Here is a 131,288-nt window from a genome sequence, read left to right on the forward strand (position 1 = left end):
AAAAACAAATTACGAAGAATCTCCCAAACAGATTAAAGCCCACTAGCAATTGCCAAGACTTCAATGACACTTCAGTGTACAGTGGGAAAGGAACAGAAATTCATTTTCACATGAAATGCTTAGCGGAAAATGAACGATTTTGCTTAGCCTATGCACAGTCGGAAATCTGAGTCAACTTTGTTTCAACGTGGAATAAACAATGTTTCATTAAAAGATACTTTAAACGTTCTTCTTAGTAACAACGTGACACACAGAAAGAGTTCCCTTTTTTAACCTTTTTCAAAGAGGAAATAGTCCGATTTCATAAAATTAGGGGAGACTTCACTTCTAAAGAAATTACAGACACAAAAAAGTGGGCTACACAAAATAACTTGCATTGGCTCAGAGTATTGTGGTCACCCCTAGTGATCCATAAAAGATGAGCCCAAGTACCTATTAAGATGTGAATGTCAGCAACGGGAGAACTTCTCAGAGAAGGCAAATCCCCAAACTACTATCTGATATCATGATACATATGGGCTTTGTTCTTCATCTCATCTTCAAATAAAAAATTTATGATTACAAAAAGGAGCATTAAAAAGAGAAGTAAAACTCCTCGGTAGTAGAAAAACCGTCAATGAAAGGGCTCAGCAACAGACCCCGAAGGTCAAGGAAAATCGAGCGTCCGTCACTCAGAATTTAGTTCTTTATGGGTCGATTTCTTCATTACTTAATTTTAAGGGTGGCAATTTTTTCAAAATAGAAGCTCTTACGAAAGAAAACCTAAGCATTTGAGAGTGCGGGTTCATTTCCTACAATGAATCTAGAAGTAGAGTCCTGTCCTGGATCGGAGAGAATCCCTCTCCTTCCCGCCCACGTGGCCAAAGTAAACAGAAGGTGGGCGGGGCGGGGAAGAGCAGGATCCATCAGTTTCCCAATTTGTCGAGTCTTGAAACTACAGGTCTCTAAGCAGTAAGGGCGTGCCCTCAGCGAAACTGGGGAGTGCTTCTGCTGAGCGAGATTAAAGCGACGTGTGGAGGGGACCCCAAGGGGGTAAGGCGGGGAGAGTGGGTTTAGCAGGGGGTGGGGGTGCGGGCAGGGGATAGGGGTGCGGGGGTACCTGGAGGGAGGGGAGAGTAAGGGCTAGTGGGGGTACCTGCAGGGGGGTGGGAATAAGGGCTAGTGCAGGGGGTGCACAGGGGTGGTGGTACGCGGGAATAAGGGCTAGTGCAGGGGGGTGGGAGTAGGGCTAATGTAGGCGATGCGCCAGAGTGGGGTTGCGGGGGAGGGGGGAGTAAGGGCTAGTGGGGGGGAGTGCGGGAATATCTGCAGGGAGGGGGGTGTTAGGCTAGTGGGAGGGGCGGGGCTGGGGATGATGAGCGCGGGTGGGGTGGTGCGCAGATACCTCTAAGGGTGGTGGAGTGCGGTACCAAGAAAAGGTTTAAAAGGTTAATCTGGGGTCTCACGTCCTTGTGCCAGGCACCCAGGCCACCTCCCCATTCGAGCCTGCCCTGCTCCTTAACCGGCGATAGAGACCGTCCCGGGGTCCCTGGGGTGCCCCAGGGCTGGCCCTTCCCCCGCTCATACCAGCGCAGGCTCCTGCTCCACTCCGCAAGGAGAGCAGCCGGGCCTCACATGCGCTCCCCATCTTCAGCCCTCAGGTGCCGCCCGCCTCTGTGCGGGAAGCCCTGAGCGGGGGGCTGATTCCCTAGGTGCCAGGACTGAGGGGCCCAGGGCGGCAGCGGAGGCCGGGTGGAGGAGGAGGCTGGGTGGAGTTGAAGGAGGCTGGAGGGGGAGGAGGAGGAGCCTGGAATGGAGGCTGGAGGGAGGAGGAGGCCAGGTGGAGAGGAGGCTGAGGAGCAGGAGGAGGAGGAGCGGGAGGAGAAGCAAGAGCGGGAGCAAGAGGAGGAGCAGGAGCGGGAGGAGGAGGAGGAGAGGAGGCGCTGGAGCGGGAGGAGCAGGAGGAGGAGGAGGAGCGGGAGGAGGAGAAGCCGGAGCGGGAGCAGGTGGAGGAGGAGCAGGAGCTGGAGGAGGAGAAGCCGGAGCTGGAGGAGGAGGAGCAGGAGGAGAGGAGGAGCGGGAGCGGGAGGAGGAGGAGGAGGAGAGGAGGCGCAGGAGCGGGAGCAGGAGCGGGAGCAGGAGCGGGAGGAGCGGGAGGAGGAGGAGGAGCGGGAGTGGGAGGAGAAGCCTGAGCAGGAGCAGGAGCGGGAGGAGGAGGAGGAGCGGGAGCGGGAGGAGCGGTAGGAGCGGGAGGAGGAGCGGGAGGAGGCGGAGAGGCCGGCAGCCCGGCAGCGCCGCGCGCCCAGCCCGCTCGCATGCGAGTCACGTCCGCCCCCTCGGCGCGCCCGCCCTGGGACGCCGGCCCGCCAGCGATGAGAACAGACGTCAAAGTGCCTTATGAATATTGATGCGGAGGCTAGGCTGCTGTCGTAGAGAAGCAGAAGGAAGCAAGATGGCTGCCCTTTAGGATTTGTTAGAAGGACCGACCGCGAGCGCCGGATCGCTGCGAGGCTGCGGGACAGACGAGGTCAGAGCGCTCCCCGCGCGCCGCGGCCCCTTCCTCTCCCCTGCGCTCCCCCGCGCCCCCGGGCCCCGGCGCCCCGCAGTGTCACCCCCGGACACCGGAGGGAAGAGGGAAGCTCACAAATTACTGGAGCCTCTTCAACATGGCTGACAAATAGTTTAATTCCCCTTTAAACCTGGAGTTCTGTGTCTCCGCTAGTGCTCGTCCCCTCCCTGCCCGGAACACTTACCTTTGTGACTCCGGCCGGCCGGGTTCCCGGCCTTTTACCCTAAGGGAAGTGAATTTTCTTGGCTTTCCTTTCTAAAATAGTGCAGCTTTGGGGGGCACTGCTTTTCCCTTTAATCCTTCCCACCCCCTCCCTTCGTGCGGGCGAACAGCCTCCGTCTCCCCTGACCCCCCCGGAAAGAGCGCGGCCCAGGGTTTTCCACCCTTTTATCGGCTGTAGGGTCTGGGTGTGCGTTGGCGTCCGCCCCTTTCCAGCCCCGTGTCCCATTTGGGGGTGTCCGAAGCGAATGTCACGGGGACTGGGCCTGGGGTACACCAGGTGGGGGTTTGTTTTCCCTGAAGTCCGCGCGTTTTGTTAGGGGCGCTGAGCCAGAGAGGAAAGAGTAGTTTCTCTGGTCCCCCGCACTGGACCAGAACCCACTTTTCTCAAGGTACAGCAGCCCTGCGATGCGCTGTGCCCTCCAGCCCGGGGAATAAGTGTAAGAGAATTTGTGGACAAATCTGTGTCCGGGCTTTGTGCTTCTCGCGACCAGCTTCGTTTGTCCCCGGTAAGTGACAGGCGGACACAAAGGCAGGCACAGGCCGGGGAGGGGGCGGGCGTCGGAGGAGGGGGCCTGCGAGTGGAGACTGCAAGGTCAGGGGCGCCGAAGAAGTGAAACCCAATGCCAGCCCTGAAGCGGAGACGAGAGAGCGGATTTCTAACAGTCCCATCCAAATTTCTCTTTCTTTCTCGGCTGCTCTCTCTTCTTCGGTGTTTTATCTCTCTGCCTTTCTCTCTGTGTCTCTTGTCTTCTTCTTCACACACACACACACACAAACACATGCGCGCGCGCACACGCACACTCTCCAATCCTGCCTAGCTTGTCTGTGTTATTAGGCTAACAGAGTTCGTACGGAGAGTTTTCTACCTACGGCAGAACAAAGTGTGGCCTGGATAGACTCCGGGGAAGGTCGAACATGGAATATGTGTTCTTGGCTGGCTGTTGCCCTCATGACATACTTTAATTACATTGAGTGATGTCCCCCCCCCCATCTAGTGTTTAGAAATTGAAAAAAGAATTGTTTTCCAGTTGCTTGCTTAAAATTTAATGAAATATTTTTATATTTGCCTGTCTAGGGAGTAGGATACATCCATAAATTTAAAATTTCAAATCACACCTTGTGCTTTTCCCTCTCTAATCAAGGAAAATTATAGCAAATCCAAATCCAAAAATATTCATTAACAAATATTCTGACATAAGAGTAAGATTGTATCTTAGTGGAAGTTGGGATGTACAGAGAAAAGATACTGGTTTGGTTTGGTAAAGACTGTGGGTATTGTTGCTTGGCTAATGAAATCATTATATTTGCATTTTAATGGAAAGTTGAAACACTGGAGGGGAGTTATATTCTTTTACATGTCTGCACGTGTTTCATGATAGGTTTGAAGTAGAATGTAAATTACAACACAATAAATATTGATTTTTTAATGTTATTAAGCAGAGAGGTGTTGGTGAAAGATCTGAAAGTCACAGCTAAGTTTAGAAGGCATGTATATGATTGAAAGATGGTCAGAAGGAAAAGCATCGTAATGGACATTACTCCATGAATCAGATTTCCAAAACTATCTGTCCTCAGAAGTTCACTTTGTAACTCTTTCTATTTTGATCTCTGGAAAAGCAGTGAAGTTTACTTTACTCATTGATACTAGAGGTTATTTCACATGATTACAAGGGAGAAGTATTACTCATCTCTGTGCAAAAGAAACAGGTCATTTGGTTAGTTCTTATTTGTCCTAAAAAAAAAAAAAAAAAAAAAAAAAAACTACAGAGTTTAGCATAAATGCTTCTATTTGTTGAGAAAACTATGGTTAATTATTCCAGCAATTCAGAATTAAAAATAAACAATTCCTTTTGCTAACAGATTAGTATCTAACTACTTTTGGGGGACTTTTCAAATGTTGTGGTATATACTGTCTTCAAGCTATTCAACTAATAATAGATATAATATTTTACACTCACATTGATAAATAAGAATACCTACAGTGGTTAATGACTTTGAATGTGGCCATGAAGGCTTGTTCTTTCCTATCTTCAAATTTAGACTCTTTTGTTATTTTATGCATCCTATTTCTATGCTGAAAATAGCTGCTAATTGATATTGTATGAGGGGCCTCAATAATTATGAGGAGATGTGCGTATTATTCACCAATCTGAATAAAAATACCACTTTATCCTTTATTAGAAAAAAGGAATTATTTGAATCAGCATGGAATAAATAGAGTACAATAAAAGACATAACCTCAGTTCTTCATTTACCATGTTGGTGATAGTACCACCTGGATGCTCCAAAAATTTCACAGATAGCACTGTCTTGGGTAATTGAATTTTATGGGAGTGATAGTGGACAATATCAAGATAGATAGTTTTTCTTAAACTACAATATTGCTTGCTTATTTTCTTATTGAACTAATGGTTAATGAGAAATTCACTTAGAATGAGAGAAGTCCCTTGCTTTGTTTAAATTCATGTATTTACCATGAAGGCTTTAATTAGATCTGGCTTTGTGCTGGTGCATACCAGGAGCCAGAGCAATTGATGTGATTCTGATCCAGTGACACGTGGACTAGACATTGGCAGGTCAGCTTCTCTTCCAGAACAAGTGAAATGCACCTGCTGAGGAGTTGTTGTGACAGACTTCCAAAGTCCTGTTTGGGCACTGCACTGGTGTTAGTAACACATACTGGAGTTAATGTTTTGGTTTCACTTGCTGAAGTTAGAATTTCTCTATCAGTTCCTCCAAGGCTCGCCCCATACACAATGTTGTAAGCCAAATGTTGCTACTGAAATGTATTTCCTTGTTTGCCGACCGCATTAAGAAACCCTTCTTGTGATTCACAGACACACCTAGCAAAACTCTATTTTCCATCCTGCCCCAAATCCAAGTTGGTAAATTCTTATGAAATTACTTTGAAATAAAAGGTCTTCAAAAGCTATGGATGTTTGACATTTTAGTATGTCTAATACTCAGATATTACTAGATCTGCTTTTTTATGCTCTGATTGCTTCTCCTACAAGTTCAATTGTTGTGGTGGTGGTGGTGGTGGTTTAATAGAATTTAACAGTCTTACTTAGCCATCTCAAATTCCTAGAGGGAGTTGTCTTTGTTTTGTAAACAACCGTGTAGACTGTTTTGCTGTAATTGTTTCCTATCATGGGGACAGGTTAAAACTTTGGACCAGCAGCGAGTGTTGGTTCATCAAAACAACATTTTTCTCAATGATTATGCCACCATTGCACAGTAATTCTTAAGAGTTGTAATGGCACCAAAGTCAGTAGCAGGAAAATGCCTCACCAGCCAACTTTACAATTGGAGCCTTAACTGTGGGAGAGTCAGGTTGCCAAGTAGAGCTGGTGGTTATCTTGGAAACTGTGCAAAAGAACACAACCACAAATGATTTTGCCAAATATACAGTATTTACTTGGTCTGGATCTCCAATTTCTATTTTGACTTACTGCCAAAACTCAGTGAACACTGTGACATTATTTAAGGAGGTTATATAGTACATCTGTTGGTTTGGTGTCTAGTAGGAGAGAAGAGTTCCAGAAGAGGAGAGGGGAGAGCACGTGCATCGTTGTGCCTGCGCCAAAGAGAACCGTATGTATCTGCTTATTTCCAGCATTATTCTGATCCTAGATGGCACACTGCAGAAAATCCATGACTTAAGATAGGTATATCATCTTTTCTCAGTAAAATGGATTTTGCTTGCCCATTCCAAAATAGTGAATTCTATCAGCTTTGATGTATGCTTTCTCTACTTGTCATGAAAGGCAGTTGAATGTGCCAGGCTTCAGGAAGTAGAAATAGATAGTAGGTAGATTTTCAATATTTTGTGTAAAAATAAATTCAGCGATAATGTCAACCTACCTGTAGTTTTAAGAATTTAGAAATCAATATTTTATTCATAGTAAGTGTGGTGACTCAAACTGACTCGAAATAAAGCTTCACATAATCTGAAAATTAAATTAAGAGATGAATAAATTGGGATGAAGTGTTTTTGAAGAACAATTTAAAATATAAAATGAACTGGTTGCTTCACTAAAATTACTATAAATGTTTCCTTTAAATTATATTTATGGGGCCGGCCCCATGGCTTAGCGGTTAAGTGAGCGCGCTCCGCTGCTGGCGGCCCAGATTCGGATCCTGGGCGCATACCGACGCACTGCTTCTCCGGCCATGCTGAGGCCGCGTCCCACATACAGCAACTAGAAGGACGTGCAGCTATGACATACAACTATCTACTGGGGCTTTGGGGGAAAAATAAATAAATAAAATTAAAAATTATATTTATGTCTGTAGGAAAGGAGCCACTGATTTCCATGTCTTTTTATTCCCTGATGGAACCTAGTGGTGTCCTACTCAGTCAAGATCTAATGAATAGGGGTCGGGGGAGTGAAGGGGTCACAGGGTACAAACTTCCAGTCATAAAATGAATCAGTTCTGGATGGAATGTACAGCATGGTGACTGTAGTTACCAATACTGTATTGTATATTTGAATGTTCCCAGGAGAGCAGTCCTTAAAAAAACAATCATAACTATGTGAGGTGATGGATGTCTTAACTAACCTTATTGTGGTAATAATTTCCCCATATATACATATATCAAATCATTATATTCTACACCTTAAACTTACACAATGTTATATGTCAATTACATCTCAGTGAAAGCTGGGGGAGAAAAAGTTTTAATGAATGACATGGAACTAGCAAAAAACAATGTCATTTAATTAGAAAATGTGTAATCTAGTCTCAATGTATAAGAGAAAAAAAATGTAAAAGATCTTAGTGATGGTGATGATGGTAATAATGATGGCGCCTCTTCCTTGATTGTAACTTGTATAGGCTATTGCAATCATCCCATAAAAGCATCCATTGTAAGCATACAGTTTAATGATTTTTAGTAAATTTATTCTGGGATCACATTTTTAATTGAAATTTTTATTGACATAATTGTAGATTCATATGCAGTTGTATGAAATAATAATAACTGGGCAAACATTCTACCCAATTTCCCCCACTGGTAACATTTTGCAAAACTATAGTATAATATCACAACCAGGATATGGACATTGGGGTAGTCTACTGATCTCATTCAGATTTCTCCAATTTGACTTGTACGTTTGTGTATGTGTATATTTAGTCCTATACCATTTTATCACATGATCAGATATTTTAAAACCTTTTTTCCTGAAAACAGGAAAGTTTAACACAGTTCTACTTCATCAGTCATGTGATTATGCTGCCATGCCTTATCAAAATGTGCATCAGAATATAGGGTTTTTTACTTAAAAGTTTTTTGCATAAAATGGCCTTTGTGTTCAAGATATTTTAAGTTGTTTTAATGTTTGATGACACTAAGTTGTGCCCTTCTTTCTCATCACAACTCCAGAGGCACGTGGTTTTATCATCATCCCATTTCTGGTGAGGACACTGAAGCACAGTGAGGCTAAATAACCTGCCCAAAGTCACACAGCCAGTGCATGGCTGAACTAGGATCTGAATTTAGACAGTCTATCTCAAGAGCCCAGTCTTGTGACCACTATGCTATACTGCCTCATGCCATTAATAATACAAGTGTAGCTATAATGTAGGCTGTGTAGGGAAAGTCATAAAAGGAGACTTAAACTGCATACAAGTGTCTACGGAGAAACATATACCTGAATATTCATAGCAGCATTATTAATAATTGTCAAAAATTGTAACAACCCAAATGTCTGTCAACTCATAAATGCATAAATCATGGTATATTCATAAATGGAATATTATTCAGCAATAAAAAGGAATGAAGTACTGATACGTGCTACAACATAGTGAACCTTGAAAGAAGTAAATAACAAAAGGCCACATATCCAAATAGTACGATTCCACTTGCTAATAGATATGGGGTATCTTTTGGAGGTGATGAAAATGTTCTATAATTAGGTAGAAATGGTTGCACAACTCTAAAAAAAAACACTGCATTATATACTTTAAAGGGGTGAATTTCATTGTATGTGAATTATAACTCGATAAAATTGCATACAATTGACAAGATATTTGGCTTTGAGAAAGTATCTCATGTCTCATACAAAGAATTGTAGGTACTGTTTGAATTGAACTGTATGGGGCTGAGCATATCCTTCTAGAATAGGGCACCAGTGCATGTTATGTAGTTACCTTCATGTCATAGATGAGAAGGATACTTAATTATACAAAAGTTGACCATCGTGTTTAGTGGTGAAAAGAGCCTTCAGGACTTCTACGAGATGGTTCATTTGACAGCTGATAGGTCAAGTAACGTGATGGACAGGGCTTAATGTATAATTGCAAGAAACTTTCTCAGATATATTCAGTTACTTAGCCATTTTCCAATTAATTCAGGAGATGTAACCCAAGTGTTAAAAGGAATGTTTATAAACATTGCCATTCTTGATTAAACTGTGGTAAAATGTGTAGTTTAATCTAGAAATGAGGACAAATCTATAGATTGCATGCTTCAATAACATAAATTGCTAGATTATTTCTTTTTTTTTGCATTAAAATTTCTTGTCTATGTGAAAACAGAAGGATGCTGGAGGATATATAGAGTAGGCTTCCAAACTTTGATTTTGTTAACCGTTTATATCTCTGCTTGTTATTATCATATCTCACTTTTTAAAATTAAAATGACAAAGCATCCCATTGGGATTAAGCAAAGAATTCTGTTTCTGTGTACTGCTACTGTAGTACATTACAGATGTAAGATAGGGTTGAGAAAGAAATTGCTCTGCAGCAGTCTTTGTGACTCCAAGACAGGTGAGCAAGTGAAGGTCAGAATGTTGGTGGCTCTCCACGTTGTGCTACACATGGCCACAGTCCTTACAAACACCAGCAGATTTTTACAGACGTATTAATGGTAAAATGATGCAGATTTTTAGGACTTGTCCCTCTGAATTTAGGACTTGTAATTTTGGACATGCAGGGTGAATTACTTGGGGTTGGTTTTATTTGAATTTCTAACTTCATGTAATTCTAGACATCTAGACATTCTCTTCCTTTGTATTCTAATGAGAATGTTGGATTGCTGCCAGTTGGATCCCATAGCTTGGGACCATGACTGATAACCAGGTAGAGGAGATGCAGGGGTCTGGAAGCATTCAGCTTTATTAATGTATGCTTGTTATTGTACTCAATAAGGAAATGTCTTGGCTTCATATAATTGCTGTGATCATTACTTTTTCAAGAAATAGCTGTAGAAATGACTCAGAATTCTACTTTTTAGGAGTCTGATTACAGCACTTAGTTATAGATTTGTTGCGTGGTGTCTGCGACAGGCATAGGTTAGACACTCGTGGTAGAACTTTCACCCCATCAAGAAGTTGACATGTGGTTGTTGTGGAAAGCAATAAGGTAGAAGAAAGGTCTGGTCCTCCTCACAGGAGAAGTGAGTAGCTGACTTGTTTTTTACCCTTTCTTGTTTCTCTTAACACTTTGTGAACAGCCTCAGCTGGTAATAGATTTTTATGCTAGTATCTCCATAATCTTCAAAAAGTTGTTCTCTGGGCTTGAGTGTAGTACTCCATCTTTATTTTTTAAATGTTCTTCCCAAAATTGTAAACCTTTTCAAACAAATTAGAAATATAGAAAATGGGATATTTTGATTTGTTGTTATTTTTAGCCTTGCTTTTTATTAATAATTATTATGGAAGATACACTATATTCAAAAGAAAAACTATGAAGTTTTGCTGATGGTCTGCTCTCTCCAGAGAGCAGAATTGCCTATGGTCCCACATAGAAATGGCAAGTCTCCTATTAGGGTGTGCCATACACAGTGTTGATATGTTTCATTTGCTACTTTTACTATTTTGAAATTTGTCACAGTTTGTTCTGTGGATGCTGATAATTTAATGATAATTTTAACTACTGTTGTCATGTCTCATTAGCCATGGCTAAAACCTGCATTATTGAGTCACTTATTTTCTTGATAGAGGATTAAATCTATGTCCAGAATGGAAACGATTCACACAACTCTCAAGATGGATTTTTATTACAGTATTTCTCCTCCAATTGCTATATTTTTTGTCTTGCAATATAGAAGGAAAAAAGGCTTAAATAATGACAATGACACCCAGAGGATATAACATCTGAGTTATTCCTCCTGTTTTCTTCCCTGTCTGCATTCAGAAACAAGGGCACCCATTAAAAATGTCTTAATTATTAGTTGTACTGCTTCTAAAGTAAGGCACCAGAATCTGAAAATAGTACAATTGATGCCACACCCAGAGTCCACCCCTAACACACTGTCTTCTTCCTATTAATTTATTTTTTAATCTGTTCTTTCAGCACTTTTTCCATTTTTGTTTGAAGTCTCTTACTTTGAAGTTATAGAATTTTCATATTTGCCATTAGCTATAAAGTTCTCTCAGCTCTTTTATAACCTTTCATGTTTTTTGCATTAAAAAGATTACTTTTAGACACCCTCTAATTACTTTGGGTGATTATTAGCTTTTTGTGTGTTTTACTGCATACATCATAACAGAACAAGAAATCATTTCTACAAATAAAGTGTCTGATCATTCATAAAATTAGAGTGAACATCTTACAAAGTGAATTCAGTTATTAAAACATTAATTCGTTTACATTCATATTTTAATGTACCAAACATAACTGGTGAAAGAAAAAAGTCATAAATGGATACTTTTCAAACATGAGGGGAGAACAAATCTTCATAAACTAAAAATACCATATAAATTATTTGTTTTAGTAAAAAGCAGGCACATTTTAGCAGGAAAGCACATATTTTAAACCTTGTACTCTAGATTTAATCTATCGTTATTTCAATCCAGCCACTTAAATGGTTACTTTTTCTCCTATGAAGTTATGATACATATATATATATTAAGACAAAGTTATATTTAATTTTGGAATGTCTACCACATTATAGCTTGGAGAAAAACATACTGGCAGAAAACAAAGGTAGTAGACATTTTGCTGATGGCTTACCTTTTTAATGCCTATGATTTAATTATGTGTTTCTACTGAAAATCAAAATTGGAAAGGTTAACTTTGGAAACTAAATTTTCAATATTTTGAAACTTAACCTGTTTACTCTTAAATATGATTCTTATTTCTAATAGGAAATTTTATAGATATCGACTAATTTTTAATATATAAATTAAAAACATTTTTATCAAATGTATAAAAGATATGAGATATAGCATTTTTAAATGACTAAAAGAACTGTGCTTGAGATTTTGTTGAAGTCAGAGTATTTTTAAAAACACCAGTATAATTTACTACTGACAGTTTTGCTTCAGTTTTTTTGCATTGTTATAATTTGTTATGCTTTAAAAAATCTTGAAGTTTATGGGATTTCATATGTAGGGGTAAAAAACTTAGTTGTTGACACTGTCATTTTTCTCTAATATTGGTGAGAATTCAGCCTCTTTAAGGAGTGAAGTTTACTTGATTTTTGTTCACAAACCCATTGTAAAAGACACCGTGAATGTAGATGAGGGTGAAATTTAAAATAAGATAGGTGAAATGCTAAATTGTGTTCTCTTCAGCCAAACAAAGCCATTGGATACTTTTTGCTGAAAGGGTCGTGTAATTTTATGTGGATGTGAATTGTCACTTTGCAAACCATTTGCCACTTGGCATATCTAGTGGTTGTGTAATCGCACCTCTCGTAATATTTCAGTTCACACTAAAGTAAATAAGCCAAGAAAAACGAGGAGGTAGCAAGTGCGCTCAGAATGCACTGGTGCGATTACAGAACTTGCCCTAAATTTAATTAGGTAGGGCAGTTGATTTTGCTCCTGTCCTCAGGTCAGGAGCTTCTCAGAGGAGGATGCAGTGGAGACTGGCCATGGCCTCCAGTTCTACCTCCCACTAATTTTTCTTTTTGTTGTGAGGGTGGAGGGAGGAAAAAAAAACAAAGATGAATCACCCTTAGAGATAATTCCTTGAAACCCACATGGTCGTTTTTATGGCCAAAGAAATAGATTTCTCTCTGGGGCTGGTTGCCTTTCTGGCCTTGGGAGGACCGCGGTCACGTCCACACAGGACACGTGGGCGCGGGGCGCGTGGCGCGCTATTCACAAACATGGCCGAGGCTGGAGGCACGAGTAAGAGCTGAGAGTGGGCGGGGAACCAGTGCGTGGTTCCCTGTCCGGAGCCCTCGACCGCTCTGAAGGGTCAGGAGCCAAAGATCCAGGTGTCCGGCAGGAGCCGCCCAATACCCAGTTTTCCTACCGCAGCCTCAAACGTGGTGCCTCTCTCCAGGAGTAATCTTCCTCCCCTCCTGCGGCCGATGGACTTCGTGGTTCTGGGGAGTGTGGGCAGATCGAGCCTTGGTTCTGGCTGTGATTGACAGTGCGCGCGCCTGCCGCCCAGTCTCACAAGTGCCTTTTTTTAAAAGAATGTGTTTTCATATTTGTAAGCATCTGAAGATGCAAGACAATTCATAATCTGAGTTGAGGAACTAGACACTCCAACCAAAGAACACGCAAGAAAACGATTATTTGGTCATCTTCCTCATCCCATCCTGTACCCATCCCCTCCTCTTCCGTCCCCCATCCCCACACCTCCCTCAACCCTCCTCCATGTCTAATTCCACCTCAAGACTTGAGGTTAAAAAAAAAAATTGGTTTCTATACTTGGCGAATTGTTCTTTCTTTCCCAGATTAGAATTTTAAGAGTTTTTCATTTATATTTATCAATAAAAAGAAAGAGTTGAGTTTAAAAAAAAAATTAAAGCACCAAGAATTTAAATGTCTAATCCTGTGTATTTGGTATATGTTTCCTGGTGCTTTTCATTGTAAATTGTAAGCTGACTGGTTGGAATATTTAAAATATGAGTAAATTTTGAGTTCTTTTTATATTGCAACTAAGGATCATTTTAGATGGATGTCATCATCTGTTATCCAAAAATAGAAACCTTCTTGCCTAACAAAGAATTGAAATTAGAATGAACTTGTAGCTAATTAAAAAGCTGGCCTGTTTGAACTCTTCTTTCATAGAATATATATACTTTTGTAATTATACTACCTTTCTAAACAGAGGAAAGATTAGAATCTTTGAAATCTGGTACTATAAATGAAAGGAATTTGTTTAACTTTTAAAAATAAAGGATCTTTTCTCAAGAGATAAACCAAGCACCAGATCTATTTTGTTTTAAGTAATGTTTGGTATAAGAGAAGTTTAGATCTGGAATAATTTAGAGATTATCTGTCCAAATCCATTATTTAGATATGAGACTTGGAAATTAAGTTTAGCTGTTTAACATCTGAATCTGCTGGCATTTGGCAGAAATTACCAAAAGAGTGACTCATTTAACCAACACAATGAAATCTAAGGATGGACGTTTTTCATCTCTGTTGCTGAGTAAAAGTTCCTTCTGGATTTGAAAAGATATAACTTGTTTAGTGTTTATCAGTTATAAAGTATTGTACATTTCTAATACATTGAATTAAGGTATGGTGAAAGTAGATTATAGGCTTAAAAGGATTCTTTTCATTTGCTTGTTTTATTTGCTTGCTTTTCATTGTTTTGGCCTGAAGATGATGTATTTATTTTAATCACCCTAGGCCCCAAATAGTGAAAGTTTGTGTGAAATTTCTTATGAGTATAGTTTCCTACTAAGAGCAGTGCCATGTCTGAACACTCTTGGGCTTTCACAAGAATCATCTCATCCTATATTAGAATATTAATATTTTCCCTTCTTCTTATACCTTTATTGGATGGTGAGTCATATATAGTTATAAGCTGAAAGTGCTCCGAATTTGATAAAGGCTATAAGTTAATGCATTTCTGCTAAGAAAGGGATTTAAACAGATTTCATTTGGCTGTACTTTCGTTTCACTTGAAGTGCCAAGCATGCAGTAAAAATTGCTTTATTCAATGGATGGGCTACCTTCATCAAGATGAGATTGAGTAGCAGTTGTCTCTGTATTATAAAATATCAAAATGGTAGATTGAATCTGGAAGATACACATCAAGAAGCAATGTGGAAGTTTTAGATTGTTTATCCCTTTTCATTTACTACTGAGTGTGTGTGTGTGTGTGTGTGTGTGTGCACGCGTGCATGCTCACTCACATGTGTTTTGGACTCTTGATACATGAGTTAAGTCCTTGTTGGTAGAAATGGCTAATTAAACAAACCATAGTAAAAATCTCTGTCTTTGAATATAAAATGAAAAAATACTGATGTCATGCATTTTTCCAAATATCATAAAGTTGCACAAAATCCTCAGGGTCTTTTGAATGAACTGCTTTTAGATGGTCCTTTTAGAAGACAGCTGCCCTGTCAGATAGGAGTGACATATAAAAACAAACAGCTGCTCAGTGGTGCCAAGATGGGCGCCAGGGTGTTCCCTCCTGCACAGGATCCAGGTCACCCTGGTGCCTTCCTGTGTGGTCAGGCGCACGCGGCTGTAATGTTTACACACACTGCTCCAGAATCCTGAACACCCGTGATGTAACCGTTGGGGGAGAAGGAGCGGTCTGTGTCTCATCAACTGTTTAATGACCTGGGTCATGGATCCTGATACCCAATAGGAAAGACTGATTGTAGTGAAACTTCACTGGTGGGGACAGGGCCATGCAGGAAGAAGGCTTTCCCCCAACCCCCACATTGTTTATTTTCAACTGTGCTTACCACCCAAAAGGAGCTTTCTGCTTTGAACTTAAAATAGTAGCTTTTAACCCGGACAAGTGAGTCAGTGCTTTAGTATCCAGGGACTGGAGTGACGAAGCTCTTGAGAGTGTCACTGTCTTTCGTAACCAAGCTGACTCAGCTCTTTTGGAAGCTATTATGGCCTCGTAACTATCTCCAGTAATGTTACTACGTACCTGCGTGGGAACACTCAATTGAATTAGAGCTGCCATTTTCTCTTGTTTTAAAATTGTTTCTCACCCATCATTTCTGTTTTATTTTTGAAAATGTGCCGTTCCTACTACATATAGAAATGCTTTCCAAAATCCCTGAATATGTTTGTATAGAACTACTTTGCTTAACCTTATAATCTGTTTAAGAGCCTATATCTGCAACAATATGGAGAGAAAACCCTCTTCTTCTCTGGGAGAATCATGATAAAGGGAAAGAAAAGGTAAGAGAGAATTTTCAAAAATACTGAATAGTAAAGTGGTGGTATTCATTCAACTAAATGCCAGCAACTATGTTTAACATGGAAAAGAGCCTGAAACAGTGAAAGGAAAACATGTAAAAAAAAGAGAATATAGTTTTCAATGAATAAATGCCCTATCACAAATTATGAACATTTTAAAGATCTGTTTCAAACTCTCTTTCCTACTTGTAACAAATTATCAAAGACTTTTTCATCCACCTTCCTTTGAATGTTTGACAGTTTTTTCTGGACTGTGGGTTTAATTCTGTGTGCATGTGTGTGTGTGTTATGCATGTATGTGTGTGTGCATGTGTATGTGTGTGCGTGTACATGTGTGCATATATGTGTGTGTGTGTGTGTTTATATTTTAGATCTAGCTGTATAAACTAGAGATGTTTCCAACTGCTTATGAGATGCTGCCACCTGGATTCCCACCACCTGTACCTCAACATTTCAATACATCTTCCATCAGATTTGCAACAGTGTAGTTCATTTTCAACACCTGGAATCATAGATTGTTATTGGCTGAAAGAAAAGGGCTTAGAGACCCTGTAACCTGTCTGTTGCATTTACAAATGAGAAAATGGAGGTATGAGAAGGGAAAGACAGCTGCCTCAAATTGCATATAGGTTATTTATCACTCTAATCATAGACAGTATTGACTCAGTTCTCACACTGGGTTAAGCAGCAAGCAAAGCACTTTCCAGGGGTTATCTTATTTAATTCTCACATCACCTCTATTTTTGTTGGTGCTATTATTATCCTCACTTTACTGAGGAATGACCAGGACATAGGGTTAAATACCTTCCCTGTAAAGTTTGAGTTATCTCAAACATCTCCCTATTTGCCAATTTATCGGTAACCCCTATAGGACATTTGCTGTGTCCATTTGCTTTGCCCCTTCCCATTTCTGCTCTCCTCACCCTATTCTCTTTTCACTCCATTCCTTTGTGACTGTAATTTCACCCTCCTGGGTGTTCTCACTTCTATGATGTTTCTTTCACATCCTCTTCCAGTTATTTCTGTTTTTTACCATATTTTCCTCTCAAAGGAATCTGCCTTGCCTCCTTATTTCTAATGGATCAAAGTCAACTCCTAAACAGCTAGATGCCATCAGGCAGTCTGGTCTTTGGAGTTAGAAAGATCTAGTTTTGAATCCTCCCTTTCCTTCTTATAAGCCGTGGATTTTCTTGCTCAGTGTAGTAGCTTTAGCCTCTCTGTATCTGCTTCTGCATCTGTAAAATGGGAATCATTCTTATCTCACATGCTGCCGAGAGGGTCAGATGAGTTAAATAAAATTTCTTGCATTTTTTTGGGCAAAATTGCAACAATTGAATAAATATTTTTTCACTCCTCAACAAGATGTTGAGCATCTATGTCTTAGGGAAGGAGAGAGCCATCGTCTTTGCCCTTGTGGAATATATAGACTCATAGGAAAGAATCAATACTGTGATTTTTTAAAATCATAATGAGATGGAAATTGTAGGACTCACAGACTGGTCAAGTGAGGAATTTCCCAGGATGCTTCCAGCCCTCTGCTTGAAGGTGTGATTCCTCAATTGCCTGAATGGTCCTGGGCACTAGACTGGACATAGCTTTCTCAACATGAGGCCTGACAGAGATTGCACCAGTCTGACAGCATAGTCTCTGAAGAATGCCTCTAGTGGGAGGAGATGAAAGATTATTTCTATCCCTTTCATTGGGTCAATGAGGATACAAATTATGAGCCCATGGTGTCGTCTGTTTGTAATCATGTTTTATTGTCTTGATTAGGTACAATGAAAGGATACAAGGTTGTCCATAGACATACAAAATGATAGCATGCAAGATTTAAAAACTACTACTGATTGTAGATGTTACTTATTCTTACACTGTTTCATATCCTGTTTTTAGGAATGAGAACAGATGCTTTGGCAGACCTTGCTTAAAGATAGATGATAGTCTTGTGCTAATCCCAGGAGCTTCTCGTGAGAAGGAAAATTCCTTACATGGTGGTGTCATGGGATTTGGGCCCCATGTGAAAGACGTTTTGGAGTGTCTCCCACTTAGTTAACAGTTTAAAATATTATCAGCTATGTATGTGTCAGCAACTTTCTGTCATCAAGATTGAAGCTTCCTTGAGAGCCAGGGTCACATCTTGTATGTCTGTTTAATCCCCCACAATAATGAGCATGCAACCCAGTGCACAGGGGACCCTCAACACACACACATGCTTACTTCCTGATAGACTGGTTGCCACCTGTAGGTTGGAAATATTCTTGAGTACCATCCTAAGTCTGAACTATCATTTCTGGGAAATAAGGATCACAAAAGAGAGATGTTTGATTGGTTAGTTTCTACAGTGACTTTTCATAAAATACAGGTACATGGTAACAACAAAAACAAATGATTTTAAATACAAGTAAATGTATGTCTTTATTTTTCTCTTCTACAATAACACATTTAATGTTCAAAATTATCAGTGTCAGACCATACCTTTCTGACTTCCCCCCATGCAAGACGTGAAAATTAGTATTCCTTATTTCCATCTATTTTTTCTCCCCTGCCTTCTACCAACTTCTGTATTCTATACCATTGTTCTATATTGCTCAGTTTATAATATTTATATTCTGTTCTGTATCTATAGCAGTTTCTCCTGTGCTTTGTTTGTTGCTCAAGGCTAGTTGAAAAAACAAAACATCATTTACAATATTGTGATTATAATAAATAGAATCCACTATGACACTAAGTGGTCTGGTTGAACATGTGGAGAAGGAAACAATGATTCCATAGCACTAAAACTTGGTTTGTTCAAGGATAATATTTTAAGCATCAAGGTAAATGGATTCCATTTTCTTAAATTCCTTTAATTCCTCAAAATTGTGCCGTATTTTAGTTTCTTTCACATTTGGACTTAGATTTTCCTGTGACCTTTTATTTTTATTGAAAATTCTAATCTCTTTTTTTTTTGTTCTTCTTGGTAGAAGAAACATATGTTTTTATCATATTGCAATGATTTTCCAAATTTCTTAATTATACCCCTTGGTGAATGAAATATACCTTCTTAAATTCATTCTTCTCTGTGCTCTCTGATTTTTCTCTTCTTTTCGTTATTCTCCTGGTTAGGTCCACTATTACTTTAGTCCCATGTCTTTCTCCATATTTGATTCTTTTTACTGTCAAACATGGTTTTGTTTTTTTTAGAAATGTGTGTAGGAGGCAAACTGAGTCCTTGTACGTCCAAAATGTCTTAAATTTTTTCTCAGAGTTAATTGATAAATTATTGTATATATAATCCTGGGTTCAAAGTAATTTTCCCTCAGAGCTTGGGAGACATTAGTATATTGCTGTCTTTTATCCAGTGTTGCTTACAAGATATCTGATACTAATTTGATTCCATCTTTTTTAGATAACTTTTTTTTTTTATTTAAATGCTTATTAGGATCTTTATCTTTTCAGCTCTGAAATTCCACCGGAAAATTAAAAGCTCACAACAGGAAACTCTCAGTCCAGTGTGGCTAGGTGGGGCTCTTTTGAAATGCACCTTCTTGCACTAAGTGATCCTCTAGGAGCTGGAAACAAGCACCTTATTCCACTTCGGGGGCTTTTCTTCTATTCCAACTTTGGTTATGTCTTCCTCTCCATTTTTTTCTTCACTATCTTTTTGGAACTCATGTTAATTGTACAGTCAACCTCCTCAATTTATTTTTCTTCCTTATTAAATTCCATCTCATATTTTCCATCTGTTTTCTCTCTATATTTTATTTTCCCAATTCTCTTAATTTTTTTATGTTGATTGAATTTTAATTTCCAAGAAATCTTATGTCCTCTGATTGATTCTTTTTAATGAAGGACAGTTTTGCAGCTCAAATCCTATGGAATTTATTAAATTTTATAGGAAAATTAGAGAAACAAAGAAAGTTGTTTTATCTTAACTATCTCTAAGAAACAACGCAACCAGCCTTAAAAAAAATGTGTGTGTGTACACTATATGTATTCTGTGTACATAGATAATGTATACATGTATTTATACTGGTAAATTTATACTGGTATTTCACTGGTACTTTATTTACACTCCTTTTCAAAATAATAATAATAGGCTAGAGTCCATTACTGATGAGTTTTCAAAGCTTGGTGTGTGTGGCTGTTGCCCAGCCCTCAGTGTCCCCTGTCAAACTTCAGTCCTATAGTCCGCGAGCACCATCAGTGACAGTGCGTGTCAGTAGAGGTGCTTCCTGGTCAGAGCCAAGGTTGACTGACCATCTGATCTCTAGACCTTTGAAGGTACTTTGCTCATCTTCATATCTTTTACCTATTTTGCTGCTCAGTAACTGGTACTAGAAAGTAAGAAAAGGAGATAAAACTTAAAGTTCACCATTTTGCACTGCTCAGCATTCTTTAAAAATAAATGCAGAATCCATAAGGACGTAGAGTCTTTTTCTGAGAGCCCCACTTCCCTCACTTCAGGGAATGAAGGGAACCCTAGAAACAACAGAGGGACAAAAATACCCCCTCCCTCCACAAAATCTGCTCACTCTGCCTTTGAAATATGTCCAGAATGGACCACTTCCTAGCGTCCCTCCATTCCACACTTTTCCACACCACCTTCACATCTCCTTTTGAATTTGTGATAACCTCCTAGTGAGTCTCTCTGCCTATGGTTTTGCTCTCCCTACCTAACCTCACCATGGTCTTTTACCCAAACCCAGAAATTCAAGTGATCATTTACAAATTAAGTCAAATCATGCCTCTCTTCTGCTTGAAACCATCGATGGATCCTCATTTAACTCGCAGTGAAAGCCAAGGTCCTTTCCATGGCCTACAAGGGCTCGGGGGATCCGGCCACCGTTCCTCTTTCCGATTCCGTTTCTCACCACTCTTCTCCTCACTCAGATCTCCATGGTTCTCTTGCTGTCCTGGCACCACGATGAGCCTCCTCTTTCCTCCAGGCTTACACTTCCTGCGCCCTCTTCCTGGAACGCTCTTCCTGCAGACCTCCTCCTGTGGTGCTTCTTCTCTTCCTCTGATCCTGCCTGGAGGGTTCCTTCTCCAGGGACACATTCCATAACTCTTCTGTCTAACGGAGCTGCCGGAGCTGCCGCTCTTTATCTCGCCTTGTTTTCTTTCATAAGGCTTATCATCACTTGGCACTGTATTTATTTGTTTTTTTCTACGTTTTTTTTAAAAAAAATTTGTTTATTGTCTGTTCCTCCCACCAGATGTGAGTTCTCTGAGAAGGAGGCATTGTTGGGTCACCAACATGTAGCTCAGTACATAGCACATGGTAGCTCTCAATAAATATTTGGCAAATGTGTGAGTGAAAAAAAAATAGCAATGATATAATCTTATTTTTACTGCTTTTCTCTTTAAGGCTACCAGTGTTATGTTTTCTCTCTTTTTCCTCCCCATCAGAAATTAAAGGTAGATAAAACATCTGTTGAGCACACAGAGGTGAAATTAGGCTTTCGGATGCATGTGGTGTAGCTGAGACAATCTCCCAGGAGCTTCTGGGCCAAGGAAACATTTGTAGCCAAAATACCATAGTATTGGCAACTGTACTGTTTTCTGATGTTATTATAATTGGATAGTATTTCAGTTACATTGTGTGTTTAAAAGACTTGTGGCTACTTCAAAATGTAAACATGATTTGCAAAACTACTTTAAGTTTTGGACAACTGACTATATTATAAATAGGCTTTTGGAGCTCAGGCCTCCTGAAGGATGAGCACCACCTGTGTCTTCCTTCTGCCTCCTTTCTTCGGTTGTGTGGCTCCTGACTTCCTCCTGGGCAGGAGAAATAGCACTGTTTCCAGTATCTCTTAGTATCTACAAACGTGATGAGATAATATCATTCTGCTAGTTCCTTAGTTCTGAGTTTGAATGTCCTTGGCATTTACTTCGTAGTGGAAAATAGTAGATGATTCTTCATATGCAAGTTTTCCACTGCTTTTGAAATACCTTCTTTATTCATTTTAAAAATGGCTAAAATAAATCCATAGTGTTTTGAATGCATTTTTCTTGCTGCTGTTATTGTTTTTATTATTAACGGCTCCAAATCCAGTAGAATTTGTGTTTGATTTGTAAGCTCCATGATGGGAGCTCTACTTTTGTGTTGTTTAAAGTGTTATCTCCAATGGCTAGCCCAGTGCCTGGGACACTGTAAATGCACAATCGATGTTTGTTGAATGGTGACCAATACTTTTAGAGAATTCTCATTCCAAAGATTTAGTAACATAAAAAACCCATCATGATGCATACTCTACTCAATGCTACTGAAATGAAGTACAAATTGATAAAGTAGTTCTTTCTTTACATTTCTTCTGAATATAGATAACTTTCTGAAATCAGAGAATTGATTTGTCAGTTTAATATCTTTTATTGACCTAATAATATGTAACCATATAAGCAGATAACAAAAGTTAGTAGCCCCTCATTATTTTAAAAAGTGGTAGGAATGTGAGAATAAGAAAAAAAAATCAGAGGTCAAAAAAAATCTTCTTCAGATAAATAGGATAACTTACTGAGGCATCTTTTGAAATCCTTAAATTCCATGCTGGTGCTACCAAGGTGAACTCTTGAGCTACACTGCTTCTTGATAAAGGATTCTGGTCTTTGCTGCCAGTGTTATGTCTGCCCATTTACAGTGGAAAGTACAGTGTGGTACCTGGGATGTTGAAAAAGGAGAGGCAGCATTCATACCTGGAGAGAAACCTACAGAAATAGACTAGGCTCTTTCTTCCAGATTGCATTATTCATTTTTGTATGCTTGTCTTTACCTGTTTTGGAAGTCTGTTTTCTAATCTTCTTCCAAGGCTTATCATCTCCTTCATATGTCTGTAACATACATTTCTCAGACAGGCCAAACAGGATTAGTACATATTTGGTATTGCAGAAGGGCATTATTGACTTTAAATGAGATCTTTGACTTTTCATGTGATGCTAGGCAGGAAGCTTACCATTTCCTCATCTGTAAAATGAAAGACTTGGACAAGATAACATTTTCTGAAATTTCACTGAACTTCAAATTCAGCATAGTAGATATATATTATATATGACTACTTGCAGCATACTGCAGATGTTAAATAAATATTTGTTTCATTGTATTTTGTAAGTGACCTTGTTATTTCCTTTTAAGGAAAAAAATAGTATTACATTCAAATGCCTGTGTATTTATGGGAAATATTTCAGAACTATGAAGGTTGAATTCAGGGTTTCATATAGATTGTCTTTATACTTTCTCCAATATTTCTCATAATGTGATTGTATTAGTGGCCTTAAGATGTGAAACTGATTAACTCTTTGCAAAACTTAAAAGGAAATCTTTCACTGAGGGAAAATGTATTCATCAGAAGTGTTCTGATAGATGATATATTTTTGGTAATGAAATTGATAGGGGCAATTAACAGTTTTTTCTAAGTTGGCTATGCTGTTATCTTGTTATGCAATGATATTGCTTTTCTGACAGAGTGGAGATCAAAGTTACTTTGGTCTCATTTCCATAAACCAAACTTTAAATATTCCATCAGAGAGTAGATGATGTGACAACAAATCCTGCTTCTCAGACCACTTAAGAATATAGATGTTGTTCTTAAGAGGAGGTTCACTCCTGCACGCCAATACCAAGGATTAAAAGTTTACTCATCTTAGGGCTGGCCCGGTGGCGCAAGCGGTTAAGCGCACGCGCTCCGCTGCAGCCTGGGGTTCGCCAGTTCGGATCCCGGGCGCGCTCCAACGCACTGCTTGGCAAGCCATGCTGTGGTGGTGTCCCATATAAAGTGGAGGAAGATGGGCATGGATATTAGCCCAGGGCCAGTCTTCCTCAGCAAAAAGAGGAGGATTGGCAGATGTTAGCTCAGGGCCAATCTTCTTCCCAAAAAAAAAGTTTACCTATCTTTAATCCCTAAGGTAAAATGTACATAAAATTGCTATTTACGGTGTACAATTTACTAAAGTGATAAGTTCCTGGAATAATCTTATAAGAAAAATTCAAGCTTATTGAAAAACTTGAGATAACACTGAGTCATTTTAGTAAGTAAAGGAAATAAAGTCTAGTTTTGAATATGACAGATTTGCTGCAAGAATGCAAAGTTGATGAGACTAAGAAATTCAAAAAAATTCACTGATTTATTTTCTCTACTACTCAGAGAATGCAAAAGCCCATTTATTCAGATATTAATTACATGGTAAATTAAAACATCTTTGAAATCAGGCTAATATCCTTAGGAGAACTCCTCTTAAACTGAAGTAGAAACAGGATTATAATTTAACAGATATTAATACTGGTTAGGAAAAATCTTGAGACTTCTTCAGGACTTCAATTTAATAAAATATTGACTGAGGGTAGATGTATACATGGAAATATAAAACATTTTACCCATGCCTATAAAAATAGTGTATATCATTTCTTAATAGTAGGTAGCAATGACTTGAAAAGACCATACATCTCCTTGTCAACATACACATTGACAAAATTATTATAAACATGAACTTTGTATGCTAATTCTATTTTCACCCAGAACCTCAATTTGTTCTGTAACTCTGGAACATATATGAATAACCATATTGGGTTCACTGGTGAATTCTACCAAACATTTAAGGAAGAAACTATACCAGTTCTCTACAATCACTTTCAGAGAATAGAAGCAGAGGGAACACTTCCTAACTCATTCTATGAGGCCAGCATTACCCTAATACCAAAACCAGACAAAGACATTACAAGAAAAGAAAACTATAGACCAATCTCTCATGAACATAGATGAAGAAATCCTTAGCAAAATATTTAGCAAATCAATCCCACAATGTATAAAAAGAATTATACACCACGATGAAGTGGGATTTCTACAGCTAACATCACACTTACACCTACAGCTAACATCATGCTTAACGGTAAGAAACCTTAAGTTTTCCCACTAAGATGGGGATCAAGGCAAGGGCATCCCCTCTCACTACTGCTTTTTGACATAGTACTGGAAGTGCTAGCGAATGCAGTAAAACAATGAAAGGTATACAGATTAGGAAGGAAGAAATAAAACTGTCTTTGTTCCCAGGTGACATGATCTTCTATGTAGAAAATCTGAAGTAATCGACAAAAAACTCCTAAAACTAAGAAGCAGTTATAGCAAGGTTGCAGATACAAGGTTAATATATGAAAGTCAATCACTTTCCTATATACCAGCAATCAACAAGTGGAATTTGAAATTGAAAACACATTACCGTTTACATTAGTGTCTCCCAAAATAAGATACTTAGGTATAGATCTAACAAAATATGTACAAGGTCTATATGAGAAAAACTACAAAACTCTAATGAAAGATATCGAAAAAGAACTAAATAAATGAAAGATAGTCTGTGTTCATGGATAGGAGGACTCAATATTGTCAAGATGTCAGTTCTTCCCAAATTGATCTATAAATCCAACACAATTTCAGTCAAAATCCCAGCAAGTTATTTTGTAATATTAACAGACGGATTCTGAAGTTTATATGGAGAGGCAGAAAACCCAATATTAAAACACAGTATTGAAAGAGAAGAACAAAGTTGGAGGATTGACACAACCCAACTTCAGATCTTACTGTAAAGCTACAACAACCAGCACAGTGTGGTACTGGTGAAAGGATAGACAAATGGATCAATGGAACAGAATAGAAAGCCCAGAACTAGACCCACATAAATACCATCAACTGGCCCTGGACAAAAGCTAAAGGCAATGCAATGGAGCAAAGATAATCTTTTCAACAAATAGTGCCAAAACAACTAGACATCCACATGCAACAAATAGATCTGGACATAGACCTCACACTCTTTACAAAAATTAACTCAAAATGGATCATAGGTCTAAATGTAAAATGCAGAACTATAAAACTCCTAGATGATAACATAGGAGAAAACCCAGGTGACCTTGAGTGTGAAGGTAACTCTTTAGATACAACACTAAATACATGATCCATGAAAGTAATAATGAAAATTAAAAACTTCTGCTCTGCTAAAGTCAACGTCAAGAGAATGAGAAGGTAAGCCACAGTCTGGGAGAAAATATTTGTGAAAGACACATTTGATAAAGGGCTGTTATCCAAAATACACAGAGAACTCTTCAAACTCTTAAAAGAATAAAAAAATGAACAACCTGATTTAAAAAATGAGCAAAAGACCTGAACAGACACCTCACCAAAGAAGATATTCAGATGGCAAGTAAGCATATGAAAAGATGACATCATATGTCACTAGGGGATTGCAAATTAAAACAACAGTGAGATTCCACTACATACCCATTGGAATGGCCAAAATCCAAAACACTGACACACCAAGTGCTAGTGAGGATGTGGAGCAACAGAAACTCTTCATTCATTGCTGATGGGAATGCAAAGTGGTACAGCCACTTTGGAAGAAAGTTTGGCAGTTTCTCACAAAGTTAAACTTACTCTTACTGTACAATCCAGCAATCACACTCCTTGGTATCTACCCAAAGGAGCTGAAGACTTAAGTCCACACAAAAACCTGCACATGGATATTTATAGCAGCTTTCTTCATAATTGCCAAAACTTGAAAGCAACCAAGATACCTTTCAGTAGGTGAAAGGATAGATAAACTATGGTATTCAGATAATGGAATATTATTCAACACTAAAAAGAAACTATGAAGCCGTGAAAAGACATGGAGGAACCTTAAATGCATATTACTACATGCATACAGAACTACATACTGTTTGATTCCAATTGGATGACATTCTGGTAAAGGCAAAACCATGGAGACAGCAAAAAAGATTAGTGGTTTCCAGGGATTAGGGGGTAGGAAGGGATGAATAGGCAGAGTACAGAGGATTTCTAGGGCAGTGAAACTATTCTGTAATATACTACAATGGTGGATACACGTCATACATCTGTTCAACTCATAGGGCTCACCCAGAGCGAGCCCTAATGTAAACTGCGAACTTTGGGTGACAGCGTGTCGATGTAGGTTCATCAGTTGTAATAAATGCACACTCTGGTGGGAATAATGGAAGATGATGGGAGAGGTTGTGCATGTGTGTGAACAGAAGCATATGACAACTCCCTGAACTTTCGACTAAATTTAGAGTGAACCTAAATCTGCTATAAAAAATAAATTTTATTAGTTAAAAAAATGTAAAGCAACCTGAAAAAACCCTTACATTTATACCGAGAAAATAAACTAGATAATAAAATTGTGTCTTCTCTTTCTGATGGGCAGCAGCTATAGTGTTCTCAATTCAAGTCGTCTTTTGACGCCTGGTTTTCCAACCTGAGGTTAAGGAAAATAACCTAATCTCCTTCTTAACTGACCCACAACCTTATTTGCAGTGAACACTTAGCACCAGTTCTTCATAAAAAGGTGGGAGGAGGAGGGGATAGGGGATGTCCAGAAAGCAGTCAGTGGGCACAATTTAATTGGCTCGTGCCCATGGGACGTCGAAGGCTACAAGCCGAGTTCACGTACCTGCAGACTCCATGCCTCTTCTCAGAGCTGAAGATGACAAAGGCTTGTTTGGTTTATGCGAGGATGTCTCCGCTCATCACTTCTCAAAAAATGAGGGGTATATATCCTCTTCATTTAGGAAATGTCTGCTTATAATAGAAACTTATTTTCAGTCAGCTTTTCCACTTAGATGATTTATGTCACCTCTGACCTGCTTTCTGATAAAGCATGACTTCATTCATGGCTCTGGAGATGGCCTGTGTACACTGACCTGGCATAAACCTAGGGTGTTAAGCCATCCAAGTGGCACTTGTTGGTGGGAAGATTGACATCCCACTATAAGAATGCCTGCAGTGTAAAGCCGCTGCATTCCTACTGAGACCTGATTAAGTTTATCCCAGTATTAGGTTCTTCTCTATTACTCATATTTCTCAAAAGAAAAGAGGTTTTTCTAGCATACCGAGTATCTGGCTTTTAATGGCTACTGAGCTGAAATAACATGCGTATATGGATGGTTGTTCATTTGTTTGCTTCCTGTCTCTTCTGTTACTGGTTCATTCTTGGAGGTTGGAGTAGTCATGCCCTTCTGGTCAGCTGACCATTGCCATTTCTTAGAAATGACACTTCTCACTCCGAGTCTAAGGAGTTAGGTGCACCAGTTTGCATTTAGCTTCTCATCCCATCAGTCAGGGAAGACTCAGGACATTCAGAACTGATTTCCATGGCCCAGGAGCCCAAGTCAGCTTGGCATGAAGGGCTTTTCCCAGACATCCTTGAGAATATCTTGAGAAAATTTAGTCAGTGGCTCCTTTTTTCCCCTAAACTACATTTTGCTCAATGACGATTTTATTCTTTCACTGTCTAAAAATACTGCACCACATTCCAAAACCTCAGTCATTAATACATGGAGGAAAATGTATATTTTCACATACCTGTTTTTCCACTATGATACTTGCACACATGTTCTATAATTATTGAGCTCTTTTGTTTTAAAATATATAGTTTCTTTGTTTTACTAGGGAGCTAAGTTTTGTGTGTTTATTTCAGAGCTTATTCTTTGCACTCTGGAATATCATGGCATGCCAAATAAAAGAAAACAACTACAACTTTCTGAAGTATCAATATTTGCTACCACTTGCCTCTCTCTATCCCACCTTCACAGACAGTATTTTACATTCTAATTTGCGTTGCCCTTTTATCATTCTTTATAACTCAATTCTTCATGTTTACTCCTCTGTATTGAAGCTGCTTTCCTAACACCTCCTGTCCTACTTTAATTTTCATTCCTTGTTTACCTCTATAAAAGTAGTCTAAAAATAAAGTCTCTGGTTCTACAAATCATCATTATTATGCTTATTTATATTTCTGCCTAGAATACTTCAAAGCCCTTAACAGAGTTTCCATTATTCAGTGCCCTCTCCAGGCTGCGATCTGTGTGCTCTCTGGCCAGGTCTTCAGTTATTTTCTTTTCTGGAGTGTGTGTGTATGTTTTGTCTCTGTCTGTCCTTCTGTGTGGTTGTGTTTGTAAAGTCTTGATTTAGTCACTATATATATGCTTTTAGAGGAGTTTCTTTTTCTTGGGTATTTCTTGATGATTTTTACTTTGTTCTGATGAAAAATGTGTATCAAAGCACTGCAGCACAAATAGTACTTTTGTACTTGCTCGCGCTTTTCCGTTTTAGGAGGACTGGTAGAGACAACAGCTCTTCTTTTATTTTGGTTTCTACAACACAGAGGTTGCTAGGTGACCTTAATCTCTTTCAACAAGAGGACAGTCAACAACAACAGCAAATTCCTGCTCTCTATAGGTTTGTATATTCCACCTAGAAGATCTAGCAAATAAAAAAGGATTTAAAACATTTTGTTAATGTACAGCTCTGCATAGACCTCCTACATTTCTGTAACACAGCATCAGATATTTTTAAGTTATGCTGCCATTTCTTCAACATTATGACATGCTTGTTCACAAGAAATCAACTTCTAAGTAGTAATAGTTGTGTACCGTCTCCAGGAAATTTAGTATATGCAAGTCCAGTTTAATATGAAATTTTATGAAAAACATGTCAAAATTTTGTTATTAAAATATCTATTTGGATTTCTCATTTATTTATATGACTCTATTCATCCATTGAATTTAGCTTCTTATACTTAATGTCTTCTTCATTTAGGGAGAAATATATTTAAATTCTTCATCCTTGAAGGTTTACTTGAAAGTTTAGCCTCATATTTTCATTTTTAAATAATTTTAATAATATCATAAAATTATTTTATGTAATTTTCATGTATAATTTTGAAAATTAAAAAAAAATCTTTCCTACTTACATTTTTAATTCTTCCGTCAAATTTCACCCATGATGTTGCTTTCTAGCTCCTGCCAAAGTTAATAGTTACATTTTCTCCAATAGCAAGTGGCAGATATGCAGACTTCTAGCAATTGCTTAATGCCTTTCTTTAGCCCTTATTTAGGAATCGTGGGAATAGCCAGGGCTGATACACAGCAGGTGTGGATAGTGTGGCTGTGCTGATGGTTACTGAAATGTCTCCAAGGCTGCCAGAGAACTCTGCCGCCCTAAGCTGGCGTGGCTCCCTCCCCACGGTCCTGCAGCTAAGACAATAACCTGTGGCCTGTAGGTGGCCTTTGGGACCCTCCTCCATGCTTGGACATGCCAGCTGTTAAATATTTCGATTATCACTCGTGCACGGCAAGAGGATCATCATTATTTTGTCTTGATATTTACTAAACTGCTTTTAAGAATACCTTATGATAGAAGTATTTTATGTCATGTTAATGACACTTCCAGTTTTACAAAATACGTAATTTGTCTTGAACAATCTAGGTAAATATAACTGGAGTTTTCCTATATGTTCTGAAATATTTTCACAGTAATATTCCATTTTAAGGAACAAGATAAAATTAGGATTTGGGGGAAATCTGTGCAGTTTTCCACTCTCTTTCCTTTGCCTGTTTATTGGAAATAAGATTTGATGAAATTTTCTTGTTTGGATTTTTAGGATGAAAAATATAGACAGTATAGTAACTGAAGTAATGTTGCTTTTTAAAAATAGTGATAGATCAAATGTTGGCAGTTTTATAGTATAGTATTACAGTTTGCCATCTCATCACCCGTTAGAATTTTTCTCATTGATCCTTTGGTGTTTGTATTGACGTTATTAATGTAATGGCTTTAAACTTCAACTCATATAGCTCATATGACTTACAGCACCCTTGTGTGAAGATATTCTTTGGACTATAAATAATTTATATCATAATTAATAATTTAAAAGTTCATTCTTTTTACTTCCCATCTGTCTTAAAGAAATGGGAAGATGGGGTTAATATGCACCTAATAATTTTCACAAAAAGTAGAAAAAAATGAACTCATTTTTTAAGTATCTAGGTTAATGTTAAGATATGAAGGAGTTTTTAAGAAAGGACTTACAGTCTACCAAGTTATTGATCCTTAATCTATGGCTGTTATAAATGGATGTAATTAGCAATTCAGTCTAAATGAACCATGGAGGAGCCTCATTACTCTGAAAAATCCATTTCATCACTATAATAGGAAATTTCCAAATCTAAAGGAATAGAATATACGTTGTAAAAATTTCTTTGGAATCAATAATGAGCATTGTGACTATCAGTTACAGTTACATATTACAACTGAAGGATTACTCATATAAAGTTTTATCATATAAGTGTATTTAAATTGGGATAATTCTACCGATGTAATTTTGCTCACGTTTTACACCATATTCATTTGTACAATACCCCTTTTTCCTATATATGTACTTGTCCCATCTGTATCAAATTAGACAGATTATCTAAGTCATAGAACCCTAAAGCCTTAGATCCGGTTTGGAACAGATATGATACAGTTCCACTTTTTATAGGACTCCTTGTCCTTCCGTGGTCGGCTCTAGATCATGCAGTTATGGGGAGTCAGCATCGGAATTAGACCCTGGGGAGGGTTTATACTTTCGTCATCTCCTCTACCTGCCTGCTTCCTTAGTTTGCTCATGGATTTAGGAGAGTTATGGAAGAGAACTTTCTTCTGAGATTCAGCTCGAAACCTCGCTCCCGGTAGAACTTTTGTCCTGCAGTCAGCTTGATAAAAGTAATCGCCCACACCTAAAATTCCTAGTGTGGAGAAAAAGGCAATGACAGATGCACCATTAAAATCAGTGCACACACTCTTCTTTTCCCCTCTCCTCTCCTCCACTGTGTGGAATTTCTGGAGAGGATCCCCAAAATGCCTGGACATTAGGAATGGCGATTCTGTCGTAGAGAATTTGTTTCCTGTTTTAGTGGATGAAAATAAACCGTATCCCCTACTGGCTGTTTGAAGGTAAGGTCTTGAGCCCACCGCGCTGGTCTGCTATAGCCCCGTCTCTGACCAGAGCGGTCGAGTATCAGCAAGTATCAATGTAATAGAAATGTTTTGTGTTTCAGATGCAAGAACTTATATATGGTTTTTCTGCTTTATTTTTATTCAGTGTTTTCTTCTAATGTGAGTTTTCTGTCTTGGTTTTTAAAAATATCTATTTCCTCATAACTTTTTGTTTGTTTCTGGAAGGTCTGTAAGTTGATCTGATAATCTAAACACCATGCCATTTATACCTGCACCTCCTCATTCCTGTGTCTAGTTCTTAAATAATTTCTTTGTGCAATGGAAATACCCTGCCAAATGGCTTATATCTGCTGCCTGATATTTCAGCTTTGCTTGGCAATTTTAGTTCTATAAAGATTGTTGATTAGAAACAACCATGTTTGGTGTGTGTTTGTTTTTCTCTTAGTGGAATTTGTTCTGTACACACTCACTGAATTTTCCTTGGAGTCACCACTTGGTCTGTTGGGAAGAGCGTGGAGTAAATATGCAGAGGCGGTCCTTGTTTTCTTCCTAGAGTTTTAACTACTGTACAGTGGTTTTTTTAAGCATTAATAGAACAGCCGTTGCTGCCAAGTAGCTGACATTCTGAAATAGCGCTTCCCTTTAGGCACCGTACTGTTGGGATCATTTACTTGCAGAAGGAGGTCGTGTGTGTACGTGTGAGAGAGAGAGAGAGAAGTGGGAGGAGAACTATTCTGTGGGCGTATCCTGCTGAGGTCGGGAACCCGCTGTTGAATGAACTCCAGCCTGACCCCGTTTGGACCTGGAGGAGGAGCACATGGACCAGGGAAGCCGCCAAGGCAACGTTAGAGCAGGAATGAGATGCTTCTTGCTGGGAAGCTTTGGAGAGAAGTGCACTGAAGGTGAACCAGTCACACGAAGGGCAAGGAAGGACAAGACCCCTCAGGGTAAACATGGCCCCTGTTTAAACAGGGTCCCTGTTTATAGTGACTTCTGATCAGTGATGGAAAGAAAGAGTTCTATACACGATGCACGGCCTGGATTGAGGGATGCGTGTTTATAGGGGGAATGACTGGTTTGTAGAGAAAAATTTTGTTTTTGAGAGAAAGTTTCTGCTTCTAGGGATTGAAATGTAGAATAACATACCTTTCACTAAAATGAGATTTTTTTCTTCACTGAATCTCCATGCCAGTGGAGCCCTGACGCATAATGGAGGAGCGCACAGGCCCGGGCTGTGTGCTCCTGATAGGATTTTGAAGATATAATGACCAAGAAGGCATTCAATAAATCTTAGCCATTTTTATTGTTATTGTTATTTTTTCATCTACATTCTGGAAAATATTGCAGAAAGTAGATATCCTTTTAAAACACAGTGTAGTTGCTGAAGATAAAATATACCAGAATAGGCTTCAATTTAGGGAAACAAAGAAAAATCTATTTTGGCACCATATTATCCTCAGAAAGATTGCAGCTTTGACTGTGGGGTTTATTTCATTCAATTAAAAATGTAGATATGTGTGTGGGGGTGAGAACATTTAAATGTGCTCCTAGGCTTTCCTTCTTAGATTTTTTTTTTTTTCTGTATGGCTCTTACCTCAACGTCTGTCTTCAGCAGTTACCCTTCGTGTGTTTATTCTGTTTTGCCTCCTAAGCAATTTTTTTTTTAACTCTCAATATATCAGGTCAGAGAAAAAACCCGGTGTATAAGATGACTGACAGTGTTCTGCATTTTCTTTGGGGATATTCAGCTCTGCATCTTGAATAGGATCATTAAGCTTCCCTTTCAAAGCAGGCCCCCCAGCGTGAGCACATGTCATCACTGTATTGATGCCTGAATGTTATCGGATGGGAGATTTTCCAAAACAGAACAAAGCCAGGATCACTGACCCTGAGGAACTGTGTTCTGACAGGAGACGTGTGGCCTCCTGAAGGTGTATGTGCTATTGGTTGGGGGTGGCTTCTTTTCATTAGGGGGCTGCTTGGGTCATAGAAAACTGGAAGGGCGGGTTTCTCCTGGGTAGTCTGCATACTTGGTTCCCAGCCAATTAGATAACTGCTGGTAGCAACACCACTTCCTCTGGGACTCCCGTCACGTGCCAGCCCTCCAGGGCAGCCCCACTGAGCTGGTCACACCATTCTGAGCCATGGGCACCGCTCTCCTGATTGTCCCAAAGTATAGATAAAGATCCGCTGCCAACTCAAGGGATTCACAGCCCAAGTTCTCACAAAACCCTGAGTGTAAAGATGTTATTTTCACTAAGTTTTGTTTTGCTGTTTTAAACAGAAGACAGGAAGGCAAGTGTACGGTTCTATGGCTCCGCCTTCCTCAGCATGTGGTCCCAAAGTTGCTAACCCAGCCTCAGAACTCTAGACACTGACCCTCCTCTAGTCTTACCAATGCTTCTTCGACCCTTTCCAAACACACGAGATGTTTCCTCGTCTCCAGCCCCGAGCTCCTGTGCTTCACCTGCCTGGTCACTGTTATTTGGAATATATAGATTCCTCAAATACATCTTGTCAAGAATTTATTTTTGCATTTTGGATTCCTTCCTAGAATTACCTATTTCTCTGATTAGTACTATCATTCTTCCAGGCAAGCAGCCTCAAAGCTTTATTACTATAATTGAGTCTTTCTCTTCTCTCTACATCTAGAGTGTTATTAACATCTCTCATTTCTCAATCAGTAATATTTCTGTGCCTGGGCATTTTGCTTCATTTCCTTTGCCACCCCCTTGTTCAGACTCTTCACTTTATGTCTGAACTACTGCAATAAGCCAATGACTTGCATGTGATGATTTATGACACCTAAATCTTCTACTGCTTCATGCTTGCTAGGATGGCTGTGCAATAAAACAGACGACGACAAGTGTTGTTGAGAACGTGGACAAATTGGAACATACACTGCTGATGGAAATGTAAAATAGGATAGCCACTTTGCAAAAGTTTGGCAGTTCCTCAAAAGGTTAAACATAGAATTACCATATGACCCAGCAATTCACCTCCTAGGAACTCCGTTCCCAAGAGAATTGAAAACATATGTCCACACAAATACTTATAAACAATGAACAGTCATGTTCAAAACAGCATTATTCACAAAGACCTAAAGGTGGACGCAACGCAAGTGTCCATCCACAGATGAATGGATAAATAAAATGTGGTGTATATATGTATAGATATATATATATAATGGAATATCATTCACCCTTAAAAAGGAAGGAAATTCTGACACATGGTACAACATGGATGAATCTTGAAGACATATGCTAAGTGAACTAAGCCAGACACAAAAGGAGAAGTATGTGATTCTGCTTATATGAGGCATCTAGAATAGTCAAATTCATAGAGACAAAAAGTAGAATAGTGTTTGCCAGGGCCTTAGGGGAGGGGAGAATGGGGAGTTATTGTTTAATGGGCACAGAGTTTCAGTTTGAAAAGATGAAAAAGTTCTAGAGATGGATGGTGCTGATGGTTACACAGCAATATGAATGTGCTTAATGCCACAGAACTGTAGACTTAAAATCTGGTTAAAGTGGTAAATTTTATGTTACATATATTTTACCACAATGGAAAAAGACTTATAAATGAATGTTAATAGCAGCATTATTTATAATAGCCAAAAGGTAGAAATAACCCAAATATCCATCATGAATAAAGAAAGTTTTGTATATCTATACAGTAGAATATTACTCAGCCATAAAAAAAGAATTAAGTCCTGATACACACTGAAACATAGATGAACCTTGACAACATTTTGCTAAGTAAAAGAAACCAGACACAAAAAGCCAACTTCTGCATGATTTCATTTATCTGAAATATCCAGAATAGGCAAATCCATAGAGATAGAAAGTCGATTCACTGCAGGAGAGATGAATGAGGCACTGACTCTTACTGGGTGCTGGATTTATTTTGGGAGTGATGAAATTGTCCTGAAATTTGATAGTGGCAATAATGGCACAACTTTTTGAATATACTGAAACCCACAGAATTGTATACTGTAAAAGAATGAATTTTATGGTGTGTGAATTATATCTCAATTTTTAAAAATCCTAAATCTTAACACATGACTTTCATGATGCCATGTTCATGAAACAGCATGTCCCAGTCTCAACTTACTGTTTCAAGCTCTGTAACTTTGAGAAAATTAAGTGACCTCTCTTCTAACTCTGCAAAATATGGATAGTAATAACTCCCTCACCAGATGTTTGTGTTAAATGAGGTAACATACATAGTGCATGTGGCATGGTGTCTGGCGTTTTCTAAGAACTCAGTAAATTCACTAAGACCCCTTAGGACGTGAGCCCTCAACAGCTTCCAATACTATTCCAGATATTATTTCTCGATATTCTGGAAAATGGCCCAACTCATTTGCCATTTGACCAATACTCTTTACATTCTGGCTCACATCTGCCTCTTCTCCTTTATAGAAATCCTTCCATTAGAAAGGGCTTTTTAGTCTCCCTCTGTGTGCTGTGCATGTTCCTGCAGCTGTCTTTGACTGAAAACGGTGCTCCCTCCCCTTCCTCTCTGCCTCTGAATTTCTCCCCGCCCTTAGAACTCAGTCTGCTGAGTTCCTCATGCATGAAACTTTCTCCCTTATTTGCGTGCATGGTCATCTCTATTTGTAGCATCCGAGATTTTCACTGCATCTTTGACCAGTGAAGCCTTGCTTTGGTTATACTTTTAAAGTATGTCTCTTACTAGGTGATCTTTTTAAAGGACGTGTCCAATCTCTTCAGCTAAATTAAAGCCCCTAGGCACAAGGCCACATGATATGATGCTTTACCTTTTCCATAGCCCTCAGCACATTGCCTCGATACAGTATATTCTGAATATACTGAATTCGCTATCTATGAGTTGTTAGTGCCACACCTCGACAAGCACAAGGGCTTAAGGTAATGATTCTCAATCCTGGCCGCACCTTAGAATCACCTGGGGAATAAGGCTTCATTTAGCCCACAAATCAGAATCTCTGAGCACAAGGCCTCAGCTTCACACCCAGGTGATATGGTTACAACTGAGGCTGAGAACCATCGGATTCATCAGATGGAGTAATGTAAGCCTGCAGGGCCTGAGCCTGACTACCACAGTCACGATGTGAGGACCTGATGCGGGCAGAGATGCTTGGGCACTGCCAAGTGCTCTACCAATACCAGACGGTGTTGTTATGGCGCATTTGGGAGTTTCATTGCTTTGAGAAAGATCCTCCAACCCTGAATTTTTTAACAGGTGTAGTGGAAATATCCAATTACAGGCATCGAAAATCTTTTAAACTCTACATAAGAGCTTTCACACCAGATGTACATGCCTTGTTCCCTTTTGCTAACTTAAAAATGTTCAAACTCTGTATCTTTTCCAGGCTGGCCAACATTCAGCAGCAGACCCTCTCAAGACTGTCCATTGCCCTTGCTCCTGTCCAGTGGCCACGCTTGGCAGCGGGAGATGGGCCCAGCAGCAGCCCACAGGTCATGATCCAGCAGGAGCAGTGAGGGGCAGAGCAGCTGGTAAGGCAGTGGGGACCCTGGTGCTTGGTTTGCGAGCAAACGTTTATTCTCAGTGTGACGGCCATCTCTCTTCCAACCTTCAACTCTAAGTTACTCTGTACTCTCTCAAATACCTTTATTGTCTGTGCTCATGGGTTAGACTGCAAGATCTGTGAATATCCCGAAGATGTGTGCTGGCTTTTTTGTATATGCATTTTTGTCTGGAGAGAGGGAAGATTTTCATCAGATTCTCAATGTCCGTGAATTAAAAAAACAGAGACATGAGAACCATTCAGATATAACTATAAGCATGGAGAAGGTGCTCTCTGTAACACTAGTCAGTGTTTCTCTCCTCCATTTTTACCGCGCTTGTGGCCACTTTGTCTCAGTCTTGTTGAGGACCAAAAAAGTGATATTTGTGGTTATTTGCTGATCTGAAAAGTGAGCACCTTCTGAGCCTAGGCAGCTAGGTTTCTTGACAATTTAGCCCCATAAAACTAGCAGAGAACTAAAGTTTAAATGACAGATCTCAGGAAAGCCTATGTGATTTTTTCACATGATTTTTCTGAAAATACAAATAGAGGTCCTGACAGAGGGAGACACCAAATACTTTTTACATCATGTTCTTATAGTTGATCTTAATAAAGATCAATTTTTTCTGAATGCTACTCACCTGCTAATGAGTGTCCCAGCCTAAGGGTCATTTATCAGATCATTATCATTTACATGGCTGTACAGAAGTAGGAACGCATGTATTTTTCCCCAAAATATTGCAGATGAGCACTAGAATGAATTCTATTATATATACCTTTGCCTGTACTATAAGCCAGTTAAAATTATGAGTGTATCATAGGAAAGAAATGAAGGTTAGGTAGAGAAAAGGAAGAACAAGGGTTTTTTTCCTTTTAGCGGGTAATTCAGCTTCCATTTCACTGAATCGTGTTCGTGCATTCAGCATAACGAGTCTTCTAAAATGCCTGGTAGCTGTCATCTCTGCCCTCACTCCAGAAGCCCGGGACATAAGTGTCCACTCTGCCACTTGATACCTCTCAGAGCCTGGCTGGTGCTGAGAAGCCCCTCCCCGTGTGTCCTCAGGTCAACTCCCATGATTCCTGGATGTTGCCGTTTTGAAGACACGGGGCAAGTGCATCTGCCTAGATTACTGCTCTGCCCTGGGAATTTTAGGTCACTCTGTAAGGGAAACAGAACTCAGCACAGTAGTGACTCTCAGAATGAAAATGTTCCCCTTGCATGCTAATATCTTTAGAGTAATCACTGTCACTGAAAATAGACTTCCTCTTTCCCCTCTCATGCTGGAAAATCTGAGGTAATTATGAAGAAAGCATTCTTGGCTCTCCCCTCCTCCCCCGGTGGACACTGTGCCCTCACTGTGGGGACCAGCCACTCGTTCGGCACTTGGCCTGGGCAGGAGAACTGAGCCACATTTTTAAGATGGAATTTTTATCTCTTCAGTGAAGTCGCAATGCTAGTCAGAAGATTTTCTCTTCTTGGAGGTGAAGGGTGGGTAAGTAAGGAAATGCAAGTTTAGGGAAAAGTGTAGGATAAATTACTAAGAAAAGAGGACAGGAAATTAAAATATTAGCTGTTAGTTAAAAAAAAAAACATTTACAAGTAATTCCCAGAGGAGTTCTTTCCTCATGTCCAAAAAGAATCTTATTTTCATTTAGTTTTTTCCTCAGCCTAGGATATATTTTCAGTGATAAATAAGCCTAGGGCTTATTTTTAGTAATATTTATTTGCTGTGTGTTCTTGAGAAAAATTTTTAACCTTTTTAAGCCTTGTTTTATTTGGCAAGGAGGAAAATAGGTCACAGTTAATAATAATGGGATTATATAGTATATGGAAAATATGTGCAGGGCCCGGCACACAGTGTGTTCTCAATTTTATATTAGCATTTGTTTATTATTATTAATCATCATTATTAGTGTTGCTTTCAGTTTTTAATAATGAATTCATTCAAAATGTATTTTTTGAGCACTTATCAAATACCAGGTTCTGTTGAGGAACTGGGATGCCTTAATCAGCAAAACAGATTGAAGTCTCTCTCCTTGTTCAGCTTGGAGTCTAGTGTGAGGCTGACACAAACGAGATAAATAATAAAAACGTCTAGTGTGTTGACTACCAGGAAGTGCTCAGCATGAACATTTAAAGCAGAAAAGGGAAATTGGGGGCATGTCGAGGTAGTAATTGAAGATGGGGTAGTCAGGAAAGACCTCACGAGGAGATTATTTTTTGAGTGAAAACGTGAAAAAGGAAATCAAACATATCCTAAAGTTACATGGAGGAAGAGCGTTCCACGTGGAGGAGAAAAGCCACAAGTAGAGCAGTAAGTTTTCCAGAGTGATTCAGAGAGATCTTACAAGCTCAGTCATGTACCGCCAGTAACCGTTTACACACAGACCCAAGTAAGTGATGCAGATGAGAACTGTGGTTGTTCAAGGAATGGCAGGGTCCATCTAGACTAAAAGTCAAAGGAAACTTCACAGAGAAAGCTGGCAGGTTGTGGCCTGGATATTGAAGGATAGGAAGAACTTGGATAGTTGGCAAAAGGATAGAAACTTTCAGTTATAAGATGAATGAAGTCTGAGGATCTCATGTACAACATGGTGACAGAGTTGATGACACTGTATTGTATAGTTGACATTTGCTTAGAGAATAGAACTTAAATGTTCTCACCAAAAAAATAAATGAATAAAGCTAAGTATGTGAGGGGATGGATGTGTTAATTAACTTGATGGGGGAAATTCTTTCACAATGTATATGTATATCAAATCATCATATTGTACACTTTACATATCTTAGTTTTATTTGTTATTTATACCTCAATGAAGCTGGGAAAAAACCTCCAAAGAAAATGTTCTAGTTAAAGTTAGTTTTATACACATCACAGTTACGTAGCCCTCACACTGTCAGCCATAAAACAAACGAACAAACAAAAAACCAAGAGGAATGACATCCCAGTGGAGAGAAGTGGAGGAGAAAGGGCATGAGATGGAGTGAAATGAGGGTGTTGGCTTTGAGGGCTGGGATGCGCTGGGCAGAGGAGGGGGAGTGAAATGAGGGTGTTGGCTTTGAGGGCTGGGATGCGCTGGGCAGAGGAGGGGGAGGGGCAGGTAGTGGGAGAGAAGAGGGAAAAGCAGGCGAGGCCAAGTACTGTAAAACCCTAAGGCCAAGCTAAAGATTATTACATGCAATCCTACAAATATTGAGGAACAACTGAAGCAGGCAAGTAACTGGCTGAATTCAGGTCTTTAGCAAAATTATTATTTTGACAACTTGAGAAGAGTCGGGAGATGGAGGAAGTGGTGGGAGTGATTTAGGAGTGAGGATGAGAACATGGATTATAATCATAGAGAAAGGACTGAAAAAGGAAGATTTGATATCTTTTAAGGAAAAATCATGAGGATTGACTTGCTAATTGCACATAGGAGATAAAGTTCTCTTCCAGTTTGAAAATGACCAGTTAAATGTTGGCATTAAAGGACATGGGGAATTGGGGTGCCTGAGATGCTGTGTGGCCTCCCTAAGGTCCTGTCATAGCTGTGGGCAGAGCCTGGACTGGCCCCACCCTCCATGTTGAGAGCCCCCAGCCTGTGCCATCTGTGAGAAGTGTTGGTGGTGGGTCTTCTGCCAGCTGCTTGTGGACACCAGACCTAAAAGGTTTGGATACGCCTGTCAGCACCGTCTTGTAGCCATTCTTCTAAGTAATGTGGACATTTTCACCCTCTCTCCTGAAACAGATCAACCTTGTTTAGAAAGGGTCACAGAAGCATCGGCAAGACGAGAAGAGGGTCATTGTCTGTATGTGCTCAGATTCTCCCATCTCTGGTCGTGGTTGATGTTTCCTGATTTAAAATAAGTCATCTTTCTATCTCTGCAATAGTTTGAGATGGAAGAGTTATTTCTATCATTGTACTTTTTTCCAGTTTATCTTTTAGGAGAAAAATGACTTTTGTTATCTCAAATTTAAATCACCACCTAGACTTTAAAATTAAGACTTCAAATGTCCCTTCCTTACAGGCCAACCTTATAAACTGAAATCCATCATCATTGTTCCAACAAGCCTGATCAGTTTATCCTGAGTTGGAGTCGTAAGACTTGAAACAGAGAGACCCTAGAGATCATCTAACACACTGCTCCTCAAACTGTTATTCTGTGGCCCATCTGTTTGTTATTAAATGTTTTCTTATTTTTAATAAAATGTAATTATCTAGCAAGTAAGCAGAAGTATATTTAAAAGAGAAGGTGTTTCGTTTTCTATTTACAAGAATGCTACAATTCTTTCTTTATATATTTCTCTACTCTCTCTATTACATGTGCCGCCATGATACAAGTCATGGCTGAACTGTGTGACAGCACAACCTTTGTCATATGTGGGGTCTGGTGTACATTTTAAGGCCCAGATTGGTCTCATAGCCTCTGTGTCCCAAGAGAGTGAATTATCGAAGACTTGACATTCTCATGGGATTCTGCTGAGAACTTTGGCAATCCCTAAATTCACAGATAGCACTGTGGTATTTTTGGCATTGATGCCCATCCACATATGACATGTACTTTGAGTTTAGAACCAGTGAGCCGTGCCAGAATAGACTGCACTCTATGAAAGTTATCTTCATCATTCTTGTTTCGGTTTCCCCATCAAAAGGTGAAGTATCAGTTGCCTCCATTGATCTCACAGGATATTTTAAGCAAAAATGAAAGAGTCTTGGTGAAAGCACTTTGTATTCTGAAAGAAAGTTGCAATGCAAATAAGGGCACTAGAAACGTTTACCCATCTTTGCAGGCGTTAACCTGAGCAAACCTCTTCCTCAAAATGTGAAATTAGGGGCCAGCCCAGTGGCGTAGTGTTTAAGTTCTCATGCTCTGCTTTGGCAGCCCCAGTGTTTGAGGGTTCAGATCCCGGGTGTGGACCTACACACTGCTCATCAAGCCATGCTGTGATGGCATCCCATATACAAAATAGAGGAAGATTGGCACAGATGTTAGCTCAGGGCCAATCTTCCTCAAGCAAAAAGAGGAAGATAGGCACAGATGTTAGCTCAGGGCCAATCTTCCTCAAGCAAAAGAGGAAGATTGGCAAAAGATATTAGCTGAGGGCCAGTCTTCCTTCCCTCTTCCCCCAAAAAAAGTGAAATTAATACATTATCTTAGCCTTTTTTATGTTGAGAAGATTGGGAGAACAAGGGATGGGTTTCTGGAGAATCTGTGGTCATATAGTTCATGTTGTATATGGGTGTAACACTTCTGTATAACTCGTCTTTCTGTAATTCTCAACCAAGAGCATGGACAGTCCTTGAATCTTGGTGGGGATCTTGGAGAGACTCTCAGAAAGAAAACCTTGGCCATGTTCTCAAGATCTTGAATCCCTCTCTGCACAAACATGTGCACACGCACACACACGTGTATAGAACATTTTTTGTTAGATCCTTCCAACCAGCTTGCTCCTACTTTGTTGAGAACATTGAACTTGTTGAGCAAGAACTTCCATCACTTTCTTTTCCACCTATACCTACAAATCCAGCTTATTCACACCTCTGCCTATTCTTACCAGTCTTTGGAATTTCCTTTTTCTGTGAATTAATCATTTCCTAATTGTTCCCTCTGTTTCTATCTTCCATTTTTTTCTGGTGGTCAATTTAAAGTGCCCCAGTGTGCTTGTTCTTAAATGCACATCTGACCAAGTACACCCCTTCTTAATATCTTTGATGGATACCCATTGTCAAAGTTTGTTAAAGCAGTAGAAGTCACCCCACCACCACCACCACCGTGAAAAGTTTTTAAACTTTTTAAATTAAAATGGAGTTCATCTGGTCAGTGCAGAGATGGATGCAATGTAGGGGCTCTTGGGGACCCCACTCTTGGGGCCCTGAGCAGCTCTGTGAATCCTTGGTATCTGAAGAACTCAGTGTGGAAAACCATTGACCTATAGGAAGTAGATCACACTCTGCATTTGATATTCCTCGTCTGGCTCCTGATTACCCCTCCACCTCCTTGTCACCGTAGGGTTCCCCAGACTCTGTGATGTGATTATTCCTAACTCTTTATAGGTCTTGAGCATAACATTCTATTTCACACATCCGAGCCTCTGTACTTGCTGTCCTCTCCTAGTTAACTGCCCTTTTGCTGTCAAAACCCAGCTCAGGTTTCTTATCCTCAGAGTCGTGTTGTGGCTCAGTTGTTCTTCAAACATCACACTTACCATAGTCATTTGTGCTGTCTTCTCAACAAACTCTGAAGTCCCTGGGACGAAGGCTGTGTCTCGTCTTCTTATTCCCAACATCTTGCACAGTGTCTGTTTACAGGGTAGGCACTTAATTATACACTTCGAAAGAACAAATTCACATTATGATCTTTTTCGTATCTTTTATTTTTCTTTGTCCTTTCCAGCTCCTTCTTAAATAGATACAGCACCTACCCACTAAGGGGGTGGTGCTGAGGGACTGTGGAGGGTGGGTAGTAGAACTTCAAGAGTCTCGGCATGGTAATCTCATACACAAAGTTACATTATTTCAGAGCTTGAACCTCAGAGATACTCAATTGTAACTAACACTTGTATAAATTACATATGATACTTACAATTTTCTTTTCCTAAACTATCCTACCAGATTAAATTTATTACAGTTGGGATTTGTGCTCTTGTTGGCTATCTGGGGAGACTTCAGGGATGCATTCAGTGTTCTGATTCAGGAGTATTGATGAGCATAAATGTTTCACAATGGGAAGAGAAATTAGAAAGCTGTTGTGGATGATATTGGATATCTATCGGGTGATAATTTTGATGAATAAACATGCTCGGTACCTGTGTAGTGAGACATGAATGCAGGACATGTTTTGCAAGTTCCAGCAAGTTTAGGTGATGATAGTTTTCTGGTCCAGCGGTACCTCCTGAGGTGAGGAGGGAAGTGGTCAAGGTGCTTTGGAATGTAGGCGCCGGTCTGTGTCTGGTGTTGCTGTCCCAGTGCTCTGTGGTGTTATGAGCACACAACTGGGAATGTATGCAGGGCTAAATTTGTATGCAGAATCTCTAAAGGACATTTTAGGAAAGACTTCTGAGCTCCAGGTTCCCTAACCAAAGAGTAATGTGATTATTAAAATCCATAGCTTTAGATGAGGGTCAATAAACTTCCCGCATCAAATGCAGAATTGAATACGCGGGCAATTTAAATGTATTTCATTTAGGACAAAAAATTTATAGCCTTTTGTCATATATTTATTAAAAGTATAAAACCAGATGGCCTCAAAAAAGATTTTTTTCCCTGATTCAGTTTCATCCTTTCTTTTCAAGGTAAGAGACAGTAAGTTTTCCTTGTTTGTATAATTTGTGGTTTTTTTGTCCCTTGCCTTTTTTTCAAAAGTGCTACCTTCTCAAGGTGAGTCACTTTGTAGACATTTTAAAAATTGAAATTTCTATGATGCTTATTCTGTTAGTAAGTCTTCCTAGAGGGGGAAGGTAGGAAAGCATGTCTGAATGCCTGGCACATAGTAAGTATTGACTCAGTATTTTTTGATTGAGTGAAGGTGTTATCATCATATAGGAAGGAAGATAACTTAATATCGAAATATTTTTTAAAGCTTAGTTTTTGTTCATGATGTAGAAGATATTTCTCTTCATTAACATGGGCCATACAACTGGAATGTGTCATAAAATGCCTGCTTCACACCTTTACTGAGGCCAGTTAAGGGAGGCAGAAAGGAGAGCTAGAGGGAGAGAAGTGACCAGGAGATTAAAAAAAAAAAAGCAATTTCCTAAATTTTTGAGAATCAAAATATTTATGAAATTGCTATTGCTATCATCTGAGAGAAAATTTATGTATTTTAAAGCTTAAAGAAAATGACATTCCTTTCTGTGCCATGCAGAAATCTTCTTTCCTGCCCTCCTACAAAAGGCTAGCCTAGTGGCTGATTGGATGCTTAAAATAACAAAGAATGCACTAATCTAATACATTTCTAGAAAGTTCTAATTGTTTAGTATCATGCTGAGCTGGCATCTGCATTTATTAAAGAATGTTGGATCCCTTTTTTATGTGATGGTCCCCTAATTATCAAAGTTTGGTATTCGGTATTTCAGACACGATCAGACCATCATAGGGCTTCCCTCCAGCTCTCCGGATGCTGCACATCTGCTCACACAGGCCCCAGGCACACCCAGCTTCCGTGACCCCAGGACCACATTGCTCCATCACAAGGAATTTGCACCAACACTTTGTCTTCTTTTCACACAAGCAGCTGATAAACCAAATCTCTTCCATTCTTATTCTGTGACTGTGATTTTCTAAATCAGTGTTGAAGATTTTAACATTAAATTTGTTCAATTCCATCTTGCTATTTTTGGACCCTCCTTTAAGCCTAGGCAAATTTATAAAAATCTTTTTCCATTCCATGCATTGTTTATAGACATATGCTCTCTTCTCTCTCTTTCTCATTTCTTCTATAAATTTTGTAAGCATGACTTCTGTGTTTTCTTTGATATTACTGATTAAAATGTCGATATAATTTCTTTTCAAAAAGTAGATAATCATTGAGAGAACAAGTCATACTTTTTAAATTAAAATCTTACCTAAAACTTAGAACAACTCTCATTCCTGATTTCCTTCATCTTCTCTATTTTTAACTTTCTCCTCTGGAAAGTAGAGGCATTGTCCTTCTCACTTTATAGGACAAAAGGATCTACTTTCATGATATAAGACCATACTTTTAAAGCTTTAAAAGTTAGCTTTATATTTGCAACTGGCGACATAGTTAGATGGATCCCACAGACTGGAGGTTCTGCATGGAGGCAGAGCCGAAGAGGGTGAAGAGGCGCCCCACCCCCCAAAGAGGGCAACACTGAGCTGGCCTGGCCTCACTGGAATTATTTTAGGGTGTTTGCTCAGTGAACTGGACACAACGAGGAATCTGAACTTAAGGATGTGTTAGAAGGTAGGCTTGAATGTGCAGCAGCAGTGATCTCACCTCTGAATTTGTGGTTACACGCTCCCACCGGTTCTGCATTTTTCATCTTTGACCCTTTGGCAGACTTATTTTACACATAACCAGTTTATCAGGAATAGGTAATACACTTGATCAAAGATAATAGAAACCTGAGGCTGTTTGGTCTAAGTCACGCCAGAATCTGCGGGTCAGAATGATACAGTAAGCACAGCTGACACTGATATGAAGAACTATGAATTTGTTTTTAGAGGACATTAGAGGAAAAAAAAGTAAATAAGCTTTCAACTTCCACTATTGTTTCCCTAAGCCATGTTCACCAGTTATTTCTATTTGGGAAATTGCTTCAAGAATTTTGTTCTGTGAACATAGGAAAACATATAGTCATAAAAAATTTCTGCTACATCCCTCCTCTTTATATGTTCACTCCACCACGACCTAATTACCTTTTCACTGAGTTCTTGTTTACTCCCTTCCACCCTTGACTGTGCTCATTTTCCTCCCTTTCCGGGAACACTGCTTCCCGCTAAGCAGCAGTTCAGTGGGGCAGCAGCCACGTGTCTGATCTGAGTGTATACATAATGTCCATACCCATGTCATACATCTAATCAAAATGAGAAAGAAGGTTGACTTCACTGGGATGCTTATGTTTTGTTTTTTTTTTATGTTCAAACTCTAAGTTTTGTGTTCATAGGATAATTATGTCTTGAGACAATTGATAATACTATGATTGAAATCCCTACGGTTGAATCCTTCTATACCCTTGGAAGACTGAGAAGAATTCCCTTTAAATTCAGTTACTTAGCTGAATCATTTAAATACTTGCAAATCAAGAGTTTAATTTAGAAATATTACATTTGATATATTTTTACAAGTTGGATGAATTGCCTTTTAAAAAAAATCATCTCTTCTTCAAAAAAGTCACCATTTTTTCCCAAATCCACAATTAAGAAGAAATCTTTTCCTATTAAAGTGGTTCATATCTATACATCTTATTTGCCCTATTGTTTAATGCAAGGTACTTTTTAAAAATTTTATAGAAAGCGTAAGTCTATATTTTCATGCATTGATAGTAAATAACACAAAATAGATGTAAGGCAAAAAAAAATACAAAATAAAAAATAATACAAAATAAAAATAAAAATAAATAAACAATATACATAAATAAATACAAAAATAAATAAACAGTAATAAACAAAATAAAAAAAATAATACAAAATAAAAAATAATAATACAAAATAGATGTAAGGCAAAAAAAAAAGATTTAAAAAATGATAAATTGTAGGTGCATTGGTGCTATCCTTATTTTTGTTCCATTGCAGTGCTCAAAAGCTTTTAGCAAATAAAATTATCAGTTGATAACATTTAAACCAGGCACTTTAGTAAATAGAGATATTGCTTATCTGTGAGGTTTTTTTTTAAACAATTTTACTAAGAGGGTTTCAGGACTACTTATTATGGATTTTAGGAAACAAAGTATCAAGCAATAGAAGGTCACCTCCAAGTTGGAGCTGGGGTTGAATTCCTGCCAATGTAGTCAGTATGGTATCGTTAACAGGACACCTTCATCCAGGTCTGTACATGACTAACTCCTGCCCTCCAGGTTTGAGTGACCATGGAAATTACTGCATGTTTGTGAGATAACACCTGTCCCCAACTTCTTCATTCCTTGACATGGTGTGAACATAGATAAATATCCAATGAACCAGTTCCATGAGTTACACATATGTCCCTACATATTGAAGAGAGCTCTCTTCAAACTTTAATTTATTATTTAATTTTAATAAATTAAAACTTTATTATTACACAAAGCTTGTAAAAACTGTGGGTAAATAACATACATTAGTCTTACTTAATGAATAATTGATGCTGAAAATAATATGAAAATCAAATCAATTCTGTTTTTCCTAGCCCTTACCTTTGGGAAAACTGAGTCTTCTGAGAGGTGAGGTGACTGCCTCAGGGTGGAGGGTGAATTCCTGGTGGTCCTGGCTTTGCCTCTCAAGTCTTCTGAATATATGGTATTTCTCTCCCCACTTCTCCATACTACCTCTATAAAGAATCTGTGATTCAGTTTTTCTTTTTAATCTTTTTCATAAACTATTACATTACTATTAAAGAAATACAGGAAAGATTTTCCTAATTACTCATTGTTCTAGGCTACCTTAGTGATTGTTTTTCTTCTCTGAAATTCTGTTTTCCTCAAAGGCAATAGTTTTGTGACCTTTTCTAAATGACAGACTTTTTAGTAACATCATCACTTTAATCAATGGCCACATTAAGCCCTTATTTTGAACCATATTTCTACTTACTTTTTATAGTTAGGTTTGGGTTTTTATTATTCTTATCATTATTATTATTATTTATAATTTATTAAAAAGAAAGTACCACCTTATAAGTTCCATAGTTTTGTAGTAGTAAGATTACTGTCAACAAAGTAGTGGATACTATGTTAACACCATAAAGATTTTATTGTGAAGACAAGGAATGGCTGTTAACTATACCAGGCAAAATAGAAATAGTAAATGCAAACATTTTCTGAAACAAAGCAGAACATGAATAAATAAAAGTATCCAATATAATTGGATACCTGGCCACCTATTATTTATGAATGTCTTAAGAAATGTCACTGTAAACCTTTGAATTACTTAGTCATCGTGTAAACTGAAAACGACCTAGTGGAGTTTGAGCTCCTGAAGTATTTGGACTCTTCTCTCTTCTTCTTAGTGTGATCCCGAACGCTGTGCTTGGCTCATGGTAGGTAATCAATGGATGTTTGGCAGATGAATGGACAAAGAAGAGAGTTGGGAAAGTGTTATCTATCAATATCAAGTTAGTTACTTTGAAACATATTATGTAAAATTTAGGAGAAAAAACAGTGCCATATGATTCTGCTATACTAAGGTAAGAACTACTTCCATTCTTACATAGACCATATAAATTCATATTTGGCCTAGATAATTTCACCAGAATAGACAAAGCACCAAACTAGTTTAGAAGATGATTGGAAAAGGATGTGGTAGGAGAAGGTTTTAAGCTATGGATTTACTGGAAGAAAGTCCTATTTCCAATTTTTAAAATATCTTAAACAATACTGTAAACAGTTGGGAATTAAGTGTGCTTTGTGTCAGAGAAAGGTCTTTGTGTGTCCATCAGCACATTTCATCACACAGGAAGGAGTGCCTGCCTTTGGGAAGCACGCCTGCCTGAACACTGACTCACAGGACTGATGCTGCCCAGCAGTAGGCAATACCAAAGAGAGGCAGAGCCATGATGAAGGATGTTGTGGAAATGTCTAGGGCAAGATTTGAGTAGGTCTTAATTATAATAAGGAATACATAACCTCCGTGAAGTCAGCCCCAACTCGCTGAGGCCAATTTAACCTCTTTCTTTTCTATGTTTCCAAGCATGTTGTATATAATCTATTAGAAAACTAATCACATGGTGTCCTTACGATGTTTCGAGCATCTCTCTTCCTCAGGGACAAGAATGTTTAATCCTTAGTGTGTACCAGGCACTTCATAGATGTTCAAATGAATCATGGGCTACTACTGTTGCCTAAAAACATAGATACCATGTAATGTCAGGCATATGGTTGATAGAGAAAAGTGCTCTCAGTTATTTAGAATAATTTGCTAGTGGATGGATCTTTAGTTATCCCTTCTTTTTCTTTGCTTTGTAAAATTTAAATAACATAAGAGTTATGTGTTTCTTGGAAAATTCAAAGACTATATCTGAGGGAACACTTCAGCTCTGGGTCTCATTGCTGGGTAATAATTTGAGAAGTTTAAAGATAGTATTCCAAAGGAATGAATTTATTTAGACTTTACACCTCTTTGAGCAGCACTTTCTTTGAGCTGATTTTAGCGATATATATTTCCCTGGAACACCATTCAATCTATCTAGGTTTTCTAGTTTATTGGTAAAGTATGTGGCACTTTATTATTCTTTTATTGTTGTCTCTACCTGTGGACACAGCACCTCTGTCTACACTACTTTGTATGAGCTTTCTTCATTGCCTTAGTTACTGATTTTTCTATCCACTGTATTCCTTTTCAGAGAATTTACTCTTGGATTTATTTGTTAAGCCTACTACTATATAGGTTTTTGTTATTAATTAATTCTCTCATCATTGTTAATTTTCCCTTCTTAAGTTTGTTTTGTTTTGTTTTCATAAATTATTGGGTTGGAATGCTAATCTCATTTATTTTTATTCTGTTGTCATTTTTGTATTCTGTGTTGTCAATAAAAGGATTTTAAGGCTCTAGTTACAATTTGGCTACAGCCGTGCATTTTGAGATGTGCTGTATTCAATACCATTTTTTCAAAAATTATTTATTTTAAAGTTTTAATTTCTTCTTCAAGCAAAAAGTTATTTAGAAAAAGAAACAGCAATCTCTTCAGCTTCTTCTCCATGTGACTACTGTCATTATTTCAGTATTAAGGCTTTTTCCACTTGAGTACTCTTATTAATTCTGCTGTTCTGCCTCTTTCAGTTTGGTTTTATATTTTGCTGTGGAATTGTGTTACCTGGCATTATTTTCCTTAACTTCTTAATTTCATTGTGTTTCCTGATTTAATCATCGATCTGTTATCTGGAAGAGGACCTGTGAAAACTTTCCTTGGCAGGACGAGGCGCATGAGGTCTAGGATTTATTTCTAGAACACGAAGCAAATCATTTCTGAAAGCATGCTCTTCTTCGACTGTTCAATAAAAGGTTTATTTTCTTCTTTTAGTTGAAGTTTTTTTTGCAGGTACCATCTGATACCATCTGGTACCATCATAGGTACCGTGCCTGTTCACACATCCTCCATGGAGGGCTGAGTCACCCAGTACCACAGAGTGGATGGGATCTCCTTAGACTGCTCTAAACATTCTTTTGGTGGGACATTTAGAACATTATCACTGTAAACCTTGTTTCTGTTTGTTGAAAATATTGCTCAAGAGTTCACCCCACTCTTGTTTCTCTCCCTGACTTGTCCTGGCCCCTAGTCCAGGTCATCATTTAATTGTGTCTGATCTTCTTTTGGGGGGCTTCAGCCACTCAGTTGGGGCAGAGCTCTATGCTAGTGGGGCCTCCCTCCCACTGAGCCCTACCAGTTTAGGAGCTGGCGCACTCTTGTCCCGATGAGCCCACTCTGAATGACAGGCCCAGTTAAAAAGAGTCCTGCCACCCACAGGTGCTCTGTTTGGTGAGTTTGTACATATTTCCTTTCCCCAGGGCTGCTGCGTTCAGCTGCTCCGCGGTTAAATGAGACATAAAATACCTGTTTCTCCAAAGCTCCCTCACTTTAGCTCTTGCTGCTGCACGTGAGCAGGGAACCTTTGGGTTGCAAAGACAGCCTCCCCACGTCAGGGTGAGCTCGCCACGGGAGCGTGCAGCTCAGAGAGCTGGGGTCTGGTTCCATGTTCTTGGTTCCCTCTCCACTGTGGTACAGGGGTGAAGGGCTTCAGCTGCAAAGTCTCCATCTCTCCTGTTAGCCCTGTCCACCCCAGCCCTGCCCTCCAAATAGGGGTGTTAGGGCAGTGGGCTCGGGTTTTCTTTACTCATTTTCTGCAGCATTCCACGACCAGCTTCAGAAGAGGGGCAGCGCCTCGACTCTTAGTGGTGTCCTTGCATTTTATCCAGAAATTCCTCAAACTCTTTGCCTCTCAGTTGGCACTTTTCCCTGGTGTCTTGGTGCTGATGCAGAGTATTTTCCAATTTTTGTCTTTCTTAGATTATTTCAACCATTACTGGGCAGAGGGCTGGGATGTCTGCTTTTATGTTATCACTTCTCGACAAGTCCTCCAGCCTAATTTTGTTCATGGACATGATGAAAGTTAGTTCCTTCAGTGGATTTAATATAGGATGCTGCTTTCAAGGAAATTCAGAGTAGAAAGCAAGCTTCCCAGAAGAAAGAATCAATTGTCAGCCAGTCTCACAGGACACAAATAAGCCAAATCTTACAAAACAGGTTCTGGAGTAAACTTTTTTTATGTTTCTAATTCAAGTTGAACGCTTCAAAACTGAGGAGCTAAAATCTTTAACTGATAAGGATTCTAAGCATTAATTTATGGGACTCTCTAAGTTCACTGGAAATTTTACATAAATTTTGCTAGGAAGAGGGGACTAGTTTTCATAAGATTTTTGACAGGATCTCAAAGCTGAGGAACTAATGCTGTAAATGTATAAGAAAATTTAGGCAAAAATTCATCATCTTATGAGTTTCTGGTTTGGATAATAAACTTAATTCCATGAGAGATTTCTTTAGCACAAACATGAAAACTTTAATCATGGAAACTCTCCTTTTACTGAAACTGGAGTGCATAAAACGGGATTTGCTGTGATTTGAAGTGTATCCAGAATAACCCCCAGGTTTTACACAGGATCCTGTATTGCATAGTTCTCTGGTGTGCTCACAAGGAAGGAGGAGGGAGGTTTAAAAGACAGGTGGAGAACATGTTCAGCTTGTTCTGGCATGGCTTCAGTTTCGGTGCCTGCATGAAGGGAACATGGTAGGAGCTGAAATGATGGGCCTTGATGGCAGCTCGGTACTTCAATGGTTTCAGAGGGAAGCTTCCCTCTTAACACAGACTGTTCTGCTGTGGAAGGGCTATAAAAACCTTCATTATGCAGTTAGGCTTTACGAGAATTAATATAGCTCACTCTTCTGATGTATCAGAATATTTTCATAAGCTTTTTTGTTTTGGTGGGAAATGGTAGAACAATTTTCTACAAAAATTGAACAAATTGTTCAATTGGTGAACAATCCAACTGGCCATCGTTGAACAGGACTGCCCAACATTTTCTGAGTCCTCTGAGGAGTCAGTTTCCTAAATTGGGAAACTCTTATTTTCTCATTTATTTTTATCATCTAATTATTCTTCTTGCCATGAAGTATAAGGGACACAGAGAGACTTGATTTATTTTTATGTGCAACAAGTTAAAAAATGTAATTAGGGCCTCTTTATTTTACCACTTAGCCCTTTCATATTTCTTGAATCTTTTCCAGTCATAGAAAAGGTACTGAGCATGCCCAATCTGGTTTCCTAGCTTATAGGATGAAGAGGAAGAGTGAAATAGGCGGGCGCAGAGGCACAGTAGTGAGTAGGCAGTGTTTCCAATTAATCTTGAAGTGTGGGATTAATTCAGCATTGATTCTATTCTTTGGTGTCTTCCTGTTTTTTTGACATGGTGACCTGCCATAACAAAGAGGAAACAGCAGGAAACTTGGTACCAATTAAAACCAGTCTCCTTCCACCAAAGAACTGAACTGTCAGCAAATGTAATCTCAAATTCAAATAGTGACAAGTGTTTTAGAAGGAAACAGGAATAAAGGGACAAAGCTATTAAATTTCAACATCTGCTGGAAAACAATAAAAACGCATGCCAGTTTAATTAAGTTTGATATTTAATAAGTTACAACTTGCCCAGCAGAAACACAAATAGATGCCTAATGTGTGGTGTACACGTTTGGGTGGGGACCGACTCTGGCAAAACTGAATACGCTGGGATGAATGTCTCCTGGATATTGTTTATACATTCACTTTTGGTGTTCCTTCCAGCTCTGAGTTATTCAACAAGGGTGGTTAAGTTTGTACCAATATGACTCCAAGTTAAGTGTGCATATGATTAGCAGTATTTGAAGTTTGGATTTTTTATAGGATTAGTCAAGTGTAATAACAGGTTTCTGGATCAAAACAAGTCTTCAGCCTTACCTGGGAAGAAATTTAAAGTATCTGTTCTTCCCTGAGATGCTCTGGATGATCCTGGACACAGAGCGCACTGACTTTGGATCTTTACATTAGATAGTCAGCTGAACTGACGTGCAAGGTTAGAGGTCTAAATGCTCTGTGCCCTTTGATTCAGGTCCATGGCCAACATGATGTGCTTCCAACGACTTTCTTTTGACTAAAATAGTACACATACCAGGTTGGTTTGTCACAATGGGAACAGGACACAATAGAAATCTGACAGCAGATTTCTCCCATATTTGTTGTGTTTTAGTTTGATGTGGTCCCGCTTGTTCATGTTTGATTTTGTTGTTTGTGCTTTAGGTGTCCAAAAAAATCGTCACCAAGACCCATGTCAAGGAGCTTTTTTCCTAAGTTTTCTTCTAGGAGTTTTATGGTTTCAGGTCTTATGTTCAAGTTTTTAATCTATTTTGAATTGATTTTTGGGAATGGTGTAAGATAGGCGTCTGTTTTCATTCTCTTGCATGTGAATGTCCCTTTTTCCCAGCACCATTTATTGAACAAACTGTCTTTCCTCCAGTGAATGCTCGTGGCTCCCTTGTCAAATTAGTACATGCATAGGTTTATTTCTGGACTCTCGATTCTGTTCCATTGGTCTACATGTCTGTTTTTATGCCAGTATCATACTGTTTTGATTACTACAGCTTTATAGTATAGCTTGAAATCAGGAAGTGTGATGCCTCCAGCTTTGTTGTTCTTTCTCAGGATTGCTTTGGCTATTCAAGGTCTTTTGTGGTTGCTTATAAATTTTAGGATTGTTTTCTCTTCTTCTGTAAAAAATGCCATTGGAATCTTGATGAGGACTGCGTTGCATCTACAGATGGCTTCGGGTAGTATGGATAATTTAGCAATATTAATTCTTCTATTCATGAACATAGATAACTTTCTGTTTATTTGTGTCTTTGATTTCTTTCATTAATGTTTTATAGTTTTCACTGTAGAGATCTTTCACCTCCTTGGTTAAATTTATTCCTAAATATTTTATTGTTTTTGATACTATTGTAAATGGGTTTATTTTCTTTATTTCTTTTTCAGCTAGTTCATTGTTAGTGTATAGAAATGCTACTGATTTTTGCATGTTAATTTTGTATCCTGCAATTTTATTGAATTTTTTTATTAGATCTAATAGTTTTTTGGTGGTGTCTTTAGGATTTTTCTACATATAAAATCTGCAAATAGAAACAATTTTACTTTTTCCTTTCTAATTCTGATGCCTTTTATTTCTTTCTTGCTTGATTTCTCTGGCCAGGACTTCCAACACTATGCTGAATAAAAGTGATGAGAGTGGGCATCCTCGTCTTCTTTCTGATCTTAGAGGAAAAGCTACAACCTTTCACCATTGGGTATGATGTTAGCCTTGGGCTTATCATTATATGGCCTTTATTAGGTTGAGGTACATTCCCTCTATACTCAGTTTGTTGAGAGTTTTCTTATCATGAATGGATGTTAAATTTTGTCAAATGTTTTTTCTGCATCTGTTGAGATGATCCTGTGATTTTTATCTTTCATTCTATTAATGTGATGTATTACACTTATTCATTTGGGTATGTTGAATCATCTATGCATCTCAGGGATGAATCCCACTCAATCATGGTATATGATCCTTTTAATGTGCTGTTGACTTTGGATTGCTGGTGTTTTGTTGAGAGTTTCTGCATCTGTATTCATTGGGGACATTGGCCTGTGGTTTTCTTCTTTTGTACTGTCTTATCTGGCTTTGGTGTCAGGGTGATGCTGGTCTAGTTTTGGGAATATTCCCTCCTCTTTAATACTCTGGAAGAGTTGGAGAAGAATTGACGTTAATTCTTCTTTAAATGTTTAGTAAAATACACCAGTGAGACCATCTGGTCTGGGCCTTTCTTTGTTGAAAAGTTTTTGATTACTGATTCAATCTCCTTACTCATTATTGGTCTGTCAGATTTTCTATTTCTTCATGATTCAATCTTGGTATTTCATATGTTTCTAGGAATTTGTCCGTTTCTCCTAGAGTGTCCAGTTGGTTGGTGTATAGTTGTTCATAGTATTCTCTTATGATCCTTTGTATTTCTATAGTATCAGTTGTAATGTTTCCTCTTTCATTTGTAATTTTATTTATTTGTGTCCTCTGTCTTTTTTTCTTGGTTAGTCTAGCCAAAAGTTTGTCAATTTTGTTTATCTTTTCAAAGAACCAACTCTTAGTTTTTTTAATATTTTCTATTGTTTTTTGGTTCTCTATTTCATTTATTTCTGCTCTAATCTTGATTATTCCCTTCCTTCTGCTTTGAGTTTAGTTTGCACAGCTATATTTTCAACTAGAGTAAAATTATCCATTTGTGCACCCTAAATCAAAGTAGCATTGCCATAATTTTAGAAATTGAAATTGGGAAGGCTGTCTATATTTTGTAGTACTTCTTATCAGCTTAAATACATTAAAAATGGAATTACTGTTTTTGGTCTCAATTTTCTAACTTCCATTATTAAAAAGAAATGCATTCATTCTCCACCCTCCCCTTCCCTCACCAAAAGACTCCATGGAAGTCTTATTTTACAAATGCATCTGCTCATCTGTTTTCCTTTTAATTACATCAAATTTGAGTTTAAATCTTGGCTCAACTCCTCAACCCTTCTTCTGACATGGAAATGTACAACTGCCATATGAAATAGCCCACAGTGACTGTTTTTAGGCCTAGAACTCAATATCTACAAGCTTTTGACATAGCCTGCTGAAATTTGACAATATACTTGGTTATCATTAGGTCATAAAGGTAGAATTTAGGAAGCTTCTCAGCTTTTCAAATATGTTCAGAAGAAGTAAAATCTATAAGAAGCATACTAAATTCTTTTTAGCCAATTTTAATCAATTTGAATGATTATGCATCAAAGCTTGTAGTGGCGGTGTCAAATAGCCTTACTCAGAATGATGCCCTTATTCCTATCACACCTGCACCCTCTCACTGTAAGGTTTGACATGTACCTATGTTGACCACGTGGACTTCCTGTTATTTTAAGATTTCTGTTTTGTCTTCTGGCTATAAGTTTTCTCAGAATTTCCCTTCACCTAGGATGCTCTTCTTTCACTGCAACTGAGGAAATCCTAAAAATTCTTAAGGCCCTCTGCCAAAATCATGTCCATTTTGATATGTGTCCCTATAGTTCCGGGTTGTATGAGTCTGATGGCACTTACCTTCTTGTAAGTCCACGATCTACCTCTGAATTAGGGAGAAGCTTCCTGAGAGCCCTGTGGCCACGAGCACAGAACTCAGCTCCCAGCGCAATAAATGATGAGCCGAACTACAGACTTGAAAATATGTGTCAAAAAATATACCATAAAAGTTTTCCATGGATACTGATAAAGATATAAGGCCTATGTTTACAGAAAATGCCACAAGACCTTTTTTTGTGTGTGCACGTGAGAGGAAGATCAGCCCTGAGCTAACATCCCTGCTAATCCTCCTCTTTTTGCTGAGGAACACCGGCTCTGAGCTAACATCTATTGCCAATCCTCCTCCTTTTTTTTTCCCCAAAACCCCAGTAGATAGTTGTCTATCCTTCTAGTTGCTGTATGTGAGACACCACCTCAGCGTGGCCGGAGAAGCGGTGCATCGGTATGCGCCCGGGCCACCAGTAGCAGGGCGCGAGCACTTAACCGCTGAGCCATGGGGCCGGCCCGCACAAGACCTTTTTATAAAATCTAATTTTCTTCAACTAAGTAGCATTTAAACTGAGAAGAATGGGTTATTTCAGTGTCTCTCTATAGTAACATCTGGTGATCACTTGCCAGATCATGAAATATATGATCAAGAAAATTAATGAAAGAGTTTTTTAAACTTTATGACATTTGACTTACGTTTATTACCAAAAAGCCTGAATTTTTATTCAGCACATGATAATTTCAATTATTTAAAACTTAAACTGGCTAGGAGGTGCTCTAAATCTTTGTAAGATTGGTAGCTCTGTGGCAGCCTTCCAAAGCCAGAAAGGCCAGAGTTGGTTCTGAGGAAAGACTTAAGAGTTCTGAAAGTATTCTGAATAGAGACACAGAGAGGGACACAGCGTTTCCTCAGCGCTCGTCAATAACGCCACTGGAAGCATCATCTGAAGGCGTGAGCTGCCGTCCATGCGATCAGCCAGTTTTCTCGGCTGTGGTGGTTTCGCCACCTCTTCATTCTGCATCTTGCCACAAAGAGAACTTTTAAACGTGGGAAAGAATTTGCCCTGGATTGTGGGAAACTGAAAGGGGACCAGATGCCAGCTCAGTTCCGGGGTTATAACCCATCCCCTCTGTCAGCTGAGCACTGTTGAATTTTTCTGCGGTACCATGAATCAGTGGCCTGAGTAACATGTAACTGTCAGTCAATACCTTTGAATAGAAAAGTCGCACAATTCCGAGTTCTGTTTTCTCCATGTGACTAAAGTAATTTTCCCTCAGGAGACTAACTACCATCCTTCCACCCAGTGTTCTCCCCTCAAACAGAATTAATTCAGCCTCAGAGTATTTTGTGATCTCCATTGCTGAGCGTGGGTTTAGAAGACAGTGTGAAGAATCCCCACACTTGTCAATATTACAGTGAGTGGACTTGGAGTTTGGTTGAGTTTCTGGGTGAAATGAAGAGGACAAGGAAAGTAGAAATTTGTATTTTTAAAGCCAGAGACTAAAACAGTTGAATGTTTCAAATGTGTTCATTTCTCTGTAATTCTTTGCAGCAGGTGAGGGGGAGGAGAGTTCAAAGGAAATATTGTTTTGAATTTTAACGAAGTCCTTTCAAGGAAATGTTGGTGCTTCTTGTTACTACAATTCTGTAACCTCTATGAGTTAATCTGAGAGATTCTTTTTCTTCATCCTAATTCAGTGCTATTTTGACTGGTGGACTTAAATTATGGTGCCATATTTATAAGAAGACAATTAAAATCAGAGTTCTTATACCCACTGAAAGATGGAAAAGAAAGATGAGGAGCTAGGGAAAGCTACAGCTTTTGGGGAATTGGTGACATTTTAGTGCACGTTGCTTCAGATTTATATTGTATATACTATATTCAAATATAATTAAAGTGTAATAGTAATGATTTGACACAAGTTAAGGCAAAAACTTTATATGATATTTTCTATTATTTTTTTCTCTAGAAAATTCGATTTTTCTATGAAAAATGCCATCAACTTGGATCATTCACTAATCTATTAATTTGAAGCTATTTTCAAACAAAAAGCTTATCCATCTTTCAGCGGATTTAGTTACAGTCATGATAACAGATGTATGGCTCTGTGTGTTGGGCAAACCATTGGCCAGATCAATCTTAAAGCATCATTCCGTGTGATGTGTAGATTTTTGGTACCCGTTAAATAGTGCTATGGGTATATCGAAATTACCTTGTAGGTAATTAGGTCTTATTTTGAATTCAAATGGTATTTTTAATACAGACATATGTGGAAGTACATTTTTAGTTTTTCTCAATGCTTAGATTTAGTGAGTTTACAATCCTTTTTTTTTTGTTTTTAAATATTCTTTTTTTCTTCTTGTCCTTCCTGGCATGCCCTATGCATAGAGCGATGCGTTAAAGGGCCGGTCACCCAGACCACATCCTGAGAGCAGACCATTCTCTTAACTTTGAAGACATCACTTAAATGGTTTATTTAGCTCATAGGGAAAAAAAAATAATAATGATTTTCTGTATATCTGAGCAAAGTACAGAGTTACACAGGATAGTTTAATACGGATAAAATTTCTTCTGGGAATGTGACTTTCCCTATTTGTCTTCATTTCATTTTTAAAATCATGCTTCATGGTTGTTTTATGTTGCATTCAATCCTAGTGTTGAAGACTCTGTTCTGTCTAATACATGGAAGATTTGGAAGGATTTGGAAGAAAACAGGGATTTTTGTGCTCATGTTATCAAAGGTTTAATTGTTAATTCAAGGCTGAAGACATCTTTGGTAGAATTATTTCTTTTTAATATATGAGTATACTGGCATTTCTGATATTTAGAAAATAATTATAAAAAGCTAAGTTTTCTATCCTTGTTTTATTCAGTATCACCCTTAATTGGATTCTTTATATTACTGTAGTTTCTCAACTCTCATCTAATTTTATTTCTATTGTTTATTCTTAGTATATAAAAACTTACCTTGTGTCAGGCCTCATGATTCCATTACATTTTTGTGTGATCTGGTAGTGGATAAGTAGGCATGGCTTCTTGATATGGCAGGTGGGAATATAAAGATCACAAAGGCGATGTTTACAAGATTTAATCTTAAAATGAAGTACTCATTTGTCTCTTAAAATATGTATATGTGATGAAAATCCCTTTTGGCGTTACTTAATTGACTGCTACTCTTAAAGTTATCATGAAAAATTTGTTACTATTAATTACAGATTATGAGTTACTGTTTCAAAACTCTTATTTCAGTTTGAGATTTTGTTAACTATTTCTGAATATTTTCACCAGGACAGAACAGATTCTGAGCTAAAGGCAAGAGCCTTTTCTAAGGAAGAGTTTGGATAGTTAGAATGGTAATGTAGTCAGAAGAAATAAGATGAGGACAATAGTTCAGTTTCTACATGTTCAGTTGGAAGTTAAAGCAAGACTTGCATATGTGCATGTCCTTGGTCTTGGAGATGGACTCAGAGCTCTTTACCGCTCAGTTAGAGGTGGTGATGGGAATTTATATTCCCCTAGACCACAAGTTCTCATCAATGCCTCAAGATCCCGGCACGTATTAACACTGCATAAATTATCATACCGTCTGAATTAGGGTTTTCCAGTGTGTGCTAGTCCATGGGATGTTGGTTTTGCCAGATGCTCTGTAAACAGTGATTCTGCACCCAAACTATGTCTGGGAAATGCTGCACATCACTGCACCTTTTCAGAGACCCCATCATCATATTAAAGACTTGGAGGCTTTTCATTAAAGAAAGTTTTAAATTTACTTTTAGCCCAGTTTTCCTTACATATTCTCCCTCAGCCTGGCCCTTCCTTTTAAAAAACACATATTAATATCCAGTAGAACCAGTGTTTCATAGATCACGTATGATGTGACTCTGTTCCAACAGTGTGGGTGCATATTTGTGTTCATGCACCTGTACATACAGACTCAGCTCTAGCTTATTAGCAATGCACTCATAAAGAGACTTGATAGAAGTGTCAGGAAGATATCGATGTGTGTGTTGGGGGGCGGGCACCACCGTCCAGGATCTGCTCCTTAATTGGAAAATCCAGAAACCCAATGTTATCTTTGCCTGAGAGTTGATTGGATTGAGGGAAAGTGATTTATTTTAATCAAACTCACATGAAGTTGGTGTTTAAACAAATTTATACATTTATCAATTCATAATAAGAAACTCACATTTCCAATGATCAAAATATGATTGACATCTGTTGTCCAAAGTACTTAACGTTAAAGGAACCCAGTGTTTCTTGAAGGTGGAGAGTCTTAAGGGGTATTTATTATCTCGACCTTAATGAGGAAAGCTTCGTAGTCATCCCTGTCCTGTAGAAGAATTTGCCTGCCTATGACTGTACCCATATCGGCCAACCCGGAGTTTCTCTTCCCAGGGCAGTGTAAGGAGAGCTTATCTAGGACAAGGAGTGACAGGGACTGCCGGATCTGCTGCTCTGCCCTGAAGCAACCACTCCCCGTTTGTGCACATTTTGGCTCAAAAGTTGGATAGGCCCGCATTTCATATCTACCTCTGCCTTGTATCAGCAATGCCAGCTACTTGTTTAGCTTCTACTTGATGATATGTAAAATGAGGTGGAAATTATACCTTCCGGACCAAAAGTTGTCTTTGTGATGACTTGTTTCAAGGAGACCCCCGTGGATATTTATCATTGCCAATTTTAGAGAATTGTAGCATTTTAAAACTCAAAAAGAGCTTACACATAGTCTTGTTCATTTCCCTCAGACACAATTTAGATTTTTTTTTTTAAATTGTGATGCGTAGAGGTTGTGACTTGCTGAAAAATCCATATCTGGAACTAGAAACCAGCTTTCTTGTTCTGAATAGCTCTTCTTGTATGTATATATCTTGTCTTGCCAGTTAAGTAATTAAAAATCCTTAAGGATAGAGACCATATTTGATACTACTCCTGGATTCCATACATTGTGTTTCCAGAGGTAAGAACCTTTTTTGAGGAAAAAAAATTTTTTATGGTCTTTCTGTTTCTATTTTGACACCATTTAAAATGTGCACTATAATTTTGGGTGTTCTAAGGTGTTCATCAGATCTTTTAACAAAACACAGAAGATCAGGGAAGATGAGAGTAATCTTCATAATATATGGGAATTTGTTTCTGATGAATACGTGGCTATATGATGTTCTTTTAAAACATCTATGTAGTTGATGTTTCTCATTTTGCTAATGCTTTACCCATTAGAAAATTTCTTTTACTTTTTTTCTTCTGGATGGACAAAAATTATTTTATTTATATTATGAAACAATGGTGGCGGTTTTCTTTGGGTCTGACACATATTGAAGTATCTTAAATTGATAACCATTAATGGGTAATGGGTCTAATGGCATCTCCATTATTAATCTTGAAGTAGAATATTCATTTTACCTTCAAGAATAACTTTGTAACACCCTACAAATTCACTGAAACACAATAATCATTAATTGTTCCAAAATAGGAAAAAGAAAAAGGACTAGGTTGTCATGGTAACTGTAGCACATTAGGACTAGATCAGTATGAAGATAGAGCTGTTCAAGGTTGTACAAAACTTCTCAGAAACACAGATGGTGTGCCTTTTGAGGCAACGGTAGGAAGCAAAACACCTTTGAGAAGGAGCAGATTTCATGAATACAATACAGGGCATAATCGCCAAAATGCCCATGTCACAAGGATCCTTAGTATGGAGATTTTCAATAAAATGTTAGGTATGTTATTAGTTCATTTCATGCTAATATTTTCGAGTCCCCTTGGGATATGACTCTAATATAGTTATCTTCTACAGCTTGATGGTTTTGTTTCTTTTTCCATTCTTGATTTTGGGGCCAAGCCATGGACGGTGTATCCAATAATACAGAATTAACACGTTGGCTAATTAAGATCATCTGGTGAATCAGGTGTTTATTATATAATTGGGCTCTTTGTTCAGATCTCACTATCTCAATGAGACCTACTCTGATTGTGGTATTTAACACCACAACTTGCAGCCCCTCCCTGGTTCTCTGCATCCCCTATCCCCTGCCCTCGTATTTCTGTATTTTTCCCTTAGCGCTCACTATCGTCTCACAATACCGTATGATGTATTCCTTGTTACGTTTACTGTTTCTCTCCTCTCTAGAATGTTAGGTCTAAAAGGGCAAGGAGTGTGTCTCTGTTGTTCAGTAGTGTACTGTTGTTCACTACAACCGTACCTGGCACATAGGCTATGTTCAATAGATATTTGTTGAATAAAAGAATGACTACATAGACAGGTTATCATTATGACTCTACCACTGTCATTATATAAAAACATTGAATGATTGTGAACCCTGCCAGAAATTACATAAAGTTCTTCTTTTTTTGGTGAGGAAGATTAGCCCTGAGCTAACATCTGTGCCAGTCTTCTTCTATTTTGTGTGTTGGTTGTTGCCACAGCATGGCTGACAAGCGGTGTATGTCTGTCCCTGGGATCTGAACCCGCGAACCCAGGCCGCTGAAGCGGAACACACCAAACTTAACCAACAGGCCACAGGGCTGGCCCCCATAAAGTTCTTACATATTACCAGAAACCATTTTATTGTATTCATGTAACAGTTTTATTGGAAAAATCATACCTCAAGGTATAAAAATGAAAGCATTTTTTCCTTATAATATGCTATGATAGTCTCAAATACACTCTGATAGTCTCTCCCCACCCCTCTCTCCCTATGGTGTCTTCTTGACTAGATTCCATAATTTTTACAGCATCTTTTGGTTATGAGGACAATTTCATTCCAGTCTTTGAAACTCAGTCCCATTCATCTTAATACTCCCAAGCCGAGCCTGGTTCCATCCTCTCCTCCCCCAGCACAGGCTTGACCACTGGCTGCAGCACTTGGAGTTGAGAGGAGGGTCTCACGCTGAATGTCTCCTCCCCGCCTCTCTCTTTTAAGCACCAGCCACTAGGAGGTGGGCAGGGCTCAGGAAGGATGGAAGAGCTTAGGGCTCCTTACTCTCCTGAACAGGGCTGCAGGACGTTGCATGTTGCTATTTCAGCGGCTGACATGGACTGGCCACTGGACGCCCTGTAAGGGGCAGGCGTCCAAATACTGGTTGGCTCTTGGCCACGTGGGCCCTTCAGAGGGGCCTGCAGGGCTCTTCCTGCTCAGTCCCCTGGTGGGAGTCTGTCTCCTCTTCCTCCCTTCTGTCACCACACCCACTTCAGCTTTGCCTCGAGTCCACCCTGCAGCCCCTTTCTGCGGGGTCTGCTTGCCCACTGGACAGATTCTCAGATGGGCTATCAGTGAGGTCAGGCCCACACAACTACCGTTTCTGCAGTCCGTTTGTTTTAATTGAAAATGTCGAGCATTGAATAGCGTGTGTCCTAAGTGTGTCCTAGTGAGAACAACCCAAAACTGAAAAATCTGAATCATTTTTATAATTTATGAGAAACAGATGATGCTTGTGATAAATTACATTTCTAGTTATGTTTGATGATCTTTTCCCTCGGCACTTGTTAGTTGGTTGAGAGTTAGAGGAGACCAGGAATAAACTCAAATTCGAGAAACAATCCTGGGATTACCAAACGTGTACATAACTGAGAACTGATGGGGGGTCGTGCCCATCTTAGCGGCTGGGAAGGGGGTTGACTGGGGTTTCGGACTGTAAGCAGATTTGCTTCTGAACTGTCAGTTGTCTGCACATCCTACACGCAGACTCCTGTCTGGAGCCTCCCCTCTAATCCTCTGAGACATTCCTCACCCCTACTCCCTCAAATCATCTATATGTCGTTAAATTTTGTCTATACTATTATTTTAAGATAAGAAAGAAATTTTACAACTTCACACATTGGAATCAGTCTCTACTGAGGATTATGAGGAACCTGACAGGGCCTCCCCATGAGCGCGTGACACACCGCGGGAGCGACACACGTGCGTCTGCGTGTGCAGCTGTTCGTTCAGCTCATGCCCTTCTGGAGATGCAGGGACTGCCTCTGAGACTTGGACATGTTTGTGTCCACTGTCCTTGGTCAAGAAGGTGACGTACATCCTCACAGATCTCTTAATATTAGGATTGAAAGTTCTTACAAGATGACAAACATAAAAGTTTTGCTATAAAAATACTAATCTACCTCATATTCTCCATACTTAATGCATATGTGAAGCATTATAGTCCAGGCTTAACATGTAGCTTGGATACATTAATTTTGCTAATGAAAATATATGTTTTGGATTGATTGACTGTTTCCCTTTAAAATTTTAGCTTTAATATTAAATTAATGAAGAATGGTTTTTAATTTCATAAGTAATGCCCTATAAAAAACACTTTGCTTACTACCAGAGTGGGACATAATTAACAACCATGCTAATCTTAGATACTAATTAAGAAAGAAAGTCAATGTAAACAGAGAGAATTTGATAGATGTAGAAGATAGGGATTAAAACCGACATTTTGTTCAGGAGTTTAGCCCACTGTCCGGAGGGACGTTCAACGGACAGTACCTCGGCCCAATGTCCTGCACATATCTTGAAATAAACGTGTAATTGACACAAATTTTGTTCCATTTTGGTAGGAAGAACCTAAAATAGTTTTGGAGAATACTGCCATCTACACAGGAGGTGTAGTCAATTATGTCATCTTTACTCAGCATTCTCTATGTCAAGAACTAATTAATTCCTCACACCCAGATTACCGATGGGGCAGAGCCTGTCAGTGGAGGTGATAGAGACGTGTACGCTAGTCTCCCAAGGTTGATGCTGACACATTTGCTGTAGGACATACAGTCCCTGCAAGTAGCTAGTCTTAAGAATTTACCCCCAATAATTTGCATATGTCAATAAACAGAACTCATCTGATGATGCAGAGTATTTTATATACTTTTAATACTAGAACATGAAGTCAAAAGATTTTTATAGAAAAAAAATTTATAGTATGGCAACTCTACAGATCTATAAGTTGACTCTTGTCTCCTTGAAAAAGCTGACATGAGATTTAAATGATTTTTTTTTCTCTTAGAGCAATAAAAGACACACCACCAACAGAATCAATAAACCAAAAAATAAAAGCAAAAACAGAAAGCCCTCTTCACAAATTTTGAGCATCACCTACAGCTCTCTGTGGTGAGAGATACAGCCACCATTTTTGAGTGATTCAATGAGTCAAATGGTGTTGAGCTAAATTACAACCCTAAATGCATACTGGGTGAAATGAGATGCTGATCCATTTGCACACTAATGTGCTATTTTTAAGTCATGCATCATAGCATCTTCAAAGAAGCCTGTCATAATTATGATGGATTAGACTGCAGAGTCGGTCCTGGATGCAGTAATTGTCTCACAGATGCTGCCGATGTGACTTGAATTCATAATGAATTATTGTCGGAGGGGCGGGAGAAGGAGCAGAATCAAATACCAAAGGAGAGCTGCTGGGGCTGAAGCCTGCTTTGGTCTGAGGGCATCAGAGGTCAGCCGCTGGCCGAGAGGCCAGGATCTGCACCTGAGATAGATGTGCTCCGCCGACGTGTACTTCTGACACACGGGAGGAAGGCTGACAGCCTTGGCATTCATACTTAGGGGTCTCAATCTCTGTCTCGATCCCTTTCTCTTCCTTAACCTCCCCCCCGACATAGCTTATGAAAAATTATTCTGGAGCTTAGCTGAAATCACAGAGTGGCCATAACATATTATTGCACCGTCCTATTTATATTACTACATCACCTGGTTATACTTTGACCTTTCGAATTTCCCCCAAAATTGGTGGTACTTAAAACTGATAGAACTACTTTTTTGGTTTCTCAGAAGGCCAGACCTTATAGGGAATATTAGACTATTAGAATAACGGGTTAAATATAAATAATATGACTAGTAGGATCTAAATTATGACATCTTGAATTGTGATTTAATTAGTACCTGTCATTTAGGTAAATAATTTCTTAAACTGCCTCTCTAGGCTTTAAAGAAAGGCCAAAGCTGGTTTTAGAATTTGAGTGTGATATTTCGTCCATTCTTAAAGTTTAAGTCACTTTGTTGCCTTTTTGGTAAACCTATGAAGAAACCTCATGCTGTGTGTACCATATGATCAAAAACGCTGTGTGTGTGTGTACAGTTTAATGAGCTTCTCATTACATTTTGATTAGTAACGATAACTGTTAGAGGAAAGCAGATAAACATACACCGGGTCTTTTCCAGGTTAAGGCTTCAATAGGCAGGAAAGTTTCCGTAAGTCATTTTTTGAATATTACTAGTTTTTAAAGAGATGCACTCCACTGAGTTTTTACATAGTCTCCTGTGCTTGATGACACTAGTTCTTCTGCCTCAGTGATGGTGATTGATGTATTTCATGAACATCCCTTTAAAACTAACTTTGACTTAGTGGACGTGTATTTCTCTCTTACTGAGGCAGGAGGGAATGCAGTTAAATATCATGGTGGTTGAGGGTCTGCAGACCCTGGAGCGGGAAGTGCGTTTCCCCTCTCCTGGCCTCCATGGCGCTGGAGCAGTCACACCACTCTACCGTCGCACAGTCCAGGGTGCTGCAGGACCTCATGTCTTGGTGTTAGCTCCACCCCTCAGCACCTGCATTGAGTGGGGATTCAGCTAACGGCTCAGCCGAATGCACAAAGGAACTGACGAGTGTTGAGCTCCAGTTCTCTCAGTGACGTTACCAGGGGAGACTATAAATTGTCCTCAAATATTTTAAAGGAAAATCAGCAGCAGCCCAGCGTTGATTGAAAAGGTAATCTAGAAATGGGGCAAAGAAGGGATCAGAGTAACTCTGCGGCAACTTCAAGTTCCACGCACTAAATGATTACATTTTCTTTATCTGTGCTAATCCACACAAACAAATCATGCCTTGATGAAATACATGCAAAATACCCTTATCACGATGTTACAGGCCTACAGACATGTAACCAGAATACCTTATTTTTTTTTCATCCTAGCCTGAAAAAAACTCAAATGTTGGCAAAGTGTGAATTTACTAACCAAGTAAAACCTACCCCCTGGATTGTACATTTTTCTTCATATTATGTGGCAGGAAGGGCAGCTGCGGGGCTGCAGGCTAGCCCTGTGGGAGGGGTTATTTTGATGCCCAACCTTAAGAAATTGCTCAGTTTGTACTTCTGTAAAATGAAAGAATGGAACTAGATCTTTTCTTATCCTCTGAAATGTTTTATACATTGTTAGGACCATCATCATCACTTATTATCACTCACTTTGAATATGTCATTTTAAAACTTAGCCTTCCAAAAGTTTAAAATGCTGTTCGGTAGTTTTATGAGCAAGAGCTCTTGGTCCAATCCTATTCTGGAAAAAAGGAAGACTACCAAGATAATATGGTATGTATTTGATCTCAGGGAACTTTCATTCTATTTCCAAAAAAGAAAATAATATGATTTGTTAATATTTTGGTACCTCTAACAGTAGTGTGCTTAGAACCAGCTCCTAACAGTTTACAAGAGCAGATTGTGAAATTTTCAGGAATTTTGAGAGCTGAAGTTTGATAGCTTGAAATCAGGACCCATAAGAGCATCTCTTAATGAATATGTTAAAAGCTCACTATTCATTTTTAAATTGTAACTAAATGCTATAACGTGAAGTATTGATGCCATGAGAAACATCTCTGGGAAAGCTTTGCCAGTCACCCTTTCCAGGGTCACCAAAGGCTCTTGTGCGTGTAAGTTTTAAGTTCGTGACAGTTTTAAGAAAAAATTAGTGCCTTAATTTTGATTGGCCAATGTCCTCTTAGGTGAGTCATCGTCCCTGTTGTAAGACTGAGTCTCCTTCTAAAATGAAAATTCTTTCCCCTGATTTTTATAGATACAATTTTATTTGGCATAAATTACCATATACAAACCTCCAAGAGCTGGCATTACTTTAAAGAGCATTTGAATATTCAGTTGCATAAGGGAATAGTGTCCTGACTGGTACCGTACTTTTTTTTTTTTTGGTATCTATATTATTTATTTATTTATTTATTTATTTATTTTTAATTTTTTGTTTATTGCAGTAACATTGGTTTATAACATTGTATAAATTTCAGGTGTACATCATTATACTTCTATTTCTGCATAGATTACATCATGTTCACCACCCAAATACTAATTACAACCCATCACCACACACCTGTGCCGAATTATCCCTTTCACCCTCCTCCCTCCCCCCTTCCCCTCTGGTAACCACCAATCCAATCTCTGTCTCTATGTGCTTGTTTACTGTTGTTGTTATCTACTACTTAATGAAGGAAATCATGCGGTATTTGACCTTCTCCCTCTGACTTATTTCACTTTGCATAATACCCTCAATGTCCATCCATGTTGTCACAAATGGCTGGATTTCATCGTTTCTTATGGCTGAGTAGTATTCCATTGTGTATATATACCACATCTTCTTTATCCATTCGTCCCTTGGTGGGCACTTAGGTTGCTTCCAAGTCTTGGCTATTGTGAATAACGCTGCAATGAACACAGGGGTGCATGTATCTTTATGCATTGGTGTTTTCAAGTTCTTTGGATAAATACCCAGCAGTGGAATAGCTGGATCATATGATAGTTCTATCCTTGATTTTTTGAGGAATCTCCATACCGTTTTCCATAGTGGCTGCACCAGTTTGCACTCCCACCAGCAGTGTATGTGAGTTCCCCTCTCTCCACATCCTCTCCAACACATGTTGTTTCCTGTCTTGTTAATTATAGCCATTCTGACGGGCGTGAGGTGACATCTCACTGTAGTTTTGATTTGCATTTCCCTGATAGTTAATGATTTTGAACATCTTTTCATCTGTCTGTTGGCCATCTGTATATCTTCTTTGGAGAAATGTCTGTTCAGGTCTTTTGCCCATTTTTTAATTGGGTTGTTGGTTTTTTTGTTGTTGAGATGCATCAGTTCTTTGTATATTTTGGAGACTAAGCCCTTATCAGATGTATGGTTTGCAAATATCTTCTCCCAATTGTTAGGTTGTCTTTTCATTTTGTTGATGGTTTCCTTTGCTGTGCAGAAGCTTTTTAGTTTGATGTAGTCCCATTTGTTTATTTTTTCTATTGTTTCTCTTGCCCGGTCAGACATGGTGCTTGAAAATATGTTGCTAAGACCGATGTTGAAGAGTGTACTGCCTATGTTTTCTTCTAGAAGTTTCATAGTTTCAGGTCTTACATTCAAGTCTTTAATACATTTTGAGTTAATTTTTGTGTATGGTGTAAGGTAAGGGTCTACTTTCATTTTTTTGCATGTGGCTGTCCAGTTTTCCCAACACCATTTGTTGAAGAGACTTTCTTTTCCCCATTGTATGTTCTTGGCTCCTTTGTCAAAGATTAGCTGTCCATAGATGTGTGGGTTTATTTCTGGGCTTTCGATTCTATTCCATTGATCTATGTGTCTGTTTTTGTGCCAGTACCATGCTGTTTTGGTTACTATAGCTTTGTAGTATATTTTGAAATCAGGGAGTGTGATACCTCCAGCTTTGTTCTTTTTTCTCAGGATTCCTTTACTTATTAGGGGTCTTTTGTTGTTCTGTATAAATTTTAGGATTCTTTGTTCTATTTCTGTGAAAAATGTTGTTGGAACTTTGATAGGGATTGCATTGAATCTATAGATGGCTTTAGGAAGTATGGACATCTTAACTATGTTAATTCTTCCAATCCAAAAGCACAGAATATCTTTCCATTTCTTTGTGTCTTCTTCAATTTCTTTCAGCAATGTTTTATAGTTTTCCATGTACAGCTCTTTCACCTCTTTGGTTAAGTTTATTCCTAGGTATTTTATTCTTTTTGTTGCAATTGTAAATGGGATGGTATTCTTAATTTCTCTTTCTGCTACTTCGTTGTTAGTGTACAGAAATGCAACTGATTTTTGTATGTTGATTTTGTATCCTGCAACTTTATCATATTCGTTTATTACTTCTAAAAGTTTTCTGGTGGATTCTTTAGGGTTTTCTATATATAAAATCATGTAATCTGCAAATAGTGACAGTTTCACTTCTTCCTTTCCAATTTGGATCCCTTTTATTTCTTTCTCTTGACTGATTGCTCTGGCTAGGACTTCCAGTACTATGTTAAATAGGAGTAGTGACAGTGGGCATCGTTGTCTGGTTCCTGTTCTTAGAGGGATAGCTTTCAGTTTTTCACCATTGAGGATGATATTAGCTGTGGGTTTCTCATATATGGTCTTTATTATGTTGAGGTACTTTCCTTCTATACCCATTTCATTCAGAGTTTTTATCATAAATGGATGCTGTATCTTCTCAAATGCTTTCTCTGCATCTATTGAGATGATCATGTGATTTTTATTTTTCATTTTATTAATGTGGTGTATCACGTTGATTGATTTGCGAATGTTAAACCATCCCTGCATACCTGGAATGAATCCCACTTGATCATGGTGTATAATCTTTTTAACGTATTGTTGTATGCGATTTGCTAGTATTTTGTTGAGGATTTTTGCATCGATGTTCATCAGTGATATTGGCCTGTAGTTTTCTTTTTTTCTGTTGTCCTTGTCTGATTTTGGTATCAGGGTAATGTGGGCTTCATAGAATGAGTTAGGGAGCTTTCCCCCTTCCTCAATTTTTTGGAAGAGTTTGAGAAGGATAAGTATTAAGTCTTCTTTGAATGTTTGGTAGAATTCACGAGGGAGGCCGTCTGGTCCTGGACTTTTAATTTTTGGGAGGTTTTTTGATTACTGTTTCGATCTCCTTACTGGAGATTCTTAAATTTATGGAGACTTGTTTTGTGGCCTAATATGTGATCAATCCTGGAGAATGTTCCATGTGCATTTGAAAAGAACGTGTAATCTTCGGTTTTTGGATGAAATGCTCTGTATACATCTACTAGGTCCATCTGTTCTAGTGTATCATTTAAGGCCAATGTTTCCTTATTGATCTTACATTAACTAAATGTTCTCTGGTGTAAGAAAAAATAAAGGATATTCAATCTTGAAAAAAGTTAATTATAGGAATTCAAAATATTTCTGATATCAGTCACTTATAAGAGCAGATATGAATGAATAAAACTCTATTTCTGTTCATAATCTCTGAGAAGCAAAAGGAATGTCACATAAAAATATTTCGATAGCAAAAATTTACATTCCTTTGAAAAACAGTCAGTTTAACTTTGGAAAAAGTTTCACTTTTTTCCTTAAATTTGTAAAAATGACCTATTAACTTTCTTTTTACTGATTTCCAGATAGATATCTACAAAAAATTATCTTGGGAGTTTTTTTGTCTTATACATAAATTATTAACTTTTGTAAGCTTGAAAAAACTTAGTATAAATGGGACTGTAAAAATTGCAGCGTGAAAGCTTTTTCAGTATTTCTACAATGAGAACAATGAACAGGTCTCATTTCTTTCTCTTTTTTTTTTTATCAAGAATAAATAATTGGGGCCGGCCCAGTGGCGTAGTGGTTAAGTTCATGCACTCCACTTCGGCAGTCCAGGGTTCTCAGGTTCAGATCCCGGGCGTGGACCTACACACCACTCACCAAGCCATGCTGTGGCAGCATCCAACATATACAAAAATGGGGGAAGATGGGCATGGATGTTACCTCAGAGCCAATCTTCCCAGCAAAAAAGAAGATTGGCAACGGATGTTAGCTCAGGGCCAGTCTCCCTTAGAGAAAACATAATTAATTAAATAGTGCTTGCCAATGGCAGTCTGAAAGCTCTGGGTGATTGAAAGAGGCTGTGCAATTGGGCTACTGGATTGTGTAATATTCCAGGGTGTACACACAAGAAGTGCAGTTTAGGGCATATTGAAGTCAAAGAAAATATTTCCTTTTTGTCTCTCTAAAATGGCACTTTATTTTCTTAAATGTTCTGAATCAGATTCATAAGCCAACAACAAATAGCCCTCAAATAAATTATCTTCATCCTAAAATGGAAAAATAATATATAATTTTCTTGCCCTGCCTGAAAAAGTTAACCATTTAACGTTTCACATGTAATGGTTGTACTCAGTAAAGGAATTGCTGTCACAGACAGAATAGTTCTGGTAAGTTTAAATTAGTGTTTTAAAATTGCTATTGTGTTTAAAACTCCATATTGAAATAAATTTCATTTTAAGTCACCTTCATTTCTTCTTAGGAGCCATTATTATGTCCATAAAAGATTTGCAAACTCCATTTATTGATTCTGCCCCTGACACTTTAAAGAATGTCCAAATTATGTAGAATGGATCATAATAGAGAATAATGTATTAAATGCTTAAAATATTTTATATCTAGAAAGTTAAGTAGTACAATAGATATTCTATATGGAACCTGCATATTTTACATAACATATAACATAACTTACATGCACACATGTGTACATGTAAATACCTTTGACTGGTGTCTGTGTGAAATGACTTTGCAGTTGCTGAAAAGGCATTTTTTGCTGTACTGTTTGGAAAGTTACTTGGCTAGTCTGTGAAGGATTTATTGAGGCTTCTTTGTGTATGCTCCTTAATTTTTGACAAGTGGTAGTGCCCCTGATTTTGGAGAAGCCCCTTACATCAAAGAGTACAAATCAATTTTCATGATTCTAGAACCTTAAGTTTTTTATTAAGAGTTACTGATGATTAAGAGTATTAGTCTAGCTCAGAGCTGTCCAATAGAAATACAACATAAGCCAATATGGAATCTTAAATTTTCCAGTACTTACATTAAAACAAGTAAAAAGAAACAAATGAAACTAATTTAGTGATATATTTTACTTAATATATCCAAAATAGTATTATTTCAACATGTAATAAATATTTTTGAAAATCGAGTTATGTTCTTTTTTTGTCCCCACTAAGGTCTTTGAAATCCAGTGTGTATTTACACTTATGGCACATCTCATCTGGACCAACCACATTTCAAGGGCCCAGTAGCCACACATGACTTGTGGCTGTCATATCTAGTCCCTCTCTCAACATTTGGGAGGAAAGAGGTCTAGCATAAATGAAGACACCACTTTGCTCCGTTGTTTTTCTTTGTCCAGTAGAAATTATGACTTTTTGTTTTATTTATTAAGTAATACACATGCTTAAAACTTACAGAAACATCAAACAGTGAAAGGCAATCTCACTCCCAGTGCTATTCTCCAGCCTCCCCACTCTGTTATTATCAGTTTGTGGTATATTTTCCCAAAGCTAATTTTTATTTATTTATTTTTTATTGAGATAACAATGGTTTATAACATTGTGTAAATTTCAGGTGTACATCATTATATTGTGACTTCTATATAGACTACATCGTGTTCACCGCCAAAAGTCTAGTCTCCATCAGACACCATACAAATGATCCCTTTACCCCTTTTGCCCTCCCCACTCCTCCCTTCCCCTCTAGTAACCACCAGTCTGTTCTCTGTGTCTGTGTGTTTGTTTGTTGTTGTTATTGTTTTATCTTCCACATATAAGTTAGATCATACGGTATTTGTCTTTCTCCATCTGACTTATTTCACTTAGCATAATGCCCTCAAGGTCCATCCATGTTGTCAGAAATGGTGGGATTTCATCTTTTTTATGGCTTAGTAGTAGTCCATCACATATATGTGTATATATATATATATATATCACATCTTCTTTATCTCTTCTTCCATTGATGGGCACTTACATTGTTTCCAAGACTTAGCTATTGTGAATAATGCTGCCATGAACATAGGGGTGCATATATCTTTTCGAATTAGTGTTTTCATGTTCTTTGGATAAATACCTAGAAGTGGAATAGCTATGATATTTCTATTTTTAATTTTTTGAGGAATCTCCATACTGTTTTCCATAGTGACTGCACCAGTTTGCATTCCCACCAGCAGCGTATGAGGGTTCCTTTTCTTCCACATCCTCTCCAACACTTGTTATTTCTTGTCTTCTTACATATAGCCATTCTGATGGGCGTGAGGTGATATCTCATTGTGGTTTTGATTAATAATTAGTGACGTTAAGCATCTTTTCATGTGCCTCTTGGCCATCTGTATATCCTCTTTGAAAAATGTCTGTTCAGATCCTCTGCCCATTTTTCAATAGGGTTGTTTTTTTGTTGTTGGGTTATATGAGTTCTTTATATATTTTGGATATTAACCCTTTATCAGATATATGATTTTCAAATATCTTTTCCCAATTGGTAGTTTGTCTTTTTGTTTTGTTGATGGTTTCCTTTGCTGTGCAGAAGCTTTTTAGTCTGATGTAGTCTCATTTGTTAATTTTTTCTTTTGTTTCCCTTGCCTGAGTAGACATGGTATTCGAAAAGATATTGCTAAGAGCGATGTCAAAGAGTTTACTGCCTATATTTTCTTCTAGGAGTTTTATCTTTTCAGGTCTTACATTCAAGTCTCTAATCCATTTTGAGTTAATTTTTGTGTATGGTGTAAGTTAAGGGTCTACTTTCATTCTTTTGCGTGTGGCTGTCTGGTTTTCCCAACACCATTTATTGAAGAGACTTTCCTTTCTCCATTGTATGTTCTTGGTTCTTTTGTCGAAGATTAGTTGTGCACAGATGTGTAATTTTATTTCTGGGCTTTCAGTTCTGTTCCATTGATCTCTGCATCTGTTTTTCTGCTGGTACCATGCTGTTTTGATTACTCTAGCTTTGTAGTATATTTTGAATCAGAGAGTGTGATACCTCCAGCTTTGTTCTTTTTGCTCAGGATTGTTTTGGCTATTCGGGGTCTTTTGTTGTTCCATATAAATTTTAGGATTCTTTGTTCTATTTCTGTGAAAAATGTTGTTGGAACTTTGATAGGGATTGCATTGAATCAGTAGATTGCTTTGGGTAGTATGGACATTTTAGCTATGTTTATTCTTCCAATAGATCTTCCAATGGAATATCTTTCCATTTCTTTGTGTCTTCCTCAATTTCTTTCAACAATATTTTATAGTTTAGAGCGTACAGGTCTTTCACCTCCTTGGTTAAATTTATTCCTAGGTATTTTATTCTTTTTGTTGTGATTTTAAGGATTGTATTCTTGATTCCTCTTTCTGCTATTTTGTTAGTGTATAGAAATGCAACTGATTTTTGTATGTTGATTTTGTACCCTGCAACTTTACTGTATTCGTTTATTATTTCTAATGTTTTTTTTGGTGGGTTCTTTGGCATTTTCAATATATAAAATCATGTCATCTGCAAATAGTGGCAGTTTTACTTCTTCCTTTCCAATTTGGATCCCTAATTTTATATTTATTTTTGTAAATGTTCAGGTTATAGCACTCTAATACATACTGTTCTGCAGCTTACTTCATTTAATTTCTTGGAAATAATTCTGTCTGAAAATATAGGTTGTTTCTAACCTTTTGCTATTGCAAAAATTTGTGCATACATCATTTAACCAATATATGAGCATATTTGTTAGATTAGTTCTTAAACTGAAGGGTCAGAGAAAGTTTCTATGAAATTCTGTAGGTATTGCTGAATTGTCGCCCATTGTATTTGCATTCGTCTTGACTCCCAAGAACCAGGCAAGAGAGTGTCTGTTCCTCATATACTTGCCAACATAGTGTATTTTCAAATTTTTATCTTTCCCAATTTGAGAAAAACCTGTTGTCATTGCAGTTTTAATTTGCATTTCTTTTTGTGAGTGATATGGGACATCGTTTTCAGTATTTCAGAGCCATTTGCATTTCATTTTCTGTGAACTGTCCATATCCTTGGCTCATTTTTCTATTCAGTAGTTGGTCTTTTTCTTGTCAATTTGTGTGTGTCCTATATATCAAGAAAAGCTTTATGTGACTTTTAACTTTGCTTATGGGTTTATTTTTGCATGCATAAATTTTACTGAACTATCTCATCTTTTATGGCTTCTAGATTTTGTGTCACAAAGAACTTACCCAGTCATTGATTATATTTTTTGAAGTTTTCTTAGACCGTTTTTAATTTTTTTAAGCTTTTGTTTTCCATATTCAGATGTTAAATCCATCCAGAATTCATTCTGGTATAAGATGCAAGGGATAGATCCAACTTGATCGTTTTTTCAGAAGACCATCCACTTGTTCCAATATCATATTTATTCGAGATGCCATCATTGCCTCACACCATATTTCTGTGTGTGTTTGGACCTATCTCTGGATATTCCATTCTATTCCATTGGTCTTGTTAACACCCTGTTATCTATTGATGTGCAACGACAGGCTGTGTTAAGTGTAATAGCTTTTGTTGCTTTTTCATTTGGCTACTGCCCTGCCCAGGCCCCATTACGAATCTTTTTCAGATTATTGCTGGCTATTCAATTTGCTTATTTTTCCACATGAACTTTAGAGTCAGCTTCTTTAATTCCTCAAACCATCCCACTGGTTATTTTATTGAGAGCACCTTAAATGAACAGATTAATTGGACAGCTATCTGGGAACATATGATGCCTTTCTACTTGCTTTGCTGTTGTGTTTATGTATCCCTCGGTATCGTTTTAAAGTTTTATTCAAAGAGGACTTCCACGTTTCTTTTTAAATTTATTCCTAGTATTATAAAAATATTTTTTCTATTACAATATTTTATTCCACTAAAGCTTCTGACTGGTTGTTGTTTTTATGTATTAAGGCCATTGATTTTTTTCTTCAGCTGCTTCACTGAATTCTCATCAACTGTGACAGTTTTTCAGTTGCATCTCTTAGTTGACCAGTATATAATCTTATTATCTGCAAACGATAACTTCAGTGTCGCGTTCCAATGTTATATCTTATTTCTTCCTCTGCTTCATTTGTCTTGGTTAGTGAGCAATGGCTATTTTAATAGAACTTTTTTATAGCCTGAAGGGGAAATCATCTGGATTTTTTTCTATTTACATCCTTAAAATAAATGTAATGAGAAAAACTGTGGGAAAATAAAGCATGACTATATCATGAATAGGGCAGCATTCACTTCATAGAATGGATCATTTATGTTGTCAGTGCCCATTTCTTCCTGCTTTCCCTGTCATTTGGACTGAAATCTCCATCAGTGTTGGTCTCAAAAATGTGTGAATGAATGAATGAGTGAAGAAATGATCATAAGATGAGCAAATTTACATCAATTTAGTGAGACTGATTGGATGCTCACTCCATACTGAACACAAAAATGAACAGAGTAGAGTATTCTTAAGGAGTTCACAGTCCAGTAAGAGACAATAAACAAAAGACAATGGAGTGCGAGAGACCACGTACAAGGCACAGAAGCAGTGTAGAAGTGGGAGTGATTCATTCTCTTGGAAAATCAAAAAAGGAATCCAAGGGGAGGTAATGTCTGAGACAGTTTTAGAAGGACGCATACGAGTCACCGGGCAAATAAGGGGCCTAAGAGGGCGTCTGTGCAGACAAAGGACAATGGCATGGAGGTCTGACACAGGGTACCATGTTCAGGTGTCTAATAGCTGTTATTATAGTTGGAGTGTGAACTGTGAGAAGAAGTGGGAGGAGAGAAAAATAGAAACCTGCATATGAAAAACCATTTATATAAGGCAGGAACTCTCAACAGCAGTGGGCAGCCAGCCCTGGGAAACACAGAAACACCTAGAAAGAGCATTTTATAAACTACACTTTCACCCCATCCCACCCGCTGCGATGTTAACACATAAGGGAGTGTGCCTTATCTTTCAGGTGTGTTTGGGTGAAAGAGCTTGAGAACTACTAACCAGGCAACATGAAGCCAGGAAAGTGTGTCAAGGAGCACATGACATCAGATTTGCATTTTACCACATTCTCTCTGGTAACAATTTGAACGAGCCTTGAGGGACTGGGAAGCAGATAGGCTGGGCTAGGGAGAAACCCTTTAAAAGCTACTGTAATGGATAATGAAGCAAGATTACATAGATCTGGCTACCAAGGGGCAGTGAAGATAATTCAAGGAATATATAAGAAACGGAATTGATACAACTTAGCAAATGATTGGATATGTAAGTTACTAGAGAAGGAAGAAAGGAGGTAGTGTTTCTCCATTGTTCTTAGCATTTTGACAAAATCATTTGGGAAGAAAGTTAATACTCTTTACCAATATGGTATGAACTTCCACATTAGCTGGTCATTTTGATCATCTTTGTTCTCCATGACCATAAATATTTGAGAGTTGCTGGGAAGACAAGAATAATGATTTTCTGAGTAGCTGTTATATTGTCACTCTGAAATATGAAAATGAATATCACAGTTTGGTATGTCTGGGAATTCCAATATTATTAATGCCATGATTATTTTCTAAAATGTATTATTAGGGCTGGCCCCATGACTTAGCCGTTAAGTGCATGCGCTCTGCTACTGGCGGCCCGGGTTCAGATCCCGGGCACGCACCAATGCACCACTTGTGCAGCCATGCTGAGGCCACGTCCCACATACAGCAACTAGCAGGATATGCACTTATGACATACAACTATCTACTGGGGCTTTGGGGAGAAAAAGGGAAAAGAAGGAGAAGGATTGACAATAGATGTTAGCTCAGAGCCTGTCTTCCTCAGCAAAAAGAGGAGGATTAGCATGGATGTTAGCTCACAGCTGATCTTCCTCACAAAAAAAAATAATAATAATAATAAATAAATAAATAAATAAATAAATAAAAATAAAGTGTATTATTAGTGTTAGATATATATTAATGCACTTTAATTTTTGTTTCCATGCTCTTTAGGATTCACTCAGAGGGCAGCCTTGTGGATGGCCCCGAAGCAAGCCTGATGGAACAGGACAGAACCAACCATGTTGAGGGCAACAGACTGAGTCCATTCCTGACACCATCTCCGTCTCCCATTGGCCAGACGGGACCTCTGGCTATAAAGCTCCAGAATGGAAGCCCGTTAACCGAGAGACCCTACCCAGAAGTAAATGGAGACACCAAGTGGCAGTCTTTCAAAAGTTGTTATGGAATACCCCCTATGAAAGGAAGCCAGAATAATCGAATGAGTCCAGACTTTATACAAGAAGGTAGAGGGTATTCCAAGTGTTTGCAAAATGGCGGAATAAAACGCACAGTTAGTGAGCCTTCTCTCTCTGGGCTCCATCAGAACAAGAAATTGAAACAAGACCAACAGGCCAATGGAGAAAGAAAGAACTTCGGGGAAAGCCAAGAAAGAAATCCAGGCAAAGGCAGCAGTCAACCAAATGTCTCCAATTCGAGTGATAAGAAAGAATCTGTGAGCTCTGTAGCCCAAGAAAATGCAGTTAAAGATATCTCCAGTTTTTCAACACGTAACTGCAGTGGGTCTGAAAATCCAGAGCTTCAGATTCTGAATGAGCAGGAGGGGAAAAATGCTAACTACCATGACAAGAATATTGTATTACTTCTTAAAAACAAGGCAGTGCTAATACCTAATGGTGCTACAGTTTCTGCCTCTTCCATGGAAAACACACATGGTGAACTCCTGGAAAAAACACTGTCTCAATATTATCCAGATTGTGTTTCCATTGCGGTGCAGAAAACCACATCTCACATACATGCCATTAACAGTCAGCCTACTAATGAGTTGTCCTGTGAGATCACTCATCCATTGCATACCTCAGGGCAGATCAATTTCCCACAGACCTCGAACTCTGAGCTGCCCCCAGAGCCAGCCACAGCGACAACTGAGGCCTGTGATGCTGATAATGCCAGTAAACCAGCTGCAGTGCTAGGTACCTGTTACCTTCAGAAACCAGAACAGCAAAAATCAGTTTTTGAGATATGCTCATCTCTTGCAGAAAACGGTAACATCCAAGGAACCACAAAGCTAGTATCTGGTGAAGAATTCTGTTCAGGTTCCAGCAGCAATTTGCAGCCTCCTGGTGGCAGCTCTGAACGGTATTTAAAGCAAAATGAAATGAATGGTGCTTACTTCAAGCAAAGCTCAGTGTTCACTAAGGATTCCTTTTCTGCCACTACCACACCACCACCATCAAGATTGCTTCTTTCTCCCCCTCCTCCTCTTCCACAGGTTCCTCAGCCTCCTTCAGGAGGAAAGAGCACTCTGAGCGATGGAGTTCTCGAAGAGCACCGTCGCTACCCCAACCAAAGTAACACAGCTCTTCTAAGGGAAGTGGAAATAGAGGGTCAAAGCGAGGCACCACCATCCCAGAGTCCTAATCCATCTACACATGTCCCCAGCCCCTCTCTGATGCTTCCAGAAAGGCCTCAGAATAATTGTGTTAACAAGAATGACATACGGACTCCAGGGACAATGACTGTTTCATTGTGTTCTGAGAAAACAAGGTGTCACCCACCAGCTCTTGGTAGCAGTGGAGATCCACAGAACCACTGCCAGCAGTTGATGGGGCACAAAGAGCGAGAGATTCTGAAGGGTGGAGACAAGGAACAAACACGAGGTCTCGTGCTCCCGACACAGCCCTATCTGAAACCAGGATGGATTGAATTGAAGGCCCCTCACTTTCATAAAGCAGAATCCCATCCAAAATGTCACGAGGCATCACTGCGGTCAATTCTTCAGTCTCAGTCCAGCCCATCCCATCAAATAACCTCCAAACAATACACTGGAAATTCCAACATGCCTGGGGGGCTCTCAGGGCAAGCCTACATCCAGAAAATAATGCAGCCGGAGCAGAGGCCACAAAGGTACCAAGTGGAGATGAATCAAGGGCCCTCTCAAGGTACAGTGGGCCAGCATCTGCTGTTCCAAAAACCCTCACCCCGGGTGCACTTCTTCAAGACAGACCCTTCACCTGAAGCTCATGTGCAGTCACTGTGCGCCCCTAGATTTCACTTCCAACAAAGACCAGATCCCCAAACTGAGAAACTCATGTCCCCAACATCAAAACAGCACTTGAATCAACAGGCTTCAGAGACTGAGCCATTCTCAAACTCACACCTTTTGCACCAGAAGCCTCATAAGCAGGCAGCACAAACACAACCATCCCAGAATTCATATCTCTCCCAAAACCAGCAGCAGCAGCAGAAATTACAAATGAAGAACAAAGAACAAGGGCCTCAGACTTTTCCTCATCCCCAAGGCAACAGTGATCAGCAAGGAGAAGGGTCATTCTTTAGCCAGATTAAAGTGGAAGAATGTTTTCGTGGTGAAAATCAGTATTCGAAATCAAGTGAGTTCCAGACTCACGATACCCAAATGGGATTGGAACAAGTACAGAATATAAATAGTAGAAATTCCCCCTGTGGTCAGATCTTGAAATCAAATGTAAGCAAAGTGCACATTTCTTGTTCAAACAATATACACCTAGTTCCAGAGAATAAAGAACAGTCTATAAATTCTGAGCTCTTTGTAGGAAACAAGACTCAAAACTTGCATCACATGCAATATTTTCCAAATAATGTGACCCCAAAGCAGGACATTCTTCAGAGGTGCTTTCGAGAACAAGAGCAGAAGCCTCAACAAGCTTCAGTTCTACAGGGATATAAAAGTAGAAGCCAAGACACGTCTGGCCAACAAGCTGCACAGCTCGCTCAGCAGAGGTACCTGGTGCAAAACCAAGCAAATGCTTTTCCTGTGCCTGACCAGGGAGGACGGCACATTCAGACCCCTCCCCAGAAGGACTTTCAAAAGCACGCTGCTCTAAGGTGGCACCTCTTACAGAAGCAAGAACAGCAGCAAACACAACACCCCCAAAGTGAGTCTTGCCATAGTCAGACGCACAGGCCAATTAAGATTGAACCTGGATCCAAGCCCCATGCCTGTATGCGCCCCGTGTCAGCACAGCCAGAAAACAAAACGTGGAAAAAGCTAACTAAGCAAGAGATTCCACCTCCAAGCTGTGATAATGTGCAGCAGGGGAGCATCCTTGAGACCATGGAGCAACATCTGAAGCAGTTTCAGGTCAAATCACTATTTGACCATAAGGCGCTTACTCTCAAATCACAGAAGCAAGTAAAAGTTGAAATGTCAGGGCCAGTCACGGTGTTAACTAGACAAACCACTGCAGCAGAACTTGATAGCCACACCCCAGCTGTAGAGCAGCAGGCAGCTCCTTCAGAAAAGACACCAACCAAGAGAACAGCTGGCTCTGTTCTCAATAATTTTTTAGAGTCACCTTCCAAATTACTAGATACTCCTATAAAAAATTTATTGGATACACCTGTCAAGACTCAGTATGATTTCCCATCATGCAGATGTGTAGGTAAGTGCCAGGGATGGACTGAGACACATGGTGTTTATCCAGAGTTAGCAAATTCATCTTCAGATATGGGATTTTCTTTTTTTTTTTTTCATCTTGAGTCTGGCAGCAATTTGTAAAGGCTCATAAAAATCTGAAGCTTACATTTCTTGTCTTTAAGTTACAGATGCTTGTGCTGTGCAAGAGAGAACTTCACTTACATTCAATTTTTCCAAAAAATTAAAACAATTGTGCATACTCATTTTACCCTCTGTTCAAACACTTTAAAATATCAAGATATCTGTTAGATTAATCAATCTGTTTAACTCTTTGCGTATCATCTCCCGGAGAGACAGACAGGCAGTAAAAACATCTATTAAAATGAGAAAATAACTGCCCTGTACAAACTAATGTAGGAACTTTTAATATTTTTTAATTCAAGGTTGAATTTATTCGAAGTTTTACAAGATTAATTTCTAGATAAGGGGGAAATTATTATCTCCAGTCTTGGTGAGCTGGGAACTGGTAATGCTGAAGTTCTGAATACTCATAAAGTTGCCCTTTCTCCATTTATACACTTGATAGAAAATATGGTATTTCCTTTTCTTTTTTTTTTTTTAAAGATTGACTCTATTTATTTATTTTATTTTTTATAATTTTATTTATTTTTATTTTTTTCCCCCAAAGCCCTAGTAGATAGTTGTATGTCATAGTTGCACATCCTTCCAGTTGCTGTATGTGGGACATGGCCTCAGCATGGCCGGAGAAGCGGTACGTCGGTGCGCGCCAGGGATCCGAACCCGGGCCGGCAGCAGCGGAGCGAGTGCACTTAACCGCTAAGCCACCGGGCCGGCCCCTCCTTTTCTTTTTTTAAACAAACACTTTTTGGTTAAAATTCAGTGTGTGTGATAGGTCTGTTGGAATAGGGGCACATTTTGCTGATGGATGCAGAGAGAGAGAGAGGGAGAGAGATGAAGACCTTAATTATAACCAGTCAGCTTGGATACAGTAGGAGACATTTGAAAAGACAAATGTTAAACTAATATGGCTGGCGGTCCACCCACCCGAGTTACTCCTCCTGCACCGGGACACAATGCTAGAGAGGCAGAGGGAAGAGCCGTCCTGCCCGGGTGTGGTTAAGGTTAGGTTGCCTCCTGGGCCTGCGTTCCACCAGCGTCACAGACGAGAGTAGGCGAGTCACACTCATCTCCACACCTGGTCCCATCTCCTTCATCCTTCGTCCCCACTCTTCATCTCTGACAGTTTGCAAGAGCCTCTGCCTTGTACCTGGCCCTCTCTCCAGTATCCCTCTCATCATAAATTGTTCTAAAGGACATACAAGTGTGGGTCTACATTCAGTATTGTTCTTTCAAAGCGGTAATTGAATGTTGTGGGGAAACAAAGGAGACAAAGTTATCTTGACAGTAACTGAGCAGCATCCTGCAAGTGAGAGAAGACAGGACATTTTATTTTTAATCTTTTAACATCCAAGTGGCAGGCAGGGTTCTAGTTGGCTGTAAAACATTTTTTTCAGTTTAAAAAATTGGATTGTAGTTGCTATTACATATAATATATTCTAATTCCCTCACTTTTCTTTGTTTAGTTCCACTTATTTGGTTTAAAATAAATAATTTCTTATCCCATATCTGAAATGTAATTTAATATATTTTTATCCAATAGCTAGCATGTACATATACTTAATTATTTGCCACATTTTTCTAATACATTAGTCCATCAGTTTACTCATTTTAAAGAAAAAAATGTTTAAAGTCACGTTTAGGGCCCTTAATGTGCAGTTGGGGGATAAACTTTGTGGATGTAGCCTTTATATTTAGTAGAATTGAGATCTAAAATAATAATCTTCTATTATCTCAACAGAGCAAATTATTGAAAAAGATGAAGGTCCTTTTTATACCCATCTAGGAGCAGGTCCTAATGTGGCAGCTATTAGAGAAATCATGGAAGAAAGGTAATTAACGCAAAGGCACAGGGCAGAGTAACGTTTATCCTTTTGTATATGTCAGAGTTTCTCCAGCTTTCACATAAAACGCAGTAAACAATTGTAAATTGAGTAATTATCAGTAGGCTTAGCTATCCCAGGTTGCCAACGCTACACACTGTGCTATTCACCAGAGTCACAATATTTGACAGGACTAATGGTCTGTGAGCTGGCACAGGCTGCCCACTGGGAGATGGATGCCAGAAAACCCAGGCACAAACACCCAGGAACCAGCCAGCCAGCCTGCCAGGCACGGGGTGTGGCATAGGTGGCAGGGGGCAGCCCCGCCCTGGCTTTCCCACTTGATGGCAGGGCGTCAAAGAGGAAAGAGGGGAATGTGGTGTAAGGGGGGAGCCACTGAGTTAAATTCACCAGGGGTTGTAAGTGAGCAGTCGTCTCTAAGAAGTTGTCCCTGAGTATGGGCAGAGGGCAAGTGTAATATACCAAACAGAAATAGAGACAGATTCTATTTATAGCTGCATTTTTTTTTTTACTGTCAAGCACAGATATGCAAGTATTTACCTGAATCCACACAGTTACTCCTGCATGTAGAAGACTCTTAGAGTGAGATAATCAATGCAGAGAGAGGCTTTCACATAGGTATCTGCAGCTCTGAGCTGTTAGTGTGCTGGGTGGCTTTTCTGTAAGAGGTAGGCAGTGGTACCACTAAAATACCTTAGGAGACATTCTGGGCGGCAAGGACATATTCCGTATCATTCTTGCCCCGTGTCCAAATTAGCATGTAGAAATTCACTAAATAATCACCTAGTAGCCTGGCAGAAATCATGAATTCCCTAAGTGACTTTTTTTTATTAGCAAATAGTGAGTTGGTTGTAAGGTAAAATATAATCTATTCTAGCAATATCCTATGTTTTCAAAATTGCCAGATACTAGTTATTTGCCAGCTTCCTCTTAAAAATGAGAGATTCTTTGAGGAACGGTTCTAACTAAAATCTATTATGATTCCCCAAGTTTTAAAACAGCTAAATTTAGTGAATGACAAAAATCAAATGGTATATATCTTAGAAGACTGAATTTAGCAAACTTAAAAAAGTTTTGTGCTTTGTGAAATGATGTATAAAAATACGCTTTCCCATTACTTTCACTCAACATATAATTTCAAAATAAGTCCTTGCAATTATCAGTATATTTTGATACTGAAGAAATACAATGCTTAAAGTCTATTATCCAGTTTGCTTGACTTAGACCTGTTTCCAAAAAATAAATTAAACCATTCATTTCTCAGGATGTGGTCATAGAATAAAATTATGCTCAAATGTTCAATATTCTGGTTGCTGCTTGATATTCACTTGCTAATTGTGTGTGTGTGTCTCTGTGGATTTCTTTAAGGTTTGGACAGAAGGGTAAAGCTATTAGGATTGAGAGAGTCATCTATACTGGGAAAGAAGGGAAAAGTTCTCAGGGATGTCCGATTGCTAAATGGGTAAGTGTGACCTGGCAGGGCCGTGGGGCTTCCATCTTGGATGTTTTGATTCATTCATCTAATCCTGAGAATTGGGTTACCAGATCAAAGAGTCATTTGTGCCAATTGAAAGAAATGTTGCTTATATTTATTTTATCGTGTGTTATCTCTTAAGAACAAGGCAGATTAGTTTTAAAATCATGTACAAACTGTATTTAACTGAAAGAATTTATTGGTGAGAAGGTCCGTTCAAGTGCCTGCTAAAAGTAGAATTCTTCCTGGAACGGGAGGAAGTGGTCCATCATCCTTTAAATACCTTCAGTTAATCTTTATATTGTCCTTTATGGAAACCTTGAACTTTATGAGAAAGGCCTGCGTGTCTTCCATCGGGCTCTGGCTTTCATGCAGGGGCATTGCCCCACTGTGCTGGGCATAGTCTGCTCATCTCTCCTGATTCTGACCCCAGTGTCAGCCCCCACTTGATGGATGGGCAGCCAAAGACAAGTTGCGGTGCTGGTAGATGTCATCCTAATTGTGACCCAGACGTGAAAATGCATAATCAATGCTCTCATCTGCTGCAAGTGACCCTGTTTTGTCTTGGTTGGGGTGGGGGGTGTTGGGGTGGAACGATGACCCTCACAGGTGGTCCGCAGAAGCTGCAGTGAGGAGAAGCTGCTGTGTCTGGTGCGGGAGCGAGCTGGCCACACCTGTGAGGCTGCGGTGATCGTGATCCTCATCCTGGTGTGGGAGGGCATCCCGCTGTCCCTGGCTGACAAGCTGTACTCGGAGCTCACGGAGACGCTGAGGAAGTACGGCACGCTCACCAACCGTCGGTGCGCCCTGAACGAAGAGTAAGTGGAGCCCGGTGCCTCCTCTCCTTCCGTGGTGGGAAAGCCTAGCGGTGCTCTCAGGGAAGAGAGTTGAGTCTGCATCTTTGCGTTTATGAAATGGGGTCAAGTGCCTGCTGCACCGCCATGCAGCAGGAGGCTGGATTTGCTGGCGTGGACAATTTGAGGTGACCTCTTTAATATTTTGTTATCTTCAGACAGTGTAGCCATGGGTTAGGAGCAGCTTGCTGGAAGTCTGAGTGTCTGTACCCACAGGCACTCAGTCATGCCATCAGCTTGAAAATAGCTGTGTGTCCGCTTGCTACAAGTGACAGCTCTTTGTGCCTGGCCACCACGTGAGTAAGTACTGACTCCACGTCTGTGCTGCAGTGTCTGAAACAGAAAGTAGGTTTGGTGAGCAACTTTTAAGTTTAGGATTCCCAGGTCAAGGACCTTCATGTATATGTAGCAAATGTGAAAATACAGGGTCTGTAGAAGTTCTGTAGAAACAAAAAAATTTTGACTTCAGTCCAGTTCATTATTTCCACAGTCATCATCAAAATTGCTTCCATTTTTGCTGATCCTAAATAATGGAGAAATTAGTGGCTATGGATATGCATTATTTTCCAGGAATATAAAAATGTGGAATAGGAGAGCAGGAGTATGCAGTTAAATAGATTTGGTACATCAAGGGCTAGTATGATTTTGCTTGTTTTTTGTTTGTTCTTTAACTTCATCCACTTGCAGGAAGTTGAAATCTTCACTTGGAGAAAGCGTTGTGTTTATTGTTCCTCCACTGTGTTATTCCTGTCTAACATTAAAGAGTACAGGAAAATTCACAGTGCTACACTGAAATCCTGCAGTAGTTATTTTACTCACAATTGGTTCTAAAACAATTTTAATTTTGCACTTCTTCCTTTCCTCTCCACTCCTCTGCATCCACCAGACTACACAGTACTTTGCTGAGCTTATGGAAGTACTAGACTGCTGTTGTAACAACACATTGCTAACCAACTTTGGTTTTTTGCTGACTATTACTCTAACTGGTATGGTTTCACTAACTGTATGTTAACATAGCTTCTCTCTGGGTCGTGAGGGGTGCATGTCAACTGTCGATAATCTATTTAGGAAAGTTACTTTTCCTGTTTGAAAGTGTGAGTTGGCTTTCTACGGTGGTTATGATCCATAAATGTCACGGTGTGTGCCTCACTGCCATAAATCCATTTCTACGAATGATCTGTTGGAAGTTAGAAGTTGCTGACTCATAACACATGACTCAAAATCTCACAATGGACTGCTTTAGGTGTAAAATACTATTTGGTTTACCCTAACTTCCCTTGGTCCTTCTTAAAAAAAAACTAGTTAGGTGCCTTTAATCAGAAAGAAAGTGAAAGTTGAGGCACCTTGAGCTGAGGTTGGTGAGAGCACTTTTCTTAGGAACTCAGTAACACTGCCTTGTTTTTTTTAGCAGACTTCCTCTTAGATTTGATGGCTTGAACTTCTAAACCACTGAAGAACTGCTTGTGAAAATGACAGTTGTTGCTTTGTTTAAATTTCCTGAAGTTTCATGCTAACTATATTTCATACTCTCTGTAATTTATTTAATTCTCACTAATATTATACATCTCTGGTATTCTTCCCCTGAAAGCTTCTCTTTAATTCTTATTATTCCGTTGCCTGAAATGGAATCTGACATATGGAAAGAAATTGTATGTTAAGAACTTTCCTAAATTGTATAATTTTGCATTTGGAAACCATGAATGGTAGTTGGGCTATGATCTAAGAAAAATTATATTTTGTTTAACTGGTCTAAATAGGAGGCGAGTCCAAAACTATTAAAAGACCTGCTTTAAATATTAAGACATTTTAAAGGCCAATCTACATACTTTTGCTTGTCTTTGTCTGGAATTTCATGATAAAGATGAGTAATTATTTAGATAAAGTTTTAGCTTTGGGCTTCACATCCTTAGAGCAATTCTCCAGAAACAAAACAAAATTTAATTGTGAGATACACAATTAAAATAGACACAACCAAAGGCAACAGAGACTTCGCTCACATACAGCTTTTGAAGTTTCTTCTACCCCTTAAAATAAATTTTATTTTATGTCTGGCAGAAACTAAAATTATGACTTTTTGCCAAGAACAGGATAATCTCAAATTGGGGCTGCTGACTCCGTTTAGTGTTCAAAGCTGTGTGAACCTCACCACTGAGTCCTTACAAACCCAGAGCCCTCATGCACCATAGCCACTCCCTGGGAGTCCAGGAAAGAACTCTGAGAGCATCTTTCTGTGGGAAAGTCAGAAACGAAATTTTACATTTCCTTTGAGCCAAGCCAGCTGTTTCTCCTTTAAAGATTTCCCTTCGAGATTTCTATTTTATGTCTAAGCCTAACCAATATTTTTTTGGCAAGTAAGAGTTGTGGGAGTGTATCTGTCATTATAAGACAGTCAAAGCCAGAAATGCCTTCTGCCATGCTCGGTGATGTTAAAGAAACTTTATATTATAAAAATTTTCAAACATTCATAAATGGAGTACAGTATAATGAATCCCCACGGACCCATCACACAGCTTCAATATTTATCTGTTTTACCAATACTGTTTCATATATTCCCCCATACTTCCTACCCCCACCCCCAACTGGTGTTTTAAAGCAAAACTCAGAGACCATATCATCTCAGCTCTGTACACTTGAGTGTGTATCTCTTAACAGATAAGGACTTTTTTACAAAACCTAGTCACAGTGTCATTATCATTCACCTCAAAATTGACAAAGATTCTTTATCATTTAATGTTCAGACCACGTACAAATTCCCTAATTGGATCCTGTTTCCAAAAAAAAAGAATCAGAAGTAAAAAAGATAGTGAGAAAAAAAAAGCCCACACCTTGCATTTGATTGAGGTGTTGAGTAGAATGTCGCCGTTCATGCCTGCCGTCCAGCGTGATGAGCACAGAACTTCCTTTCCCTCGCAGATGTCCCAGTTTGGAATATAAATTATACGATTCACAAGCCTCTTTTTATTTATGATAGTTCCCCCACTCTTCCTTATGACTTTATTTGTTACAGAGACTGTAGGATTTGCTCTATAAAAGTCCCACATTCTGGATTGGCTGATTGCGTCCTTGTTTTGTTTACCTTGTTCCTCTCTCCCTAGTGTCTTCTGCACACTTAGAGCCTTAAATAAGTGATGTATGTATACATGAATGTATATACTGGCCAAAATGCTTCATAAGTGGTGATGAAATAACCCTAGTTCTTCATATCCATCAGGAGGGACATAATACCTGCTTTGTTCCATTTATAGTGATGTTCAGAGTGCTCAGTGAATTCAGGCATTGTCAGCTTGATCCATCATTCATAGTTTCCCGGAAAACTTGCACCTAATGGTTTAGCTCATCCATTGATGATCATTGCCTGTTTCTATTATTTTGTTAGAGTTTTAAAATTGATAATTTTCTTATTTTTTGGTGTATAAATTTATTTATTATATTAAATTTAAATTACTTTTGCTAGTTTTTCTATACTTGCATGAGTTTGAATATCTGATCTAATTTTCAGTTTAAATTTTTTTACAGTTAGGAAGTCCAAATGATAACTCAAAGGTTGAGAATATTTTTAAAATCTGTTATATAGATGAAAGTTTTTATTACAATTGCTCTACTGATTCATCATTTAACCATGAGCCAAATTCTGAGTCATGTTAAAATGAGGTTGCCATGTGCTAATTCTAACAATATTGTAAAGGCCCATATAGAAATAAAAACGCCTTTTAGCAGCCACTTCATGTAGCAAATAACCTTGAAATCACTCCACCTTGTTATGTAGGGATATTTTTTTTAAATATAATTCACATACCATAAAATTCACCATTTTAAACTACATAATCCAGTGGATTAGTCTATTCACAAAGTTGTGCAACATTTTTATCACTCCCAAAAGGAACTCCCATCTCCATTAGGCAGTCACTTCCCATTCTCCTCTCCCCTAAATGGCAACCTGTAGTCAACTTTTTGTCCATGTAGATTTGCCTATTCTGGGCATTTCATGTTAGTGGAATGATACAACATTTGGCCTGTCTGGCCACTTGCACTTAGCGTAATGTTTTAAAGGTTCATCCATGTCATATTATTAATCAGTACTTTATTCCTTTTTGTGGCTGAGTAATATTCCATTGTGTATATGTACCACATTTTCTTTATCCATTCTTCAGTTAATGGACTTCCAGGTTGTTTTCACTTTTTAGCTGTTATGAACAACACTGCTATGAACATCTGTGTACAAGTTTCTGTGTGGACATATGTTTTCCTGGGTATACAACTAGGAGTGACATTGTTGGTCACATGGTCACTCTGTGTTTAACTTTTTGAGGAACTGCCAAACAGCGTTCCAAAGCAGCTGTACCATTTTTCATTCCTACCAGCCTCCATGGAGGTTCCATTGTCTCCACATCCTCCCCGAACATCTGTCTTTTTTATTGTAGCCCCCGCAGTGAGTGTGAGCTGTAGTTCATGGTTTTGATTTGCATTTCCCTAAGGACCAATGATGTTAGGTAATACTTCATGCGCTATTGGCCATCATATATCTTCTTTGTAGAAATGCCTACTTAAATCTTTGTTCATTTTTAAATTGTGTTAATTATTTGTTTTTTGAGTTGTAAGTCGTTTATATATTCTGTATACTAGAACTTTATCAGATATATGGTTTCAGATATTTTCTCTTATTCTGTAGATTGTCTCCTCACTTTCATGATAACGTCCGTGAAGCACAAGTTTTCAATTTTGATGAAATCAAATTTATCAATTTTTTAATTGCTTATACTTTTAGTGTCATATCTAAGAAACCATTGCCTAATCCAAGGTCTTGAAGATTTACACCTATGTTTTCTTCCCAGGTTATTATAGTTTTAGCTCGTACATTTAGGTCTTTGATCACTGTTGTGTTAATTTTATGATGTGAGACCAGAGTCCAACTTCATTCTTTTCATGGGATTATCCAGTTCAGGAGACTGTATTTTCTCCATTGAATGGTCTTGTCACCCTTGTTGAAAATTAATTGACAAAGATGTAGGGGTTATTTTGGGACTCTTACTTCTATCCCATCAATCCACGTATCTATCCTTGGGCCAACACTACATATGTCGATGGCTGTAGTTTTGTAGTATGTGGGACATGTAAGTCCTCCAGCTGTGATTGTTTTGGCTACTCTGGGTCCTTTTCATGTCCTTATGAATTTTAGGACCAAGCTGTCAATTTCCCCTCTGAGATTTTGAATCAGTAGAACAATTTGGGGAGTATTGACATCTTAACAACACTTTTTCCAATTTATTAACACAGGATGTCTTTACATTTATTTAGGACTTTAATTTCTTTCAGTGATGTTTTATAGTTTTCAGTGTATAAGCCCTACACTCTTTTGTTAAATTTCTAAGTATTTTATTCTTTCTAAGTATTTTATTCTTTTTGATGCTATTTTAAACGGAATTATTTTGATTTCATTTTTGGATTGTTCATTGCTAGTGTACATTCATACAATTGATTTTTATAGATTAATCTTGTATCCTGCAAACTTACTGAATCAGTTTATTAGTGCTAATTTTTTTTGAAAGATTCCTTAGGATTTACTACACACAAGACCATGTCATCTATAAATAGAGATAGTTTAGTCTCTCTTTCCAATCTGGGTGCTTCTACCTCTTTTTCTTGCCTAATTTCACTGGCTAAAACCTACAGTAGATATTGAACAAAATTAGCAGGAGCAAACGTGTTCGTCTTGTTCCTCATTTTAGGGGGCAAACTTGTAGTTTTTCACCATTAAGTATGATCCTCACTGTAGTTTTTTCGTTGATACTCTTTATCAGGATGAGGAAGTTTTTTTCTATTCCTAGTTTGGTGAGTATTTTTATCATGAGAGAGCATGGGACTTTTCTCAAATGCTTTTTCTGCATCTAATAAGATGATCATGTGGGTTTTGTCCTTTATTTTGTTAATGTGGTGATATTGACTGATTTTTGTACATTGGACCAACATTGCGTTTCTGGGATAAATCTCACTTGGCCATAGTGTATAATTTTTTTTGTGTTACTGAATTCCATTTACTAGTATTTTATTGAGGATTTTTGCATCTATATTGATAAGGGATATTGGTCTATAGTTGTTTTGTGTGGCGTCTTTGTTTTTGGTATCAGGTAACACTGGCTTCATAGAATGAATTGAGAAGTGTTCCCTCTTTTTTTGTGGAAGAATTTGTAGAGGATTGGGGCTAATTCTTTACATGTTAGGTGGAATTCAGCAGCAAAGTCATGTACTCCTGGGCTTATCTTTGTGGGAAGTTTTTTGATTACTAATTCAATCTTTTTATTTGGTGTAGGTTTATTCAGATTTTCTGTTTCTTCTTGAGTTAGTTTCAGTAGTTTGTGTCTTTCTAGGAAGGAATTTGTCCATTTCATCTAAGTTATCTAATTTGTTGATATTTCATTTTTATACTATTCCTTTATAATGCTTTTTATAAGGTCAGTAGTAGTGTACTCATTTTCATTCCTAATTTTAGTAATTTGGGTCTTTTCTCTTTTTTCTTGGTCAGTCTAGCTAGTTTTGTCAATTTTGTTGATCTTATCAAAGAACAAAGTTCTGATTTCTTTGATTTCCTATATTGCTTTTCTGGTCTCTATTTCAAATTTGTACTCTAATCTTTAGTATTTCCTTCATTCTGCTTGCTTTGGGCTTAGTTTGTTATTTTTCTAGTTTTATAAGGTGGAAGGTTAGTTTATTGATTTGAGAACTTTTTTATTTTTTTAACATAGGTATATAAAGTTATAAATTTCCCTCTAAGCCTGCTTTAGCTGCATCACATAAAGTTCTGGTATGTTGACTTCTCATTTTCATGTATCAGAAAATACTTTCTAATTTCCCTTATGATTTTTTTCTTTGACTCCCTGATTATTTGGTAGTGTATTGTTTTATTTCCACATATTAATTAATTACCCAACTTTGCTTCTCATTCACTTATAATTTCAGAGAACATACTTTGCATGATTTGATTATTTTAAATTTAATTAGACTTGCTTTATGGTCTGACGTGCAGTCCATCCTGGAGAATGTCCGTATGCACTTAGGAACGTGAGTTCTGCTGTTTGGTAGCATGTTCTCTAGATGTCTGTTAGTGCCAATTGATTTACAGTGTTTTCACGTCTTCTGTTTCCTCTTTGATTCTCTGTCTAGTTGTTCTATCCATTATTGAAAGTGGAGTATTGAATTATCTATTTTTCCCTTTAATTCTGTCATTTTTTGCTTCGTGTATTTTGGTGCTCTGTTCTTAGGTTCATATGTGTTTATAATTGTTACGTCTTCTTAATGGATTGGCCCTTTTGTTATTACAAAATGTACTCGTTTGTCTCTGGTAATAGTATTGTCTTAAAGTCTATTTTGTCTGATATTAGTGTAGCCACTCCAGTTCTCTTTTGATCACTATTTGCATGTAACACCAGTTTAATTACAATAGTGTACAGAAACTTAGTTCTTATATAGCTCCATTCCCTCCTTTTCCTTTGTGCTGTTATTGTCATACAAGTTACATTTTATACATTGTATGTGCGTTAACATAGATTTATAATTATTGCTTTGTGCAGTTGACTTTAAATTAGATAGGAGAAAAAAGTTAAAAACAAAAAATTCATATATAAGGTCTTTTCTATTTATCTATGTATTTATTTGTACTGGTTTTCTCTGTTTTCCTGTGGATTCAAGTTACTGTCTAGTGTCCTTTCCTTTCAGCCTGAAGGACTCCATTTAGTATTTCTTGTAGGGCGGGGCTAATAGCAATAAACACGCTCAGTTTATTTATCGGGAATACTTTAATTTATGACTCATTTTTGAAGGGGAGTTTTACTAGGTAGTATGGAGTTTCTTAGTTGGCGGCCTTCCTTGCAGCACTTTAATGTGTCATCAGTGCCTGCTGGCCTCTGTTGTTTCTGGTGAGTCATCACTTAATCTTACTGAAAATCTCTTGTAAGTGATGCGTTACTTTTCTTTCTTGCTGCTTTTCAAGATTTTCTCTTTCTCTTTGGCTTTCAACAGTTTATGATAGTTCTAGGTGTGGGGCACTTTGACTTTATGCTATTTGGAGTTAGTTGAGATTCTTGAATGTGTAGATTAATGTTGTTCGTTAAATTTGGGGAGTTTTGGCCGTTAATTCTTCAGCTAGTCTTTCTGCTCCGTACTCTCTTCTTCTCCCTCCTCTACTCTGGGGACTCCCATTATGCATATCTTGGTATGCTTGATAGTACCCCCAGGTCTCTGAGGCTTTCTTTATTTTTCTTCATTCTTTTTTCTTTCAGTTTCTCAGACTGGATAATTTCAATTGACCGATCTTCAACTTCTCTTCCCCCTCTTTTTCCTCCCTCCTGCTCAAATCTACAGTTGAACCCCTCTAATGGATTTTCTATTTCAGTTATTGTATTTTTCAGTTCCAGAATTTCCATGTTTCTTATTATAGTTTCTGTCTCTTATCGCATCTATTTGGTAAGACATTGTTTTCTTACTTTTAGTTCTTTAAGCATGGTTTTCCTTTAGTTCTTTGAACATACTTGAAGTAGTAACTCAGAGTCTTTGTCTAGCAGTCTGACATCTGGACTTCTCAGCAACAGCTTCTGTTGACTGCTTTTATTTCTCTGTATTGGCTATATTTTCTTTTTTCTTTTATATAATTCATAATTGAAAATTTGAGCTTTTTAACTCAAGTCATGAGTTCATACTGTTACTTCCTATTCATAGTTAGGATTACAGGATATTTACTTATCTTTTACACTTCTCTTTTATCTTACACTGAAATTCTCGGTTTTTGACATTAAGAATGATTTATTCATGTCACAATATACATAAGTAATTGAAAATAATATTACTACTAATAAAGCTACTGATGTTCAACAAGGTCAGAAGAGCTATGCATGAACAAAATGAGAATTTCAACAAAGAGATAGAAAATATAAAAAAGTGTCAACATAAATAAGAGCTGAAGGATATATAACTAAACTGAAAAATTCACTAGAGGGGTTCAACAGCAGACTACATCAAATGGAAAGAAGGATTAGTGAACTAAAAGTCAGGGCAGTGGAATTCATCCAATCAGAGGAGCAAAAAGAAAAAAGGATGAGAAATAGTGAAGATAGCTTAAGGGATTTATAGGGCACCATAAGAGGACTAATATACACATTATAGGGGTCCTAGAAGAAGAAGAGAGAAAGAGTAAGACAGTTTATTCAAGAAAAAATGGCTGAAAAATGTCTTGAGACAAACATACCAAAACTTATGGGATGCAGCAAAAGCAATTCTAAGAGGAAACTTCATAGCAATAAATACCAAATTAAGAAAAGAAAAATCTCAAATAAACCACCTAACTTTACACCTCAAGGAACCTGATAAAGAACAAACTAAGCCCAAAGTCAGCAGAAGAAAGGAAATAATAAGCATCAGAGCATAAATAAATGAAATAGAGACTAAAAAGACAAAGAAATACAATTATAAATGAAAGAGAAGACATTTCAACTGATGCCACATAAATACAAAGGATCATAAGAGAATACTATGAACAATTATATACCAGCAAATAGGACAGCCTAGAAGAAATGGATAAATTCCTAGAAACATACAACTTAAGCAAGACTGAATCATGAAGATTAGAAAATCTGAACAAATTGTTAGTGAGGAGATTGAATCATTAATCAAAAACCTCCCAACAAACAAAAGTCCAGGACCAGATGGCTTTAATGGTGAATTTTACCAAACATTTAAAGATGAATTAATAACAATCCTTCTCAAACTCTTCAAAAAAACTGAAAAGAAGAGATCACTTCCAAACTCATTTTATGAGACCAGCATTACCCTGATATCAAAATCAGACAAGGACACTACAAGAAATGAAAATTACTGGCCAATATGCCTGATGAACATAGATGCAAAAATTCTCGACAAAATATTAGCAAACCAAATTCAACAGTACATTAAAAGGATCATACACCGTGATCAATTGGGATTTATCCCAGGGATACTAGGATGGTTCAACATACACAATCAATCAATGCAATACTCCACTTGAACAAAATAAAGGATAAAAATCATATGATTACCTCAATAGGTACAGAAAAAGCATTTGACAAAGTTCAACATCCTTTCATGGTAATCTCTCAAAAAACTGAAAGTAGAAGGAGTACCTCAACATAACAAAGACCATATATGAGAAGGCCACTGCTGACATCATACTCAACAATCAAAAGCTGAAAGCTTTTCCTCTAAGATAAGGAACAAGACAAGGGTGCCCACTTGCCACTTTTATTCAACATATTACTGGAAATCCTAGTCAAAGCAATCAGGCAAGAAAAAGAAAGCAAAAATATCCAAATTGGAAAAGGAGAAGTAAAATCATCACTATTTGCAGATGACATGCTATTAAATATAGAAAACCCTAAAGACTCCACCAAAAAATTGATAACACTAATGGACAAATTCCGTAAAGTTGCAGGATACAACATCAGTATACAAAAGTCTGTTGCATTTCTATACACCAACAATGAAGTAACAGAAAGAGAAATTAAGGAAATAATCCTATTCACAATAGCATCAAAGAGAATAAAATGTCTAGGAATAAATTTAACCAAGGAGGTAAAAGATCTGTACATAGAAAACTATAAGACATTGATGAAAAGATATTGCAGAAGACACAAATAAATGGAAAGATATTACATGTTCATGGATTGGGAGAATTAATATTGTTAAAATATCCATATTACCCAAAGTAATCTACAGATTTAATTCAATCCCTATCAAAATTCCAATGGCATTTTTCACAGTAATAGAAAAAAACAATCCTAAAATTCACATGGAAACACAAAAGACCCCAAATAGTCAAAGCAATCTCGAGAATGAAGAACAAAGCTGGAGTCATCACAATTCCTGATTTCACACTATATTACAAAGCTGTAGTAGTCAAAACAGTATGGTGCTGGCATCAAAAAAGACACACAGATCAGTGGAACAGAATACAGAACCCAGAAATAAACCCATGCAAATATGGTCAATTAATTTTTGACAAAGGAGTCAATACTATATAATGGGGGAATGACAGTCTCTTCAATAAATGGTGATAGGAAATCTGGATATCACATGTGAAAGAATGAAACTGGACCCCTCTCTTATACCACACACAAAAATCAACTCACAGTGGATTACAGTCTTGAACGTAAGACCTGAAACTATAAACCTCCTAGAAGAGAACATAGGGGGTAAGCTTCTTCATGTTGGTCTTGACAATGATTTCTTGGATTTGACACCAATAGCAAAGGCAACAAAAGCAAAATAAACAAGTGTGACTGCATCAAATTAAAAATTTTCTGCATGGCAAAGGAAACCATCAACAAAGTGGAAAGGCAACCCATGGAATGGGAGAAAATATTTGCAAACCACATATCCAGTAAGAGGTTAGTATCCAAAATATACAAGGAACTCATACAACTGAATAGCAAGAAAGCAAATAACCTAATTAAATTTGGCAAAGGACCTGAATAGACATTTTTACAAAGAGCCAACAAGTACCTGAAAGATGTTCAACATCACTAATCATCAGGGAAATGCAAATCAAAACCACAATGAGATCACCTCACATCTGTTAGGATGTCTATTATCAAAAAGACAAGAGGTAACAAATACTGGCAAGAATGTTGAGAAGAGGGAACCCTTGTGCACTGTTGGTGACAATGTAAACTGGTACAGCCATTAAGGAAAACAGTATGGTGGTTCTTCAAAAAAGTAAAAATAGAACTACCATATGATCCAGCAGTTCCGCTTCTGGGTATATAGCCAAAGGAATTGAAATCAGGATCTCGAAGAGATATCTGCACTCCAATTTCATTGCAGCATTACTCACAATAGGCAAGGTGTGGAGACAACCTAAGTGTCCATCACCAGATGAAGAATAAAGAAGATGTGCTATGTGTATACACACACACACAGGAATATCATTCAACCTTAAAAAAAGGAAATCCTGCCATTTGCGACAACACAGATGAACCTGGAGGGTATTATGTGAAATAAGTGATTTATTAAGTGAAATAAGTCGGACAGAGAAAGACAAATATTGCATGGTGTCACTTATATGTGGAATCAAAAACAAAAACAAACAAAAGTTGAACTCATAGAAACAGAATAGAAAAGTGGTTGTGAGAGGCTAGGGGTTGGGGGAAATGAGAAGAGGTTGGTGAAAGTGTACAGTGTTTCAGTTATAAAATGAATAAGGTCTGAGGATCTAATGTATAACATGGTGACTATAGTTGCTAACATTGTATCATAGAATTGAAATTTGCTAAAAGAATAGAACTTAAAAGTTCTTTCCCAAAAAAACGTAACTATGTGAGGTGATGGATGTGTTAATTAACTCCATGGGGGCATCCTTTCACAATGTATACATATATCAAATCATCACGTTTTACACTTTAAATATCTTACGATTTTAACTGTCAGTTATACCTCAAATAAAGCTGAAAAAATTACCTACTGAATAATTGTTTTCTTAGTAGGTTGTTTTATCATGTTTTGTTTTTTGGTTTCTTTGCTACTTTGTCTGTTTATTGCCCTTAGGATATATCTGACTTGGGCTGTAAAGTCAAAATACTGTATTTTAGTCGAAAACTAGAAAGCACTCAAAGGCCCGTCAATGGCAGAATGGTTAATTTCTGTCATATTCATACAATGGAAAGTTGTACTTAATGAATAAATACATGAATAACATACAACTGCATGCAACAATATGGATGGGTATCCCAAATAGTGTTGAAGAAAAGAAGCAAGACCCAAATAAGCTTATACTATAAAATTCCAAATACATGTGTGAGTGTGTGTTTAGTATAGTGTGTGTGTATGTGTGTATTCTATTATATATAGTATAAAAGGAGGCAAAACTATCTATCTATATAAATATGCCAAACTCATCTCGTCTGGTAGAAGTTACTGTTGGGGGACAATGCCTCGGAGGAGGGACGAGGAAATTTGGGGGCAAATATATGTTTTGTTTCTTATTCGGATGCTTCTCACTTTGGTGTATTTCATTTGTAAACATTTATAAGCTGTAAAATTATGTGTACTTTTCTGTGTGTGTATTATACTGTAACAAAAAGTTTGCCTAAATTGTGCTTTAAAGTCAATTGAAATAGTTCCTTTCTGATGTGGTTATGGCACAGCTGAATGTAGAGTTAGATTAGACTTCTTTTAAAACTAATTTGCATTCATATTTACACGCAGATACCCAAAATATGAGACTGGTAGCCTAGATAACGCTCTCCATAGCCATGAACTCACTCCTTGATTTCTCAGGAGAACCTGTGCCTGTCAAGGGCTGGACCCCGACACCTGCGGTGCCTCCTTCTCCTTCGGTTGTTCGTGGAGCATGTACTACAATGGATGTAAGTTTGCCAGAAGCAAGATCCCAAGAAAATTTAAGCTGCTTGGGGATGACCCAAAAGAGGTTTGTTTACTTCCTGATGTATAATCTCTTTATTTTTCATGGAGAATTGATGAGCACAGATGAAGTGAACAGTATGACATACTGCATTAAACTCTCATTAACCCAGAGAATTTTATCTCAGATGAATCAACAAAATTTTGCCTAAACTATAGTCATACACTATAATATTTTATAAAGTTAGCATAATAATAATGTGATACCAAAGTAATAAAGTTGGAGCAACATAAATTCTTCATACCTATGGACTTTTATATTTATTCTTTATTTTTCATATTAATTCCAGAGTTTTAAACAGCTATCACTTCAGTATTAAAACTTAATGTTAACGCTTATGTGTTAAAGCTCATCTTTTGAACTTGAATTATAGAAGTCTTGCTCATGAGTGACACATTCAGAAAAGACCATTTCTAGTCACATTTTCACACCATGAGATTTAATAGTTTAGAGTTACTATAATGAACACATTCAAGTAAATGAACAGTGATTTCTCATTGAATTCACTGGTTTTTGTCTTTTCTCTAGAATATATATTTCTCAAAATATAACTTACAGATTGGTATCAAATTTAACAACTTTGGGTAGCATGTGTTCTAGAGTATGCTAATTGAATAACCAGAAAACCTCAGTATAGTTAGTATTTAGATATGACCAAATTTTTAATGACTATGCACCTTATAATTATCTTTCAAATTTTGAATCCAATTGAAATATATAGTTATACTGTGTATGTCACAATATTGATGTGTCCCTCTAAATAAAAGCTTGTTAACTTTGTTATTTATGACAATAATAGTAACTGGAAGTTTGATAAAGTGCAAAAACTCTTGAAATCACAATATAAATTTTTTCATAGGATTATAATATTTTTAATAAAGTACAATACTTAAATGTGCTAGGGTCTGTTCTCTTTTCGTAAGGGAAAAATACAAGTATTTAATAAGCCTAATGAAGACTAGCAATTTTGCATGCTGTCAGCCACTTTAATTTTCCACACTAGAGAGCTTTTTCACTGCTATTTCGTAAATGTTTATCATTCTAACCACGTTTCATGTAAACCAAATCCAGGGCATGGCTAGTACCGTCCTCCCTCAGTTAGGTAGGAGGGCTTCGCTCAGAAACCTCCTCACCTCCTAAAATGCGACAAGCACATCTCTGCCAGTAGTTATGTCTCCTAAGATTTTTAGAGAAATATTAGTGTGAAATGAGAACTTCTAAGTATGAACAGAGCAACTGAGTATTATCACCTACCATTTTTAAAAGCAATATTGCTCGGAAAATCTGTGCTTTGTGGGAGGAAAGGAGTGTAACTGAACATTTTTCCTTTCAAGTAAACTTTACAAAGTTATTCATGTATACCGCATTCTAGGTCTGAGAATTTTATCCATATTTGAAGCATCTAGTAAGTGGAAAGATCATTTCAAATTTTGAGATGCTATTTTTATAAACATTTAAAAATATGAAGATTGTAAATAGACAAGTTGAACCAAACAGATCCTTTCAGGAGCTCATCGTCCTGGCAGCTCATTGGAGAGGGAGTGGAGATGTGCCCTGTTTAAGACCAGACGGCTTCATTCTCCCAACCCTGCTACCAGCAGGTTTATATTTATAAAATGTCAAATATTTGCATGCAAAGTAGAAAAATGATTAATCTTATGAAAATACCAAAGAGCTAGATATTTAATGCACATACAAAAATAGGTGATACATGGTCTATATTTTCCACTTAGAAATACTGTTAAGATGCTTTAGTTATTTAATAAGACACTATATATTGTGTTTTGGATCCAAGATGTAGGGGGGGAAATATCTGATAGCCTCTTTCATATAGGGAGAGAGTGGATTTAGAATTTAATATGTAGAATTATTCATTTTATACAGGAGGAGAAACTGGAGTCTCATTTACAAAACTTGTCCACTCTTATGGCTCCAACGTACAAGAAACTTGCACCTGATGCATATAATAATCAGGTAAGTTTAAATAATTGTTGACGATGATTGGAACGGTTCACTTGCTCATTATTGATGACTAACCTACCTACTTCCAAAAATATTTTTGAAGCCGTGATTTTCCTTTATTTTTCTAACTTTGTCTCTTCCTAATTGTTGAAGCCACTGCAGCCTTCTGTTTCTGGTATATGAAAATATGCCATCCAAAAGAGCATATTTTTTGGTCTTTTAGTCTGCAAAGATGAGGAGCTTTTAAGGCTCACAAGCTTTTCCATCAGTCTTGTTCTCAAATGGATAATTTTGTCTCTGTAAGCAGACTTTGGTGATTAATTAAAATTATGTGACCCACACTATAGGTTCTAACCACCTATCAACTGTTTCCACAGTCTATACATATAAAGCTATGGGTGCACTACTTTGTAAGTATACACACATGTGTCCAGATATGACAGGTTGTGCTAGATCCTTTTCTTTTTTTTTTGGCCTTGGCTCCATGAACCAAGCAAAAATATATATTTTTTCCTATTTTACCAGTGTGTTCTAGGCTGTGCCTATCTAGAAGGCTGGGTGACTTGTTCAGACTCATGGGTGGGTGGGTGACTTCGTGCTCATGAAGAAGGCAAAAGAGGGGCCAGCCTGGTGGCATAGTGAAGTTTGCATGTTCTGCTTCAGCGGCCCAGGGTTCGCAGGTTCAGATCCCAGGCGTGGACCTACCCACCACTCATCAATCCATGCTGTGGCAGCGTCCCACATACAAAATACAGGAAGATTGCCACAGATGTTAGCTCAGCAACAACCTTCCTCAAGCAAAAAGAGGAAGATTGGCAACAGATGTTAGCTCAGGGCCAATCTTCCTCACCGAAAAAAAAAGAAAGAAAGAAAGAAAAGGCAAAAGCAAAAGACCGTAAAGTCTTCCCTGTTTCGGTAACATCAACAGCAAAAGCATTAAATGAAAACCTGTTCTGAACCAGACACTGTTTAGTCCTTGTGGATATAAAGACGAGCAATGTAGGCTCTCTGTCTTTAGGAATTCCTTGTTTAGAGGAGACGTGGATATGTAAAACAGCAATTACAGAAGAAGACATAAGAGCTGGGATAGAGGTAGGCACACACTTCTGAAGGAAGAGACAGGTTTTCCCTGAAAGCAGAGCAGAGACGTAAGGTCACAAGTGGCCTTGGAGGCCATATAGAGGTCTGTGAACTTTATCCTGTAGGTAAGAGGGTGACCACTGGGGGTTTGGGATGTGTGTTGGGGGCAGGGGAGAGTGAAGTGATTTAATTTTAAAAGATCACTCAACAAGCCAAATAAATGTAATATAACTTGGATTAGTGTAAGATTACATTAGAGAAGAAGTAAGCTATTGTAGTCTTTGGGCAAGAGATGTCAAGTCCTGAATTAAAGAAATGTCAGTAGTGATAGAGAAAAGGAAGTAAGTGTATGAAATATTTGAGGCAGAACTTCTAGAACTCAGTGACCAATTGGATTTAAGGATGAGCAAATGAGGCAATTTGAGGATCCACCAAATTTCTGGTTTGGACAGGTGGTTCTGTTAACAGCTGTCGAGAATCAGTGAGGAAAAGTAAGTTTAGGCGAGATGATGAATTTCATTTTGGATGTGCTGTTTTGACATACTTCTAGGATAATTAGATGGAAAATCAAGAGAAAAGTCCAGGCTAGTGCTGTAGATGGGGGAGTTATCAAAATGCGGGAAGGAGTTGAAGTTGAACACGTAGACGTGAAGGCAGTTTTTCACAGTGGAGATTGTAAAGAGGAGAAGGGCCTAATGGGATCGGGAGCACAGCCACATTTTAGGGGTGAGCAGAGGAAGAGAAACCAGTGAAGCAAGTGCTGGGTGAAGCAGTTCAAGATTTAAGGGAAGAGGGAATCTGACAGGTGGAGGAGAGCGGGAGGCGATGAGAAGGCTGGCAGAGCAAAGTGCACAGCAGCAGGGGCACGGGTGTGTGAAGGGCAGTGCATTTGCAGACATTGTCATTAATAACATGAACAACTCCCATAAGATTAGGTCAGTGAACATCACAGAGACAGGCAGGGGACCAATCCTAATTAATGATTTAGCTACTCTTGTTTCCCCTGTGGACATCAACACTTTCCCCACCCAAACCTCAACATTTTTTTTAGTGGGAGCAAAGGAGACAAATTTAAGATGGTCTGTTTTTAATAATTTAATAATGATGGTCTGTTTATAAGCTGTTTTATGTCACAACTTTGGTTTTTAGAAATGGATGTGAATATCTATGAAAATTATTTTAAATGCTGTTAATAATAGTGAGATTAATAGTGTTATTTTATGACCATACCTATTTTAGTATCACAGAAAAGTATAAAGAATGCTTTGGTACTGTTGTAAAATAATTCTAGGTGAGAAACACAATAAATCAAGCTATAAAAAGAAGAAAATGAATTGAAGAAATTAAATGTTGCTAGATTTCAAGTTTGGCCATTTTCTGTTGAATGAATTTTTGTATATTAATCCAATGGCTTTTAGCTGGGGAAAGGGACAGAATAACGAAGCATTGATGTTCTTTATACTCCTGTGATTCTTATTATAGACTGTCTCATACAAACCTGATTTTCTAAGCATTTATATTCTACCTTGTTACATTTTGTTTGGAGTATTTTATGCATTTCCTGAATCTGGAGTACCCAAAATACAAAGTTCCCCCAAATTTTTAAGTTATAACAAGATGATTAGGTATAATTTCTTAAATGTGTTTCAATATTTATATATGAATAAATGTGTAGATATACTAATCAGTGGGCATAAAGTTTCAGTTAAGCAGGATGAATAAGCTCTAGAGATCTGCTGTACAACATTTGTACCTGTAGTACAGTACAACAATAATGTATTGTGCACTTAAAAACTTGTTAAAAGGGTAGATCTCAAGTTAAATGTTCTTACCACAATAAATTACATATATACATATACTCATACATTAAAAATAGATGTAATGTCTATGTAAATTAAATCAATTAATGGCTGTGAATGGATAAGGTGTTTTTTATATTGTATGGTAGGTACTATTGGTAATATTCATCCATATATCTTAATATAGTTTAAAGATCCAAAAAACAGCCATGTGATCTTTCCACACAGTATATGGGAAGACCTTTTGAGGTTATGGATGCTGTCAAAACCTACCATTTGATTTTTGCCTTCTTCCCTCAACTGAATATATTATCTTTATTTCTCATATCTGAATGTTCTTCCATGCTTTACTTCTTGATTTCATAGTTAAAGTCTTATTGCTAAAGTTAAGCTTCATTGGGTCTTCACAGAATTTCTTCTGTCAACTCCATGGAATTAGAACATAGGCTTTCTCAATTTAAATATTTTTTCTTTATATATATCCAGTAGACTTATAGTTGATCTTTTATTTCTATGGTTGTCTTACCATTAAACTTTGGGCCTGAATTAGCAGGTTCAGATCTCAAAATCATGTGCTTTCATCATGTATGGAGACGACATTTTAGGCCAATGGTGTCCAAGAGAACTTTCTATGACAATGGAAATATTCTCTGTCTACATTGTTCAGTGAAATAGCTACTAGCCACATGTGGTTATTGAACACTTGATATGTGGCTAGTGCAATTGAGTTAACGAATTTTTATTTTAATTTAATTAATTTAAATTTAAATAGCCACATGTGGCTAGTACCTACCATATTGAACAGCACAGCTTTACACCATCAGAAAGCCATGCACTTAGATTGTCTCACAGACATGGAGATGTATTTCCAGTGATCCATTCACAAATCCCTTCATTGGTATTTCTTGTGAGATGGCATATGTCTATCTGATGACCAACTAGATTTTATATACATTTCTATTAAAGGAACAGAATGAAGCTAACTAGAATACAGCATGGACTAAACAGTCACAAAGTACACAGAAATAGACTGGTCAACACCGTCACTTTGCTTTGGCCAGAGTCTTATAAGTTCCAGTATACGAATATGCTATGTGAACCAAATGGTAAATAATATTTGAGCCATCAAAAACTTTATCATGTTGTGAGTTCAGCTTCTAGCCATGATGGATTAACAGAGACTAGATTTACTTTCACACATTAAAAAAACAAAAAAAAAAATATATATGAAACAATGGCTTTTAGACATAGGACAATAAGAAGCACAAGATAGTAACACCAGAGAGGAGGGAAATGAAAAAGGTGAACCTATGATTACCCAGCCTTACTTCCTGAAGAGCACAATAGGCTCCAGGGCATGGAGGAGGAACCTAAACAGACCCCAGGGTTATCTCTGTGTGAAGGAGACAAAGTTCAGCATTTGGGGAAGCCAAGGTGCTAGAATTCACCATTCAGGGTACCAGAGAGGAAATAGCTTCATTGAGAAGAGCTCCAGAGATCTGTAGAGTCTTCAGGTGAGTACTGAACAGTGCATGCCTGTGAAGAGATTACGAAGGCTGTGGAAAGAACCATCAAAAGGAACAGGCAGAATAATCCCTTGATTTCATACATGACCTGAAATAGTTCTTGTTAATATCATCCAGAAGGAAAAGACCTCCCTAGCACAGAAAATATCAGGTAGAGTATTCAGAATCTTATGGCCTTGGTAGCAGAAGTAGATTAGGCTATTCGGGTCCCAACTAAAAATGTTTAAAATCAAGACTTGAGGGCTGGCCTAGTGGTGTATTGGTTAAGTTCACCCACTCCGCTTTGGCGGCCCAGTGTTCGTGGGTTCATATCTCAGGCATGGACCTACACACCACTTATCAAGCCATGCTGTGGCGGCAACCCACATACAAAATAGAGGAGGATTAGCACAGATGTTAGCTCAAGGCCAGTCTTCCTCACCAAAAAAACAAATAAATAAAATAAGTTTTAAAAAAAAGACTTGAAAGGATCAAGCTGATTCCAAGTAACTTAACAGCATCTCAGAACAAAAAATAAAAAAAAAAAATCCCACAGACAAGAAGGTAAATTTTATAATGCCTAGCGTCCCATCAAAACTTACCAGGCATACAAAGAAATAAGAAAATATGACCCATAATGAAGAGGGGGAAAAAGCAATCAATAGAAATAGTTCCAGAAACGACATGTGATAAGAATATGTAGACAAGGACATTAAAATAGTTCTCATACATATATTCCATTTATTCAGGGCAACAGAGGAAAGTATGAGCATGATAAGGAAAGCCAAGAAGATATCAAGAAGACCCATTTGAATTTCTAGAGAGGAAAAATATATAATATCTGGATAAAAAATATGCTAGATGGAATTAACAGCAGATTAGTGGACTTGAATACGGTAGAAATGTTCCAGTGTGAAATCAAGAGAAAAAGCAAAACTGGAAAAAAACAAATAGATCAAAGGCCTATGGGACAATATTATTACACTAATATATGTGTAATTAGAGTCCCAGAAGGAGGTAGGGAACAGAAAAATATTTAAAGAAATAATGGCCAAAATTTTTTCAAATTTATTCAAAACTATAAACCCATTGATCCCAGAAGCTCATCAAGCCCAAATGGTAGGGGGGCGCGGGGGGAGCGGGGAGGGGAGGTTAAGAGATGAAGAAAACTACATAAAGGTACATTAAAATCAATTTGCTTAAAGTCAATGACAAAGAGAAAATGTAAAAAGCAGATGGAGAAAAAATGACATATTACATATAGTGAGGAAAATGATAATAAACACAAGAGACAGAGGAAATTCAAGAGGAAAATGCAAGAAAGAGGACAGAGGAGAAACATCTTTAAAGTACTGAAAGAAAAAAAAACTGTCAACCTAGAAATCTATAACCAGTAAAAACAACTCTCAAGAGTGAAGGCAAAATAAAGATTTGTTTTCAGACATATAAAAGCTGAAATAATTTATCACCAGCAGACTAGCACTTCAAAAATGTTAAAAGAAGCCCTTCAGTAGAAAGAAAATGATAACAGATAGAAATCTGGATTGACTAAAAGGAATGAAAAACATCATAAATGCTAGGTATGTCAGCAGAAAGACTTTATCTTAAAAATGTCTTTAAAATATAATTTGCTTTTTAAAAAATATATTAACAATGTACTTTGAGGTTTATAACATAGAAGTAGCACAGAGGCTGGGGAATTGGAAGTATACTGTTGGAAGGTTCTTATATAGAGAGTGGTGTAATATTACTTGAATGTAGACTGTGAGAAGTTAAAGAGTACACTGTAAATCTCAAAGCAAGCAGCTGCTAAAAAAAAATGTATAGCTAATGCACCAGTAAAGAGATAAAAATGGAATCAATCCAAAAAAGTTTTTAAAAAGAATATGGAACCAAAAAAAAAAGATAAGACAAATATAAAACAAATAGCAAGATGGTATATCTAATCCCAACCATATCAAAGACCGCATTAAATGGAAATGGTTTTTAACACTCCCAATAAAAGGCAGAGCTTGTGATATTGAATAATCACATTGATACTGAAGAAGTGTGTTGTTGAGAAAAGCAAGACTCAAGAAATATCATGCTAATATAAATCAAAAGAAAGCTGGAATGATTATATTAATAGCAGACAAAGTAGATTTCATGGCAAAGAACATTATAAAGTTTAAAGAGGATCATTTAACGTGATGATAAAGAGAAAAGGGTCAGTTCATCAAGAGAACATAATAATCCTAACTATGTATGCATCTAATAACAGAGCTTCAAATTTTATTGAACATAAACTGATAGAGCTAAAAAAAGAAACAAATCCACAGTTACAGTCAGAGATTTCAATTATCTCTCTCAATAACTGTCAGAATTAATAGACAGAAAATCAGAAGGAGGGAAATTTGAACAACACTTTTAACCAACTTGACCTTATTGGCATGTATAGAACTCCCCACCCAGCAGAATCAACAATTTCAAGGGTACAAGGATGATTTACCAAGATAAATTATATTCTCGATCATTAAACAAGCATCAATAAATTTAAAAGCCTCCAAGTATGTTCTCTGACCACAATGAAATCAAATTAACTTAAAAATCTATACCAGAGGGATATCTACAAAATCCTTAAATATCTGGAAACTGAGCAACATATTTCTACATGACCTATTGGCCCAGGAATAAATCACAAGGGAAATCAGAAAGTATTTCAAACTGAATGAAAATGAAGACATGACATTGAAATTTGTGAAATGCAGCTATAAAGCCTTGCTTAGAGAGACACTTGTATCACTGACCACTTATATTAGAAAAACATAAAGGCTCAAATCAATGATCTATGCTTCTAACCCAAGGAACTTGGAAAAAGAGAGCAGTTTTAGCCCTGAAAGGCAGAAGGAAAAAAAAAATAACGATAAGCACAGAAACCAATGAAATAGAATACAGAAAACAAGAGAATAAATCACTGAAACCAAAAGCTGGTACTTTGAGTCAATTCCATCAGGAAAAAAGAGAAGACACAAATTGCCAATATCAAGAATTAGAGATGAGACATCACTGCAGATCCTACAGACATTAAAAGAAAAAGACATTATTAAAACTTTATGCCAATAAATTCAACAACTTAGATGAAATGGGCAGTCCTTAAAAAACCCAAGTTACCAAAGCTTTATAAAGAAAAAAATGATACCATGAATAGTCCTATATCTATTAAAGAAATTGAATTTGTAGTTAAAAACTTTCCCAAAAAGAAAATTCCAGGCCCAGATGATTTTCCTTCCAAATTTGACCCATTATTTAAGGAAGAAATAATAACAATTCGATGGAAACTCTTCTAGAAAATAGAAAATGAGTAAACACTTCCCAACTCATTCTATGAGTCTGGAAATATCCTAATACTAGAACCAGACCAAGGCATTAAAGAAAAAACTACAGTCCAATGTTCTTCATAAATATTGATGTGAAAATTCTTAACAAAGCTTTAACAAATTAGATCTGACTGTGTAAAAGGGATAATATATCACAACCAGATGGAGTTTATTTCAGGAACGCTTGGTTCATTTAACACCAAAAATCAGTGATTCACCATAGTAACTGGCATAACAGGGGGAAAAATATGATTATCTCAATAGATTTTAAAAGCATTTGACAAAATTCCACATCCATAGAAGGGAATTTTCTTCATCATACTTAATGGTGAAGGAATGAATACTTTACCCCTAAGGTTAGGAACAAGACAAAGACGTCCATTCTCACCACTTCTGTTTAACATCTAACTGGAAGTTTTAGTGCAATAGGCAAGAAACAGAAATAAAAAGCATAAAGATTGGATAGAAAGAAATAAAACTGTCCTTATTTATAGACAATATGCTTATCTACATAGAAAGTCCCAAAAAAATCTACAAAAAAAACTCCTAGAACTAATAAATGGTTTAGCAAAGTTGCAAAGTACAAAAATCAATTGTATTTCTATATATTAGCAATAAACAATTAAAAATTGAAATGAAAATGAATAGCAATTAAAATAGCATCAAAAATATGAAATTTTTAGGCATACATTTGACAAGAATGTGTAAGACCTGTGCACTAAAAACTACAAAACATTGCTGAGAGAAATTATAAAAGACCTAAATATCTGGAGAGCTATACTATGCTCATGGATCACAAGACTAAATATTGCTAAGATGGCAATATTCCCCAAATTAATCAGTAGATTCAATCTCAGTAGATGTTTTGAAGGAATCAATAAGGGGATTCTAAAATATATAGAAAGAAATACAAAGGACCTGGAATAGTCAAACAGTTTTTTTAAAAAAGAACAGAGTTTGATGATTTATACTCCCTGATTTCAAGATTTACTAAAAATCTACATTTACTAGTAATTCAAGACAGTTGGTATTGGCATATGTACACATACATACACAGACACACGCCAACACACCATTTTATACCAAAAGACCAGAATAGAGAGTCCAAAAATAGATCCAGTATATATGGTCAATAGGTTTTCAACAAAGACGATTCAATGAGGAAAGAATAATCTTTTTACTCAGTAGTATTTGGACAGTTGGATAGCCATATGGAAGAAAATTAACCTTGACTCTTAACCTCACACCATATATAAAAATTAACTCAAAATGGATCCATTTATATAAAATTCTAGAAAATGCAAACTAATCTGTAGTGACAGAAAGCAGATCAGTAGTTGCCTGGGAACAAAGAGGAAGGCATGAATTACAAAGGGGTATGAGAAAACTTTTGGCAGTGATGGATATATACAGTATTTTGATTGCGGCAATGGTTTCATATATACATATGTCAAAACTCATTAAATAGTATACCTTAAATATATGCTATTTAATGTATGCTAATTATAACTCAATAGCACTGTAAAATAAAAACTTTACCATGTCAAGAGATTTGCTCTATTTTTGCGTCATTCCATTGTATTTCTGGATATAAAATATGCAACGTTTTTTAAAGTTCTAATATAGCCTAAATACTAAGGAGTCTTTTGACCTGTTCAGTGCACAGATCTTGTACTTCTTTGTCAGATGTATGCCCAAGAATTTCAAATGCCTAAGTACTTACCCACTCACACACATGCTTTTATTTTTCAGATTGAATATGAACACAGAGCACCCGAGTGCCGTCTGGGTCTGAAAGAAGGCCGTCCATTCTCAGGGGTCACCGCCTGTTTGGACTTCTGTGCTCACGCCCACAGAGACTTGCACAACATGCAGAATGGCAGCACCTTGGTGAGTGGAGCTGAGGACAGATTGGCAGCAGTCCTGTTGAAGAGCGGAGGGCTGCAAGTTACGGCACTACATTAGAGTAATATGTTCTCTGCGGTTGTCACTGCCCAGCGGTGTTTTCATGAATGAAGTGCTGTTGCATAAGTGCTTGTTTGGCATAACTAGTACTCTCATAAAAGGTTGGCACGTTAGTGGAAAACTGTGTTGACAAGCACATGGAAATCATGGAAATTCTTGGTGCTAATCTAAACCAGTGACTATGCGTTGCCAGCTATAATTAGCTGCCAAAAAAATCCTTCAAAATTCAGTATCAGATATCTGGTAGGTTATAATCAGTTATGCAAAAAGCCATATTCAAGCCAAGGTGCCAATTCACCTTCCAGAGACAAGTACAAATGAAAAATGCATCGTCATTCTCACAGTAACTACTATAGAAGGTTCCAAGTGTGAAAGAGCCCATTATGACAACATATTACAGCGGGTGAAATGGATTGGGCCTTATAATTGGAGGCTATGATAAGGGGAGAAAAGGGATCCAGTCTTAGGGTGGAGCAGTGTTCCACACTGACAGATTCCAGGGTGAGGCCTTGCTTACAGAGGGATGCTCCAGAGTGGAGATAAATAATGAAAAAGTTCAAGTGAGGAAACTATAAATTAATAATCTAATGATTCATCAACATGGATATAGGTGAGTTGAGGAAGATGATCAATGAGACTTAAGAGGAAGGATAGAAGAGAGAAACTGAAATGTTATTCTAGGGTAGAAAAGAATTCGAGGAGGCAGTAGACAACAGTAGAAGTGATTTGAGGAAACCGCTGCAAAGTGTTTGTTGAGAAGCAGAGAAGGTATTGGTTTAATGGTCTAGAGCAGGGTCGGAAAACTTCTTTATTAAAGGCAAGATAGTAAATATTTTAGGCTTTGCAGGTCACACAGGGTCTCTGTCACATTCTCTGTTTGGGGTTTTTTAATAAAAAATTCTTTCAAAATGCAAAAACTATTAGTTCTCTGGCCATACGATACCAGGCTGCAAGGCAGATTGGGCACAGGTCTTAGTTTGCTGACTTCTAATCCAGGAGAACAAACACAAAGTGTATCATCTGCAATATCAAAAATGATCACCAATCATGTGTTGAGCACTGCTCGTTGTTAGGAGGCTCTGCTAGATTCTGGGAAGTAGACGAAGTAGGTAATAGCCGGAGCTCTAGTAGGGCCTGAGGATGACCACATTTCACTCCAGCAAGGTGATGGAGAGGGGGCAGAGGATGGGATAGATGATTTGAATGAAGGGGAATTTGCCTCTGATGGGTCACAGGTTCTGTGAGGTGAAATGGACAGAAGCACGGGATAAGAAGGACTGAGTAGGGACAATTGTGTGTGGGAAAAGATGACAAGTGCTCAGAGACATGGATTTGGAAGACTTTTATGTGTGAGAAGTGAAAACTCATTTTAATACCATCTCATGTTAAACTTATTTATAAAGGTAAGTCTGTTATAATCACAATCACATTCCTTTCAAGAGTATCTTCCAGTGATTTTATATTACCTTAGATTTTAAATAACCATGGTTACATTTTCTCCATTAATCAAAAATACTAAATGCTAAAAGCTAGTATTTTAAAACCAACAAATAATCTTTCATCAAAACCAATATGATTGTGGCTAACAAAAGAAAATTATCAACAGAAGTAGCTTTTTTTTTTCCTTTTCAGAGTGCTGCCTGGTATGTAGTGATATTTCAGAAGGAAATGAGAGAGAAGAGAAACAGTAAGTTAGATTTAACAGAGCACAGAGAAGGGGAGATAGGGGAGAAATAGTGTTAGGTTACATGTGACCAGGATCAGCTGAATCTTCAGTTTTACATTATTTCGATTTCACTTTGGGATCTTGTGGAAATTTCTTAAACACACTGAAGGAGAGTTAGGAGTCAAGTGTGAGGAAAGATGTGAAATATCTCTGCGTACAAAAGTATGAGATAAGGTGAGTGTGATATTCCCAAACACAGAGGAAGCCATTTGGTAGAAGAAACTTTTGGCCTGGTTTTAAAAAGGCTTCACATGAAAAGTGGGAGACTGCTTCATTTTGCTGGGAGTGTTGCTTCTTCCCTTAGAGTCAGAAATGTGTGTGAAGAACAGAGTCACCACAGGTAACAGTTCCTGATAGACAAGTGTGTGCTATTTTTTTTGAGTCTATCTCCCCGTACCATGTTGATGCGGTCGTTAATCACAGGCAGGCATGGTTTCATGGTAACATGCACGTCACTGATCTGGTCCAGTTGGCCACCACTACAAATCTAAATCCTGAGAGGGAGAAAGACACACACACACACAGAGGAACACACACACACGGGAACACACCCACTCTCCTCTTGGACTGAAGCTGAGGCTGTCCTGTCTCTCTCCCTGCCAGGTGTGCACCCTCACAAGAGAAGACAATCGAGAAATTGGAGGGAAGCCCGAGGATGAGCAGCTCCACGTTCTGCCTCTCTACAAAGTCTCTGACGTGGATGAGTTTGGGAGTGTAGACGCTCAGGAGGAGAAAAAGCGAAATGGTGCCATTCAGGTACTGAGTTCTTTCCGGCGGAAAGTCAGGATGTTAGCAGAGCCAGTCAAGACGTGCCGACAAAGGAAACTGGAAGCCAAGAAAGCCGCGGCTGAGAAGCTGTCCTCCCTGGAGAACAGCGCAAATAAGAGCGAGAAGGAAAAGCCAGCCTTGTCTCGTGCAAAACAGACTGAAAATGGAAGCCAGGCTAAACAGTTGGCAGGTAAATTTAACGCGAAGCGTTGTAGAGACATGTGTCATATGATACTTATGTTAAAAACGAACGTTCATTTGGAAGGTTACATTCAATCACAGTCTCAGTTCTGCACCAGAATCTTCTCTCCAGAGCAAGGGACAGGCTTTGCTCTTGGAGATGGCAATGAGATATCATACCATCGAGCCCAGATTGATGGGGAAGTTTGGATTTTATTGTATAATAAATGGCAAAGTTTTATGATAGGTAGTAATATGGTGAAATTAGCATTAATCTAGCAGTGGCAGGTAGGCCAAACTAGAGGTGGAGGAGACAGATTCAATAAACCAAGGGTGAGGTCATAAGAGCTTGAATGTGGCAGTAGCAATGAAGATTTAGCAAAAATGATGGAAGTGAATTCTTCCAAAATAAATATCAATACATTGACAACAAAACTTTGGAATAGAGAAGAAAAATTTAAGGATGACAACAAAGTTTTAAGCCTAGATAACTAAAACAGTACTGCTTATTGAAATAAGTTTGAAAATAGGATTTATGGGGGTGGAGGAGAACAAGATTTTTTTCCTCAGTGATATTGAGTCTGAGATTTAGGAAGGGGATCCACATGTAGTTATCCTATAAGCTTGTAGCCATCAAAATAGATCACATCTATAGAAGCAGCAATAGGGCATTATTTATCAATACTAAGTTGATATTTTCTTTCCAGAGCCCCTTGCTTTATGTCTGCAGTTAATACTCTAAAAAATCATACAACAATGTAATGTCTGTATCCAAATTTTAGTGATGGTATTGGCCTGCCGTTATCAAAAGAAAAATGTGTGTCTTTTAAGTGTAGTGTACCAATTTGCTTAGAACCAACCATTTTTGCTTCACAAAGTCAAATTTCCTTACCGATTTTTCAAAGCTCAGAGAAACTAATTTAGAATAATATGCTAAAGATGTTTAATAGGTATTTGTTGATTGGTTGACTTGCACTAAGAGAAGTAAACCCTGTTCTCTCCCTGGTAGCTCCTCTCAGTCAGCTGTAAAGTGAAGTCGGGTGGAATTTGTTTGTGGTCCCGTCTAACTGGATTCTGTGGTCATTGTTTCAATTCTGGACTGCCACTGCAGCTCCATTTATCTGCTCTTATCTCATATTACTTTTTTAGTGAGGTCATGAAACAGAAGTGTGACTTTTAAAAGTTTTACTTACAAGGCTGAAATTTTCTTAAAGTTTTATGTGCAACCATATAAATTTCCTTTCTGGAAAGTGTGCTAATGAAAAAGGGATTGCCAATTATACAAGATGCTTTGAGTGTTTAAATGAATGTCTTTCTTTTTCTCATAGCACTGCTGAATCTTCCACAACAAATTTTATACTACTTTATTTTAACTATTTAACAAATTTTATTGCATGCCAGGCAATGGAGAAATAAAGTGAAATAAGACATGGTCCCTTCCCTCAAGGAACTACTTTGCAGTGGGGTGAAGAGGGGACTAAAAACGGATATTTACAATAGGTTATGACCATGGCTTATCTGACTTGTGTTTGCAGGGGATATCACAAAGCACTGGAAGGTGAAGTCATAGAGGCTTCCTTGAGGAGGGGATGACTGTGCCGAGGAAGGGCGGGGAGGTGGGCTGGAGGGAGGAGGGCGCTTCAGGCAGGCAGTGAGGCACACTCAAAGCACAGATGCTGCAGGGGATGTGATGCTCGCAATGAGATGGCTTCTGGATGTTGGTTACATATTTCTTCACTTACCAGATTGTACTGTTATAAGGTCTGCCGTTTTATTTCTAAAGCTTTAGACACAAAAAATTATGCCAGACATTATCAGAACCCTGACTTTGCTCTTGTCCTTGTTTGGTGGGGGTTGCATAATCCTGGTGGTGGTCCTCATGTGCATTTAAGCACCTCACCAGCTTTCGTAAAATACTCATGAAGCATGTTTGTCTCCGCTCTCTCTTGTCCTGTCCATAGAACTTCTGCGACTTTCAGGACCAGTCGTGCAGCAGTCTCAGCAGCCCCCACCCCAGTCCCAACCCCAACAACTACAGAAGCAGCCTCCGCAGCCGCAGAAGCAGCCCCCACAGCCCCCACCGCCACAGCCCCCACAGCCGCAGCGACCCCAGCAGCCGCCGCATCACCCCTTGACCAGCGACCCTCAGTCAGAGGCTGTCAACTCTTACTCTTCTGGATCCTCCAATCTATATATGAGACGGTCCCATCCAGCTAGTCCTTATCCAGGCTCTTCGCACACCTCAGATATTTATGGCGGTGCCAGCCCTCTCAGCCTCTATTCCACCTCCTCCCAAGCTACAGGTTCATATTTGAATTCTTCTAATCCCATGAACCCCTACCCTGGGCTGTTGAATCAGAATAACCAGTATCCATCATATCAGTGCAATGGGAATGTATCAGTGGATGCCTGCTCTCCATATCTGGGTTCCTATTCTCCCCAGTCTCAGCCCATGGATCTATATAGGTATCCAAACCAAGACCCTCTCTCAAAGCTAAATCTACCACCCATCCATACACTTTACCAGCCGAGGTTGGGAAATAGCCAGAGTTTTCCTTCTCAGTACTTAGGTTACGGAAACCAAAGCATGCAGGGAGGAGCCTTCAGCAGCTGTACAATTAGAACAAACACACACCATGCAGGGACGTTCCCTCCTTATTCCACTCATGAGATGGATGGCCACTTCATGGGAGCCACTGCTAGACTGCCACCCAATTTGAGCAATACAAACATAGACTATAAAAATGGTGAACATCACCCATCTTCTCACATAATCCACAACTATGGTGCAGTGCCGGGTTTGTTCGACAGCTCTCTTCATGCCCTGTGTCTCCAGAACCAGGAGAATGACATGCTTTCCCACACAGCTAATGGGTTGTCTAAGTTGCTTCCAGCTCTTAACCATGATAGGACTGCGTCTGTCCAAGAAGGCTTACACAAGTTACAGGATGACGGCAGTCAGGAAAAGCACCCTTCTGCCGCGGAGGACAATGAGGAGGTCTGGTCAGACAGTGAGCAGAGCTTTCTGGACCCTGACATTGGGGGCGTGGCTGTGGCTCCAACTCACGGGTCAATTCTCATCGAGTGTGCAAAGCGCGAGCTTCATGCCACAACCCCTTTAAAGAACCCCAACAGGAATCACCCCACCAGGATCTCGCTTGTCTTTTACCAGCATAAGAGCATGAATGAGCCGAAACATGGCTTGGCGCTCTGGGAAGCCAAAATGGCTGAAAAAGCCCGTGAGAAAGAGGAAGAGTGTGAAAAGTACGGCCCGGACTATGTGCCTCAGAAAACCCATGGCAAAAAAGTGAAACGGGAGCCCCCTGAGCCACATGAATCTTCCGAGCCCACTTACCTGCGCTTCATCAAGTCCCTTGCTGAGAGGACCATGTCCGTGACCACAGACTCCACAGTGACTACATCTCCGTATGCCTTCACTCGGGTCACAGGGCCTTACAACAGATACATATGATGTTGCCCCTTGGGGTGGTTACCTCATGTGAAAAGACCACAACCAACCTGTCCGTAGTGTAGTTCTCATGACCTGGGCGGTGGGGAAAGGACATGGTATTCATGACAAATGTGGTGGGAAGAACCTCAGCTCACCAGCAAAAAAAGAGGTCATCTCACCATAGCACTTAATTTCCACTGACGCCTAAGTGGTCACAGATGGCGTCTAGGCAAAAGACCAAAGCATTCTATGCCAGAAGGAGGTGGGGAAGAAGGTGTTGCACAATTTACATTTTTAAACACTGGTTCTATTATCTGACAAGATGATGTGTAAAGGTGACTTTTTTCCCCTTACAACACCACACATCTGTGACCACTTTTAATAATACCAAGTTTGCATAGTCATGGAACACAAATCAAACAAGTACTGTAGTATTACAGTGGCAGGAATTTTAAAATACCATCTGGTGCTGAACATATGATGTACTGAAATACTGGAATTATGGCTTTTTAATATGCAGTTTTTACTGTAATCTTAATATTAACTTTTATTTATCAAAATAGCTACAGTAAACATAAATGAATAGACAGTAAAACACTGAATTTGTTTGGATGTTCTAAGAAATGGTGCTAAGAAAATGGTGTCTTTACAGTTGAAAATTTAATGCCTTTATATCATCAAGATGCTATCAGTGTACTGCAGTGCCCTTGAATAATAGGGTACCTTTTCATTCAAGTTTTTATCATAATTACCTATTCTTACACAAGCTGAATTTTTAAAATGTGGACATTGTAAAGGCCTCTGGATTTTGCTCATCCAGTGCAGTCCTCTTAGGACAAGAAACGTATCTATGTACATATCTACACACGCATATGTATATGTGCACACACATGTATATATGGATATTTTAAATGGTGTTTTAGAAGCACTTTGTCTACCTAAGCTTGGACAACTTGAACAATGCTAAGGTACTGAGACGTTTAAAAAGAAGTTTACTTTCATTTTAGAATGCAAAGTTGATTTTTTTTAAGGAAACAAGGAAAGCTTTTAAAATATTTTTGCTTTTGGCCATGCATCTACTGATGAGCAATGTGTCCATTTTTAATACAACCAGTTACATCCAAAATGGGGCTTACTGGATCCAAGGGAATACATCAGTCCACAAAACACACGTTCTCTGGTGCTCATCTCACATGCTATACTGTAAAACAGTTTTATACAAAATTGTATGACAAGTTCATTGCTCAGATATGTAGAGGTTTAAGAATTTTCTATTAACTGCAGGTAATAATTAACTGCATGCTGCAGACGCAACAAAGCTAGTTCACTTCAACCGATGCTATTTTTTGGCTCTGTATGCTCTTCAGCGAACTGAACTGCAGTCTGCCTTTGTGTTGATAATTGTACATTGTGATGTTGGCATTTCTTAGCTTAAATGTCCTCTTTACCAGGAAGATTGAGCAGACGGATGCCTGCATAAGATGAATAAACAGGGTTAGTTCCATGTGAATCTATTAAAAAAAAAAGGCAGCTGGTTTGCTGTGGTGGTTTTAAATCATTAATTTGTATAAAGAAGAAGTGAAAGAGATGTACAGTAAGTAAATTAAATTGTAAACAAAACTTTTGTAACGCAATGCTTTAGTATTTTAGTACTGTAAAAATTTTAAATATATATATAAATATATATATATGGATTTGAAGCAGAATTCACATCATGATGGTGCTACTCAGCCTGCTACAAAGATATCATAATGTGAGCTAGGAATTCGTAAAGGTTTGAGTGATGTTCCTACTTGTCATATACCTCAACACTAGTGTGGCAATAGGATGTTGACCTGGGGATGAAAGCTTATAGCATTGTGTACCATCATTTTTTCCAAGTCTTTTTTTTATTATTAAAAAAGCATACCTTTTTTCAATACTTGATTTCTTAGCAAGTATAACTTGAACTTCGACCTTTTTGTTCTAAGAATTCAGGGATATTTCAGCTCATGTTCTCCTTATGCCAACGTGTCACCTGTGTTTATGTAAAATTGTTGTAGGTTAATAAATATATTCTTTTTCAGGGATTTAACCCTTTTATTTTGAATCCCTCCTATTTTACTTGTATATGTCCTGATGTAACTAAAACTAATTTTGTAAATCTGTTGGCTATTTTTATTGTAAAGAAAAGCATTTTAAAAGTTTGGGGGGATCTTTTGACTGTTTCAAGCAGGAAAAAAATTACATGAAAATAGAATGCACTGAGTTGATAAAGGGAAAACTGTAAGGCAGGAGTTTGGCAAGTGGCTGTTGGCTAGAGTCTTTCAGCTCTCTAAATAAAGATGTTTTCATCCTGTAATCAGATCCCTGAGAACGTCCCTACATGTGAAAACACTTAGGGGTATGGTGTGCAGTCGGCTGCACTGTTACTTTCTGGTCTAAGTACAGTTTTGCTTACTAACATTTCAGATTCTTAATCGCAGGAGGCCTCTGAGTTTCATTGGTCAAATCTTTATAACATGGCTTTTGTCTTTTAGAAAAATTTCCCCAATTTTTGGCTACGACCAGTTTAAACATTTCAAAAATTTGTGCTTTCCATACATCAAACCACATGATTTTAATATTTTGCATATACCATCTATCTGACCCCAAATATTTGATTACTACATGCACATTTGTTGGCTCTGAGCCAGCCATCCCTATATGAGTATTTGACTTCTATTTCATCCACAGTCATTTGTCAAACTGCTGGCCAACAAGAGAAGGAAGTGGTTTGGGGGTTGGGGAGAGCTTAGTTAGGGAAGAGGAGAGGAGATTGAGTGGCATATTGTAAATATCAGATCTATAATTGTAAATATCAAACCTGCCTCAGTTAGAATGAATGGAAAGCAGACCTCCAATTTGCTTACATAGGAATATCAGGTTGACTCTATAGCCATACTTGAAAATGCTTCTGAGTGGTGTCAACTTTACTTGAATGAATTTTTCATCGTGATTGACGCACAGTGGTATACAGTTCACTTCTAAAGCTAGTAGTTAACTTGTGTAGGAAACTTTTGCAGTTTGACACTAAGATAATGAACTCTGTGTGCATTTTTCTATGCTTTTTTTTAAAACTTAGTTTCATTTCATTTTCATGAGACGTTTGGGTTGTCTGTAAAATCTGAGGATGGTTATAAATACTGTAAGTATTGTAATGTTATGAATGCAGGTTATTTGAAAGCGTTTATTATTATATCATTCCTGATAACGCTATGTGAGTGTTTTTAATAAAATTTATATTTATTTAATGCACTCTAAGTATTGCCTTGTTGAAGTTTCTGTTTACTGCCTGAATTACTGCCACCTCAATGAGGCAAAAGGGAGTAAAATATATTTAAGGTAATATTCCAAGTAATGAAGGCCAAAATATTTCTCTGGTTGAGTAGTCCAGATATTCAGCTTACTTCTTTTCCCCGGCTGCCTTTTCAGCCTGTTTAGTCTGTGTGCGGCCAGTGGGAGTCAGGGATGGAGGGGCAGCACTTCTGCTGGCCTTAGATGGCCCGTCCCTCCTGGCGTGTGGCCTGTGAGGCCCTTCAGCGACAGTGGGGGCCCCGGGGTTGAGTCCACACAGCTGAGGCCTGAGCCAGCCCTCTTCTCAGATTCTTGTCTTCCTCTTCGCGTCCCCTCTTCCCGAGGAAGGTTCCAGTATCTGGCAAGAGGAGTGGGGAGAGGTGGCCAGGGCAGCCCCAGACAAATGTGCAGGTCCTCACCCATCCCACGGGGCTGCAGGAAGCTGGAGACTAGGCTATCCTCACCTCCGCCCCTTCTCTGTCGTGCGGATCACCGCCACACAGCACGGTGCACGCCTGCTGAAATACTTCCTAGAAACACAAGATACTGAGCACAGTTACTAATTACAGTTATGTGAGTCTTCCAACCTCCCCCACCCCTCCCCAAACTGTCAGAGATATCATTTTCATCATGCATGAAGTAAGGGAATTCCCTTTCTCGTATTTCTCTCTCTGTTCAGTCTGAGCCAAATTTGATTTAAATAGTCCTTCTTGAGCCCAGGAATGACTGCCATGTAGTAATCTTTGAGCTCGTTGACTAGGTGACCCCTCCAGGGCTCTGCTCAAAGCAGGGCATTAAGAGAAGAAGCAACTTCACTGTTAACAAGCAGTGAGCCAACGATTTGATTTCTTTTTTTCATTTCAACCCTCTAGGGGTGTTGTCAACCCTCGCTTCACCGTCCATCCTCTGGCTGAACGTGGGAACCTCCTACTCTTCACATTTGCTAGTCTCCACTGCCCAGGGAAAGGGGAATTTAAGATTCTGTGAACTCAAAAGCTTTTCCTGCTAGATCCCCATCCCAAGCCCAACTCGGGGAGGCTGGCAATGCTGGTGCGCTGTGAATGAAGGCGCCAGCAGGTGGACTTGAACAGTGACAGCTGGAAAGGACAGGTGAGCCAGCGTCCACAAAGCCCTGTTGGCCCCTGGCCTCCTCTGGAAATGACAGCCAAGAATGAACCTTTCGTGACGCAGGCCTGCACACGACTGCCCTTGCTCCTGTCCTGGGCCTCCTCAGTTGGCTGATTGTAAAAACCCTCCTGCTTGGGGTCACACCAGCTTGCCTTGGACTCCTGCCAAGTTCTACTGCTCTGCACTCCGTCTGCTGTGTGAGAACCAGCCACAGTGAGCAAAGCCCTTCTTATTCATCAAGGCACCTACTCCTCAAGCTGCTGAGAATTTTACGTTGGTTTTGCCGGTTTAAAGGCCATCAGGAGGGGAGTTTCTGGCAGAAAAGGCAGGCTGGGGCATCTCGCCTTTCCTGTCACCATGAGGGGCAAGTACTTGTTGCATGAGGACACAACTTCAGTCAGGCTGCTGGCTTCCCTGGAAAGGGTGGGGCACTTCCTCCCTGGCGCCTCCCTCCCCTGAGAAATGCTCTCCAGTTGTCACAGCGGTGAGAAAAGATGCTCAGAAGAGAATTGACTGCAATTATAGATTATTTCAGTTTTACCACACTCTTCAGTTTCAAAGAACTAGGATACTTGTTCCCATATATTCGAGGCCCCCTGCCTGCTTTTCCCTCTCTTCCAGGCAATTCCTCACAGATCTCTCTGCTTGTCCACTCCGACACTAACGCCTGAAAGCAGCCTTCTTTTTCTTGCATATACTCTCTATGACTGCGCTTTCTTTCCGGGCTTCCTCTCATGCTGTTTCAAAAGGAACTTCTCTACTCAATTTGACATCTTACTCTCTAATCAAGTCTGAATTCAAACCGAAATGAAATTTCTACTTAGGTCTTGAGTACAATGGTAGTTACATAAAGATGCCCCACTTCTTCCCTGCCCCCTCAAGAAGGAATCAGGTCATTTAAATCCGCTGAATTAAGGATTTAGAGGCATAGTCACTGAGCAAGCTTTTATCCCTGCACAGAGGGGTCACGTTAAGAGAGATCTGGGTGTTGATGCCGGTGGAGCCCAGCACTTCCCTCTCTCTCTCTCTCTCTCTCTTTCTCTCTCTCAGCCTGGAGAGAGAGAGAGAGAGAGAGAGAGAGAGACACACACACACACACACACACACACACACACACACACACGGGCGGGGGGGAGCGGAGATTTAGCTTCAAGGAGCACGATGAAGTACAAGCCACGGACGAGTGGAAAGCACCGGCTTTAGCGCAGCCCTGCAGTCTTACTGGCTGTGTGCCACCAAGCCTCATCGGTGAAAATCAGAACAGTGCATTCCCCGTGGGGACGTAGTGAGGACTAATGAGAGTGGAAAGCTTCAAGCACAGAGTAGAACAGACATTATTCTCACAAAGTTTTCCTCTATCTCCCTCCCTCCTCTTGCTTCATACTAAGAGGATCATTCCACTCACCACACCTTCTGCTCACCTGGCTGACTCCTGAGCCCCTCCCTTCTCCCCAGGGGCTGACCCCTAATTCCCTCACCTGACAAAACAGGTTTACATAACAACAAAAAAGCTCTTCATCATGAAGCATCACTAGGACCTCAAAGCTACAGAGAAGACAGTGACAAGACAGGAAATAACTCCCTGTCCTGAAATCTCATAGAGCCTCAAACCGATTTTCAGATGAGTGACTAATCCCTGGTGACTGAGAACTCCAGAAGTTGGAAAGACCTTGCAGTCTCTAACTTACCAAATACTCAAGGACTAGTAGAAGGCTCAAAGGATTTAAGAGTTAAAAGCAGAAGAAAAAAAATCAAAGAGAAAAAAAATAAATGAGGAAATTATATTTTTATTTCCATTACTTACAATGTCACCTACTAAGAGATGTATTTCATGGAATTAATGTTTATAATATCCATGTTCCAAATATGTGTATTAGAATAAAATATTTTTAAGGCAGAGTATGTTAAAATGGAAGGGAAACACTAGTTATGTTTTTTTAAATATTATGTATAACTGACATTAAGAGAATTTCATTTTTGTATTCCCTAGGAGATGACACACAACAAAGAAAGCTCTGGGCTCTGGTCCTGGCTCTGCCAGTTGCTGGTTGTGTGACCCTGGGCGAGGTGCTAGTCCTTCATCAATTTCTGCATCTGGAGAATGAAAATAATACCTATCTCACAGGTTTTTAAGAGGAACAAATGAGTTTATTTAAAGCTCATTGAAAGAACTAAAAAAAAAAGCCAGCTATTATAATTATGTTAATTAGTCAGCTGAAGTTGCTATTTCATACCATAGTGGTTTTATTTTCTGCATATTTTCAAGTCATTAGTCAGAAAGAGGAAGTACTTACTAACTGTACAAAATCATGAATAAGCAGACTTGACTGAGATCTTAGAGGTCATCTTTCCCAACTCTGGTTTTATATAATTATTCATTCATTCATATATACATTTGCAAATAGTTTTGAGCATCCACTCTTAAAAATGTTGTCAGGCACGTTTCTCAGAGTTGGGCATCCAGCAATGAACAGAACCAGCAAGTCCCTGTGCTCTGGAGCTTCCTTCCCAGTTGGGAGAGAGATACAGAGTAAATATGCAGGTGAGTGCTGTGAGCAAAGCAGAGTGAGAGGGAGGGCGGAGGGCTTCCTAAATATATGTTGGCCAAGGAAGTCTTACTGATAAGGAAACGCTTGATGGCACTGAAGATACGAACCATGTGGATATTTGAGAAAGTATATCAGGCATAGAGAACAGCAAGTACAAGGCCCTAAAGTGGGCTCACGAACACAGAAAGGCCATGGCTGGAGCCAAATGAGCGATGAAGAGAGTGGTGGAGGATAAGGTCCGATGGTGGAAGGCCCCCTTGTAGAGCATGGTAGGTCCTTCCACCTTTACTCTAAGTAGATGATGGTATTAGAACATTCTCAGCAGAGGAGGAACATGAGCTTATTTGTGTTTTAAAGGATAACTCTGTGTTAAAAATGGATTTTAAAAGGCAAAGACAGATCCAAGTTTATGAAGATAGAGGTCACTTCAAAATTTTAATCCAAAACATTCTTCTCCAAGACACATAAAAATAAAACTGTCTAAAACCAAAGACAAAGAGAGAATTTGAAAAGAGGCGAGTGAAAAAAAATTCTCTCATACAAAGGAACCCCCAAAAGGCCAGCAGCACATTTCTCAGCAGAGACCTTACAGGCCAGGAGGGAATGGGATGATATAGTCAAAGTGCTAAAAGAAAGGAACTGGCAACCAAGGATGCTTTACCGAGCAAAGCTGCCCTTCAGAACTGAAGGTAAAATAAAGACTTTCCCTAATAAACAAAAGCTGAGGGAATTCATCACCACTAAACCAGCCTTACAAGAAATGCTAAAATGAGTTCTTCAAGTTGAAAAAAAAAGGATGCTAATTACTTACATGAAACATATGAAAATATACCACATATGGTAAAGTTAAGCATATAATCAGATTCAGAATACCCTAATACTGTAATATGGTGATGCCAAATACTTCACTCTGGAATAAAAGTTAAAGCACAAAAGCATGAAAATAGCTACAGCTTCAACAATTTGTTAATGGATACACAATAAAAAAGGATGGTAAATGATGACATCAGAAACACAAAAGGAGGGAGTAAAAGGACAGAGTTCTTATACGGGGTCAAAGTCAAACTGTTCTCAGCATAAAGCTGACTGTTCTGTCTGCAACATGTTTTATGTAATCCTCATGGGAACTACAAAGCCAAAATCTACAAGAGATACGCAAAGATAAAGGAAAGAGAATCAAAGCATTCCACCAGAGAAAATCATCAATACATAAAGGAGGGCAGCAAGAGAGGGACAAAGCAACAAGGAAACTTTAAAACAGCTGGAGAACAATTATAAAGAGGGCATTAGTCAGTCCTTACCTATCAATAATTACTCTAAATATTAATGGATTAAATTCCCCAATGAAAATGCACAGAGTGGACAGATGGATAAAAAACAAGACCTAACTGTATGCTGCCTACAAGAGACTCACATCAGCTTTAAGGACACATACAGGACAAATGAAGGGATGGAAAAACATATTCCATGCAAGTGGAAGCCAAAAGAGAGCAAGAGTAGTTATACTAATATCAAAAAAAATAGACTTTAAGCCAATAACAGTAACAAGAGAAAAAAGGGGTCAATTCATTGATAAGATAAAGCAATCATGAATATATATGCAGCCAACATTAGAACACCTAAACATATTAAGCAAATACTAACAGATCTGAAGGGAGAAACAGACAATACAGTAATAGGAGGAAACTTCAACACTCCATTTTTAACAATGGATAGATCATTCAGACAGAAAATCAAAAAGGACATGTTAGACTTCAACCAAACTTTAGACCAAACGAACCTAACAGACATAGACAGAACATTGATTCAACAGCAGCAGAATACACATTCTTCTCAAGAGCACATGGAACTTTCTTCAGGATAGATCATCTGATAGGTCACAAAACAAGTCTTAGCAAATTTAAGAAGATTAAAATCATAACAAATATCTTTTCCAGCCACAATGGTATGAAACTAGAAATAAGTAACAAGAGGAAAGCTGGAAAATTCACAAATATGTGCAGAGCAAACAACATGCTCCTTAACATCCAATGGATCAAAGAAAAAAATCAAGAAATATCTTACAACAAACAAAAATGGAGGCACAACACAGCAAAGTCTATGAAATGCTGCTGGAGCAGTTCCAAGAGGGAAGTTTACATCGAAAAATGCACATTGAGAAAACTGAAAGATCTCAAATAAACAACCTAAATTTACACCTCAAGAAGCTAGAAGAAGCACAAACTAAGCCCAAAGTTAGCAGAAAAAAAGACAATAACAAGGATCAGAGCAGAAATAAATGAAAGAGGCTAGAAAAAAAACAATAGAAAAGATCAATGAAACTAAGAGTTGCTTTTTTAAAAAGATAAAAACTTGATAAACCTTTAGCTACACTAACTCAGAAAAACAGAAAGAGGGCAGAGGACTCAAATAAATAAAATCAGAAATGAAAGAAAAGTTACAATTGATACCACGGAAATACAAAGTATTGTGAGAGACTACTAAAAACAGTTATATGCCAAAAAACTGAACAACCTAGAAGAAATGGATAAATCTCTAGAAACATACAACCTACCAATATTGACTCATAAACAGAAAATCTGAACAGACCAATTACTAGTAAGGAGATTGAATCAATAATCAAAAACCTCCCAAGAAACAAAAGTCCAGAACCAGACAGTGTCACTGGTAAATTCTACCAAATATTTAAAGAATTAGCAACAATCCTCAAACTCTTCCAAAAAATTGAAGAAAGAACACTTCCAACTCAATTTACAAGGCCAGCATTACCTTGATACCAAACAAGACTAAGACACTGCAAGAACAAGAAGATTACTGGCCAATATCCCTTTTGAACATAGATGCAAAAACCCTCAACAAAATATTACCAAGCCAAATTCAACAATACATTAAAAGGATCATATACCATGATCAAGTGGTACTTATTCCAGGGATTCAAGGATTGCTCAACATTCTCTAATCAATAATGTGTTATACCACATTTACAAAATGATGGATAAAAATCATATGATCATCCCAATAGACGCAGAAAAATCTATTTAATAAAATTCAACATCAATTTATGATAAAAACCCTCAACAAAACGGATATAGAGGGAATGTACCTAAGCATAATATAGGCCATATATGACAAGCCCACAGCTAACATGACACTTAACAGTGAAAGCCTGAAAGCTTTTCCTCTAAGATCAGGAACAAGACAAGGATGCCTACTCTTGTGACTTTTATTCAACATAGTATTGAAGTTCCTAGTGTGAGCAATTAGGCAAGAAAAAGAAACAAAAGGCATCCAAATTGGAAAGGAAGAAGTAAAACTAACACTATTTGCAGACGACATGATACTATGTACAGAAAACCCTCAAGACCCCACCAAAAAATGTTGTAACTAATAAGAGAATTCAGTAAAGTTGTAGGATACAAATATAAATATAGAAAAATCAGTTGCATTTCTATATACTAATAACAAACTACCAGAAAGAAAAATTAAGAAAACAACATTGTTTACAATTGCATCAAAAACAATAAAATATCTAGGAATAAATTTAACCAAGGAGGTGAAAGACCTGTACACTGAAAACTATAAGACAAGGATGAAAGAAACTGAAGACAACACAAACAAATGGAAAGATATTCCTTGCTCATGGATTAGAAGAATATTGTTAAATATCCAAAGCAATCTACAAATTCAGTGCAATCCCCACCAAAAGTCCAATGGCATTTTTCACAGAAATAGAAAAAAAAATCCTAAAATTTGTATGGAAACACAAAAGATCCCGAATAGCCAATGCAATCTTGAGAAAAAAGAACAAAGCTGGAGGCATCAAGATTGCTGATTTCAAACTACATTACAAAGCTATAGTCATCAAAACAGTGTGGCAGTGGCACAAAAACAGACACATAGATCAATGAAACACAATAGAAAGCCCAGAAATAAACCCATGCACATACAGTTAATTAATTTACAACAAAGGAGCCAAGAATATACAATAGGGAAAGGACAGTCTCTTCAATAAATGATACTGAGAAAACTGGACAGCCACATGCAAAAGAAAGAAGCTGAACCACCATCTTACACCATACACAAAAATTAACTCAAAATGGATTAAAGACTTGAATGTAAGACCTGAAACCATGAAACTCCTAGAAGAAAACATAGTCGGTACACTCCTGGACTTTGGTCTCGATGATGATTTCTTGGATTTGACACTAATAGCAGATGACAGCAACAAAAGCAAAAATAAACAAGTGGGCCTACATCAAACTAAAAAGCTTCTGCACAGCAAAAGAAACCATCAACAAAATGAAAGGAAACCTATGGAATTGGAGAAAATATCTGCCAATCATATATCTCATAAGGGGTTAATATCCAAAATACATAACGATTTCAGGGGCCAGCCTGGTGGCGCAAGCGGTTAAGTGTGCATGCTCTGCTGTGGCAGCCTGGGATTCGCCGGTTTGGATCCCGGGCGCTCACCAACGCACCACTTGGCGATCCATGCTGTGGCGGTGTTCCATATGAAGTGGAGGAAGATGGGCATGGATGTTAGCCCAGGGCCAGACTTCCTCAACAAAAAAAGAGGAGGATTGGCAGATGTTAGCACAGGGCTGATCTTCCTCACACACACACAAAAAAAGTGGGAAAACTGAATAAACAGTTTTCCAAAGGAGACATACAAATGGCCAACAGGTACATGAAAAGATGTTCAACATCACTAATCATCAGGGAAATGCAAATCAAAACCACAATGAGATATCACCTCACACCTGTTAGAATGACGATTATCAAAAAGAAGGAATAAGTGTTGGCCAGGATGTGAAACAAGGGAACCCTTGTGCACTGCTGATGGGAGTCCAAATTGGTACAGCCACTATGGAAAACAGCATGGAGTTTCCTCAAAAAATTAAAAATAGAACTACCATATGATCCAGCAATTCCACTTATGGGAATATATCCAAAGGAATTAAAATCAGGATCTCACAGAGATGTCTGCACTCCCATGTTCATTGCAGCATTACTCACAATAGCCAAGACATAGAAACAACCTAAGCGTCCATCAACAGATAAATGAATAAAGAAGATGATAAAAGTATATATATATTGAATATTATTCAGCTATGAGAAAGAAGGAAATCCTGTCACTTGCAACAACTTGGATGAACCTTGAGGGCACTATGCTAATGAGATAAATCAGACAGAGAAAGATAAATACTGTATGATATCACTTATATGAGGAATCTAAAAAAGACTCAGAAACAGACAGTAGAGTGTTGGTTATCAGGCTCTGGGAGGTGGGGGAAATGGGGAGATACTGGTCAAAGGGCACAAACTTCCAGTTATAAGATTAAGAAGTTTGGGGATCTAATGTACAGCATGGTGATTTTAGCTAATAATACTATATCATATATTTGAATGTTAATAGACCTTAAGTGTTTCCACCACGAAAAAGAAGTGGTAACTACATGAGGGGACGGAGGTGTTAGGTATGGTGGTAATCATTTTGCAATATATAAATATATCAAATCAATACATTGTACACCTTAAACTTATACAACGTTATGTGTCAATTACATCTCAATAAAGTTGGAAAATTTTAAAAGAGGAAAAGACAGAAGCAAGGAGGCCAGATAGGAGGCCACTGTAATAAGTCAAGAGATCGGGGTGGCAGAGGCAACGAGAAGTGGTAGGACCAAGGGTGTGGGTGTGAAAGAAAGACAGTCAGGGTGACTACAAAGTTCTTGGCTTGATCAACTGGAAGATGGAAACTGCCATTTACTCAGGAGGGAAGAATGAAACTCAGATGAGAAGATGGTAGAAAGAGAAAGTTTGGGGGCTGGGCGAGGAAGAGTTAAGAGCTCAGTTTCAGAGATGCTGGGTGTGAGATACCTACTAGGCATCCAAGTGGGGGCATTGAAAAGTCAACTGGAAATGAAATCTGGACTCAG

At 38.3% G+C, this 131,288-nt stretch overlaps 1 protein-coding gene across 4 annotated transcripts; it reads left to right on the forward strand.

Moving 5' to 3' along the window:
• Positions 1 to 2,317: 2,317 nt before the first annotated feature.
• Positions 2,318 to 121,636, forward strand: TET2 (tet methylcytosine dioxygenase 2). 4 transcript variants are annotated; one of them, XM_058549840.1, is made up of 11 exons: positions 2,320 to 2,506; positions 36,967 to 37,111; positions 79,406 to 82,836; positions 84,691 to 84,781; positions 86,162 to 86,255; positions 86,877 to 87,085; positions 100,418 to 100,568; positions 102,447 to 102,536; positions 112,017 to 112,154; positions 114,559 to 114,913; positions 116,865 to 121,636. In XM_058549840.1, exons 3-11 carry the CDS (start codon positions 79,452 to 79,454, stop codon positions 118,373 to 118,375), a joined length of 6,024 nt encoding a protein of 2,007 aa, XP_058405823.1. In that variant the 5' UTR covers positions 2,320 to 2,506; positions 36,967 to 37,111; positions 79,406 to 79,451; the 3' UTR covers positions 118,376 to 121,636. The 4 variants fall into 4 exon arrangements, with proteins under 4 accessions (XP_058405826.1, XP_058405825.1, XP_058405823.1 ...); XM_058549841.1 differs by lacking the exon at positions 2,320 to 2,506 and adding an exon at positions 32,438 to 32,557; XM_058549842.1 differs by lacking the exons at positions 100,418 to 100,568; positions 102,447 to 102,536; positions 112,017 to 112,154; positions 114,559 to 114,913; positions 116,865 to 121,636 and having other exon boundaries at positions 2,319 to 2,506; positions 86,888 to 86,967.
• Positions 121,637 to 131,288: the final 9,652 nt, after the last annotated feature.

The sequence above is a fragment of the Diceros bicornis genome, chromosome 11 (genome assembly GCF_020826845.1).
Source record: "Diceros bicornis minor isolate mBicDic1 chromosome 11, mDicBic1.mat.cur, whole genome shotgun sequence".
NCBI lineage: Eukaryota > Metazoa > Chordata > Mammalia > Perissodactyla > Rhinocerotidae > Diceros > Diceros bicornis.

What these genes read in the sequence shown, in the direction of transcription:
- TET2 (XM_058549840.1), top strand. Translation starts at nt 79,452, where the DNA reads ATGGAACAGGACAGAACCAACCATGTTGAGGGCAACAGACTGAGTCCA. An exon ending in GATGTCCGATTGCTAAATGG is followed by an intron (nt 86,256 to 86,876) that starts GTAAGTGTGACC and finishes TGACCCTCACAG; the next exon opens with GTGGTCCGCAGAAGCTGCAG. An exon ending in TTGGGGATGACCCAAAAGAG is followed by an intron (nt 100,569 to 102,446) that starts GTTTGTTTACTT and finishes CATTTTATACAG; the next exon opens with GAGGAGAAACTGGAGTCTCA.